The following is a 137,765-nucleotide window of genomic DNA, read 5'->3' as shown; positions in this document are numbered from 1 at the left end:
AGAGTTGCTCCACTTCCCTGGCTGTATATCTTGCTCTCGAGGTTGTATATCTCCCTATCCGCTGATTTAACAGACTAACAGTTTTTCCTCCGAGGGCCTGTCGGGCGTGGAGGATCGACCGAGACCGATCGACAAAGGGTTGTGGCCAAGATGTTGCCGGAAATGCTCTCGGAGGGTGTAGCGAATCCGAGGGCGGCCAGGAGGGCGCAAAAAGTTTTAACAGCTCGAGATCTGGGTGAAGGCCAAATCTCGTGAACGTCGTGAACGCACTTTTGCGACCAGGAAGGGTGGAAAAAAAAAGAAAAGGATCCCAGCCCTGGCTTCCGCGTTTTTGGGAAACCTCGAGAGAACGAGCGATCTCGGAATTGCGGTCGAAAAGTGAAACCTTCGCTCTGAAAACGGTAGCCTCGAAAATTCCTCCCTGAGAGCGAATCGAGCCCTTCGGGGGATATTTATTTAGGGTTTTTACGACTCGAAAATTCGTCTTCCGGGAAAAAATCCTCCGACCAAGAATCTGGGTCCGACAGGGTGGAATTCCATCTTGACTGCCACGAGAAACTCGTATGTGTCCATGAAAATGGCGAGAACGATTATCGAGAGTCTTTCCATCCGTATGGGCTGTCTAGGGGAAACGCGGCACTTTCGGCTCTGCAAATCATCATTTTACGCCCCGCTCTTACGGCTCTCTTTAGACCTCTTTGGCAAACGGAACGACGTCCGACGTGGTCCATCGCGATAACGAGTATCGGCGAGGGCCGATAAGAATTTCGAGGAATTTTTTTACATTGTACTTTTGTAGAAATTTCAGAGTACCCCAGGGGGAGGGCAAAATGGCCGCGTTTAGGGCCACCGTTTCCAACAAATCCGTCCCCATTGGGGAAATCCCAAGTTTCTCGCTGTAATCAAATAAGAATTCGTTCATCCCCGGGGCTCGCGGAAAGTGTCCCTTGGCAAAATCGTAAAAGTAAATCCTGCGAGCGTTCCGGTGACCCCGTTAATGGCGCTAGTCACGCCCGAACGATAAACGCTCGCGTATCGCGTCGACTTCGCGCCAATCATACATGCCCGTAAGTCCCGGGGACTTTACGGTTTCGATAACGAAATCGATCTCTCGTTACTGCCAGGTTTTCACGGTAGGAGATCGCTTTTCGTAGGAATTACAGTCCCTCGCCCGGCCCCCGATTTTCCGCCAAAAGCGATCTGCCCCTCTCTCCATACTGGAAATTTTCACCCCCTCCAAAATTTCATTTTATTCGGTTCAATTTTATTAATCGAATCATTTTTCTCATTATCAATCCTAATGAGTATTTTTGAGACGATCCCCAGGCAGTTTGGTGCTCCGATGCCGATGCATCCGTCTACGCGTCGCCTTTCCGTCGGCTGGGCGTCGAGACGCACGTCGCCGTTTATTTCCTCGCCCATTTCACGACCAGAGGCGCAAGAAGCGGGATTTTTTTTCTCTAACAATTCCTCAACGACTCGGCGGAAAATATTCGAAGACACGTCGCGGCCAGTGGGTCCGCTCGCGCGGCGATTCCGCGGCGGCCTTGCATCGAAGCGCACGGCAGATTAGAGCGCGGATTTATCGCGCCGCGCCGCGTTACGCCACATTGCGCGGTATTTCGCGTTATCCGCGACACCGTTACCGCAATACCTAATCGGCGATACGAAACGACTTCGCAACTGCGAGGTGGAATTGATCGGCCAAACGAACCGGAGGATTCTTGCGGGCGTGTAGGGCGAGGCTGAGCCGCAAAATGGCGCCGAGAACAATTCGACAGAAAATGCGGAAGGAGTAAAATAATTCTTTACGCATAAATTACAGAGAAGACGAATTTCCACCGAATATACGTTAAAGTAAAAGATTCCGGCCAGGGGGTTGATTGTTTAAATCGAGAAATGGTGGTTCTTCGACCACCTGCATAGAAGCGAACATAAATCTAGAGACAAGTTGAATTCCATCGTTGAAGACGATCCAAATACAAGCGAGGGATAAAGAGGCCCCTAGGCGTAAAACTCAGCCCCGAGTGTGTGCATTAAATACAGTGATATCATTATAGTAGCTATTATTTTTACAGCACAAGTCAACAGCCTCTAAACGTGAGTTATACGCTGTAAATGTGCAATCCATTTTCCTTGCGTAGTGCGCAGTTAATAGAAGACCGAATGTCACTCGGACTAAACGGCGAGATCCGGCAGGTACGAGAAGAGCACCTAACATCACCGGAAATCGAGTAATAACGATATTTACAGCCGTTGCGATAGGTGCGTTCGCCGACCCGCGAGGCGACCTACCTCAACCTTCTCCTGGTCGCGGCCTCCGTTGAATCTCGCTCTTCGACTTCTCGTTGCGACCGACGCCGAAAAAAACCCTTATAAAATTACTACCCGGGTTCACTTCGAGGGCCATAATTAGTCTTCTACACGAACGATCGATTAGCTTCGGTGCGCTATCAAGGTCCCACCCTCTCGATATAAAAAATGTACACCCGAGATCGATATTTCCCATTCTTTCGCGAATGATTCTACGACAAGTGGTTCTTCGGCGACCTGGCCCGCTGCACCTTCCGCCGGCAGCAGCGCGCCGAGCCCCACGGCGACGGCTCTCACCGTCCGAGGGAAGAATTAAGAATTTCCAACGAATTCCATATTTCATACCTCGCTCCCTAGTGAACTTTATCCTCGAAAAAATGTCCACTCCACCGAAAATCAAGAGTCTCGTCGAGGGTCGGTCGGAAAACCGGAAAACTGGTCGAACGGTCCACCGTGCAGACTTACCTTCCAGCTTCCGCCCGGTGTTCCTTGGGGTATGAGCGACGGTCTTTGGCGGTCTTTGCTCTCCGGTCGACGTAGACGGCACGAGAGTTCTTCTGGCCGCGGCTCTCGAGGGACGGGCTGCCGGTCGGGCGGACGGCGGACGCGGCGTCAGGACGCTCGGAGGCGCAGGGCGAGACGCTCCTAAGTAAGTAAGAGCGTCTTCGCTCCTCGAATCGAATCGGAACGCGGGGCGGTGCGGGCTGGCGGGGGGCCGAGGGCCGAAGAGCGGCGCGACGCGGTCCCCTCGGCTGGGCCGCGTCGGCGCCCGCGTCGCGGCGCCCTGCCCGCCCCTCGCCGCCCGGTCGAGGCTGCGCACCCTGCGCGACCTGCGCGTTGCGGCGGCGCGACCCCCCGCGAGGCGCGCCGACCACTCCCTCGCGGGACCACCCTGTTCTCCCGGCGTCCCGACGCCCCTGGGAGGACTCGCGACTTCGGAACAGCGCCTCCGACGCCGGATTGGCGACCGACCGGCTGCTTCCCTTGGACCGTCGAGATACGCGGGGTTATCCTCGAAGATCCCGGATTCTTCCCCCCAATATTCCGGAGATCCAAATGACATTTCGGGGTTTTGGACCCGAGACTTCGATTTCAGAATTTCGACCCGTCATTTTGGATATATGAGTTTCACGGGGTAGTGCTTTTCTAAGGGCATGGAGATGGGTTTTCGATACCTGGAGGCGGTCTCCTCCCCGGTCGGGCGAACGGCGACTTTCCTCGCAGGGCTGAGGTTCAACCGAACGATCGGCCATTTTCGGCCGGTCCTCTTTCTACGAAGGCGTGTCCTCTTTCCGAGAGCCAGCCACCCTCCTTCTTTCTGGGCTTTCGAGGGACTTTTCGGAAGCATCCCCTAAGTCGGCTCGATTGATTCTTCTGGACCGCTCGGCCGGACGCTCGGACGTGTGCGCGAGCGCGCTGCCATTTACATGACAGATATTCGGTAACGTTCGTTCGCGTTTTACGGCCCGTGTTTACGATTTTATGTTTCCTCGTAAAGCGGAATTGTTCGGCGGTACAACCGTGGCTTTCCGTAGCTGTAATATCCGGACCCTCCGTATACCCCTCTGATAACGCTCGCCTGGACAGGACGCGCGATCGGACGTTTTATCCGCGAATTCGACTCCGACCGCGGAAAAATTCCGAACGCGTGCGGTTCCGCTTGCTCGGCGCGAAATCCCGGGTTACCGCGTTACGTCGCGGACTCCTCTGCACCGCCGCCATCTTGGTAGCGATATTCCTCCTGAAATTTTTCAAGGCAAAGACGTACCGCGGTTTAATTTCTATTGAATAATAGAAAAGAGGTATTTTGAACGAGCATGAAGAAAATCGATAAAAAATGGCAGTATTCCTTGTAGGGAAAGACCTATATGCGCGATATTCGAATTCCCGTATGGCGGCTTCTACCGCCGTCATCTTGTTGGCGATGTATCCCCGCGAGTATTTCAACTCATCGTTTCGAAGATCGGCCAAAAATGGCGGCGTTTCTCGGCGAAGACCTATACTCGGAGGAGTTCGAACGGGCCTTACGGGCCCTCGGATTTGGCCTTGCCCCCTCGGTGCGTATGCCGCGTGTGCGCATGCCGAAGACTATGTAGGGAGGTACCTCGTCCTTACGGGGCGCGCGCTACGTAATTTCCCTGTAACTAAATGAAAATAAATTCACGACCGGCTAATGGTATTCGCTCCGGAGGAGCTCCGGATCTCTCGCTCTCAGCTCGGTCCCTCTCGCTCCCTCGCGAGCGTTCTCGGGGTTTTACGGACGCAAATTACAGAGCTCTATGGCCGCCTCTTGCTAACGCTGACGTTCTAGGTGTTTGCGGCCTTGGTTACTTTTTCAATTTCACGGCCGGCTTTAGCGCCTTCGACGCTCTCCGTGACTACCGAGGCGAAGTCGATTCCCGCCGATCGACCGAACTGGTCGATCCATGCCAAAATAAGACCGAATAGACCTCCACTTGCCGAAGTATCGAGCTAAAAGTCCCCTCGTCCGAAGTGCCAGAAAAAATACCACGACCCAGAACTGAGTGATCTAAGAAACTCGAAGGTACCGAGGTAACCTCAAATATTCCTTAAAAAAAAAAAAGAAAGGTCTACCGATATCGGTGACCAAATTTAGTCCCTTCTTTATCAGCCACCCATCCAGACACGGGTCCAGCTGATTGCCCCTTCGTCCATCCATTCATTCCGAATGCAAAGGTGCCCGAACCCGATTCCATTTTTTGCCGGGAATTTATTTTTAGCAAAACGAGCGAGATTTATGTCCCGCCCGATTCCCGGCGAAGCTATAGGCGGAATTGCAGGCCCCGGACGGGTCGATGTTGCCCCGCGCCGCGTTCACGGCGCGGCCGGGAACCGCGGACACCGGCGTGGCAGCAGGGAATAGGGATATACGATACCTGCGGGTATATGGTACCTACGGGTACATAGGTACTCCCTGCATGTACGATCGAATCGGAAGGAGAGGGCCCCTCGGAAAGGAGAAGGACGCGCAGAGATCCGCCTCTCGGGATATGACGAGGAGTCACGTCGCATAAATAACGCCACGTCAAACTCTTTCTGGAGCGGAGAACGCGTTGCACCTCCTGCGTGGTCGCTGGATAAAGCGACGCACCGGGACTCCAGCCAGGACCCCTTTCACAAAGGGAAGGAACCTCCGGGAGTCCAGTCCCGGATTCGAAAAGTCCACGCCTACGTGCGAGCCCTTCTCGTTAGCGAAACTAGCGACACCACGGGACGCGTTGGAATCGCAATAAGTGACAAATAAATATTGCCGATTGACGAGGACGACATAAATCCCTCGCGACTATGGCGAGTCCCGGTACCCATAGGTCCGCGTTCGAGTAATCGAAGCAAGCATCTCGACACGAGACATGGCGAGGTCGTTAACGCAACCCTCTGGTTCACCCTCGAATCGAACGTCATCGAACCCCGCTGACAACCCCACCCAGGTTTCCGCCATTTCCCTCCTCGACATCGTAGAGGGGTTCGCGATGCGACCCCCGGAACGGGCGAAACGGGCGGAACAGGCGGAACGGAATCGCGGGGTGCATCTAAATTCATGGCCGCGTCCTGACGACTCCTCCAGCGGTCCTCGACGCCCCCTCCAAGAGCGATATATCGAGGCGGGAACAAAATGGACCGAAATAACGCGAGCCACAACAAATTCTAAATCTCGGAACGAAGTCTAAACTCCCAGGAAATTCTTCAAACGTTCTTATGGGGTCTTCGTTAATAAATCGCAAGTTAATGCACCGTTTACGACATCATGTTGCCGAGGTCAAGTCTCCAAGATGGCGGCCGCCCGGATTTCGAAATATCAGAAACCAGAATGAATTCGAGGTCTCGGGGCAAGATCTGAGCTTCCAGAAAATCCTTGAGACGTTCTTATCGCGCCTTGAGTAATAGATCGCAAGTTAATGGCCCGTTCGCGGCATCAACTTGTCAGGTTGGCGCGTTCTCCAAGATGGCGGCCGCCCGGATTCCGGCGGCTCTCCCGAAACCAGCTCCCCGGGAGGGCCGGGCGCTCGGAAAAGGGGAGCGGGAGGGAATCCTCGCGGCTTCTCTGGCGGGCCGTCCCATAAAGTAGCATTAATTGAAAATCGCGGCTCCGGCCCGACGGCTCCTCGGTCCGAGGGGGCTCCGACCGAATCGAGAGGGGGAGAGAATAAGAATCTCCGTCATGAATAAGGGATGAGGCAGAAATCCTCTGGCAGCCCTGTCAGTCCCGCGAGCCTTACGAGGGGCCGAGTCTTGGTAGCGCGAAGCTGCGCCGCACGGCGCCCGAGCTTACTGCGCCATTAAAGTAAAATAAACCTAGGTTTGCTCTCTCTCTCCCTCCCGGCCGCGAGTTAACCTCTCCGCCTCTCTCTCCCCGGGCGGGCCCGTCCTTGCCACTACCATTTTCTGACTGTTGCCCGTGCAGACAGGAGGGACGTAAAAGCGAAATCATTGCCCTGCGTACGAACACCGACACCCCCTATGAGGAGAGGAGAAGAACCGGGGAAGAAAAGAAAAGAGGATCGGGCCGGAAGAGGGACCGGGGGGGGCGGGGGAGTCGCCCCGGCCGTTCGGCGCACGCGCTCGTAATAACGCCTTAACCACCGACGCGGACCGAACGGCTCCAAGTTGCAACTTCGCTCTTCTTTGTAAGACCGATTACCGGAGCCGCGACGCCGCCATCTTGCGCGGCCCGGGAAAGCGACCCGGGGACTCCGAGGGGAGCGGCGGCGGCGACAGGGCTCTCCGGCTCGCCGTGTTAACGTTAACGAAATGCCGGTAAATGGAGGAGGTCGTAGAAAGGGTTATGGGAGTTTCGAAACTCGGAAGGAGTTCGCGGTTGCGCCGGGTTTGGGGCTCCGGTACGGATTAGGGTGCTCCGGGGTCACGGTGCCCTGGGAGTCGCGCACTTATTTCCCCGGGTCACGTGGTATCCATCGATCACGCGCGAAGAGAGGACCGAAGTCGTAAACCCTCTTACATTTCCTGTAAATAACCTCTAATATGTCGCGACAAAAAGTCGGTGCCATCCCGGGCATTCGATACAAGTTAACGTCCTTTCAGGGTGATTTCAGCACGCGATGGTCCCTTCGTGGGCGCCATCAATGGGCGCGACATTTTCACCGAACATCGCGCGGCCATTTCGTGGCACCTCGGTTTCATTGGGCCGGCTGAGAGTTCGTAGACATTTTTTTTCCTCCTTTTTTTCGACGACGCCAGGGCGAGAGGAGGAGCGCATCCTTAGGAAAAAAGGGAGACAGCTCCAGTTCGGCGGGACGCGCGGAATATCGCTCGGTTCCCGGGCACCTTTGCGGGAGCGAATAACGACTCCCGCGGTAATTTACGAGCCGGAGCTCCGGCGTAAATTGTAAATAACCCCGTGGAGGTGTCCGACGGAGGTCCGGAACGATCGCGATCGTTCCCGCTCGAGTGCGTCCGGCGATCCGGTGCGTGCGATTGCCCCCGAATGGCAGCCTGCCCTTCCAGGGAAAAAAGAAGGACGTTTTAATCTAGGGTCGAACGCCTATCAAGGTGGATCCTCCTCGGGGACTTCGACATTCTTCCCACGAATCGGCGAGCCTTTCTCGCCTTCCCTCGGGGCCCTCGCCAAATATAGGAACCGGGTCTTATCGAGCGAATCGATGCCCAGTCCACTTCGCTTAAATGCGCGCCGCGACGCACGTTTTATTAGACGCCTATCCCTATCAATCCAGCTCCGTCGCGCATGGGCTGGCGGACGTTCGGTTATTTGGATATCTACTCCGGCACGGGAGAGTCATTCGCTTCCCGGCACTCCAACCGGTCCCCTCTGTCATCGCGCGACCTCGTAAAGTATAAATCTCGAAACGTCATTAACTGCTCTGGGCCATTATCGCAGCCTCCTAATCAGACTCCGGAGTCGCGTGGAAAAGATTCCGAGCAGAAAATCCGGAAATGGGGTACTTGCTCGGTTTGGAACTCCCCGATATGCACATGGACCCCTGGAGACATGAACGACCGACGGAACAAAAAAGGAGTTCCACTCTCGTCCGGCCTTAATCAGATTCAGAAGTTGCTCTTCACGAACTTCCCTCTGCAAGAAATATAGCGACCGGATTGCTCGTTATCGGAGAAATATATCGATCTCGGGGCAGATGTGCATGCCAGGGATATATTGCAGTCTCTGGTCGTACTGGCGGCCATTTTGCGGGACAGTTTTTCCTCCTTCCGGCACGGTCGTCGCGTAATTCCCGGATTCCCGGATCGCGAGAGAGTCGCTCTATCCGGTGCTCCGGGACGCAATGATTCTATTAGCGATACCATTAACGGCTCGAGTTTATTATGCTCAACGGCCGCTTTTACAGTTATAACTCGGCGTATAACTAACCCACCCCATGGCGCTCTAAGGGCGTCGAGAGGAGGGCAGCCCGACACCAATTAGGTTCGATGCGGACGAGTCCGATGACGAGTCTTCTGATTCACTCGAGAGGGGGCGAACGTCGCCCGTGCGCATGCGTGCACCCCGGCTCGATCAAATGCGACCTACACCGGACACACCCGGTACCCTTCCTCCCTTCTCAAGACAATTTTATGGCGAAAATCAATCCGCGATATCGAGGTTACGCCTAACGAGTCGAGTACGTCCCCCGAACCGTAACGTTTCCCGTGCAATAAGTGCATAGAACACCCCCGACACCTTTCCTCCCTTCCAGGAACACTTTTATAGCGAAAATCAATCCGCGATATTAAGGTTACGCCTAACGAATCGAGTATATATGCTACGGTGAATGACCGAAATTGGAGAATGTCGACTTTCACCGGTGGATGTCAACAGATACCAAATACGTCGGTGAAAGATCGAATATTTCATTACATTGTTGTACATTCGGGCCCTCTCCAGTGTGTGTCGAGAATCACACACCGGTGAATGTCAACATTTACCGGTGAAAGTCGACATTCTCCAGATTTCGGTGTTTCACCGTAACATATACCCCGCAACCGTCACGTTTCCAGGGCAATAAGTACATCGAGAGGGACACGGAGGAAGCCACGTTCATTTACCGCGTCGTTCCCCTCGTTTTGGAGGGATTTTCATTTTCCGTATATTGGAAACCGGAGAAATGTTAAAGTGGAACCTCGGAGCGAACGGGGACCGACGGCGCGCCGCCTCGCCGGCTCTCCCCGTGTTTGCTTTACGGCGTTATACGACTGGGATTTAAACCGATGCCGCCTCGGCCACCCCCTAGGACGACGAAAATACCGACAGCCCTCGCCCTCTGGACCCGGCGGAAATACGTCATCGCCCCCGAAGAACCGAAGCCGCCGCCATGCGGCCCAAGGAGGGAAGAGCCGTCTCGCTCGTAAAACGCCGGAAGTCGCCTCGCGCGAGAAGATCGACTTCGCGCCCAATGGGAGCACCGTCGCGACAACCGGAGGGAGAAGGACTTTTTTGCCCTCGAAACGAAAATATACAAATTGAAGGATTTCCTACGTCGGTCCGACTGTCGGAGTTGGATTTCACGGATAGTCTAGGAATGATTTATTTCGACCCGCTCTAGACGCTTATCGTGATAATGTAGATGTGTCTATTTTAACTGAAAAGGGAAGTGAAAGGGGAGGAGGTAATTATTATACCATGGAAGGCCATCCTCTGGGGGAATTTTTCTAGCTGTGAACCGTCGTTAACGATACCCTGACTGCAGATAACGGCGAACGGTCCGTCGTCGGGGGTAACAGCTTCTAGGATTCCGGAATTCGTCGCAAAGCGCGAGGGATGAACTCGGTGCGCGCCCGGCGACCGTACCGTTCCTTTATCTGCTCGCGGAAGCTCCGCTACGTAGGGGCCGTTAAACCGAAACTGTGCAGATAGCGCAGGAGCAATTTTAGAGAGGAGGTGCCCCCTGTAATTCCGCTCCGCGAATAAGCCATCCCCGCAGCTCTGCCTGATTCCCTCTCGGCATGAACCCGAGGGCGACGCCGACTGGAATTGAAAGTTAAAGGCACTCGACTAAGTCGATCGAAATTATAAAAATGCATTCTCCTCCCTCGCCGATGAGCTCCGACAATACCCACAAAGAGCCGAATAAATTCCACCGACCTAGGTAATCTGGTTTATTTTTTCTTCTTTTTTTTTTCCGTGGATTTAACGTACCTACATCTCCCCTCGATTAGGATAAAATCTGCTAGCGGTTAAATAAATTCCTCCGATTTTGCGGATTTCTTTTTTGGCCCCCCTCGTTTAATGTACATCTCGAGAGGACATCCCTCGCCTCGGTCCGGATAAAATCTCCCCGCGGCTAAATAAATTCCTTTCGATTTCGCGGATTTCTTTTTCAATGCGCCACGTAACACGGATAGCCGCGTTCCAACAACTCCACCCTGTCTCGCTCGCGCTCGCGGACCTAACCTCTATCTCCATCTACGTCTCTCTTTCGCCCTATCCACGAGCCTCCCTCCCTCCCTCTTCTCGCTAAACGATCATTTTTGTTGGCGTCGTAAATTCTTTGAAACGCACCACTGTTTCAATCCACCCGTGTGTCGGTGCACGGTCCACACGGGCGCGAGTTTATCCCGAGTCGCCCCCGAAGAGTACGACCTGCCGGTGATATCTCACTCGCTCGTTTTACCGATAGCCGCCAAACGCGAGCGAAACGCGTGTCGAGCTTTCGAAAATCCGCGAGGAGGACGCAGGCGCACTTTCGACTTTCGGATCGATCGAGGGCCTCGTTTGTGCGAACAATGCCCTTTCGAATGGGACGTGACAAGTGGAAAACGTATCGCAGGCATTTAGTGGAGTATCTTCCCTATGAAGGTCTCCGTACTCAAAATTCATCCCCCCTAATATAATCCTAGTAAAAACATAACTGATACACGGTACACCGTAATATATTTAGCTGTAAGAAAATCCAATGCTCAACTTTGACATAGAATCTGAAAGCTGCGGGAAATGAGGAAGTAGCCGAAGACAAGGTACAAGGTATCCCCAGTCGAAACGTAGTCTTAAGTTCGCGGTGAAACTGCCATAAGCGAACCGTGGAGAGTTTTTCTAAAAGGACAGAGACACAAAGACGACCCGGAAGCTCTCGTAGGAAAGCGTCCAGAGGTTAGGTAGACGAAGGAACCGACGGCCTTAATTGGTTTATTGGTCAGGATTGCGTTATGGTCGGCCAGTACAAAGGGATTTTTTGTCGATCCCAAACCCGGAGTGGACGTCCTCCTTCCGCGTTTCCCTTTTGCTCGAGCGTCTCGGATTTTCTCGCCGGTCAAAACATCGCCGACTTTCGAAAACGGGCGTCGACGAGGTACGAGTCTCTCGAGATTCGAGAAAGGTTAGCAGCCCGGCGATTCGAGGGAACGATGATTTTTCAGGGCTGGCATAAAAGGCCTCTCCGGAGGTTCTCGCCGACGACGGGAGCTCGGAGTCTCTCCCTCCGACCTGGAAGGGTCTACTCGGCTCTTTCGGTCATTGCTCGTAAGCAACTTCCAGCAGGTCGCTTCGACGTTCGGGCACGACCATAAAGAGTAATCTGGAGGGTAATCGGCGAGGCCGAGGTGGATTTCATTGTTGCACGTTGTTTCTTTAATGCAAATTAGCGTTACCGTCGAGGCGAGCTCTTACGCGGCCGGATCTCGGAGAGAAGGAGCCAGCCCGGACTCGCTCGGCCGTGATTTAACGATTTAACCTTAGGGTGCGTACGTACGATTTTACAGCGCCTGGCATAACGGCTGCAATATATTTACACGTGTATTTACGACTGTCCACTTTGCCCCGTACGGGCCAGCATCGCGCACGAAAACCTCGGGCGTCGTGCCCCACGACTTAGTCAGGGTATTAATCGGCAGCTTTAAAACTCGTCGCATCTTACGGCGAACCCGGAGGGCCGAGCCCCTTCAACCACCTCTCAAACATGGCTAGAAGTTAACTTGAATTTATTTCAATATCGTGTAATTCGGAATAGGGTAAAAAAGAAACAAAAAAATACGCCGATGGTAAGATTACGCTCATAGGGTGGTGCATCCAAAATGGCCGCCGGCTGCGCGGAAGGAATGCCCTTCGCTTCTTCGCCGGACCATTCCATCGCGAGCCGATAGTCCTAACTGGACGCATTTCGGTCCTATCCCTTCCCAAAAATGTGTACCCTCGCCATTAACTCGATATTCCTTCCTCTTTCGACCTCGATTCAGGGCCATAAATTGAGAAAGAAAAGGAGGGAAATATTATCTAGCTCCGTATCTTCTGACAGAAAGGTTCCAGAATTGTTTACTCTCCCCATGCCTTCTAAGGCGAAGGACCAGGGATAAAGTTCGCCGACTCCATGTTTAAAAATGCGACCCTCTTCGTCGAGGGGGTCGCCACTCCCACGGATCGACTGGGCTCTCGGATTTCGAAAAAAAGAGAAGATCCCACCTACTCTCGCGTGGTGGCCGCCATTGCGATACCCCCGAAACCGGTTCCCGAGTGGAAACGATCCCGACGCCGCACCCATCTCGAATCTCGGCATCTCGCGATTCTGCGACCGCGTATAAATCCATACGACCTTTGAATTAACGCAGCGAGGGCAGGAGAAATTCCAGGCAAAATGGTGCATTCTGGGCATATTCGAAGTAACGCTTTACACATACATACATAAGACTTGATATACAGCCCTTACCCATAATGCCTCGGGCCAGTCTCCTAGCAACAGCCAAGCCGTCAAAGGCGTACAATTAATTGTGCCCATAATTATGAAAGTGGTCTAAGTCATATATTTTCTCTTTCGAAATTACATTGAATTAATTTCGTTTGAAATAATATGGCGTGAAATGACTGATAAACTCACTTTTTTTTCTTAATTTTTACTTAGACCACTTTCATAATTATGGGCACAATTAACAATTTTCTCGCGATAGACGCGTTCAAACTTTCAAAGCTGGTTATTTCTAAGAATCTCGGCTCTCTCTTGCCCTAATGCACCAATACGAGAGAGTTCTCGACACGTACAGACCTTCCCGCGGCGCGCCGTACGTGGAAGGCGGAAGCCGGTGGCGGTCCGCCATAACCTCACATTTCTCGACGAAATGCTCGGGTCTTGTCGAAGCACCCGAGGGGCGTATCGCCGCCAATGGCGGGCTTGCATTCCGGTGGAGCTGCGAAGCGCCCTCCGGATTAGGCGATGGAATTTAAAGCTGCCCTTAAGCGAAGGGCTACCACTCGCCGCGACCGGGAGAGAGGTAGAGAGAAAGAGAGCGAGAGAAGCCGGAGATGCAGGGAGAGACGGAGGCTGAGGCGCCGGGGGGCGAGACGAAAAAAAAAATGGACAAAGGGAAGAACCAGCCGGGAACGAAACGAGTCCAAAAAGGGAAGCGCGAGAAAGGGGGAGACGAGCCACACGGCAATAAAACGACGAACCGAGGCGCAGATCCCGCGAGGAGATAATCGCGTAAGTGGACGTAGTCGTTCCGACGTGTCGGCCGGAGAGGGAGGTTCCCGAGCGAGGCCACGCGAGCTGACGTGGACCTAGGTGAGCTCGCGTGAGCCGGCGTGAACCCAGCGAGAGGGAGCAGGTACCGCCCTCCGAAGAGGCCCTGAAACCCGAGATACGAAAATTCGAGACATTTCAGGGGGGGGAATGGATGAAACATCGCCTGGAATCCTTAGGCGGAATGATTTGTACCCGCGGAGGAATGGCGTGATAATTTACAGTTCTCCGATTTACAGCCCCGGATTTTTCGTGGCCGGAGTTAATCCTCGAGATACAGGTGCTACCCCTGGTTTCTTTCCAAGGACTCGCAAGGAAGATCGGCGATCGAGAAATTTTTTAATCCTGCTCGGGACATTTATGGGATCCACCGGGTCTTTGTTCCGGATTCGCCTCTATTTCTCCGAGGCATTTACCCTGGACTTAATATTCCAGTACAGTCGACAGGGAATGGAACCGAATTCAAAATGAGAAGCTCGGGGGAAAGGAAGACGAGCCAGTGGTAATAAACCGAGCCCAGCGATTGCCCGGCAGATCCCGCTGGCAGATATTCGCATAAATGGCCGCACTCGCGCTGATACTTTCAGCTGGCACACCATGGCAGGATACTCGTACTCCTGAGCGAAAGTCCGAAGAGGAAGGACTCTCGCTTTTGGGTTATCGTCCCCACTCGGAGGAGACCGTGGGGGTAGAATCGAAGACGAGGTACAAGGGATGATTTTATATCTTGCAACGGAGGGATTAAATTAATCTCGCGGTAGCTCGTGAGTCTCGCCGAGAGGGAAGCAAGCAGCATCGAGGCAGAGGCGAGCGAAATCCAAAAGAGGATCGCAAGAAGGCGGCTTTCTCTTTCCCGGTCCCGATCCTGGTCCCGGGGAGGACTGAGCGCTTACAGGGACGCGGTAGCATTTATGGCCGTGGTCAGCGTGAATATTTATGCGCCGACCATTATCGTCTACGTAATGGCGGGTTTGGCGAAGAAACGAGAATAAGCGAGGTCGAATAGGTGCCTCGGTGCCCCTTTCGGCAACGGGGATATCTCCCCGTGTACGAGAGCGAAAACACAAGAAATTCAAGAGCGATCCTCCTCTACGGATTAAGGCGGTATTTCCTGCTCTCTTACCCTAGCTTCTAATCCTGGGATCGAATTAAGCAGCGATGAGAAATCAGAAAATATCAAGCGACGCCCCTATACGTATATTTAAATTTTTACTTCATTTCGGTGGACCGATAAGACCAGTTCAGCATCGCTGGTGATCGCCCTTCCTCTGTACTCCACTGATCTAATTATTGCACCGTGTCTTAGATATTTAGATCCTTGAATTAGCCCCACGCTTGGGAAGAAGGGTAACTTTGAGAAAGAGACACGTACCGTGAATTGGAGAAAAGAATTACTTGAGAGAGGGATCCTGACAGGACGGGAAGACTGATGGATGGTAGGTAGATATCTCGCTGATGTATTCAATTATTGTTGCAGCCGTATAACCCGTATGACCCCGCGCAGAAGTGCAATCAACATCGCGAAAGCACCTCTTGAGTTATACGACGACCAACAACCTCCCAGCAAGTGGTCGCTGCAAACATTGTGGCAGCCTGTAAAGAGACTTTATTTAAGAGGCGGTTGCCGTGGGTATGCAGCCAAGCGAACGACGTCCCCGTCGCGTTTTACCTCGCTCCCGTCTTACGCCTTTGCCCTGCACCTCTCGTTACCTCCGGTCACCTTTCGTTACGTCTTGTTACGTCTCGTTACATGGTCACCCTCGGTTATCTCGGAAAAATTATTGCGATTCGTCTGCACAGCATCCGGTAACGTGAGTTCCCTCGCCAGGATTCGATCAATAGACACCTCCCTTGCCTGGACCCTGAACCACGCATCCACGTACCTATCTGACATTAAATGATATAAGACCGATGGAAAATAATTCCACGAATTGACCGTCCTACAGATTGCGTTTAAAAAAAAAGAAAACATACAAAATCATAATTTCACTCGCTTTTACACAAACTGGTTTAGTGGAACTCTCTATGAGACGCGTTACAGCGTAACTGCCGATAACGCGTCGCTTCTTTAGCAGTCAAACCGAGGGAATTGACCCTGCAAATATCGTTACGAATCCGGCGTAAGAACGGGAATGGCGCTCCATACCATCGGATTATAACAACATTAAACGCTAAGTTTACGAGGCAGAAACGATAATGCAGTTACAGCACAGCAAAGTGTTAACGCGAAGTCTCAACAATCTAACCGTTCGAGGTATACCTCGTTCCTTTCATTTCCACCGTGCCGTTTGCTCCGTCGAGTTACATTGTCGCGTCAACCTTTCTTGCAAATATTCCCATCCTATTACAAGCGTCCCAAGAGTAAACATTTCGAAAAAGTTTAAGCCGCCGTTTGAAGCCGTTATTTAATCATCGAGGGGTCGAAATAGAGAATCGCGATCCGAGAGAAAAATATTTAGAATCTCATCTCGAGGCAGGAAGAGTCGTCGACTCGTACCATTTCGAGGAAGAGAAGTCCCCGGAGAGCCGGGGCTCAAAAAAGATCCCCGTCTCGTTGTCGCGCAGCCAGCGCCGAGTTTCTCGGTCGCACCGGTGGAATTTATTGCGCCCTGGCCCGTCGCACGAGAGTCGCGCCTCGGGAAAATAAAGAACTCGGACCACGTCCGGTTCTCGGAGACTCGAATGGAGGACTCGAAATCCGCGGTGAGAGACGAGACAAAAGGTCGGTCCGTGCCGGGCGTCGAGGAGAGGGCGAGACGTCCTCGACGCGAGACGGAGACGTCGCGACGGAGACCGCAACGCTCTCGGATACTCTTCAAAGACCCCTGAGTAATCTTGCAAATTTATCTCCCCAGATGAAATCCGGCAGCGGTGGGTGAAAAAACGTCTCCTCCGAAAGAGCCCGAGGCTGGGATTAAAAGTAGAAGAAATGGAAATAAGAGGAATATCCGCCATTTTTAAGTATCGAATATTTTACGTGGAATAAACACATCGACTCTAGAAGGTCCATACCTTCAAGTGGTGGTTAAGCCGCTGCGAATCGTTCTGGCGGATTCGGAGGAAGTCAAGGCTCTCTTCCGAGCGATCGAACGGGTAATTTCTCGAGAAACACTTCTGCCAGTAGTTGGTGCCCTTTCAACACCTGAAATAGCCGTTCTTGAGCGCTCTTAGGTGCTCTCGCAGGGCCGAGCGACGCGCGCTCTCCAGCCCCGCCGTCTCGTCTCGTCTCGTTTCACGTGTTAATAAATAGCCGCGTTATTACCGGCAAGCTAATTCCTCAGCCTCTCTCTTCATTTAACGAAGCCAATTATGACAGGCATAAATGTGAGCACTTAATAGTTGTGTACACAGGCGCACGCGCCCGACTCCTTCGGGGGTGGAAGGCGTCGCCTCGACCTCGACGAGGACGCTCCGTAAGGTAGCTTGAACCTGATCCAAAAATCCTCCACTGATCCCAGATTACACCGTCAGGTGTTATCTTAAGGTGCACTCGCTGCAATGTTAGCACACGGCATTAGATCCCTCAACGACGACTCGAGTGTAAGTTTTACATAAGATGAATCAACGAATTACCGGGATTTTTCATACGCTGCAGTTGGATGACTGCTCCTTGAGGACTTTTTCGCGATCACGAGGACTCACCCTCTGAAGAGGATCCGACCTTCCCAACGGTCAATTCTTCATGAAATCCCAATTATATAAAACATTAAATCCCGTTGATTCGTCGCACTCTGAAAACCGCGTCTCTCGTTGCCTCGAATTTCACGATTTTTCGGCTGGACCGAAATCGACTCACGGTCAAGTCTCGAGATGGACTGGCTTCCGCCGGACGAAAGCGAGGATTCTCCTCGGACCTAGAGTTCTCTTTCCCTGTCCTCGACGAACCGACTCGCTGTTTGTTCAACTCGTTATAACGACTCTTGGGCAAACAGGGACTTCAGGTATTTCTTCTTTCGCCGGTAGTTCTCGGGGACCTCGGAAAGTCGTCCCAAAGACCAGAGAAAATGCCCTGCGGTTCCACGGAAGGAAAATGTAAAGGACTGATTATCTGGACCTCTAGTTGACGATAATTTGGCGCTAATATGACGGGGTTTCCTCTCCGAACTATTCCTTTTGTCCTCTTACATCGCGTTAACAAGCTATAATTCCGGATATAATCTCATAATATTCCTAGGCAATAAGTAGATGTGTTGAATTACATCGATAAAACCGTCCAGATAATGCAATAAATTTTCTCCCAATATAAAATTCGCATCATAATCGCAGTCAACTTAATGACCCATAAGAATATGAAATATATGGGACGTTTACCTCTGTAAATTGCGTGCCATGGCCTACTTGACATTGTTGTAACGTTCGTATTAATTTTATACGAGTATCGACGTTGGGACGCTTCCAAACATTGCCAAGTTGGGCGAACCGACCGTTAAGAGAAACTAATATTTCCGCCACCTGGCGGAGACTCCCCGAACAGGTTTAACTGCGCTTGCAATGCCGGTACAGCGGAAATCTACCTAGTATTTTCTTACTATCGACGGGTACTTACTGATCTGCAAAAAATTGACCAAAGGCTACCCAGGAGTTCTATTATAACCCCTTGGTGGCAATTACAGAAAACTGTCACATTGTAAATCGGAATATTACCATATAAGTGTCTACATCGGAAGAATTTACCAGTCGCGATTATCCTCAATCGAACATTTATTAGGCCACCTCTTCCACTTACAATTTTCGCTTTCAAACAAGTTTCGTGGAAATTAATTGAAATTTGATGGAAGAAAAAAAAATCGACGGTAGGTAGTTGGAAATACGATAAAATCTAGAGGTCGTAAAATATTTGCCATACATTGATCATGGATAACGGGTACGTAATATTCTACAGTTACCACTCGACGATGAAGAAGTGGCGCCATCTTGGAAGTGCAACAAGAAATACTTCAACCTCTCTAAACTTCCTTACCCAATATAATTTTAAGCTAGTGCTGCCTCCTAAAGAAAGCAGCGAGGACCAGGTAGTAAGAAAAATAATTTTTTAAATAAAGAAACGAGATATGTCCAATTAAAAATAATTGCTGCGATTTATGCTTTCCCGGCATAAAGTCGATTGTTTATTTCTGTCTATTCAGTAGCCGAAGAGGTTATAGAATTCCCAGCTACTGTATCAACACTATTTTATTTATGGCACGTTCCAAGATTTTTTTCACGTTGAGAAACAAATCTTTACAATTTGAAACCGAAGAAAATCGACCCTAGAAAACGCTATTCAAGTGGGGGCTAAGGTCGGCCGAGAAAAGAGAAGCTCGTATCGACCCGAGGAAAGGCGAACCAAGACTGCCAGGTTATTACCAACCATAAACCTTTACGAAGCGAAAATATCAAGCATTATCCCTTCAGAGGCAAGCCTCTGTACCATTTAGGTATTTCAGGAGGACAAAAGATCTTGGGACAAACAATTCGCCTCGCCAAAATTGTGTAAGACCGGGCCCAAAACAAAACATTACAAGCCAACGCCATTCACAACTGTGCCTTTCCTAATCCAAGACAAAAAAAAATGCTAGTGGATATTTGTTCTATTTTTATTCTACCTAGTTAAATAAATTCGTATCGAGGCGTCAAGGGAAACTTCGAAACAGGAATCATGGCTGGTTTTTTATGAGGGCTTTATCTTTACTTTTATCATGAGGACGGTAAAAATGGAACAACCGGAACATGCCTTGAATACCGAATTAATTTGATAAGGTCAGTACGTAGTATTTGCGGATTACTGCCCCTAAAGGTAACACATTGCGGGCTTCAAACTGTGGATTTAAAAATGATATAGTCTTTAGATGGAAACGAGAATAAGGGTTAACTTTTGCATGCGGGTGTTGATGAACTAAGTGACTTTTGAAACGGGCCTCATTTTAATTCCATTTGAGTAAACTAGATACTACACATGCTGCTGAACTTGGAGATAAACGTATGTATATAAATGGAGGTTACTATAGACTATGAAAATCAGTGGGACATGACTCCAAACGTGATTTTAACGGTCTTCTCGGCCATGCTCATTCTTGCTGCTATAACAAGTAAGTATCCATCGACATTTGTCATACTTTTGAACTAAGTGAGTGTAATAGATCCTCCTTGCGCATTTCTACAATATTTTGAATGAAAAACCATGAATGTAGGTATTGCCGCAAATGGCTGTTCATCGGACTGGAGAGGAAGCCATGATCACCGAAAAGAACCAGAAAAGATCTCGAGTGGTGTCGAAAAACACGGAAAATTCTGGTTTGACGTAATCGGAGGATTTCTCGGCCCGACGACTACGGAAGTTCCCTTCGATTCCATCGAAGATGACGAACTTCCACCCATCTTCGGGATTATACCAAACCCGCCCAAAATTAAGTCTAACATTCCTGAATAATCGAATTATTAAGAAAATCACATTCCCGGGTAAGAAGTCATACATGAGTACAATTTAACTTCATCGGCCTGCAACGTAGGTACATATATAGACAATAAAATTAAGAATTTAATAAATCCCACGTATCAACAGCTGTGACAACAGCAGTGTCTGGAAATGGCTCCCGATTTATCACCACCAGCGAGATAAGCTCCTGGATTTTATCACGAAAAGGGCGGTGCCCGATTTAGAGTCGTCCACGCAGCAGAAGTCGTTGACTTTTCAGCTGCTAAAATCGCACATAAACAAAGCCATTGCCACCGATACACCGAATAGTCACGTTTACGATGATCCATACAGCGAAACAAATCTTTGTCGTCCTGTCATGTAGGTGAGGAATTTTTTCAGGAATAACGTTAAAAGAGTACTAGCCTGGCTGCGATGGACGAAAATCAGTAGAAGATGAAAACCGGTGAACAGGGTACTGCATCCACTGGTCCTGGCGTTGACTTCTTTCTTCTTTTTTTTTTTTCGTAGATGTCGAATGATTTTAGAGAAAAGAAATACTAGTCGTGGTTACGCCTTCGGTGATTCAGATGACATTGAATATCATATGGCGTTCTTTTATTCCGACGAGACCGATCCGTCACTGATCGCGAGGAGGGACGACCGCCGAAAGAACGTCCGCGATAGAATAGACGGTATTCGTGGTTCCAAGGGTGGTGGTGGTAATGGCGGTAAAGATGGTTCAGTCGGAGGCTGCAGTAGTACGCAATAAAAGTCGTAAAAAGCGGCGTGAGCTTGACGGGAGAGAAAGACACGTCGCGCGGTATCTTTTTCGCCGAAGGGACCTCGGAGGGCGACTTAAAGAACTGAACCCGACTTCCCGATTTTATTGCACCGCCGACCTCCCCGTGGCGGCCAAAAATCCCAATCCTTTTTCTCCGATTTTCATTGTGACGACCATGTGGGCCTTCGGCGTGACCACGGTGAACACGCCGGTAAAGAGAAGCAGTCTTCGGCTAGCTGTCCTACCTCGCGTCACGGTTAGTTATACTCGGATCTGTTTACATTTTCGACCGAATTCGAGTCGATGCCGAATTCCGAGAACGATACCGGTGAATTAAGTCTAGAGCGAACGCAAACAAATTCGGAGTGGGGGGAAACGTCGCTTTGGTCCTCCGGTGTTAAAACTGTATTAATTGTGGAAAGTTCTAGTTGCCGTGCGGAAAATATTCGAAAAAGCCACGCGCTCTTATATCGTGAAATTACTTAGTCTAAACACGACTTAGTGTTACCTTTAACATAACATTCACCCTCTTAAAACGTAACAATTTGCCGAAGTGTTTTAATAATAATTATTTAGAGTGAATTTTAATGTGAGATTCTCCTCTTCTTCCTCCTCGCGAATATCAGCAGATAATATTCTAAGGTGATTGTTCATTTATTTGTTAACGACGGCGAAAGAGACTTCTACCCATTCCATTGTTTCTCAAAAGATCACGTTTCATAGCTAAAAAATTGTTAAATTATCATTAAGGGAATGTTATGTTTACATGTAGTGCTTGGGACATTGAAAACAAGTATTGCTTGCAGAAAAAATATTTAATTGCGTCGGGTTTTTTATTTTGAGTGACATTTTATCCATCACAATGAGTGCCGGTTCATCGATCCGAGGAGGCCGCCATCTTGGCGAGCGAGACGCGCCGTCATTGGATCCTTCCAGAAGGGAGCGGCTCCCCACGCCCCCGGGGCCATGCTGGTTGGGTGCGGCCCGTTGCCATGACAACCGCAGGCTTAGCGGATTGAGAGGTATGAACTCCCTGCCCTGTTGCTTCTTTATTCGCCCCCTGGCGCAGATGGCGCTCTCGATTGGCTCTTTCCGATGTACCGTGCGCGGTTATTGGCCAGCGCGCGCAGCAGCGGATAACGGTACCCGCGCAAGGCATCGGGATGGCGCGGCGAACTCGCAACGTCTCCTACGTGCTGTGAATTCGCACTTGCTCGATTTATTGGTTCGTAAAGACGCGGACCTTGCGTTTTCTGCAGAAATGGGAAGCCGGGCGTGAACGACCGCGCTGGTAGGGCATTTCGCGCACAATAAAATGCCGAGGAAGCCCGAGCCTAAATTGACAAAGGCCGAGAGAAAATATACGGAGAGAAAGAATTTGTTTCATTAAAAAATTATTCCCGTCTTCCATGCGACACAAATCATTGGCAATAAATGTGCCCATAATTATGAAAGTGGTCTAAGTCATATATTTTTTGTTTCGAAATTACATTGAATTAATTTCGTTTGAAATAATATGGCGTGAAATAATTGATGCTCATTTTTTTTTTTAATTTTGACTTCGACCACTTTCATAATTATGGGCACAAATCGAGATGGTATTAAAACAGGGTTTCTTCAACTGATTAGTGAAATATTTTTTCTGTGACTGTCGAGACCGATCAAGTCTATTTTTCATTCTTATCGTCTACATCGGATATTCTTTTTTACTCGCACTTCTTAATACATTATTACCTGCTGTTCCGTACTCGTCATTTCAAGGATTTAGCAATTCTACATCGCTCATACTCGTACGTGATTTCAAACTTAGAAAAGACGATAATAGGAGAAAAATGCGGATCTATTGCGATATTCCTGTAAGTAGAGAACTGAAGTAATCGTAACTTCGTCGCTTTTTGCTTAACTATTCCTTTTTTAACCGTCGACAGTCTTAGCCTCGAATGTAACCTTGCCACGTTTTTGTTTTCAGTTACTTCCTTTAGAAATTCAGAGTTATATAGTATTCAGAGCTGAATATGAAATTCATTTGAGAATATGAAGTTTTTGTAACGAGTAGAATTTTTGGTAAATTTGAATGGCAGCCGTCGTTTCTTTACTCCGCGAAAGAACGGGGCAGGAGGTCGATACTCCGAGTTGAACATGAATTCCATTTAATAATTTGAATTTTTGGTATATTTTAATGGCAGCCGTCGTTTCTTCACTCAGCGAAAGAACGGGCAGGAGGTCGATCTCGCCTCGTACCCCGCGTCGTTCGAGCGCCCCTTGGGAGTTTTCTTGGCAGGCTTAACGGGCCGCTGGCTCGCGAATGCCTCGTAAGAAGTCTTATTAGACGCACCGCGGGGAGAGGTTACGATTCGCGCGCCAATCTCTCACATGCGGTGCGGAGGGTCGCTGCCGGGACGCCGCGGAACCAGTTGCCCCACCATTGGACGCGAAGCTCGTAATTCCGTGGAATCAGCCAATCGGAACGCTCCTCGGCCGACACGTTGCTGCGCGAGGGGACGAGGCTGACAAGCGACCCGGCGATATATCGCGCGCGGTAATGGCGGACATTCTTGGGAGGATCGACTCACCGGGGCCTCCGTCAAATATTAACCACCCCTAAATTCATCTCGTAAAACGGCCCATCTCGTAGAGTCCGATGCGCCGTTATGAGATAACGCATCAGTCGGGAACCCTAACCTTCCGGTCTTGGCTATTAACCCTCTGGAAACGATTTTTCGGACGACATTTACTTCGGAGCATTTGGGAAGGGAAAATGGGAGTACATGGCGGCTGACATGGAAAGGCTGCTAGTGGTAAAGAATTTCCTTTGTCAGTCGCTAGAGAATATGAGTAATGAGGTTTTACTCGGGGTTTTGGGCTGTATTACGTAAATTAAATTATTTACCGTAGATGGCACACATGGGTATGTGTTTCGGTACTATTTATGAACGGTTTAATAAAATACCAGCCTATCACTCTCTTCCCCTCTCCTCTCCTTTCCTTTCCTTTTTCAATATATTTAACGTAATTTATTAAATTCGTAAAAGGTCTCGACGCGCAGCAACCTCCACGTGGTGGGCCTGGGGAATCTGTGACATTTCTTAAAGATAACATTGATCCGCGAATTAACTGCAAAATAAAATTTAATTAAAATTACGTTTCCCTCTCCAAGGAAATAAATCTGAAACGAGGTTCGCTGTGTATGTAATTCTTGGTAGGGGCGACAGATGGCTCCACTTTCGGAATCAACTGTATACGTGTACGGGGAACTCTCTTCAATACTGTGATAGAAATATGTGAAAGATAGGTTATGTTCGTTTCGTAGTGGAATCGGGAAGAATAAAGTTTTGCGGTGGGCAGAGTTTATCCACCTGGTAGGGGTGTTTAACTGAGAAATGTTATTATCTCGAGGTTTAAGCATCTTGAAGTCAACATCCCGTTTGACAAATGGCAATCGAAAAGTTTTACAGCAAATTAAACGAAACAGTCATGAGTAAGTTTTCAATGTTATGTAATAATTTTATTTGGTTTATGGATCGATATCAATGTAATTCATTACTTTTGTATTATTTTTGGCAAGTTTTATGATACATTATTTTTTATGCTGTTTTTATGGCTGTATAAGTACACCTTTAATATGTAGGTGTTTCTAGGTTTACGTATCGCTCTATTCCAAAATATTCCAAAGACCAAATAATTTGGGCAGAGGCACTTGGGGGTATGATGTACTGGTGGATATTCTATAATATGTGGCATGAGTTTGGGCACGTTGTTGTAAGTATACTGTAGTTATTCCACTTAGGTTGATTTTTTTAATTCTTATCATGGGTTACCGATAAAGTGACATTTTGGTAGTTGTTATTAAAATTTACTAATGCCCACTAGAAGAATCGTAAAATATGTGTTAAAGGAACTTGCTCTTAATTTATATTATTAATATTCATTATCGTGACATGATTTTATAATTATAGGGTGAGTTTCCTTATCCAGAACCAAGTAACTGGACGGATGAAGAGCTTGGCATTCCTCCTGACGATACTGAGTTTTGAGCATATTTCTAGTCCGTAGATGCAAGGTAAAATCTTATTATGAAACTTTTATGCCAAACCGTGGAGCCACACAGGGTCTGTGATATGACACCTTAATGAAGACCATTTGTGTAGTAAATTATTATGCAGTAAACACCATTAACGTGTTGCAACTGCAGATTTATATAATAATAAAATATTGATTGGATGTTAGTATCTTTTATTTTGTACGTAAAACATATAAACTTGTTCAATATATATAATGTACATAATAAGGGCATTCATGTTTAACAAAGAATGTAGAAGATAAGTGAATTTAAACATTGAGTTTAGGAATCTTACATCTGATCGTCTTAGTTTCAAGATATTCATTCAGTCCCTCTGATCCCCTGCAAATGAATTAAAAAAGTCATATGTATTCGCCTGTTAACACAATAGAGATTTAAAATAATTAAAGCAATGAGGCAATTTTTTAGCAATTGTGGTTTACTTACAGCTCGCGTCCAATTCCAGATTTCTTAAATCCACCAAATGGGGTTTGTGGAGTTATAGCATCGTAGCAGTTAATCCTGTAATGAAAATATTAATGTACTTAAAATATAATGAATACTCTTATAATATCTTGAAATTACGATTGTAGATAAAAGTTGAAAAAAAAAAAATGCAAAGACGTACCATACGCTTCCAGCCTGTACTGTTTGTGCAAATATAAGAGCCTTATCAATATCTTTAGTAATAATACCGGAAGCAAGTCCATACGATGTAGCATTTGCACGTTCAATAACTTCTTCCAGTGTATCAAATTTCAAAATGCACTGTACAGGACCAAATATCTCTTCTTTCGCAATTTTCATATCATCCGTAACATGGGAAAATATCGTAGGCTTGAACATTAAATTAACGTTTGAACAAATATAATACATAAAAAACAACGATACTTTTTACAATTAACATCAAAACGTCACATTAATTTATATGATATAAGAATAACAAATTTATTATTTACCTTAACAAAGTATCCAATGGTGCCTTCTCTTTCTCCACCTGCTTCCACTATGGCCCCTTCTTTCTTCCCAGATTCAATGTAATTTAATACCTTCTCAAGCATAGCCTGATCAACCTGCGGTCCTTGCGAGTTAGCTGGATTAAACGGATCCCCAACTGTGATTTGAGCCGCCTTTTTAGCGGCACATTTGACGAATTTGTCATAAATATTTGAATGAACAAAAGTGCGCGAGCCTGCGCAACAGTTTTGACCATGGTTTGCAAATATCGCTGAACTGGCGATCTCCGCTGCCTCCTCAACTGGAAAAAAAAAATTTTTTAAGAGCCGCTTATTAATGTTTGAGTACGTAAGAATCATTTCCTAAGATATACAAACCATCAGCGTCATCAAAAATGACAAGAGGACTTTTTCCTCCCAATTCCATGCTGACACGTTTTAAATTACTACTGGCTGCAGCTTGCATGACTTTATGCCCTACCTGTCAATTTACATGTTTTTATGTTTCTCAGTGTTTCTGAATATTTCCTATTTTTTGTCTGTACTGATAAATGTAAAAGTTATGTAAGTAACCTCAGTTGATCCTGTGAAAGCGATTTTGTCAATATCGGGATGTATTGCCAAAGCGGCACCTGCTGTTGGACCGTAACCCGGAACAACGTTGACAACACCAGGTGGAAAGCCGACTTCCTTTGCAAGAGCTGCCGCGTAAAGCGCACTTAATGGAGTTTGCTCTGCAGGCTTTAGAACTAGAGTGCATCCAGCTGCTAAAGCGGGGGCCCATTTCCATGCTAACATTGCCAGCGGATAATTCCATGGTATAATTTGGCCCACTACTCCAACAGGTTCTTTACGGGTCACCGTGAAATAAGGTCCATCTAAAACATGTATAAGTATAATTAATTATTCTCAAGATTTCGTTAAATTGAAATATAAAACAGAAAATATTGGCGAGAAAGTGGACTTAAGGAACAGTTCTTGTACCAGCAGGAATAGTTTCTCCGTGAATCTTATCGCACCATCCAGCATAATAGCGTAATACCGCAATACTACTGTGTACATCGTCGATAGCATTTGAAAACGTTTTCCCGTTATCAAGGGTTTCCACACTTGCAATGTAATCAATATCCCGTTCAATAGCGTCTGCAAGCTGAGGATGAAAAATTAAAAAATATAACAGTCCATCTGGCAGGTGTGGTCCCATGTGAATAATCAGTTGTACCTTCTGTAGAAGTCTTCCTCGTGCAGATGCATCTAAATTGCGCCAAGCTGAACCTCTGGCGAACGCTTTTTTTGCAGCTGCCACTGCCTTATCGATATCCGCCTAAATATAGTCATTAATTTTAGATACCGTGGCGCTTTATCTGTTATCTATTGATTATCATATACGTATTGGTTACATGTAAGATCAGTACAAAATATGGGATATTTTCTATGTTAGGAATTAGCGAAGTTGGATTCCCCGATTTTGAAGTGGATACGTCAATTAATGTTTTCACCATATCGATATCGATCGTGTTAACGATATTATCTGTTATCTACGCGTGGACTCACCTTATCTCCCTCAGAAATGTCCGCAATAACCGAACCATTTGCTGGATTTATAGTAGAAAAGGTCTTGCCGCTTTCTGCATCCAGGAATTCATTATTGATAAATATCTGTGAGAAAAATATATCCTTTTTGTAACATCGTTTATTTATAGCGTCTATTTACGTTCTCGGCTTCAAGATGTTTTGCCTTTAACTTATGCTGATATATGAGTTATTTTTGCACACCCGGAGGTATTACTTATCAGTGTTTATAATTCGATATAAAGTACGTACGTGCATACATAATAATGGTAATGTACGTGTACGTCATTAAGAAAGTTGTTTAACGCGATCCCACAAATCATACACTATCAGGGAGTGAATTCAAGCTGTGAATTATTACGTTTGAGAATTCTCAAGAAATAACGATATTCGCAACATAAATAACCCGTTATTTATGGAATTATCTTGCACGTTAACAATACCGCTTGAAGTAGTTTTTTTTTTTCCCCCATCAAATCATTCATCGGATATAAATTTGAAAATTACGCAAAAAATATACCCTGTATTCGTGGCCCATGATCCGACGAATATTTTGAGCGAGCCGTAATTAAAGTTAATCGAAATTGATAAAATAACGCCAATTCAACGCGTCTTTTCAATATGTAGAATTTAAACCATGAGTTAACTTAATTTCAAGAGCTATAATAATATTCTACGGCTCCTTGTTACGGATACGAAAATGAGTAGTAGCATTCTAACATAATACTCTAGATGACGTGGAAACGGTTACAATTACAATTTTCTGTCAACATTTAATTGCACTCCGTTTGATGTCTGATTATTCAGAATGTTGTGATCCATGCAATTAATGCTTTTTTTCTAGTGGAAAAGACTGGAGTATTTTTTGGTGATAAGGAAAAAAGTTTCCACATAGGAAAAAAAAATGTTTTAATAATTGGTTAATTCAGCAAGTATTTTCCTTGGAGTATATTTTCAAAACCGAAAAATATCGCGTTACTAAAATGACAGATCTCGGAAATGTAGTTACTAAGCGAATTGCACTTGGACAAGATCTGTTATATAAATTAATTCTACTCACCTGAGTATACTTAATCGTTGGTTTCGGATTCGCCATTATTTTATGCGGAAATGTTACTATTAATGCGAGGGAATATTGCAATATGCGAGAGCAAGCGAGAGAGTAAGATAATGTTTGTCACTGGGTCGTAAGACCGACCGAAACTGATTGGTCGGACTGTCTGAATCACTTGTTGACGCAAAAAAAAAAAGAACAAAAAAATACGAAAATGCGCTACCAGCAGCCTTGAAGTCAGCCTTAAAGTCAAATTACGGATGGTGACTCTTATTGATTTATGGTACAACCGTGGATAGTAGAGAGTAGAGACCAGACTATTTTGGCACGAATCTGTTCGTACTCCTGAAAGGCCGTCCTTTTATATTCGCGTTTTATCGAACTTCGTCTCACCGCCTTGCTGGGCTATGATATTTATAAATGAGACCGAGAGAAATTGCTATCGCGGAGAAGTGCTGCCATTAGTTGATTCTGACCCACCTCGTCAGAGATGTCCCGAGACTACGGCTTCTAATATTAGTGAAGCATACGTGCAAAGTGTCGATTTCTTCGCTGGAGTGTGCGAACAATTCCGAATGTAATCTCTTATAGCCGGTCACGACCTCTAAATCTCATCTTGGAAGGACGGAAATGGCTTATATTTGAAAGGAACTTGAAAATGTTTATTTATAGAAAGTAGTGGATACATCAGATATTTGCAATAAATTTGGGGATGTATTGATTTTACGTTATTTCAAATTTTACCGCTTATGTATTATCACCTGCAATGTTGGTAGGTGTTCGATATGTGGACAAGTTTGTAGCGCTGCATTTTCAGCGCGGACGAAAATCAAATTAGGTGCATATATATTAAAATTTGATTAGGTAAGACATGATATTGAAGTTCGGCAAATGGTGCCACACGAGATATGTATAAGCTTCCCGTATCCTCGACGGAGGGCAGCACTGTATGCGATCGGGCAAATCGACTCCATTGCGATCACTCAGTTCCTGCTGTAAATTATGTTCGCGACGAGTTGTGCGAGTGAGTAGAAGGTTTCGCGGTTATATTTCTTTAATTCCAAGTGACTAAAAATCGCGAAGAAAGTGCGAATCGATAAACATTATTAGGTATCTGAGGAAGCGACGTTACGGCAGAGCAGTGGAGGATAGTGGCAAGGTGTTGTCCTCGCTTGTGTATTCGTCGTAGGATGTTCACAGCAGAATGGTAGGATTGCGCCTGTTGGACGCTTCGTGATCTAGTATCGGAATAATGGAGAAAATGTTGAAGCTTTATCGATATTTAGTACTGTTCCTTTGATGGCTTTTCGGACTTACTCGTTTGGGGGGCAGTCACATTTCCGCCAACTTGGTTATGTCAAATGCATTACGTGATTCTTCGTGATCGTAATAACTGTCATTGATAGTAGATTCCTTGGTATATATGCTGCAAACAGAATGGCATGACGAAAGCCTTATACTATATCAACAGGAAAAAATTCAACGTTGATAATTTTAGTCAGAGCTCTCACCGTTTGCACACGTACATCTGTTTCTATCTATACAAGCCTGAATCTGTACTTAGTTTGCTCGGACTACCCAGAGTTTAGCAAGAGTCATTGTTGATTCGCACCAGGATTGGGACCAGAATTTGGACCTGTTGAACGACTCGGCACTCTGCATAATAATCCAGTTGACAGTGGTCGTATGACAGTTTTGGGACCTTCGCTAAGTTTAATCGGTTGCAGGTATTCATTGGCCTACGTATTTTGTCACATTTTTGTGAGATTTAACACTTTTATACAATTAAAGAATAATACTACTAATGATCCATTTTTCATTATGAACAAAAATTGATGCCATAATCAGAAGATAACTGATTATTAAGTGGAAAGTGATTCAGCAGCCCCGGTGGATGTTAATAACGGAATGTCTTTGAATTATCCCGGACAAAGCTCGGAATTACTAGAGCCGAATGTGGTCCCTTTTAATAATGCAAAGGATAGCTTTCCAGGTAAATCGGCACAAAAAATTTCACTCTTCTGTGAAATGTCATTAATGCGATCGTAAGGTTTCTTATGGTACAAGAGCAATTATAATTGATGCTAATACTTCTGGCCATTATTTACAGGCAAACCTCCACCTTTTCCACTTGGAAACTATTGGTATAACTGCCCATTACCTGGTACCATGAATACAGCACCACAAAATCAGTAAGAATAAATATTTTTATTGTGTTCGTACTTTTCAAGTAAATTCTTGCTTTCTGGATATTTTAAATAGAATATGTTTAGGTTTGGAAATATTCCACTCCACAATGCCTCTGTTGGTCCGATGCCTCAGTTCAGTGTGCCACCACCCCCATTACCTGATTCATCAAGCAATATGTATAAAAGGGATTTGCATGTACCGCAGTTTCATAATCTTCAAACAAATGAATTTTCAAATCATGTACCCGTTGCTGCGCAATGTCACAACATCAAAACAGAAAATCCCACTTTCTACAATAACTTAAATACAAATCCTTCAATGACAAGCAATATTGCAAAGAATACCGAATCAGAATCTGTTGAACATACTGAGAATAAACCACAACTAATTGAGACTGAACAAAAAAAGTTAGAAGAAAATGACCCGCTAACTCTACAAATGTCTAAGTGTCCTCCTGAAGAAACAATAACGAATGGAAATGAGACCAGAACAGAAAGTCCCAAAACTCTGAAACCAGTACTTGGAAAAATCCAAGCGAAAAAGCGTTTAATGGCATTTGCTAATAAGTTCGGTATTACTTCGAAGTTTCAAAAACCTAAAAAAATTGGAGATGTAAAACCAGTTTCTACTGAAGTAGTGAGGAATAAAACTAGATCGACCGATCCAGCTAAAGCATTACTTGATGAATTAAATGATGCTAAATTAAAAATTGAGTCAACTTTACAAGCTCAGGAGCAGCAAAGTAGCTCTGGTAGTGGCTATAGAAAGAAACGACCAGGTATGTAACGCATTCATTCATATTACATGACATTTCGTTTATGTCTAACATTTAAGTAAAGTATTAATTCTTTTTTTTTTTTTTTTAATTTCAGTTGATGAGAGAATCTTGGCTATAGAAGAAATTGTTCGAGAGGAATCCATGAATAAGTTGTTCCTAAGTCGTGGCTTTATGCAAGGTATATCAGTGATTAATGTACCAGTATTCATATTTTTCATTGTTTTTAATAATATAATTAATATAATTTTCAGATTCCAAAAATGCTCGTATGGATGGTAGAGATTCAGGTGGAAAATTTGTCAACTCTAGAAAATTTGCGGAACGGTATTTATACGGTGTTCAATTATCATAAAATAGTATTGTTAATTTTTTTATACTAATTAGTATGTATTTCACAGGAGGCGGCAAAATAGTAGAGAACGGAGGGCATATCGTGGAAGCAAAGGTGATCGAGAGGACAGAGAGAGAAATGGTAGTAGAGATTACCATAGATTATCTTCTGAAAAGGACTATAGAAGAAAGGACAGAGATAGAAAAGAAGAAAGATCCAAAAGAACGGATATGAAGGATTCCATGAAAGATAAAGAAAATGATAACTCAAAGGAAAAAGAGAAAGACAAACTAAAGGAAAGAGAACCTGACAACTTGAAAGAAAGAGACAGAGAACGTGAAAGATCAAAGGATCAAGAAAAGGAAAGACTAAAGGATAAAGACAAAGAGGAAGAAAAGGAAAAGGAGAAAGATTTAGTAAAATATGATTCCTGGATCGAATTGAAGAAAGCTACTGAATCTGTTGATATAATTCGGCGACAAGAAAATTTGGATCGCTCAGTAAAAAATAGGTACGACAAAAATTTTGCTTAAATATTTTTATTATTTAATACACGTGTTTAAAATCTTTTAGGACTGCAGAGGACTACGCTCGTCATTTAGCACAAATGTTAATGCTACGGGATTACCGAATGAAACGTCGTTCATTCATCGGCCTGAGTATCGAAGGTCCAAAAGAGTATCCCCCGGAATCAATAAAAGTAACAAAGAAGGGCAAAAGTCCTCCAGTACTTTACTGCGAGAATCCACGTATTTCTCTTTTTCTGAATTGTCAACAAATCCTTCAAGCGGTAACACCTGGACGCCGGGAACGAATAAAAGACATATGTGAGCCAACACAAACAAGGTTTGTCTTAAAATTTATACAAATATCTCGTTTGCTTACGCGCCTTTTTGAATACCGAGTGTCATTTGCGATTCATAATTTTATGACGTGTTGAACATTTAGTATAAAAAGGCACGGTATTTTATAATGTCAGCTTCATTTAATTACAGAAAACTCGACGAAGAAGATGATATAGAAGATACTCAAGTGCACTCTCGAGCGTGGTACAGCAGAATACGTGATTCGACAAGCTTAAGATCACCCAGTGAGCTACTTGTACCCCAGTCATCAAGAGACGCTGTATGGATTCCGAAGTCAAAATGGGACAGCGAAGATGATGCTTCTCCACAATGTGATAGCGACATGCAAAAGAAACTAGGGGAAAGAAATGAAATATATAAGGAAAAATTGGAAAAGTCAGAACCGCAAGCGCTTTTAATCCCTAACACTATCCCGGGAGTCGACAAGCCAGACCGTAAGTAATATATCTCCAATGGTAGTGGAATTGTGTCTTACTCGATAAATTCAAAGAGATCATTGTTTTTTTTTTTTTTTTTTTTTCAGCAGCTCGCGGCATTCTATTCAGAGGAGATGAGGCTGCGGAGAAGATATCGAGGACCTCTTCCGTCGTTGGCAGTGAAAAGGGTGACGAGAAACTTGCTTCGGAATACGAACAATTTATGCGTATGGTTAGCAGCGAAGTTCCCGAAACGGTTACTCCCGTAGGTGGCAAAGCCATGTCATCTTCCTCGTCTTCGCCCTCGTCCTATTCATCGTCGTCTTCAACGAGTTCTTCTTCCTCCTCTTCCAAGAACAGTTCAGATGAAGTTACGTCACCTTCCACCTACCACGAATTTAATCTCGAGAACTTTTTACATCCAAAACGTTTCGCGATCCCGGAAGCTCTGGCCACGATTGCCGATGAGTCGCTGAGTAAGGAAAAAGAATTAACAGCCAGAACGGTACAGCAACTTCAGGCCGGCCAGGAAAACGAAGAGTCCTTAAGCACTGTGCCGTCATCAAGGGCAAGCGATTCGCAGAAGCAATTGAGTAAGGAAGACGGAGAAAAGTTATTAGAAAATAGTAGGCGTAAGAAGGTCGAGGAGAAGATTCAGGTGCAAAAGCATAAACGAAGGAAATCCGACGATTCTTTTTCGATTCCGAGCGATTGGGAAAACGTTAGAATTAAAGTGGAGATGACTAGCGATGAAGCCAACGCGGATGCGAAACATACTCGTAAACGAAGGAATCGCAGGAAAGAAAAGAGGGTAAGATCGAGCACGGAATCCTCGACTACGTCCTCGAATTCGGACGACTCTGAAGAGAGAAGTAAAAAACGTGTGAAGAAACGAAAGGTGTCTAAAACTAAGGAGTCCAGCTCGGAGTCTAGCGATAGTAGTAGCAGTAGCTACTCTTCCAGTGCAGAACACGTTCGGAAGAGAAAACGCAGGAAAAAGAGCGATAACTCCCGGAAAAGCCGAGGAAGTAGTGGGAAGAGTCGTAAGAAACGTAAACGAGCCCGGGATTCTGATTCCAGTTCCACGGATTCTCATAAAAGTAAGAAGAGAGATAAAGCCGGAAGGGAAAATATCAAGATTAAGAAAGAGGTCGAGGTGGAAGAAAAAAGGTCTCAAAGAAGTAAAGCTGTGCCCGAACCGGCAAGAGTTGAAATTCATTCTATTAAAGACGTGCAATCCGACACGTTTGAAAGGGATAAATCCGAAGAAATGAGGATCGCGAGAACGGTGGAGGATGAAGTGAAAAGGTCGTCTCAGCAGTCTTTAAGGCGACAACGATTAAATTCAGGTGATCGCGAAAACTTCCCTCTGGAATGGAACAAGGAAATCGAAGTACCGGCTCCCTTCACCAAAAGCATCTCTGTAGCGAAAAGCCAAAGTTCGTCCACGCAAATTGTTGAAAGACTGGAGGACTCTAAGGCGAAGTCTAATCGCTCCGAGGCGGATTGTTTAGTGAACGAAGCTTGGGAAAGATCCAAGATAGAGAAACAGATCATCGAGCGGGGAGATCAAGACATGAAATCCGTGAAAAAATCGGACGAAACGTCGAGGCACTCCAATTCGGAATCCCTCGTCGAGGAAATTCGAGAAAAGCGAGCCGTTGATCAGGCGAACACCGAAGAATGGGAAAGGCACAAATTCGAGGGAGAACCTGAAAACAGCGAAAACGACTCCAGTAGTTCTAGAAATAGGAAGAAAGGAAAGCGGAAAGGTAACGAGAAGCCAGAAATGTTCCTTGACTGGGAGAAGGACGAAATGTGTCACAAGGATAAGCATGCTAAGCGCGAAAAGGATAAGAAGAAACGCAGGACAAGGGACAGCTGGACCGAGAATGAATTCGACACTTTAAATGTACCATCTTTAACGCAACTGGAAAGGGCTGATAGCAAGGTCGAAAGAGACCCGATATCTATGTTGGACGATTGGGAGGTGGACAGTCTGGAGGCCCTAAAGGATTCGCGTCTGACCAGCAGAAAAAAATTAGACGAACCTGAAAGTATTAAAAGGTTCGAGAAGAAGGTGAGATACGACAGCAAAACGGACACTTACATCGCAGTGGAGGAGAAGGCCAAGTCTGAGAGTGCCAGACGAAAGTACCCCGACGCGTTCCGCAAATGCGCTATCAGAATCTGGGAAGAGGAGCAGGAGGAGGGCGATCGCGAAGAGATGATGCTGATTCAGGAGAAGAAATTAAAATCCCGAAGGGAAGACGTCGACTCTGTAAGTTTAGATATCCCTAAGGAAATTATTAAGGATGAAAAGGAGTCCGATAATAAGAGCGAAAAGGTGCATCACCGTGACGAGATGGATCCCTTTGAGGCTGCGGAGTGGAGTTCCGTGGAAAAGGCTGAGGTCTTGATTCCCAGGTCGTCGAAAACGGGAACCGAGTCCAGAAAATCCGCTGCCGACAGGAAAAGCCGGTGGGACGTCGAGGATGTCAAAAGTCCTGCCGTTAGCGAGGAATGGGAGACCGTTAAGGAAAGGATGAAGGTTGCACCTATCTCCTCGGACCAACTCGAGGTTGCCAGCGGGTGGTCGGACATCTTGAATATCAATAAGTCAGCTGATGTTAAAAGAATTAAAGAGGACACCGAAATTGAACGTTCCGTGACCAGCGATGATAGCAGAAAGTCAGTCCTGTCGTCTAGTTTTTCATTTTTATCTAAAGAGGACATATCTGCAACAATTGCGTTCGCAAACACTGGAACAGAGTCTAACGAGATGAAATTCTGCGAGAAGCTCATCATCGAGGAACCTGAAGCTGTTGCGCGTTTGAGAAGACAACATGTCGAGCTGTACAGTCCTGGTTCTTCGGCTCATTCCCAGAGATCTGAAGAAGTAAGTTTTGTTACGTTTATTCTAGCAGCTGTATTAAACTAAAGCGGTCTAAAGCTACAGTTTAGGTATAAATCGACCTTTATGTCAGTTCTTGTTCATAGAAAACAATGCACCTGTACGCTCGCCAATCAGCATCGATTTTCATGAGCTCTGTTCACGTACCTTCGATGACATATAGGTTTGAGTGATATCAAAATGAGTCGATATAAGGTGTCTTTGATAGCGATAGTGATGAAGCGAATCATTTATTCTTGTTATTAATTATAGCTATAATTATGACTCCCGCTTCTTTTTTTTTGCAGGATGCTGACGCATGTGTACGAGTCAAGTCTAAAAAGGGCAAACGGTCTAGGTTAGTCGAGATAATGGACGAGACGTCGGTTTGCGATATACCCTTGCCGAAAGAACAGTTTCCTGGAGATATACTGGCGCCCCAAGATTCACGTAATGCAGAAACAGAATCTCATAGTAAAGAAAGTTTGACGGATAAGAGCTCCGAAAGAACGACCAACTCCGAGGACGCGGTTTCCGAGACCTGCCTTTCGAAGGAAAGACAAATGGACATATTCATAGATTACGAGCTGGAGGAATTGAAGCCTTCCCCTCGCGAGAAAGACGTTATTACGGACGAAGCCGACGATACCTCTAGTTCCTCGAAGAAGGAAGGAAACGACGGCGGAATGTCAGCTCTGAAACTAATTCCAAATCAACTTTTACTTCGACGTACCAACAGCTTACCAACTAAACGACCTGGAGAGCTGGTAGCTATAGAACCCGACACAAGTGCTTCACAACGGTCCACGATATCTTTCAAGATCAACAGGAAGACCATCCAAGGAACAGTTCACGAAGACAGCAAGTTGGACGAAAGCGTAGCAGAGGAGGAAGAGAAGGAACCCGAACAAGCTAAGAAGGCCGAATTATTCGTTGAGGAGGAAGAAGAGGACGACGACGAGTACGAGTCAGAAAATGACGATGAAGATGACGAAGACGACGATGAAGACGACGACGATGACAATGACGAAGAGGAAGAGGACGAGGAAGAGGAAGCTATCGAGGAGAAACAAAAGAAAGAAAAGATACCTCGTCCTGAAATCGACCTCGCAGATGTCCTAGAGACATATTCAACAACTGAGAGGTTCGGTGATTCCACGTTCCTCGACAATAGGAGGGAAGAAAGTCGCATCGATCAGGACATTGGCGAAGCGATGAATATAGAGCCGCCAGTGATTTTCGAAAAGCCAAAATCAAAGGAGGAGCAGCAGAGCAGTCCTGTTAGGAGATTGAAAGATGACGAGCCGGAAGATTGGGATGACGAGGATCAAGGTAGGTCTACGCCTAGGAATGCTACGTATGCAGAGTTGAAATCCTCGGCAGAGAGGGTAGAAAGGAAGTACGACCGTCGAAATTCGAAGATTTCTTGTGCCGAACCACGTAAGTACCCCAGCCCATCTACCGGGCGTGGCAGAAGAAAGCGAAGCGACAGTCCGAATATATTGCGAGAGAGGGAAACTAGCAGAAGTCGCAGCGACAGTCGCAGCTTCAGCAGAAGCCGAAGTAAGAGTCCCAGAAGACGGGAGGAAAATGCAGCTGCCGCTGGTCGAGATAGAGACAGAGAGAGGAAGAGATTGGATGAAGATCGATCCATCAGATCTAAGTATCCCGATCAGAAGAAAGAGAGAAGCTTGCGAAGTCCACCCCGACATTCCGGATATTCGTCCGCTAAAGGTAAATTTTCTTGTAAACTCGGCAATAGAATTTTACCCGTAAAATTTTTAATATTTTATAGATGAAGAGAGAAAACGCACAGACGCTGTGAGCAAGACTGGTCGTGATCGTACCAGAAGAAGATACGACGACAGGTCTAGAGAGAGAGATAGGGAAAGGAGGTCCTACAACCCCATTGAGATGCTGCGAGAGAGAAGCCTAGATTCCGAGAGATATCGAACACCAGGGTAAGGGTTATATTTTAGGTCGTCAACTGTTAACGGTACCGTTCGTATCCTAATGAACTGTATTTATTAAAAGACGCAGAGAAAGGGGAGAAGAAGACAGACTGCTTTGGCAATCCGAAGAGGAAGTGGGTCCTCGTGACAACAGCGAGATGGGTTACGGACCCTGTAAAGATTTAGATATAGACTACGATGATAGGTCATATTGTCGAGACGAGAGTCTCGAGAGGGACATTACCGAAGGCCCGCTACGAAACGAATTTTCTAGTAGACGCAGAAGGAGGTAGAAAATTCACATACGATATTTTATTTCTGTACCTATTTTGGAAACTATTTTTAATTTAATTAACAATTAATCATCGTTAAATAGTAGGGGAAGAATGGACGAGAGACCTTCGAGAGGCTGGGAAAAGGACAGGGAAAGGTCTCCTTGTCAAGACCGCGCGAGGCCAGGATCCTCGGCGTCGTCGACGTCCATAAGGAGGTCAAGGGAACAAATCTACAAACGGTCGAAGTCACCGCCACGACGGCGATCTCCAGGCCGTCAACCTGCGGATCGCTGTGGTAGATTCGAATCGAAATCCAGATCGAGATCCAGATCGCGGTCGTGGTCAAGGTCCAGATCAAGATCTAGGTCCAGGTCGAGATCCGGAGCCAGGAGTCCTGAGCGAACCTTAAGGTCTATGGAGCGTCGTCGACGCTCCAGGTAAGTAGCAGAGGAAGGCAGCCATATTCACGACGAGCGGTAAAATATTAATATATATGCATATCAATTCATAGGTCACTTTCCCCGTCGAAAATCAGAGGTGGCAGCGACAGTGATAGGTCCAGAACTGGCATCGAGGAAAGGGATACCAGGAGAATTGAAAATATAGTCGGTACCGCAGGTGCTGAGCGGGGCAGACGAATAGAGACAATTCAAACCGTGACTTCGTCACCTGCCATCTCGACAAATACGGCCATTCATGACTCGGAAATGCTTCCCAACGAAGACACCGTCGGCGGTGATAACGTTGCTGCGTTCAGATACTCGAATGAAAATGCCGGTGGAAATGAGTATTACTACTACTCAGGAAACAATCTCACGTATCCACCGCGCATCGATGAAACTGCATCTCCCAAACGCCTATCCTTGGACGACAGGTACGTGTCAATAATTACGGGACTGTCTTTTTATCCTTGAACATAAATTAAAGGCAGTCCGATATCAGGTTGGAACTGGAATTGGGGATCAAAAAGCAAGAAGGCGGCGCGAGCGAGTACAATCAAGAGGGATTCTCGGCAGATACCGTCTCGTACACGGCATCTCCCAGCTCGACGTCCTTACCACCCTTACAACATCAACAGCAACGACTCTATCACCGCCAACAACCTACCGTTCTTCAAGTACGTCAAATCACCTACCACCTACATGACTCGATGCAGAAATCCGGACTTAATTGGGAAACTGATGTTCTAGGTTGGAAACGTCTTGCAAGTCGTCCCTGCGGATTTTGTGGAAGCAGCTTCGGTAGTAAGCGCTCACGGTGAGAACGTACCACCACCCGCTCCTGTTAGTCATGCATCGACCCGGGTGGTTCGAGTAGGGAACGTTCTTCAAGTTGTGCCCACCGCGACGTTGGACTGGAGCGGGGTAACGAATGCACCTGCTGTCGAGCAACAAGTGGTCGCTGCACCGTTGCATCGTTACCCCAGTGGGAGCGTCCCCGCTTTGCCTCCACCTGCGGTGGGCATCAGCACCTCTGCGCCTGTAACCGTTTCCACTTCTGCTACCCCTTCAGGTTCCATCCCCGTTCCTGTGCCGATAGTATCCCCGGTGGAGATTGCACCCTCTGTGCCCGTTCCTCTTTCGGTCCCTGTTCCAATACCTGTGCCCGTTCCTCTGCCGGTACCGATGGCGGTTCCCGTACCCACACCGGTAGCAGCGCCGGTATATCCGAAAGTGGAAGTTGTGGTGCGAGGTAAGTTCATCTATAAATTTTTATCAAGTCCGAGCGATACACTCCAAATAATCCCTTCATCCTTTAGAGCCTACGATCCAACCGGTCTATGACTATGGAGCAATTCTAGAAGCGCGTCGAAAGGAGCGGGAAGAGCGGAAGAAGGAAAAGGAACGTCGACGAGCCGAGAAGGCGAAACGTCGAGAGGAACGCGTCCTTCGTAAGAGCGCCATTCGACAACCCGAGAGCACGAGGGTCCCATTGGGGCCACCTTCTCGACGACGAATTTCCTTGTACTCGGAGCAGGCTCGCGTTCCTCCTATTCCGGTTCCTACGAATGTCCTATCGGCGAGTCCTTCGGTGCTCAATGTCGAAGAACAACCGGTAGGTCGGCTCAAACAACGAAAGGACCTCGACAAGGTTGCGACTGTGCGCGAAGTAGAGGAGACTCCGGTTGTGAATACAGAGGTCGAGGAGGAGGAAGAGGAGGAAGGACCGGAAGCCGAAGTGGAAGCTGACGAGGAAGAAGAAGAGCCGGAGGAAGAGGAAGAAGATGGCGAAGAGGAGGAGGACGAGGACGAAGACGAGGAGGAGGAAGAATCTGCTGGGAGGGAACGAGTTGCGGCGCCTCCAGAAATTAGGGAAAACGTACCGGAAGAGACACTTAGCGTCTCGGTAGAAAAGGAGAAAGACCGAACACCGGCGTATCTAAGCTCCTGGCCGCTGTTACCTCCCGCGCCTATCAAAGGAATCCTCGTTTCTCCGGGATTCGGGTTAGTAATGCCGCATTTAAAATTCACATTGTATGATAACGTTGTTTCCAATTTCCGCGTTTGCGTAACTGAGCCACCATCATTCCAGGTTCGATAATTTAACTAACGGCAGTGCGGGCGAGTTGTCCGAGGAGGAGGATCTGCGAGCCGAAGAGAAGGTCGAGTCGTCTGTACAAAGCGAGCTGAAGGACGACATTACTCGAGACTGGGACAAGAAGCAAACATCTTCGCTCAAACCTAATCGAAGACGAGGTAAGAAATCCGTTCAGTTCGCCGATGGAGTCAGACCTGGAGAAGGTACAAGCCCGAGCGGTGGCGAGGGCGACATGCCTTCCCCTCCACCTCCAGTACCTGGACACTCGCACCTCAGAGACGGTATCCGCGACGTCACCAAGAAGATCAGGAAAAGTAGGAGAAAACAGAAGAGGATGAAGCAACCGAAGACTAAGAAGAAAGTCAAGGTACGATATTTCTTTTTTTTTTTCCTCTTGCTCTCAGCACACTACCGTGTCAGTAGCCACGTTGTTCCGAATATGCTCTCTCTGTTACAGGTGAAGATAATCAAACTGAAAAAACCTAGAATAACCCCGTTAACCGCAATGATGTTGGACGACTCCGACGACATGGATGACCGCTCGCCACCTCCACCCCCGCCGGGATCCCCACCTCCTCCTGATCAGTGGCCGAGCTACCTTGCAGCCTATAATGCAACCGTGCACACCATCGAACCCACGCACTCGCAGGTGCAACTCTCTCCCACCAGTGGCCCCGTCCAAGCGACGCCACCTCCGACGCCGTTGCCCCTACTGGTTCCCCCACCGCCTCTGAACTACACGATACAACCGTGCAACAAAGTCTAGCGATCGAGTCCTTGTACATGAGTGACAAGCCTTCCCTATCTCGTCGTCTCGGCGTATCTGAAAACGCTACACGATGGTGGATTATAGAACAGTTTGTGGATCGCTAAAACGGCATACATTAGATGCGTGAGATGTATGCGCGTGACGGCTGATCTGTCCGAGGAACGGTTCGGCATTGTTAAATCGTACACGTCAAGGGGCATAACTAAAGCGACATTGAGCAATCGCCGAGGCGTATAGATTTTTCTTTTTTCCGACTTTTGTACATACATAACATCGTTTTTAGTAAGTGTTTGTCGAAACGGCGTTGCGACTGACAAGAACTTTAGTGCAATCGAAGCACTGGGCGAATCCGCGGTTCAACAGCGGTATAATGCTTCTTCGTTCTTACGCAAACCGGAGAATATAGAAACCGTATCGAGCGTGTATGCACGTGTTATCTATTATTATTAGTAATTATTATTATTATTATTATTACGATCATTGTTGTTATTATCTTTGTTTATTTATATAGCCTTTGACTGCTCGTACCCTTCCCAGATTCCTGTCTTCGGAGTAACGGGTTGGACATTTATTCCAGTCATGATTATCCACTATCACGTAGTTATATACTTGATTTCTCGGAATATCTTGTCTTTCTAAGATACAAAGTGTACATTTTTCTATAATACGAAAGGTTTTATTTGTATCTATCTGTTTATGTATGTATCTAAAATTCAGTCGGTGCTTTTATATTTTAGTACGTTCAGTGCACTTATCCGTTCAGAGATAAGTGACGCATTTTGTAGTCTGACAGACGCGGTTCACGTAACGCTCCAATTAATGTCACCCCGAGCTTGGAAAGTTTTGTCATTCAAGTGAAATTCTCCGTCAGTTTCTGGGCACGGATGTACTGGCGAAAGTTTAATTTGACATTCTTCAAAAACGATTTTATTCCGGTATCCTTTAAGTAAATAAAAAAAAAAAACATGAAGATAGCCGTCGTGGGTGGCGGTGTTGTAGGGCTTACAAGTGCTCTTGAAGTACAAAGAGAATTACGAAATGCCGAGGTAACTGTATTTGCGGCCAACTTCGAAGATACGGTTAGTCATGTTGCTGCTGGGATATTCAGAATCGGATCGTCGTACTCCGGTCCTACGGAAGAGATTACCAGGTAAAATGTTCATTCCAGAACTCCTTTTTAACTGTGATTACACGTACACTTTTTAAAGCTAAGTTATTTCGTTTTTAGAAAATGGGTGAAAGACTCGTACGAATATTATGACGATATTCGTCGCTCGCCTGAAGCGTCACTTGCCGGAGTCACCAGCATTTCTGGATACATATTTGCCAATTCCAACCCGAACGTAGTTAAGGTGTGACTGGAGAAGTGACATTATATTCGATATAATAAGCGCAATGTCGATTAAATTTATGTTAACAGAGCAGATGGTTGGAAGAGGTGGTACCTGTATACAGAAGAACAACGCATGAAGAACACCAGCTGGTTGGAGGCAGTTGGAAATACGGATCATTTTTCACAACGTTACTTACACAGTGCGACTTGTATTTACCCTGGGCAAGGAATCGGCGAGTTCTTTTTACAACGTTTTAACAAATTATGATGTACAGACTTGATTCATTTAAAGATTATCTTTCAGGTTGCAGCAGAATGGAGCCAAGCTAGTGCAGAAAAAGATTTATTCCCTGAAGGAGTTGTGCCCCGAGTACCAGTTGATCATCAACTGTACTGGATTTGGTGCTAGAGAACTCTGTAATGACAGATCTGTTATACCAATACGCGGTCAAGTACTAAAAGTATGTGAATTTCCATATTATACAACAATTAAGAGAATTCCATTTGTTATTAATTGACATATCTATTTTTTAAGGTTAAGGCGCCATGGATGAAGACTTGTTTCTATGGGGAGCTGGATACTTATGTGATACCTGGTTACGGTGGCTTATGTACTTTGGGAGGTTCACGACATTTCGATTCAGAAACTACACAAATTTGTCCTTACGAGATTACAGCAATACGTGAAAGATGTGAACGGTTGGTTCCTTCGCTTAAAAGCGCAATACCTGTAACGCAATTGACAGGAATAAGACCCCATCGAGAAGGTAGCGTCAGGGTTGAACCAGATCGAATCGAAGGTTCTCTAACCAAGGTTTGTATCTTCCAAGCAAATTAATTTGTTCTTGATTATTTGTTGGTAAAATCTCATTTTCATACCAGGTTGTACATAATTATGGTCACGGGGGATATGGAGTGTGCACGTCACCAGGTACTGCCAAGTATACTGTTTATTGGGCAAAAGAAATACTTAAATCATCCAATAAATTGTAATCAAGGAATGGTCGTCTCAAGACAGTAACAGCAAATTACAACTGTAATGAGTCAATATATTTACAATTTAATGAGATTGTTGTGAGAAAAAGAATTTATTAGATCAATTCTGTTACTTCTCTTTGTATGACAGCTTGTGGTTGCTTCAGTTGAAGCTATAGGGCATAAAATCGATCAGCTTGTATAATTGCTAAGCGATACTGTTATTAATGTCACTGTTACTCCTGATACAAATATCCTTATTTGATCCACAAGGATCAAGGATTCTCAGGTGGTACTGTAATGTAACAGCAAATACGTAACAAACCTCGGAGATCATGTCTTAAATACAACCATACCAACTACATGTGCATTTACACAATAGCAGTTGCAAAATCTCTGTCAGCAATTCAGGGCGCTGCGCGTTACAGATGGTTGAGAATTCTGGATATCATCGCAAAGAATTCTGTTCACGACTCTCGATGCAGCCAATCGATTCTGGATGACTGGTCCATCTTTTCTGGAGGGAACTGTAGGTACTCCTACAATGTAGCTTGTCTCATTTCTTTCCTGGTTTTACATTTTTCCGGGGAGGTGCTCCCCACCTGAGAGCACTACTGTCAACCGTAAGTCGTGGTCTTTTGAACTGACTGCTTTTTATGTGTTCTTCGACTAGCTTTGGAGTAACACAGATAACGTGCTGACCTTTCCAATACTTCACCATATTCATACTTTGTAGTGTCGATATGATGTCTGTCTGAGAAATACTGGTCATTTGACTGAAACAAAAGAAATCTTTATTTCACATATTCTAAAAAAAGTTAATACGTATATACTACAATTTTGATGATTAATTGAAATCAAGGTAGCCCACAGATTTAAGTATAATCCTTTTACCGTATGCCTACCTAAGATCTTTGATGCTGAGTGTCCCTCGGAAATCTCTTAATATTTCAAGGAGTATCCAACTCCAATAGCTCCGGTAGGATAATTTACCCAAATCACTCAATGGTTTTTCTGGGCTTCCTACAGTTTGTTCGATTCTACTTAACTCGTAACTAAAGGCAATAAGTAATTTTCCATAACCCTGTCTTTGGAAAGGTGGCAACGTTAAAATGCAAGCAACATTATTGCCATCGGGCGATTCCTTTTCCTAAAAGCAAATAATAATAAATGTATCAAATTCAAACTACTTAAAGTAATTCAATGAAAGCCGATAGTCTCACCTTTGAAAAATATCCCACAAGATGGGCACCGTGTTTATCCACTTCACATAAGATATAAAACAGAAACGGTTCGACATCAAAATAGAGTGTTTTATGATCCAGAAATAATTTAGCCAACAGACATAAATTTTGACAATATATCTTATGTTCTCGCCCATCCACTTCCCAGATACTCAAAGTTCCTTTACGATATATCTCTTTGCCAACTGGTTGCCTATGAGTACATTCACTCTAAAAATAATACTTTTATAATTTAAAGTCTTATGCTCAGAATTAAACAGTACAGAGAAAAATAATTACCATGTGGTATCGGTATGTTTTCTCAAGGCGCATGTACTTTAGGCAGTATTCGCAAATCCAAAGTTTAGGTTGCTTGCCATATTCTTCTGGGTATGGACTGAAATACCAAGTGTCTATTTCATACCGCCCTAAAAGCAATTATATGAGCACGTTCTTGATCATCAAATTGTTAAACGTAGATCTATTGCCTAATGCAATAATCAAATTATTTACCTATCTGTATTCTATCGATATATTTGACTTTTGTAATAGCTTCGTGTTCTTTCTCCAATGCAGCAGTGGTTGGATCCATTTCGGCATATGTCTAAACAGATCAAACCCATTAAAGTACTTGATCAATTGCCTTACAGCATTGAAAGCAGGGACTATCCATTAAGCATTACTTTTTGTATGTGATTAATTTCATCATGCCGTCTTTTCTGATTCCTTGTTATCTTTCTATCAGAAGAATCGGCGAGCAAGTCACCCGATGGGTTTCTGTCACTGTTTTTCCAATTTCGATCAGACATGTCAAACCTGCTAGACATAATTCGGTCCCTCGGCACCCACTCATCCAATCTCCTATTGTGACCCTCGTAATGTACATAATACTCATAATGACTATCAGCCTCGTTGTAACGAGTCTGTATTATCTCAGCTGGGTCTGGAAGTACATAAAGAAGTATTTACTATAAAAGGTAGGGCAGCATCAAGAGATGAAAATAAACAGTGTTCAAAATACGTTCTATTTTTTCTTCGGTGGATATGACTTACGCCAAGAATCATCGGATCTGCGCACCAAATAATGTTCCCCGATATCGAGAGGTAATTCTTCCAAACTATCGGCGTCGTCTCCGGAACCTTTGCCGCCGTTCGTCAACGTGTTTTCGCGTTTCTCTTGTTTAGATGCAGTTCCCTTCGACCCACCGGCGCAATTTTCTCTGAGCCTTTGCTCACTGCTTGCCATCTTATCAAATCGAATAATATATTAATAATGATGTAGATCTTGAATTAAAGACGTAGAATCAATCGTAACGTTACTACAATATTTTATTGTGCAGAAAAAACCGGGAAATTTTAACGTACGTTCTCAAAGCGCAGATGTGAGAACGACAACGTTCGACCGCCATATTGAAAAATAGATGCCTATCAACCGATGAATATGAATGATCTCTAGAGAGGCAGTGGATATCTTAAAAGTGAAAACTGTAGCTAGAATGCGAATAAAATATGACCAGGGTGTTTAATACCAGAGATGAGTTGGGAGATTGCTCACGGGCAGGATCGTGCGATCGCCTCCTGTGCTGCCCTCTGGTTTCGTACGTTAGCTTTCACCGTTTTTTGCCCCCAAGGGCGACGCAACGAATTTCTGATAGGAGCTCGCGCACTCGCGATTGCGGTACCATGTACATACCAGTCGCCGTTGGCGGCTCACGAACTCGTGATGGTAATACCATGCGGCAGTTGACGGTGGTGGCTTACCTACGCTTACCGATTCTGCTCGTTTTTGATGGTAAGGGAAGAACATTCGTGACGCTCCATTTGACTTTATCTACTTATCTACTACTATTACACACTCAACGACACTGTACGGCCTGCGATACGGCTCGGAAACATTTGAAAAACGCGCGAAAACGCTAGTAGGGAAATGTAAAAATCATACGCGAAATGACTCGGCTTATATCCGCAGTTAGATAAGCCTCGGGAGGATTTTTCGCAGTATTCGACTATTCGAGGTAAGAACTTTATTCTTAGGATTGATGTGGAGACAAGTGCAAAAAAAATTCGGCGGAGGTTGGGCATTCCGAAAACCCGCTGAAAAGCAAAAACAGCTATGCTCCTACCGTGGAGTCGGCCTAAAATATTTTTTAAATGTCGCAATACAAAGGCAAAAGGGACAAGGTTTGCCCTGATCAGGGTGTTTCTAAAATTTTCCCACATTTGCGAAGGTTTATCGGCTGTATTTCCGGAATCATATCTTACGTACATTAACGATGCGGATAATTATTACACGGCATCTTTCGCGGAAGGATCGCCGGTTGGAACGGACTATAAAAAGTTATGTGTAACGGAATGAGGGAGAAACCAGCACGAGGTAAACGAGGCGAATGTCACGTAGACACATGGATATGCCATCACCATGTAACGACCGGTCAGGATGAACAGACCTCAATTATTTATTGTAAAGGTGTTAAACGCTTTAATAGTAATAGCGTAACGTCATCCAACCATTACTATTCATTGAATTATAAATTCTTTTGTATATTATTCGTGATACACGAACCGTTGCTGACCTCGAGAATCCTGGGCCCACAAAGTACTTGCTACGGTGTTAACGATCGAACGATAAAATTTCGACGCGCCGGGCTCAGGGAACACAAGGATTCAGACAGCATCACGGAAGCATCGAATACTCGGGCTCGTGTTGGTGAATGTTGGCACGGCGAGTGCTTAAAGTCACGTGTCATCTCGGCGCGTAGTTAGATATTAAACGAGCGAGGGTGGGCATATTGGTTAGTGTCCGAAGAGACGTAAGAAAGGAAGTAAGAAAATTTGATTCCTGCCTGATACCTATAAAATTGCTCCGAACAAGTAAGTATAGATAAAAATGTTTGAGGATTAACCTGAAACATATGAATGTCGGAAACGGAGTACGGCAAACTGCATGAGTGGTCGGATTTTTCACCGTGTCGTTTCCACGATGTTACTTGTACGACAGTGACATTGCGTTGAGTTACTTAGCATAGCGCAATGATGCTTCGGTAGTTTCTAGAAATAAAAATAAAAAATGGGTTATTTATAAATAATTTCAACATAACCTAGGTTGAATGAGTCAAAATGAAGGATGGACGGAATGGATCGAAATATTTGGGCTTTTAATTAGAATTAAATATAAATTTAAAAAAGTATTAACAAAATGGAAAAGTGAAATGTGACTTAAAATTGCGCGCATTTCTGGAGTCGTAGCAAAACCCATTGGCAACTCAAGATGCTTTTGCCTATGCTTACATTTCTGATGAAATTTGTATCTTTCACAAGCCAACGACTGATCTCGAAAGTTTTGTAATTTTGCAATTTTTAATTTGTACCGTTCAAAAGAATGTTGCAGTGCTTAATGCGCTATACTGGTAGATCGGGGATTCGCCCACTAAGTAACAGTGCCATTGTCTTCGATTCAAAGCAACCGGTCACAGAGTCTTCTGGGCAGGCTACAGCAGGTTCTACAAGCTCAGGCTCATATGGTAAATATACTAATTGTTTTGTTTTCATTAGAGATTAGTTCGAGTTGTCTGACAAATTGATAGCTTATCGATGTATGTATACGTGTGCACATTTTAGGAACACTCATGCATAAGTGTACAAACTTTGACAAAAGAGTTTTATCGTGGATGAATCGTTATCCCAGTTTTGCAGAGGTCCCAGATAAAGTGACGTAAGTGTTAAAAATATTCAATTATTTTTAACATTATTATTTTGTCATAACTAAGTACAGCAATAGCTTCTTACTATAACTTTTATGCATTTTTTAGTAGAAGAGTAACTCTTTGCAGTCAAAGTGCAATGAGTATAAAAGATTAAGTCATATATGCAAAATAGCTAGATAAAGCTTATAAGTACTTATATTTTCATTTTGCTCCTAATACAGGATAGAATGTATAACACAGGCACGATCCAAGTTCCGCATCCGATTATGTAACTATATGATTGTGGCCAGTGTTATTGGTTGCATAGCAGCTATATATACTGGAAAATTTAAAGGAGCACGAGGAGAAAATTTAACACAGTATAATTTAGATTGGCACGAAAAAATTAATCGAGAATATCAGAGTAGTGTACTAAAGGATGCAGCATCCAAGGAAGCATCGGCAGAGAAAGGAAAGTCCTAAATCATTTAGTTTCGCTAAGAATTCCATAATATATATCATGGAATGTATATGTATGTAGAGACTTAATAACTTAAGGTTTTGAAATTAATATAGAACGATGTTCCCTAAGCATGTCTAAAATGTGAGCAATATGGTTGTAATTATTGGTGGCTCGAGTCCCCAATTACATTTGATACTCTTAAACAGACAATAATTTTAACTTATAAGCACTATATATTAAACAATGTTTTATTATTAAACTGTGCGTATAATAACAGTATCTTATTCCTCCTTGGTAATACAAAACGCAAAGAACAATCTCTACAATTTGTAATGAATTATTACTAGCATGTACAATATACAATTTGATTCCTGGTTGCTTAGTGCAACTGTATTGTTGTTAGCACTAGTGGTATGTATAAGAATATATTAAAAAACCACGTGATATCGATGACTAGATTTAATTTGAAAATATTGTTAAACGACCATGTTGCCTATAAAAATAAAAGGTGTTTTAAAATAGGTGAAAAACTTTATTTATGTTAATTCACATTCTGTATCCCAGTGCTGTTGTGCATCATCAATTCAATTGTACACACTTATGAAAATTTACAGCCTAATTAAAAGACTGTTAGTAGTTATCAGAATAATAATCAAAATGTTTTCTATAAAGTAATTCGAAAATATCTATCCATCTGGAACGTTTGTTATATATTTACACGTCCATGTTTGGCTTATAAAATCTACGACATCTTTCATAATACACCTGCGTTGTTCGATTTTTCACTATTTCTTCGACGCTTAATTCCGATTGAAGTAAGCGTAATCTATTCTGCTCTTTCCTTAAATTTTTTATTAATAGAGGATCCTCTTGTCCCATGTCTTTCTGAGTTTTTAACTTGTGCAATCTCTCTCTGGCAGCATTTAGGCATTTTTTTATCGCTATTTCCCTTTGGGAATGACCGGACTGTATTTGTTGAAACAGATCTTTACATTTGACTGTAGGGTCAGCTTGACCCTTAAATGACTCCGTAGGTATAGTGGTATTCAGTAAATAGATTATCTTGTCGTCCAAAAGTCTCATTTTTTGCAGCGCATCCTAGAACAGAAAAATCTCATAATTAAAGTTTACAATAAGATAAATAAAAAAGTATTAAAGAAACTGGAAAGAGTCCTTTTGTATCCGGTAGAATAAAATTTCAACCGTTTAACCAGTCTATAGGTTTGTGTATGTCTAAAGATCACAAACGGGTGTTACGAGTCGGTTATAGAATGAAAGTATATTTATTTAACTCTGAAGATCATTATTACAGACGATCGATTAAACTCTGAGATGAAATTACCATCGTTCACAACTATTATGAATTACGTGGCATATAACTACTTTTTCATTTAGATTTAAAGAACAGGTCATCCATAACCTTACCGGCGGATGAATCTTTTCAATGAACATATTTTCCGTAATTATAAATTGATCGTCGTCGATGCGTATCAATATGAAATATATTTATTTTGTACTCTTGAGTCAGTTTATTCAATGTTATCTTAACTTAACATGAGAAATACCTGGAACTCTAAAAAATCACTGCAGTCCATATTCGAAGTCGCTGCCATCAGAGAGAAGCAGAGTGGCCATGCGCCATGTTTCGGAAGTGTCGGAGAACCACGCTTGCCTAGTGGCTCTTCATCGAAACTCTTCCACACTTAGCACGGACACGCTCCTTAGTTGCGTAACGTGACGTAACGTATCGTGCCGTACCGTGCCGTACCGTACCGTGCCGTACCGTGCCGTACTGTATCGTAACGTATCATGTCGTGCCTGCCGTGTCATCGGAAAACGAGAATTGGGAATACTTAGTAATAATTATCTATGTCAATGTATCATTCACCTTCGTCATTCATGTAAATTAAACGGTCGTGTTTAATACGCTATTCGTTTACCAGGACACAAAAGTAAAAACTAATAACTTGTAATTTTAATATATTTTTTTATTGAATATTTCTAATTATCGGAGAACGTTGTGTCTGCCATAAATATTATAAACTGGTCTTTGTGTATTAAAATTTTTCACGTGATCGTAACCAATAACATTATTGTTGCATTATGCATATTACCTCGGTAGAGGAACTATAACGATTCCGATATAGTTGGATGAATTATCGTCGACATATTAATATAGACTTACTGGCCTTACACATTATCGTTTCTATCATTTTGAATCGTCAAACTTTCATTGGTGCACAATCAATTCAAATGATAGGCCACTTAACGATAGACAGGTAGGTAAGTAAGTAAGTCTAGCATCGTCGAGGTCTATAGAAATCTGGAGTGGCTTTAATTAATTGCGCTTAATTGATCCTTCTACGTGATTTCTCTCCCTGTTCAGAACATAAAACCCGAGCCTTAACATTTACTAGCCAAAAGAAAGTATTCATAAATATGTAAACAAAAAGGAACCATCTATCAAGTATCGACTCGAAGTTATTTTAAGTAACTTCAAATAAACGTCATATAGTCAATACAAATTGAAATCAAATCGATTTGATACATATCAACTCGAACGTTTTACAGGCTTAAAAAAATCAATTCAATGGAAAAAAAAAAGAAATGTGTCTACAATTAAGGTACAACCGGGCGCAATTGTATGGCGTTCCAATAAATCATGACCGTTGGATGATTCAATGGTACACCGTTCCCTCCAGATGACTATAAAGCACGGTATCTCGTATAAATCAGGACCTCGTAACGTGTACTTTAGAATAGTATTATTTAGGTATAGGTAGTTATTGCCTACGTATGTACACCCGCAACAAAAGTTGCGCATACTACTCGGCAATCCTAAGTAATGCTTACAGTTCGAATAAACTTTTTTAGGTAATTAGGATTTTAATAGGTAGGTGGTAGTACTAGTAGAAATAAAAGTACAACGTTCGCGTTGCACTGCATCCGTTACAATTCTACAGTCACGTACAGGTTTCGATTTCTAGGACATGGTATCTTCGTAGAACTCCCATATGTATTGGTTCTGAGAAATAATTAAGATAATCGTTTCACTGTTATAGCCGGCCAATAAGTATCTGCCACTTTTCTTATATTATTAATCTATTTGTCATATATACAAATAATATACAATAGTCGCACTTAATATAAGTAATATTAAAATCTAACTTCAGTGATGTTATACTGTAATTATGTGAATAGAAACTTGACCGCATCTAATTCATCATTGTACGCCGGTTTATGGGCGTATCAGAATATAAATACATTTTTATATAAAATTTGTATAATCTACATGAATCACTTTAAGTATATCTCCTCTTTTAATCACAAAGGATATAAATGTAGTAACCACTACGCAAGCAGGGGAGTTATGGGCGGTGCCACTCTGGCAGTATTTCTCGCATTACGTAGGCACGTCCGATCTGGTACGGATCCGCGTCGAATCGGTTTGCCGAGTTTCCCTCGATAGCTTAGAATTTTCGACCGCTCACTCGGCGCGGTTCCTCGAGGGTGCCGATAAAATCCCTTTGTCCGATTTCACTCCGATACCGATAATACAATTTGCGAAAATTGCTCGAACCGTTCTCGAGTGCGAGAAAAAAAAAAAAGAAAAACGAGCTTTCCTATGCAACGTTAATTCACGTGAGCGATGCACGATAACGGGCTAAATTGTGCTCCGACCGAAAGACGTTTATCTTCTCCGGGTGTCGCGAAATCGCGCGGACATAATACTGATGAAATTGGTGTTTCAAGTTTTCAGCAGAAATTCTCTTCCCCCCCTGTTAGTTGCGCTCGTAATCAAAGAGGAGAGTTGCGTGCACGTTAAACCGAGAGAAAGGAAAAAAAAAAAAAGAAGAAGAAATAACTTCGCGATTGGCCTCAGTCCTTCAGAATTCACTTGATAACGTGAAAACAAAACCGTCGTCCGATGTATGATTCAAATAAACAGCCACGTTTAGGAGACTACTATTTAACCGCTACTGTTCCGTTAAATTAACGTAGATTAATACCGTAAATTGATAGAATATAGCACATCGTTACTACGGGATGCCCGTAACGTCTTACTTCCACGGCTTACCTCGTAGGAATATATATCTCCGGTTGGTCGATCGTCACAAATGAATCGGTACCACGAAGTCGCGTCACAGTATCAGCGGAGATACATCGTGCTCGTTTGATCGTATCCAGGGTGAAGCCCGGTGGCCCCTAGGCTCAACTCGCCCCCACAAGCCGTCACTAAAGTTCTAAACGAAAGGAACACTATATGCGCTATATCCATCAATAAGCATGTTGGTTTACAACGGATGAATATCTTTTACCGTATTTAATTAGAATTAAAGTTATTTACAAAAAGATACTGTACAGCAGTAGTTTCTCGTGATGTAGGTCCGTCATAGCCTTCAATGCGAGTAGACCGTATTTCCAGGTAAAGGCAATACTGCAAGGAGCATTTCACCGAGTGCACGAGACGTTTGATACGGCCGAGCGTACAACGCGACGCGCATCGTTTACACGGTTTCGCGTCGAGAACGAAATCTATCCGGCTGCGAAGCCCAGTCCGTGCAATATGGTCTTTACGAGCGAGCGTCGACGGGACGTCCGTCGTCTCGCCGATAGAGGTCATCGTTCTATACCTATAATATATGCCCTAACTTCGTCAATAGGAATATTACAATTAGAGCTAAGATCGTTTGTACCATTGTTTAGGTGAGAGCACCCACAGTGACCACCCCCTCCCGTCTTCTCTTCGCACTCCCTGCAAATGCCCAAGTCGGGCTTGGGAGCGGTTTGCAGTGACGCGCCGACTCCGGTGGTCACTTTCCCCAGTTTCGAGGCAGTAATTTGATTATTCCTTTTACAGGGTCGTTAAACCTTGTCCGTTCTTATTCGAAGAGCGCTAGAATGTCGTCGCTCGATGACGGATTACCGCTGCTGGCTCCGCTACTGGGTGGTGTGTTCAGATCCGGTGGATCCAGATAAGACAGCAATTCCATGGGATCGACCACGTTGTCCGGCAACAGCTGTGACGTACCGATAGAAAGGTCAGTATTTTAAGGAAAAACCGCGTCCCGTCGTTAAGACGTTGGGGGATACTTTTCAATCGGACTTACGTTCAGAGCTTCTTGACCCGTGCCTTCGCCGTCGATGACCGCGGCGGGGTCAAAATTCAAGTCCGAAGGTATGTCCGTGGTGTCGTTACCGAGGTTCGTATTCGTACCGCCGGACGAGTTGTGATTCCCGGTGGATTCCTGCGAAGCCGGGGGAACGCTGGGTGGTCCGCTGTTACCTCCGCCAGGTGTGTGCGGCGTGTGAGGGGTGTGCGGCGTGTGCGGCGTATGGGGCATCTGGAAAGAAGATCCCGGTTAAAGCAAACACGAGTGGTTTTTATAATTTATCTCAAAGCAAAGGAGACGAGATCTCGGCCGAACCTGGTCGTTAAGTGACTTCTCCATCGCGTTGAGAGGGTCCAGGGAATTCACGGAATCGTTTAAGTGCGAGAGGGGTCCTGCCCCGTTGGAATAATCGTTGCTCCCGGATGTGTTCGATCCGGAGTTGATATCGTACGACCCTCCGGAGGAATTCCGATGATTTATGCCGTTGGTTCCGTAATTGGGTGGCGTGTTGTTCATCATGGAACCGCTAACGATACTGTTCATGTCCGGTGGTATGTAAGGGCTCATCGCCTGGTTCATGTCCCAGTTGTTCATCGTCGGCATGTTCATACTACCCGGCGACATCGCTTTCGTCAATCTTTTGCAGTCGTTCTCTTCTTCGGATTTGATTCCAGTCAAGCTTTTCGCCGGTTTCCAGTTGGCCGCCGAGTCTATCGTTACCTCTTCGACTTCCACCGTGTTCAGCGTCGTGTTCAGAATACCCCACATGTACTGGTCGACTTCCAGGCCTTCCAATTGCGCGGGCTTACTGAAAGATGATATTTAAACGTGTACATACAAAGTTTTTCGCGAGCGAAATATTAAGATAACCGTAGCGTGATATCTTCGAAGACCCTTAGCAGAAGAGAAAAATAAACAAGGAATTATACTCACGTGCAAACAGGACATCTCCAGGACCCCCTTTCGCAGTTCAATTGCAGGTACGATTCCAGGTCGAAGCACTGTATGTGCTTGCAATCGTGCCCTCTCGCTGGCAGTGTTATACGTTTGAAGGTGATAGGACATTTTAACGATACCTGTAAAGAAATCGGCTCGATTGAGGACGACCTCGGATTTTGACTCGGTGCGGAAAATATCTTGCGCGGCTCGGAGGACCACGGTGCCTACCTTTAGTGCTGTTTGTTCGACGACGTCTTTCTCGGGCTGCATACCATTGCTCGACATGGTATTGTTAAAGTTCCTCTTAATCTTCGTGATGCAGTGCTCCGCGGTGAGCAGCCTTTTTCGTAACAGTCCTTGCAAGACGCTTCGTACGCTCGGGCGATGGACCAATTGAAGAACGAACAGGTGGGACTGCAAACGAAAAGGGCGAACTGAAACGTGGGAACCACTCGACCGCCATAAGGACCCGAATATCTACGGTTCGCGAAATGTCGGTACTTACGCAGCAACACGCCGATACCGTAATCTGGATAGTGTTACGACCCGGTTGGCATACATCCTTCAGGTATAGAGGCTTGTGAGAGGTTTTGTTCTCGCCTCTGTCGATGACGAGAGGAGTCGCGTTGACCGACACCTGAACCGAGGCTGGCCAGTTGGTGTTCATCTGCCGGTCCTCGTGATGGAAACACTTGAGTTGGAGTTCCAAGTCCGACCGCCACATCAGCGTTTGATGGACCGTAGACTTTAGCTGGAACACGTGGTTGCTTACTGCCAGATTGTGCTCCAGGCGAAAAGGTGGGAGGATTATGCCGTCCCGCACGGGGAATGTTAGTCTCAGCTCGTCGTCCTCTGAAATCGAAGAGACCACGCGTGAACCTCGCGTTCCCCAGTCGACTCGCCCTCCTCAGCAAGGACACATCGTTAAGATTAACCCGTTCGGCTCTGACGTCCATCGCAAATCACGTGCTCGCGCTAGCTCGAGATCGGTAAAAGTTCGGCTGTTTGGGTTTCGGTTCGAACCGTAAAAAGCAGATAGAATAAAGGAAGAATTCCAATCGAAAGCAGCGATACCAAAGATATGAAAGAGTCCGCGGATGGAGTCGTACCCGGAATGGAAAGGCAAATCAAAGCCGGCGGGCTCGGGTTAACGCGCTCGGGCTTACTCTGAATATTGACCGGAGACTTGATCTCGTTGAAATTAGGTTTGATGTCCGGGTTGGGGCTGATGTAAGGAGGCATACTGTTGGCTGGCGTCAACGGCGGCGTCGGGTTACCGGGAATGGGGCTGTGCTGGTAGGTCATGTTCCCTGCGCCCGGCGTCCTCATCGTGGAGACGTCCTGCTGGTACTGGCTGGTCGCGGCGTAGGTAGCGGTCCCGTAGCTCGGGGTGGGCTGCTGATGCCCGACGAATTGGTTGCCGACGTTGGTCGGCCCCATGCTAACCGGCACCCCGTTGGCGCCATAATACTGACCGGCTTGCGTGGGGCCGTTGTAGGACGGAGTGGCCTGCCTCATGCTGGCCCCGCGGATCATGGCACCGGGGGCGAACCCGGCAGCCCCGGCGGGGCTCATGCTCTGCATAGGCTGGTACTGGGGCTGGAAGTTCGGCCTGGTGGCCGGATAGCCGCCGGTCGGGTACTGGGCCGTGGGCATGCCCGGCCCACTGAAACCGGGCTGCATGCCCGCGGGATTCGGGGCGGCGTAGGAACCTTGCTGCCTCTTCTGCGCCATGTGCATGGCCGGGTTGGGATACGGAGCCAGTCTCCTCGGGTAACCTTGTTGGGGCTGAGTCTGCAAGAAAGGAATCGGTTAGTTCTCCGGTCGCTCGCGGTCCTCGAGCGCGAGGGTGGCCCAAAGTCCTCACCTGCATGCTCATCTTGTTCATCTGCACGTTGTTGGGTCCCATCATGGTGCTCATCCCCATGGCGCCTATGTTGCTCATGGTACCCATGGCGCTCATCCCGGTCATCCCGGTCATCCCGTTCATCCCGTTCATCCCTCCCATGGTCATCGGATTCATCGAGTTCATCCCGCTCATCCCGTTCATCGAATTCATGGAATTCATGGAGTGCATGGGACCCATCGAGCCCATGCCGTTAAAATTGTTTATCCCGACTGGCCCCATCCCAGCCATTGGTCCTCGTTGGGCATACCCCGTGTTGTACGCCTGGTGGGGTATCCCATGTTGGCTTTGCATCTGCGAAAGGAACCAGGCGTCAGCATTTCTCGCCTTCCCGAGAGTCGAGGTGGAGAAGCGGGCGGGCGCTTCCGAACCCGGGCGACCAACCTGATTGAACTGCGTGGGTATGTCCTGGCGGTCCTGCATGGCCACCACGCTGGCTGTGGCGGTGGCCGTAGCGGTGGCGGCTGCCACCATCGCCGCGGCGCCAAATGTCGAATCACCGTCCCCGCTTCGGGGCGGCACGGCGTCGCGGTAGCCGGACGGCAGCGGGGGCTGCACTCCCGCGCCGATGGCCGCCGTCCTTAGGGCCGGACCGAGGACCGAGCGCCGTTGCTCCTTTGCGGCCTCCTGAAAAGCGTCGTTTCCTCGTTAGTCGTCCATCTCTCCACGCGGATTCGAATACTCTCGGAGGAGATCGAGTCGCTCTCCGATCCGTCCCAAAATTTCTGCCAAACGGCCCCTTTCCTTCGGCTCGTCGAGGCGGAAGATCGGAAACCTGGCTCCCCGGAAAGGAACCGTCCCATTCGGAGGTGTGCTCCCCGTGCCCTCCTTTATTCCGCCCTTCGAATCTCACGGATTCTTCTACGGCCGGCCGGAATCGTCCCCCCCTCCGATTCGATTCCCACCGGCGCGCGATACGGGGTCCACCAACGTTCGAGAGCTACCCCCCGGGGTTCGCTTCGAATTTAACGAAAAGCGTCGCGATAAGTCCCAGCTTCGAGTTCTTTTTTATCGGAAGCGCGACGTCTCCCCCAAACGAGTTTACGAAGGCTAACGCGCGAGCGAGTGGGCCGATCGCGGTAGGTGCCCGCCGCGTTTAGTTCCCGTTCCCGTCGTAGGCCGGGACCGGCGGCGCCACCGTCGCCGGCGTCGCCCGACCTACCGTTCGTTCCCAGCTGGCCGCGCTCGGCGCTGCCCGCTCGGCTCGGCTCGGCTCCCGTTGCTTTTCTGTGGGAAATGCACGTGCTCGCTATTCACACACCGCTCCTACATAATACGAGCCTACGGACCTACCGGTCTCTATACATCGACGGAGGGTGGCCAACCTCCGTCTCCGCGTCGAATACGCGTCTCGAGGCCATGGCGAGCCTCGGTTAAGGGCTGCCCGACGTTTCGAGCCTCCGAACGGGAGGCGCCTCGCGCATCTCCCCCGGGAGGTGGTCGACCCTCCCGCCGTGTGTCGCTTCCCAGAAATCTTTGCGGATCGACTCCCCCGCGGAACGATTCGAGCTTTGTTCCCGAAAAATACTCGGCAGAGCCACGAGACTCAGCGTCGAGGCGTCCCCCAAATTTCTCCCCCAGGGATGACGTCACGCGCCACGTGGCGCGTCCGTCGAGTGGGAAGACCGTTTCGGGGTCGCGGAGACGAGAGGCGCGTCCACCGGTAACCCCCCTTCCAGGGGTGCGGGGTCGCTGGAAAAAGGCGACCGCGTCGTAGGGTCGTCGGGACGCAGGGGTGGCCAACGCGGACGGGAAGGCATCGTTTTTCGCGTTTCAGTCCGTTCGCGAAAAAATCCCACGAGGGAGGTCTCGCCACGAGGGCGGGAATTTCCTCCCTCCGGTCTCTCTCCTCGATCGCGGCGCGCGAGGGACGAAAACGAACCTCGAGCGACGCACCCTCTCTCTCCCTCCGTCCCTTTCTCTGGGCCGGCAGGATTCGGAGCCTGTATCGCGATAGGACGTCCGCTCGGGGAGCGCTCCGGCGTTGACGTCATCCCCGGAGCCGCCCTCCTTTAAATTCGTGCCGAATGCACCGCGCCAACCTAACCTCGCTTTCTCTCCCTCGTTCGCGCCCCGCCGTCGGCCGCCCCCCCTCGCCCCGCCGCCCGGCCGCTACGGGTGTCTATTCTTGGATGTCAATATTTCGTCAACTAGAGCCCACTCGGCGTGCGACAAAGAGCATGCAGCTTGCATTTACCGCGAGAGAGGGAAGTCGACGCCGGGAGGAGAGAATCGATCGCCGGCCGAGTGACAAAGACCCGGCCCTGGTTAACGCGCCGATAACGCTCGAATTCTCTCCCGCTCGCCCGTCTCTCTCTCTCTCTCTCTCTCTCCCGCTCGCTCGAGCGATTCGGCCATTTTCCCCGGAGTTCTTAGGAAGGTCGCGGATAAAGATAGCTCGCCGGGCGCAACGGTGGCTCCGTTCGCGATGGATAGACCGCGAGATCGGTGCCTCGATCCCGAGTCGAGGGTCGATCGCTCGAGGCCTCTTTCCGATTCCGGAGAGACCCCCGAGAGGAAACTCGCCCTCGAAAACTCGACGATCGTTGTCCAGAGTCCCGGGTCGGCTGGAATTTCGGCCGTTTTCGATTAAACCAGGAGGAGACCTTGCGTTTCGCCGACCGCTCTCGACGTTCTCTCCCACGGTTCCGGGGCAAGGATGCGGCGGCACCTAGAACGAGCGGCTCCTTTCCGTCACGTGCCGAGGTTTTCCGGGAATACCCCGAAGGGCCGAGGGATCGGGGAGGAGTGAAAAGCGGCCCGTCCCGACGCACACGTGCGCCGCTCGACGCCCCGAACGGAAGCGACATCTGCCGGGCCGGCGCGATTCAGAAAAAAAACTCGGCGTCTTCCGACCGAGGGTGCCTCCTTTCGGGGGCGCGCCCGTCTTGGATTTCCGCGGCGGTTCGGATCGGACCGAGTCCTCCGGAGCGACGCGGGACGAGGAAAGGGGAGGGGAGAGGGTTCCCACGGGTGGCGGTGACCGTCTCCTCGGAAAAGCGAGCGCGGCTCGATTCGATACCCGGACGGGGACGAGAGATCGTCTCCTCGGAGATTGACGCCCTCCTCGCGCTCCTCCTCCAGGCAGTCGACGGGCAACGAAATTCCCGTCATTTCGATCGACTCGAATTTTCCCTTTATCATATTTTTTTTCCTTCTTTCTTTATCAATTCGGACCGATTTCAATTCCGGAGCGAGTTTTTCCCTCGACGATCTCGCGCCTCGAGCAGGGGCTCATCGAAGCGACGAGGAGGAGGCGACGGGGCAGGCCGTGGTTAATTTTAGAAACGGGGCTATTTTCCGCCCTAATACCCGGTCATGACCGCGAGGATTTTGCGGGCGGCACGCGAGGTCGTTGACAGTCGCGGCGAAGGGGTCTCGGACCGCGTCGCTACCGGAAACGCACCGAACGCCGCCTCCGACCTTTTAGGTCCTCGACGAGATCCACGTCGAGCGGGGCCGGGAAAACTCGTCGATGGTCGTCGGGCGGCGAAACGATTGGAGGGGGAGGCACGGGAAAGGAGAGAGCGGCCGAGCGTCGCGGTCGGAGCGGGAGAAGCGGAGCGGCGCCTCCGCGGGAGGAAGACGGAGACGGCGGAACGGAACGTCTCTCCCCTCGACGTACGACGACGCGCTCCGTCAGGACTCGGAGAAAGTCGTCGTCGGGGGGATGTCGGTGCCGCTCGGTCGGCGAGATCGCGGAAGCCGCTCCGGGAACTTTCCCGGGACCTCGCAACCCCGTCGGCCGTTACGTAAACCTCGGACCTCCGGGGCCCTCCGGGGGCCGTCCGGTCGGGCCCTCTCGCGACGAGATCCCGCCCCCGCGCGCGTCGTCTCTTTGGTGCGCGCCGAAGGTTACGCAACGCGGCCGATTATGAAAATTTAATTACGCCTCACCTTGGGCCGCGACACCGCGGGAGAATAATGCACGAAGGTTCTCCATTGTCAGCGTTTACTCCGCGCCGACGTCTCCCTCTCGCGGCAGAAACCTCGGTTTCGTAACGCTCCAAACGTAATTCGTCGCGTGCATCCGAGTTTACGCAACCGCGTCGCTCGCCCCCCGCCGGGGAAAAATCGCTCGCGTCCCTCCCCCCTCTCCGGGCGGCGACACGTGCCGCCCCCTCTCTCCCCCGCCCCGTCGATCTCGCTCGATCGGGAGAGAAATCGCCGGCCCGAGGAGAGATCGCTCCGCGCGGCGGCTGCGGGGCGAATTCCGCGGCGCGCGGAATTTCGAGACCGACGCGGACGACGAGGTCGCGCGGAACGATCGTCGGTCCGGAAACCTCCGAGGTTTCTCCTCGGACTTCGGCTCCTCGTCGCGGGTCGCGGCGCGCGAGAGAAACCGGCCGGCGCGCGCCAACGGCGACGCGTCGGTAACGAGGATGGCCCTCGTTACCGGCGCGGACTGGACGCGACCCAATCGATGAACTCGTTTCGCCGCGCCGAGAGGACGGTCTCCGCCGAGCGTATCCTTCGAGCTCGGCGCCCCTCCCCGGGACCGCGGGGAGGGGAGGGGAGAATTCGTCAAGGACGCTCGGTAGACGCTTCGGAGCGGACAGGAATTATGTCAGCGCGGAGGTAGCGACTTGTAAATTCGCTTTGCCGCGCTCGAGGAGGGGGCCCTCTGCCCCCCTTTCGCGCCCCACGGGAAAGGCGAGGATGTCTTTCTTCCGAATCGGGCGAGAGGACGAAGACGTCGAAGAAATCATTCATCGTGAAGGAATAATTGGATTTTTTCCCGAGGAATAACATGTTTGCTCGCGATACCGCGAGCTTCCGGGTTCGCGTTTCGTCCGCGCCGCGTGGAGGCGCGCGGAGGAGGAGGGCGATCGGCCCGCTTACGTCTTCGCGAACTCGCGTCCGCCAGGAGAGGGGAGACACCTCGGGAACCGTCCCTCTTTTCCACGGAACGATCGGACAAGGTCGCCGTTGACCCGCGACGTTGCCGTCCCGAGTCGAAGAAGAAAGCGCCGATCCGATTTCCCAATCGGTCCCGTTCTCTCGATCGAGCAGACGCTCGGACGTTCCTTTCGACGAGCCGGGGCGAGGTGCGTGCCGAAACCAGGGAGAAGCGTCCCGGGTGGCGCGAAACGCTTATTTTAACAAACCTATTTCCGATATTGCGCCACCGGTGTCCCCGCGTCGATATCGCGCGGCTTTGGCGGCACCGCAGCGCGCTCGAGGAGTTCCCCCACCTTCGAGACTAAACGAACGGACGTTACACGTTTTTTTATTCTCATGTTCATTAATTTTCGCGGTCTCGCTATAAGGCGAGCGCTCGGCCAAGGTGCTCTCCTCGAGGAGGACCTCGAGGTGCCACGTGGGACCGAGTCGAGACTCGAGGGCGCGCATTTCCCGGAGAAACATTTCGGCAACGATTTCATGCGAAGCCGACCGAGCCATCGCGTTCCAGGATCGACCGGGCACCTTGGGGCGAGTCGACGGAACGAATGCCGCCTCTCGGGTCCGGATCGCCTGGCCGGGACGAAACGAGTGGCCGGTCGGTCGAGCCCCGTGTAAACGAACTTAACGACGCTCGATAACGCTTCGGAGAAAATCCCACATACGTCGATCGAGCTTATCGCGCTCCGACGAGGCAGCTTCTCGGTTTACGTCGTGCCCGGGAGATCGCCAACGCATACCCGGTGGATCCGACCTTCTAGGCGAAGAGGACGCCTCATAGGTCGATTCGTTTCCGCTGGCCCGATCCATAGTAAAATACTAATCGCATTCCCTCCCGAAGGAGTCTCCTCGTCCCGAGACGGGATTCCTGTGAAAGGATCTCTTCTCGGAAACGTCGCGCGGGGATTTACGAACCACGGGGACATAAATTCGTCGGCGATCCCCGGAGATATCTCCGGCCGGCCGCGAGGAAAGTGACCCGACTCGGCGGGTCCGGGGATAAATCTTCGGCGAGGCGTCCCTACCTACGCGAACCGATGCGCTCTCGGGAAGGACGAGACCGAAAGAACGGTTCCATCCATCCGATCCGAGGGGAAAAAAAAAAATCAAAAAAAAAAATATGTCGAGCGGACGCGTTCCTCGCGCGCCGACGCGTCCCTTCCTCGAAGGCAAACGGGCCCGAGATAAACGTTCCTACCGAGTGACGAAGCGTCGACGAGCATTTCGTTCGACACGTTACGGACAGGGGGTTCCGATAGAATCGTCAAAAACCCGCGACTCTCGACCAGACGGGTCAAATATCAGAGATTTTCCCGAGCGAGGTACGACGAGGGATTCGGCGGAAAATCCATACGAATTTTCCAAGCAAAACCAAAACCGTATCGAACTGGAATCGAAATCCTCTGTCGCGCCTCTCGGAACCTACGAGGCTAAGGGAAATTAGCTCTTTCGAGGATCTCTCTCTCTCTCTCTCCGCACGTAACCGCACGCGATGCAGATATGCGGCTCGTAACGTCATCGCGCGAGTCGGGGAACGATGCACGTCGTGACCTACCGGAGATCGGGGACCGGTGGACGTGACTTTCTTGTACTTCTGGTATACACCATGGCCGAGAGGCGACTCGCTCTCGCTCTCCCTCTCTCCGAGCGAGAGAGACGGGTGGGGAGAGCGGGGCAGGGGAGGGGGGCAGGGAAAGAGAGAGAGACGCGCCTCGGGAGTGACACATCTTTGGAACAATCACCCGTTGTGAAAGCGCCTTACCGGCGCGATCCGAGGCCCCTTAATGCCGAGCGGAGCCAACGGACTCTCGAAATAAATACTCCTAGGCCGAGCTACCGACTAGGTGGAAAAGGGACCTCTCCTTCGAGTCCTTCGGGCCCCCTCGAGAACCCGATCGAACGGCCGACACGGAAAGAGGCGAACGACTCGTTCGGAGGAGTTCTCGAGGGGTATGGGAACGCCGGCGTCGCGCGATTCGCCTATTCGCCTATATCTCGTCCTATGGTGGGAGGGTGGACCCGACGACTCCGGGCGGAATCGATGTTTGGAAACTAAGGTGGAAAGTAATAATATATANGTCTAAGTCATATATTTTTTGTTTCGAAATCACATTGAATTAATTTCCTTTGAAATAGTATGGCGTGAAATAACTGATACTCACTTCTTTTTTAATTTTGACTTATATCACTTTCATAATTATGGGCACATTTAGCCGAGTGGTCGCGTCGCGGGGACGCGACACGAGCTCCCCTTAAAGCCCGATCCCACGCGCGAGGGCGGCGGGTCGATCCGGAGGATTTTCGAGAGGCGCCGATTTTTTTTTCCACGGTGGGCCGATCTCGACCTGGAGATGCGTCGACGCCCTCGACCCTCGACTCGCCTTTCTTCCCGAAATCGGAATCCGCCTCTGGAGCGCCGTCCAGGACGCTATATACCAGATGTTTACCGGCGAAGAAACCGCGATGCACCTGTCACCGAGTTCGACGCGACAGCTAGAGTGGCAGGGAACGTTTAGCGCCTTCGATTCGCTGTCCAGGATCGCGATGTCGCCTATCGGCTTTAATGGAAAGGCGCCGTAGAGGGTTTCGAGGGTACCTCGTGTTTTCGTTCGAACGTTCGCGGGGGCCCGCGTCTCCGGAGGGTTTTACAAAATTGGGGGATCGCTTCCTGTCGGGGGGCACCGAGTCGACCCTTCGAAAGGGCGGACGGTGCTCTCCCTGTTCGAGGTCGGACGCGAGGTCGGTCCGGGACTCACCTAGTCGGCAGCAGAGCGGGGGCTCCTCCGCGAGGGCGGCTCCCGATTCGAGGTTATAATCCAATAAGAGGTCCGAGGTAGCACTTGTCACTGAGCACAGAACTCCGTCGCGACGCGTCGTCGGTAAGAGTCATGGCTGCGCGGGCGGTATCGAGCCGCCAGGGTCATCGGCTCGTCATGGCAGCTCGGAGTCGGGCGTGAAACTGAGCCGAGGTTCGCGGAGGGGTCGGGTCGGCTTGGGTCGGCCGGTTGGCACCCCTGGCGGCGGCGGCGGAGGTAGCGGCGGAGGTAGCGGCGGCGGTGGGGCGACGGTGGCGGCGACGGCGGCGGCCGGCTAACCCCTCAGAACGCCGGCTGGCGCTGCCGGCGCTGCCGGCTGCTGGCGGCGCTGGCGAGAACGCGCGCCGTTGCAGGCGGCGCTCTCATCGAGCCTCCGAGCGCGGGAGCGTCTCGACGCGCTACGAGCGGCGGCGAGGGGGCCGTTTCGGCGACATGTGAGTATCGTAGGAGACCGTCGTCGAGCGGCGAGCGGTCGAAAGGAACACTGGCTGGGGAGAGGCCGGGTGCGAGGCCGTGCGCGCCCGGTGCCGGCGGCGGGCGTGCGTCCGTCCGCTCGCTGTCGGCCGTGGAGGTAGTATGGCGGACGACGACGTCGGTGGTGGTGGCGGCGGAGCGACGCCGAGCCGCGTGGTGGGAGTTGCGACACACGGCCCAGGGGGGACACGCGACCGACGCGTCGCACTCTCCGCGCGGCCGGAGGGGCGGGCGAGGGAAGGGGCGCGCGCGTCGGTGTCGGCGTCGGCGCCGGCCCCGGCGGGGAAGCGGCCGCCGCCGTGGGGGAAGCTCGGCGGAGGGGCGCGGGGGCCGCGAGGTCGCCCCAGGGAGTGGGGAGGTTTGACCCGAGCCAGTTCCCCTCCGTTCAATCCACGGCCACGATATCGGTTATAGCGAGCCACCGTTGCCGGATCGCGCGAGCTCTCGACGCCGCCGTGTGGGTGGAGCCTCGGCCGGAGGGAAAGGTCCCTCCGCGGGCGCGTCGCGCCGCCACCGACGCGTTCGAGCGCTCCGTCCGAGGAACCGGCGTCCGTCTCTCTTCCGCTCTCCGGGTCCGCCGGTGACGAGAGCGCGGCCCCCTCCCCCGCACGCCTCGCCGACCGATCGCGCTCGGCGCGGTCCAGGTGCGGATCGAACGTGCCAAAATAGGGTTCTCCGTGCCGGTGCGCCGGGAATTTCCGCTCCCGAGAGGACGCGACCCGCGGCGGGCCGAGGAAGGGCCTCCGCGCCGGCGAGAGGCGCGAAAGGACCGCTGCCGGCCAACGGCACGTGCTTTCGGACCGCGTCCGACCCTCCGCGTCGACGATCGCGGCGGTTAAATTCGAGGCTTCGTAAATCCGGAAAATGCGCGGGAGGAACGGGGAGGGCGGAGGCGCGACGCGGCGGAAACGAGATTCCCCGCGTCGAGCCGACGAGGGTTGCTTCGGGCCGGAAATTAACGATCACCCCTTGGATCGCGTTGCTCTCCTGCCGCCGACCCCCGTCCTCCTCTCGCGCGACGACGACGCTCCGCACCTCGGGACGCGATTACGCTATTCGGTCGCCGAAACGTTTTCGGAAGCGGCGCCGCGAAGACCGGGCGATCCGAACGTCCACTAGGGGGTCAGGCCCGCGCGAAACGGTGTATCGGAGAGCGGCGAATAATAAGGTCGATCTCGTAACAAGGAACGGTAATAATAACGTGCCGGCAGCTACGGGCCGTATCACTGGAGAGCGAGAAAGGTGAAAGAGGCGGTCGAGTGGCCGGATTTGAATAAGGATTTCTAGGTGTTTCTCTTCGCGTTCCGAGCGAGAGAAACGTTTCCGGTGGCCGGGCCCGCCGAGTTTCCCCGGGTCCGGTCGGTCTTCCGACCGGGACCTCGCCTACCCCTGGCACGCGCTCTCCGGCTCTTCCACCTTCTTCCCAAGAGCCGGAAAACGCGAGCGGCGCTCGTCTTCTGGAGTATTCTCGCAACGATCGCGTCGGTCCCCGTCGCGGTCCGAACTTTACGACCCTCCCTTGCGGCTACCTTCGAACTTTCCCCCCGAAAACGGCCGGGAGGTTTCCTCGGACGGTTTCGAAGGGAGTTCTCAGGGAGGCCAGGGGACGAGGTACGTAACGGTACGCACCTTTTTCCTCTACCTGTCGAGTCCCTCAAAAGCGAGCCATTCGCTCCCCGGCAAATGGCTCTATCCCTCCTTTCAAAAATCCTACTTTCCGGGTAATCCGTCCTCGGGGCGTCAACGTTGCCGTCTCGGGCCGCATAATGGGCCGCATTGTGGCGGGCCTAAACGAGGACGATTTTACGGGTCCTCGTATTTGGCAACATCGGACAAATTCGCTCGCTTCCGTCTACCTCGAAGGAGGCGTTCCCGAGTCTTGCGCGTCCGGAGACGCGGAGGTATCCAAGGACGCTTCGACGCGCACCGACCGGCTATTTTGCCCGGACTCGGATGCTCTGGGAAGTGTTCGGTCGTTTCGGACGCCTTGGCGCCGCGACGAGACCGCTAGTTTTTATCAAGGAAAATATTTTTCCCTCGGCCAGTGGCCGGGCGACGAGAATTATGACGGGGACGAAGGGACCCTAAATTCTTGTCTCATAGCGTCGTCCGCGTCACCGACCGGCCAGGGACCCCCGGGGGAGAGGAAGCCTCTTTCCGTCAGCGGGGCAGCGGGGAGGAGTTTTCCGAAAATACAAACCCGCGTCTCGGGCAATCGGTGGGCTCGGCAATTATTGGAAAAACTGTGAAACGACTGGATGTGGGTTACGGTCTCCCCGGGGCTTCGCGTGCCCGACGTCCGCAACTTCCCCCGAGTACGAGTAACCGGCGCTCCTCCGCTTCCCCGTTTCCAGGACGCGTTTCCCCCTTCGACTCGACGCTGGAAGCGGAAACGACTCCTGGAACGGAAACGGGGCATCGAAACGTCGAAAACCCCGGGCAGGATGGAAAGCGTCGCGGTGCGTTTTACGCAGGGGCGACCGCACCGCGGCGCTTCTGGTGCCGGCGCGTTCCTACCTCGCTCCGCGATAAGCCGGCATAAACGTTCGCGCAAACTCAATTTGCAAGAAATGTTATCGCGAACCTATAACGCTAATCGGTGCTCGATCACGTGGCTCCGATTTGCGCAGCTAACGTGCCGGGCCGACCGGGCAATTCCATTGTGCCTCGCCGTCGTAAAGATAACATTAGCCAGGAGGTCGAGACGCGGAGTCGGCGAGCAAGGGAGAAAGATTCCCGCGGACCCCCGAGGAGCGGCGTCGCGACGCCCGGAGAAAGGGAGAGTCGCGCCCGGACGCGCGCATTTCCCCTCGCGTCGAGAAAATGGTAAATCCTCGAGTCGGACGATTTGCCGGACGCTGAGCGTCGATATCGCCGGACCGATCCCGGCAAGGGAGGCGACGTCGATTTCGCGAGGGAATAGAAATTAATAGAAATTAAAAGAAATTATCCGAAATAACCTCCTCGCGGGGGATCGGCTCAAGACTGCCTTTCTAGTCGGCAATAGACCTATAAGCGGCATTCCGATAACCGAGTAACCTATTCCGAGTCCAGAAGTATTACGGAGTAGGAAGTTATCTTTAGGAGCGTTAAGGAAGGTCATCGACCGTTTGCGGTAGCTTAGCGCCATCGGAGGATTCTTTCGATCGAGGCGAGGTCTACGTCTCGCTTCCTCGAGGTAGGAACGTAACCCATTCTCTTCCAGGTAAATACCATCGATTAATCGGGGGACTCTACGCCGACTATCACCGGCGGGTCGTGCGAAAGAGCTCTACTTCCTTCCGCCGGGTCTACGTGCCGTTGGTATCGCGTACCTTTCATCGATCCCTCCCTCCTCACGCGGGAATTAGCCCTGGGAAGATCTCGCCGAGGGCCAAAGAAACGACTTTGCCTCCTGGCCCTCGAGGCGAGACTCGACGGTCAGGGCAAGCCCCGAGACGATCGGCAAAAATATTTCTCATCGGCAGTTCCGCCCCCCGATGAGAGGCAAGGTGCGGGGCGGTAATCCGGTGCGTGGCGTGCAGGTGTCCGAGGTGCTTACCTCGAGGAACACCCAGTACATAAAAAGGAGCTAATCCTCCCTGACGTCTTGCTCGAGAAAGGGCGCCGCCGCGGCGCGAGCGCACCCGGGGGTCCTCCTAAATACTCGGCCCGTTCGCGGAAGGTCGGTTTACCGATCGGCCGTGTCCTCGTGGTCGCGCCCGCCGAGGACCCCCTCGAGGATCCTACCCCGTATCGGCCGGTGCTCCAAAGAGCTCAGGCCAAATTAGGTCTACCGAGAGGGACGCCCGGGATCCCGAGGAAGTCCTTTCTCTCGCTTCCGCGTCCCCGGCGAGCGATAACGCGCGCCTCCACTTTCTGCCGAGGCGAAGGGAAATAACCTCGAAACGTGGGTAACGAACGATCGGCCGAAATCCGGCGCGAGTCGTCGACGGGAAGGCCGGGGGCTCGGGGTGGGCGAGCGAGTCGGATCCGTGGCGAAAAGTAAAGAGTGGCGAGCGGAAGAGGGTCGAGGGAGGCAGGAAGGAGCGGGAGGGGAGGGGAGAGAGAAGAAAGCTCGGCGCGAAGGGATGGAAGGAGAAAAGGCCACGCGGGGGGCGGGCGGCCGAGGGAAGAGCATCGCTTCCTCTTGGGTATTCCCCGCAACACGGGAGTGCGGGTTTAGGTTTGGGGTTAGGATCGGGAGCGAGAGAGGAACGGAAGCGCCGCCGACGGGGGAGCGACGGAGAGAGAGAGCGCCGTATTCCGGGAAGGGTGAGAGAGCGCTCCGGGGCCGGGGGCCGGGCTGCGGAGCGCGGCCACGCAACGTTGCCAATAATCCGCCGTTTTAAGCCCCGTTTCCATCGCCCGACGGCCGACGCGCGACCCCGCCGAGCTTTTCCGGGGGTATGCTAACGATTATCGGCAATCTTTGTCCCGCCGGCTAATTGGTCGGAACTCGGTGGTCGCACGTGCGCCGACCGGCCTGCCGCCGCCGCGGCGATTCCGGGGAGGATCGACGGCGCGGCGGAATCCTCGCCGAGGGCGCGCGACCCTCCTCTCGCCCTTACTTCCGAGGAGTATCCGCAACCGACGGGTCTCTCCCTCGGTTTTGGGTGGCGGAGGAACGGAAACGACGAGTCTATTTCGCGCGGGTACCGTCGTCGGGCGATCGGTTCCGGGCCGACGCCGACGCCGCCGCCGTCGCCGCGTCCTCCCTCGGATCGTAAAGAGAACCAAAGCGTACGTGACCGGAATCGAAACTTCGGAAGGAAGCCTCGCGGCCTTGCCTATTTGCGAATTTGATTTCCTCGAGGAGAAGGAGCCGTGACGCTGGTCGTTCTCTTAAAATTGGACCGGTCCGTCCTAGCTCGTCCCCTGCGCCCCTGTGCTCTTGGCAAGGAACAACGAGACGACGCCTCGCCTCGAGGCGGTTCACGTTAGAGCGTTTAGCTTTTCGGAAACCCCGAGGACCGGACCGCCCTTACTCGAAAACCAGCCTCCCCGCGTTTCCGTTTTCGAGCCATTCTCCGAATATCTGCGCGAGTAGGTCGGTCGCCGAGGCGTCGCGACGTCTTCCTTCCGACGGCCTCCCCTCTCCGGCCTCCCCTCTCGCTGTACGTAATTTTAACACCTCGAGGCGGGCATAAAGTGCGACGCGGCCGCCTTAAGGTTCGCTCACTTTGTAGCCAGTCTTGGCGAGAGGTAATCCTTCGACGATTTAGGGTTGGACTTCGTTTTTAAGGCCAAGGTAGCGGTTCGTCGCCGACTCGCGCGGCCCACGCGACGCCGAGCGCCGCGTCTCGTCCCGTCCGGTAATCGGCGCACTTTGCGCGTTGCGTCTTCGAGCCGCGGGGGGAGGAAAAAAAGTAAACTCGTTCCGCGTCGCTCGTCGCGCGTCTCCGTCCGTTCGGATAGATCTCGATCGGAAAGTGGCGCCTCTCTTCGGACGTCGCGCCCGGCGTCGAGGCCGTGCCATTTTTACGGAGTGAAAACGATTTCACTCGCCTGCGTCGGCCGAGCGACGCGGGCGAACGGTCGAGTAGAAACCGCGGGAGGAATCGCATACCGAGGATCGGCCACCGGGGCGTCGTCGGAGGTTCGCCGGAGCCAAGAGCACCGGACCGGACTCGGTGGATTATTCTTGGCGTGGACGCGTATAGGCGGAGATCGGCGCGCCGTATAGAAATACTCATTCTAATCATAGGAAATTCCTTTAACAGAGAGGAGTCGAGAACAGGAGGGTGCACCCCTCCCAGAATTTCACCGAGAGTCAAGACTCGGGGCCGTCGACGGCGACGGGGCTGGCTATAAATACCGACCCTGCCGCTCCTCTCCCTCTATCGGACTCCGAGCCCCTCCCTCCCCCTCGGAGCTTATCCGAGCCTACCCTACGATATATATTTAAAATAGCATCGCGCTGCAAAATAACTGAAATAGCCGTAAGGGCCGATGATCCCGAGTCACCTACTTCCTGGAACCGCGTCCCGCGGGATGTCGCCCGGAACCGTCCTCGGTCGCGGCGTCCTCCGGGTGCCCGGCACTTCCGGCCGTGGGCGCCCTCCGCGCCGAGTCGGGATTTCTATTGCCAGCCTCGGCGGATGGGCCGATTATGTAGGTCGGGAGGTTCCCGACGGAAGCGCCTCCGCTCCCGATCGGGGAAAGATGCCGCGAACCCGGCGATCGGTCGGCGTGGGCGGGTCGGCGATCGCGCGAGAGTCGCTCCCCGTTCGAGTTACGTGCGCGTCGCGCATCGGCGCTTTCTTCCGTGGACACGGGAAGTCCTTTGAATCGGCGACCCGACTTTCCCACGACTTTTAACCGTCCTTTGTTCGACGCGTCGGAACCGACCAGGAGATATCCTCCGTTACCGTAAATGCCCCGCCATCGGATAAGCCAGAGCGGCGCTCGGCGCATCCTTGACGTCGCGATGCCGCTCCACTTCTGGGAGCGGATCCTCTCCGCCGCGTGCCAATTGCCCCGGACGAATAACCGGAAGAAAACTTGCTCGATCCTCCGGCGCGAGCCGACCGGGCCGCTCGTGGGGTGGAGTCCGTTTAAATCCCGACCGCGTAATCGACCCCCGCGGATTTCGGAGTCGCCGCAAGGTCGCCCCGGGACGCTTCGCGGTCAGGGATCTTCCCGTCGGCGGACTTTTTGCATAGCGGGAGTCGAGTCCGTCTGGCGCGGAGGAGCGTCTCCGGGATGTACGGCGGGTTTCACCGGAACTCGTCCCGTCGAATCCGCCGCAGTTAGAGCGGAACGAGGTCCGAGTCCGACACCCGCGAGGGAGCGCGACGCTCGGCGTCCTCCACTCCGGGGTGGAGTTTCGACCGATCGGAGGGAACGGGCGACGAATTCCTACGCGTTACCCCGACCGATCACGGATTCGAGATAGCGCCGGAGATTTTGAGGAACGACGCGAGGAGAAGCGGCGCGAGGGAGAGGCGCAGCCGGTCGGAGATCGGGGCGAACAAAGTCGTGCATTGTGCCCGCTCGGGAATGGTTAAGTGATAATAATAACAGCATGGATTTTTGGAATAGTTTATAATGCCGAGGGCGCTGCAGCCGTCGCCGAGCGGGAGAGAACGGCAGGGCGAGAGAGGGCGAGAGAGCCGCGGCCCGTGGGCGGAAGCGGGAAGGAGAGCGCGCCGGGTCGGCGCGGAGGGAGAGGTTAGGTCGGCGCGCGGAGGGGCGGCGGGCGATGCGTCCGAGAGGGAGCGGAGGGAGCGCCGCGCCAAGGAGGTAGAGGGGAGGCCAAGTGAAGCCAAGTGAAGCGAAGTGGGGCCGCGGGACGGACGCGGTGGCATTGACCCCGTATAGTAAGTAAGGTAATGCGAACGGCTCTAGCGCTAAAGGGTTCCCATCGGATATCGCTCGTAGGTGGCGGGACGCCTCCGTCCGACCGCGGCGACCTCTCGGTCGTCGATAGCCCCGCCAGCGAGACGTTTCCCTCGTTTCCGACCGGTCCGAGGGTGCGTCGATCCGGGGCGGTGGCGGCGGAAAATCGAAGAAATTGGAAATCGTCCCGGAGATGCCTCGAGCACATCGCTCGGACGCGCGTCCGCGTTCGCCTTCTCGCGTATCGGCGCGTCGAAGGCCTTGAGGATCGAGAGGGTACCCTCGCTCGATGAGGATCATTTTTATTCCCCGCCTCGTTAATAGTCCCCGCGTCCTTAAGGTTTCTTTTTCCTTTCCTCGCCTCTTCAAATAGAAACTCGAGACTCGAGGTCCGGCTAGGAGGCCGACTCACCGGCGCGAGACCTTCGCGAGAAGCGTCCTCCGGCCGGCTCGTTCGTCAAAATCGATCCACCGGATTATCGAGGAATCCCGGCTCGATCTCGCGACGTTTCGGGTGGCCGGCGACGCTCGCGTCGAGCCTCGTCCTCTCGCGGGGGAATAACGGCGACGCCGCCGGCCGGGACGCGGAAGTGGATCTCTCTCTCTCCGGAGATCGATGCCGAGATCGACGGTTATTATCGAGAGCTCGAGCCGGCCAAACTAAAGACTTTTCCTCGCCTTCTCTTTGTCGAGAGGCGAGCGTTCTCTCGGCCGAAGAATTTAATGCGAGGCTCCGCGTCTTTCTCTCTCCGCGTCTCCGTCTTCGTATCTCCCTCTCGCTCTCCCGAGAAAGAGAGAGAGAGGGAGAGAGTCGCTCACCGGTCACCGGAGGTTGCGCTCATTCATAGGAATTTTACAGGTTGTCAGGCAGGTTTGGCCGGCCTTTGTCACGGTGGAAACGGAGAGACACGTCGGCGCGGTCCGAGCCCGACAAACCGAGGAAAAGAGCGAGCGGAGGGACCCACGGCCTGGATATCGTTCGCGGACGACGCGACCCTGGAACGCCGAATCCCGGTTCCGGCGGATGGGCTCGACGCCGAGCAAATTTGGTCGATACCTCCGTCGAGGGCGAGAACGAATTCTAACGCGAGAGGTCCGCGCCTTTGGCCCGGACCATCGGCACCCTCGACCAGGTCGGCTCGCCTCCACGACGTATCGAAACCTTCCGTCGAGTTCGCTCGATTCGCCTCGAAGGAGCGGATAGTCGCGGCCGGCGAGAAAGAGACGGACGAGTCGAGCCTCCGTTGATCGTCATCCTCCCCGATAGCCGCGCCGCGGGCTCGCATTCCAGCCTCCGCTCGTCGAGACGATCTGCATCCGCGGAAGACGATGTAGAGACGACTCCGAGGAGTAACAGGAACAACAGGAACTCGGGTCCGGAGAGAAAGAGGCGGAGAGGAGCGCTCGGCGCGCAACAGGGAGAAGCGACCCAACACCCGAGAAGGGGAGCCCCTCGCGGAAACGGGGGAGAGGGAGAAAGAAGGAGAGAGAGAGAGACGGAGAGGACGGCAAAATGAGATTGTTACGCCGCAAGGGGGACGATCGTTTCCAACTCGGAGACGGGGATACGCGCGTGAAATATATTTCCCCGCCTCGTGGCGTAACGTTTCGACGGATGTTTCCGGTATCCGGGAAGGTGCGCAAACCCGGGGGATGGTAAATTATTTCCTCGGCGAGGAATATCGGTGGGGTCGGCGAGAAGGTCGCGAGGCGTCGAGAGCGCCGGCGGAGGGTATGCGCGCGCCGCTCTCGCGCGCCGCTCTCGCCGCGAGGGTGGCGGGCGACTCGCGAACCGGCGAGTCGCGCGGCGTTGCTGTCCCGATATCTCCGGGGTGCCCGTTTCCCGCGAAACGGAGGAAAATACCGGGGTAAGAAACGTACGCGTTTCCGAAGAACGACGGACCGCGAGGGGCGCGCATGGCTCGGCAAGGACGCGTCCGCGTCCTCGTCCGGCCAAGAGGAACGGCCGATCGCCGAGAGGAGCGAGTCGGGAGTATCGACCGCGAGACACCCCGGCGACGTCGCGTCGAGCGTCTCCCGACGCCGCGGACTTCGAGCCAACTCCTCGCGTCGCCGGCGGGACCCGTTCACCCTCGAGGAGCGGAGCACCGGGACGTCCGTCCCGGATGCCGCGGCTCCTCGAAAGGAGAGAGCGCGGGGTCGTTCCGGGCGACTCGCGCGCTCCTCCGTAGGTGCGCGAGGCATTTAAGGTCTACGCTGAAACTCGTGGGAGGACGGAGGGCCGGGGCCTCGAAGGAACGCGAGGGGGTCGGCGGACTTCCAGGCGGCGCGAGAAGGACGCCGAGAGCGGCCGCCGGCATTTAAAACTCCGGGAGATACCGAGAGGAACGCGCGGCCGCGACTCGCCCGCCGTAGGAAGGAAGAAAACGAGAAAGGGCCGCCACCGAAAGAATGCGTTTCGATGGCTCGGTAGTAGGCGGGCGCGTTGCGGTGGGATCCGCGTCGGTCCGCTCGTCCCGCTCCCGAATCGCCGCCGAGCTCCGCGCCGATCGTCGACACCGTCGACATAAGCGACGGGGCGAGGATCGCGCTCCGGGCGCACGTGCCACGCAAATAAATGCCGCGCGCGGCCGAGCGAGCCTCCTTTCCCACGGGCGACCGCCTCGAGTCCGCTCCCTCCGTCGACGGCGTCTTCGCGTTTCGTCCCAACGGCCGGAAGCGTTCCTCGGAACCGGCGTCGCCATGGCAACGGGCGACTCTTTAACCCGCGCGCGGCATCGGTCTTCCGCGTCGTTCGAAAGCGGCCCATTATTCGGGGTCGCTGCATCGGCTCGCGCGCGCCGCGCCGCCGGAGACGGCCGAGGTCGGCCGAGAACGGCCGAGCGCGGGCGAGCGCCGGTGGCCGCGCTCGTTGCGCGCAAGAGTGGCGGGTGGATCCCCTCGCGGCGCGCCGTCTCGTAGGAATGCCGTCGGCAGCCGGCAGCAGGGTCGCCCACTGTTCCTCGCCCGACCGATTCTCCGCCGCGCACGCGCGCCAACGACCCGTCGGCTGCGCCTACGTAACGCGCCTCTCCGGTCGCCCTCTTCCGCCGACCGATCTTTCGTCAAAGGGGACCGATCCGGTCGAGTTCCTCCCTCCTGGAAGCCCGGAGCCGATTTCCCTTCCTTCGCGAGGGAATCATCCTCCGGGGTACGAGACCGGAATCGAGCCTCTTCCCCGGCTGGACGCTCGGCCGGAAATCGCGTTTTCCGCGATTCCGTCCACCCGAGACCGCGTCGCCTCGACGTTCGGTCTCGTCTCCACTTTCGTCCGGTCTTCTCGCCCCGGCCCCGAGAAAAACAATGAGCGTCCCTAGCTCGAACGACTTTTGCGCAACGAGCTCCGAAGCTCTCTCGTTTCTCGACTTCCGGGAGCCGGTACTTTCCACGGCCGGGGAATTCTTACGAATTCGTTAGCGCGTATGACCGGGTTCTTGCCCGCGGACGGGTCGAAAAAGGGTAGCTAAGTACATCCCTAGAAAGGAGGAAAAACCGCGGCGAACCCCGGCGGAGAAATTCGACGGGACGGCGAGCGTCGCGGCAATAAGGAAGTAGCCGCGACGGACGGCTCGAAAGAAATCGGAAAGAAAAGTGTCCCGGGGTATCGCGCGGTGAGCGTTGCCGGATCCGATCGAGGGAGTCCGCCTCGGGATTTTACGTCCCGCTTTACGAGCGCCGTCGCCGCGGACTCTCTCGAAGCGCGGCGTCGAACGATTTCCAGGTTCCCCGGGAGTCGCGGCATCTTTCGACGGATCGTCCACCGAGGATCGATGCACCTCGAGTCGTCCCGGCCTCCGTCTCCGGGTCCCCGGAGACTTTCCCCGGCCGGAGAGCCGTCGACGGCGCCGAGCCGGCGGCGTAAACGCGCTACGAAAAGAGCGTCGAGTAACTGGAGGGAACGGTACGATCGCTTTCTACGCCGTCGGTCTCGATACCCAATCTTGGACACGTAAGTACTCCCTTGTAGCGCGCCGTTCCAACATACCTTCGCGATAGAAAGGTCCGATGGAATCCAGTTACGGCCGGCCAGGGATCGGAAGGGGGGTCGGGTCACGCGCCGATTTGGATACAAGGATACTGTCCGGCGTCGATCGCCTCCGCGAAAAGTCCCGTCGAAAGGACGACCGAGATCGGTATTTAGACGTAACCGGTATCGAAAGTGTCGCGAGAGGCCCGCCGGCGGTGGGGGATTCCTCGTACCTCGTACCGATTCCGCGGGGATTCCTCGCGATCGGCCGCCAGGCTCGAGGACGCGCTGATTCCCCGAGAGAAATTCGGATGGCTCGTGATCGATAAACTCGGCCGCGAACCCTTAAGGCCCGACCGGGAGGAAAGCGACTTTACCGGCCGGCCGCCGTCGCACCCTGGATTTTCGCCTTCCAGGAGCGGCTCTCGTCATCCGGCACGGTCGGAAGGCTCCCCTTCGTGGACGATGTCGAACGAGTCCTGGAGGAATCCTGGGAAGGACTTTTTCCGCTCCCTCGATCCTCTTCCGATCCTTCCGAGCGGTTCCCGCTTCTCTCTCGCGGTCTCGCGCCTTTCCGCCGTTTTAAAAAACGCCCTCCCTCTTCTGCCGGTCCCGGTCGTCCGGTCGGCCGGAGGAGTTATCGCCGGTCGTCGGAGCGCGTTCCGACCCGGCCTCGCAGAGGGCGCGCATGCTCGCTCGCGGTCTCGCGCCGGCGAAAGAATGCAGCGCCTCTCGAAGACCGATAAAACGGCGCGTCTCGTAACTCAACCTTGCGATGCGCGCGTAGGTGTGCGCCCGGCGCGTCCCGGCGACCGCGCGGCGCCCCGTATAAATATTAAGGTTAACCTCGAGCGAGTTCCCACCTTTCGGCCGACTGGGTTGCCTCGCGTCGCCGCGCGGCGGCGCTGGCGGCGCCGCCGCGCTGCGTGCGGCCGCACTTAAAGTATAACGGAGCCGCCGGATCGATAATGCACGATACGCGTCCAAGTAATTTCATTGTCCGGCGAGGCTCACGTGTCGCTCGGGGAACCCGGAGACCCCCTTGCGCGCGAGAAGGACACCCTTCCCTCTCTCTCCCTCTCTCTCCCCGTTCGCCTCGTCCTCCGCCGTTGGGTAGGTATTGATCACCCTCCGCAATCAGTGTTAATGCCGCTTGTTTGCAGATGGCGAGATCAATTATCTAGATGATGCCGGAAGATAACGCCTCGCCCTGGCTCGGATCGAGCGGAGATTCTCTCCTCGCAAACGCGTCCATGCCCCGTTCGCCGTTTGGATCGCCGCGAGTGGCTCGTGCTCTCCGGGGATTTCGAGAGGCCGCGAAGGATAATTTAAGACGGCGTTAAAGTCGCGGGACCGGGGTCGTTAAATACTTTGTCGAACGAACCGACCGGTTGACCGAGCTCCCACTGGGTCTCCCCGACCGGCGCCGATTTCGGACCGCGGAGGCGCGAGCCCTTCCGAGGTCGCACGCGGTCGGAGGGAAAGCCCTCGCCCCCGGAAAAACCGCGACGCCTCCCTCGGGGAATTTTCGCCGGCCGAGGCGCGCTTTGTCTCGATTTCCCGGCGTCTTCGAAGGCCAATTAAAGTAACAGGAAGAGACGGAAAGAGAACGAAAGAGAAGGAGAGGGAGCCGGGAACCTCGGAGGAAGGAAGGAGCAAGGTGGAGGCACGCGGAGAGTCGCAAAGTAAATCGGAGGGAGGGAGAGGGAGAGGAACGGCGCGCGGCGGTGGGAGGCAAATCGCGGAAGAAAAGAGAAGAAAGGAAGCGGAGCAAGTGGGAGCGCGACGGAGGAGGCCGAAGAGAGGTGGGAGCGTACAAAGTACGGGGAGAGGAGGTGGCAACGGGGAGGAGGAGGAAGGAAGGAAAAAGGAAGAGCGCGAAAAGAAAGGACGAAGGTTGGGATTGATGTCGGCGAGCGGGGCGAGGAGGAGCGGGGCGAGGAGGGGGTGCCGCGAAGGGAGCGAAATTCGGAATCGGTACGTCACGCCACCCGGGTCGATAGCCATCTCGCGCCGCGATAGCCCCGGATCGAGGGACCCGAGCGATCGGCCGCCGGGTGCCGATGAACGACCCGGGACCGATTTCGAAGGCCGGAATTCCTCCGTGCGCTTTTAACGCCGATTTCCCCGTCGGCGAATCCGTTCCGACGACCCGGAAGGTCGCGACATGCGCCCGGATGGAAGCGGGCGTCGTTCGCTTTGACGCGGAGCGCCCTCGTCGGTTTGGTCCTTATTCGGAGCGTCGCCGCCTAATATTAGCTATTTGCATTCCCGAGGAATGACAGCGCGGCCAAAATCCATCTCTACCTATCGCTTTTCCTCCCCGGCGGAGGGGATCGCTCTTCCTTTTTCGCCCCGCTCTCTCCGCCGTGCCGAGCGTCGGTCTCTCTCTCTCGGGCCGGCGCGCCACCTACTCCGTCACCTCCACCCCCTCTGGACCGTGCGAGAGAGCGCGAGAGGCGAGAGCAGCCGAGGGCCGCGCTCGGCCGAGATCGGGAGATCTCTCGACTCCTTCGGAGTCTCGGGACGGTACGCGCCCAGATAGAAATAATACATTATTTAAATAGTGTAGCGACTACGGTGCGTGACCTTCCCATCGACGTCGCGCCCGATGCCCCTCTCCGGCTGCGCTGCTCTTCGGCCGTCCTCGGCCGTCCTCGGCGCCACTCGGCGCCGCTCGGCTTCCCCCTCCGCTCGCCAAAGGGCGCGCGTCCTTCCCCCGCGCGCCCGCCGCTCCTCCGGATTCTCCAAGCTTCTCTGCCCTACAGGGTGACTCTTAAGGACGAGGGGCGTCGGTGCCTTCCTCCGGAGACCTCCGAATGCCCGAACCGATCGACCTCGACACCTTCGAACGAAACTTTGACCGAGTTACCTTTAGGACGATACGGACGCGACGCGATTTCGTAACCTCCGTTCCCGGTACTCCTTGCACTCGGCGCCGTTCCTCGATTTTCGCGTTCGAATTGCCTGATCGTCCCACGTTGGGTTTTTCGGCTTCCGGAACCCTGAGAACCTCGGGGGCGGAGGAACGGGTTAAGGAAAGTCGAGCCGATATTACGTGGAATATTCCGACAAGGTTTAGGGACGCACCCGAGGCGGTCGCACGGTGCGAGTCGGAAGCAGAGGGTCGCATGTCGGCGGGCCCTGCGGCCCCGACCCCACCGGCCCCCGTTGGGCCCCCGCTGGGCCCCGCCGGTAAGGACGGGATCTTTGTCCCGGGGAAACCGTTGTCATTAGCAGTTAGCCGAGAGGGAATACCGGAGGGCGTCGAGGAGAACTCGAAGGGTTAGGACCGAAGGGACGGATCGCGCGCACGCGCGGCCCGTCTCGCGTGCTAACGGATTTTACGATAGATTTCAAGGGGATTATGCTCGGCTCGACGAGTCGATTCGCGGGAGGCTCGATCCCTTCGCGCGATACGGCTTTATGCGAGCCTTCGACTTGGCTCTTTCCTCTAGACGATGCCGATCTCGCCAGGGCGTCTTCGAAGATCCTGCGCGTTTTCCTCGAGAAGGAAATGAAGAAAAGAACTTTCCACCGATTTTCTGGGCCTGGTGGCTTCTTCAACGACGAATCGTTTCGAAATAACGACGGCTCGGAGACGGAAGGGTGATACCCACCCTTATGGAAATGCGCTAATGGGACGTCCGTTGGTAGCACCGGAGAAGCGTCGGTTTACCGCAGAGAACCGGCGGCTTTGCTAGAATTTCTGCTCAAGAAGTTATTACCGCGAGCGCGGCGGTGGAACCTACGTCCGGACGGTGGCCTTTTTTTCCAGCGGAGGCCCCGACTACTGTTGGCCATCGGGTGATACCCCGCGACGTACCGCTATTATATTACGGAGATTACGGGTTAAAGGAACAGGAGGTACGCACGGAGAACGAGCGCGAGCCGCTTCTCCGGACGCGTTGGTAACTAAGTGAACTATTGACCGTGGATTATCGACTGGCAAACGCGGTGAACTCGACCAGGCAATTACGACTGGGAGAACATAGCCCGTGGTGGCGTTCCTCCCTACCCCAGGACGAGTAAATTTCATGAATTTTCATCGCGAGAACTTTCGAGCCGTCTTGGGGGCGATCGTAATTTTGCAACGAAGATGCGAAAACGGTCTCGACGATTTGCAAAAAAAAAAAAAATTGTTGCTCGATCGCGAACGCGGATGCGTCGAGGAAACGGTCGATCGGGCAGCGGCGTCGCCGGTGACGCTCCGTTTTTTCCTTTCGGAGAGGACCGCTCCTCTCGCCGGGCGGATTCCTAGCAAATCGGCCGACCGGTCGACATCTTGCCCTTTTGAAATTCCTCCGGATCCGACAGGTCATCCGTTATGGATTCTCGTTCCCAGGTAGCGCGTCTCCGACCACCCAGGTCGCGGCGATCGCGACGCGCTCTCATCCGAGCGGTGGTCTCGAGAATTCGGGCTAACCCGAATTCGAGAACCCGCCGGGAAAACGACTCGAAAATGTCACTTACGTTGGCGAGCGTTACATAAAACGATCCTCCGGTCTGAAAATACGGGCGCTCTCTCCATTGACTTTCCCGGCCGAGAAATAGTTTCCCCTCGTTACGCGGACGTTGAGAATTTCCCCGAAAAGGCCCAACGAGGGGACCGGTCGAAACAAGTCGCGTTTCGAGCGATCTCCCTCGAGGGCGAAGAATTCGCGTTATTACCGAGGAGTCGAGTCGCATGCTCGGAGTCGTGACAAGGAGGATTCACGGCACCCGTTAGATGGACACGTCGGTTCGCACGGCTGTGGCAGTTCGTAGTACTCGGCCGTGTACTCGTGCTCCCCCCACTCCGCCGCTTCCCCTCCGGTCCCCACCCCTCGGCCCCTCCCCTCCCGCAGCCAAGCGCCACTGCGAGCGAGGCTGCCTGCCGCGGCGTTGCCAAGTGTCCCGGCCATCTGTAACTGGTCCTCCCGTATATTGGTTTAATATTCAATACGGTTCACGGTGCTACCACGTAATGACAGCTGCATAGAAAACTTAAGGGCCGTCCTCTCTCGCTCGCCGAGCGTCCGGCGCTCGCGCCTCCGCGATTCGACTCCGACCTCGAAACGTCCTCTCTTCCTCCCAATCCGGGGCGAGCGTTTCCCTCTACCGCGGGAAATCAGAGCTCGCGGCGTCGCGTGGGCAAAATTCTAATTTCCCGCCCGAGATTCGACCCGGATCGATCTACGCGAGCGCGGAGGCGTTCGCCGACGGAGAAGGCGCGCGGGGGGGAAATCCTGGAAATTCGATACGATACCGGGAAATCGCAACCTGTGCGCCCTTCCGCTCGCAGCGCCGCGACCGGACCCGCGCGGAACCCCGTGAGAAATAAAATCCCGTTTAGCGACGCAATAAGTTCGAGCGTTGATTTATGCCGGTGCGTCGGGGTCGATGATGCTTTGTGTGCGAAGTACTATTGATTCGCTCGCGGGCATAATGGGCATCCATATTTGATTTTCAAGCACGAACCGTAGTGGCGCCTCCACCGGCGAGAGATTCGAACGAGCGCCCCCACGAAATACCGACGTCGAGCCGTGGATCGCCGTATATTCCGCGTTTCCCGTATCCACTCCCCCGGGGGAGACCTCGGCGTCGGGGGCCGCGCGTCCTCGACCGAGGGGCGTCCTTGGCCTTCGGAAAAGGAGGAACGAAAGTTCCCCCCGAAGAAGGTCAAAGTGGCCGCGTCGGGAGTCCCTTGTTCTCGGTTTAGGGCGGCTAGGTGGTAGCGATCGCGGCGAGCCGACTACGAATAGCCGAGGCGGGACTGGGAGCGATGACCAGATGCGCCGATGGTTCGTACGGCTGGACGACCCAACGGACGAAGCGCCGGTGGTATTCGCTCGTCCGAGCCGCCGAGCTTTTCCGTTCTTTTCTCGCGCGGGCCGCCAGCTGTCGCCCCGAACTTTCGAACGAGCCGGCTCGGACTTCTCTGACCCGCTTCGCGAATCCAAGGTCGGAGGTCGAGCGCGTAGGAGAAGCGACGAGAAACGGGCCGATCGAAAAAAAAAAAGAAAAAAGAAAAAAGAGAAAAAAAATTGGATTTTCGCCCCCGAAAGGCGGAGCCCCTTCGGGACGAGCGCGAAAGGCTATTTTCGGGCCGCCTCGGGGAAGGATCCCGAGTTCCACGCCGCGCACCCGTCCGGAGATATTTTCGGCCCTCCTCGAGGAAGTGCAGGAAACGGGCGGAGAGCTCGGAAAAAGTTGGACAAAAGCCTGGGACGCAGTGTTCCTCGATGACGTCTCCTCGCGCCGGATCCCGTCAGGAGCGACCGCGACCGCGAAAAACCGACGCTCTCCATAAGGGGCGAGGGATCGTCGATTCCCGTACCTATCGCTCGCCACTCGCAGAGTAGAAAATATACTTTCGAGCCTAACGGGATAACGGCGCCATATTGACCCGGCCGGTCTATTATTTTTCCCCCGGAACCGTCCGTCGCCGCCGCGCGGCGTTTCCTGTCGGCGTCGCCTAGATAACCGAACGAGAGCGAGCGCCCCGTCCCGTTACGGGATTCTCCCGGTCGAGCGATTTCCCGAAAACGCCGCTCGCCAGTCAATTCTCTGGCTGATCTCCGGAATGCATTCGGTAGAGAATTTTTCGACGCGGCCCGTCCCATAAATGGCACAACCCTCTCCAGAAATAACCCGTCCAGATTTGACCGAGGATACCGCTCTCGAAGCTTTCAGGAATGTCGTAAACACCGAGTCAAGCGGCCCTGTCACCTGCGCACGATGCCGTAAAATAGTCCCCATAATGGGAAACTGTTATCGAGAGGACTTTCCGGCAGTTGATATTCGCCTCGCGGTCGCGCGGGAATAATTAGGGAATAAATCACGTTTGAAAGTCGGCGTCCCGCGTCCCGCGGACGAAGAGGTCACGTCCCCGAAACCGAATTCCCGGTGGCGCTCCGCGCGTACCTCGCCACCGAGACCGACGCTCGACGTCGCGTCCGAGCCGATGGCCCACCAGGGTCGCGCATCGAACTTCCCGTCGAGGGAACGCAAAGGAGAACCGCTTCGTTCCCCCTAACGCGAACTCTTCAATGGCGGCCGTTCCAAGCTGGAAGCATCCCACGAGACGGGAAGTCGAAGGAGCGCGAGGAGAGCTTTCCGTCTCGCCTGGAAGAGGGAAGAAGCGGTAGAAAGAGGTTTTCTCGGAACACGGCCCCTTTCGCGGTGGCTCGAGCACCGACACTATTTCCGATCCCTCCGCCATTGTCGCCATTGACACGGTGCTCGCACGGAAGATAAGCAGCGTCGGCGGAGCGGCCATTTATATATAGTATATAATATACACGTCCCCTTTGTCCCGAGTCGACAGAGGAAACGTTCCAAAATTAAAGCCGCAACGGACGACGCTCGACGTCGTCGACTTAACCGAGTGGCGCCCTTTTTATCCCCTAAAGGACGGGCCTCTAACGAGGAGACCTCGAGGTCCGGACGGCGTCGGAGGGATCGGCGCTTCCGGTCGGATCCGCCCCGGAGACGCTTAATTCATTTTTTAAACGTATTTAAAAACGAAGGGAAATTCCCGCGCTGCGGGAAATACCGATCGGACGAGTCGCGACCCCGAAAGTGTCATATTTAGGGCCGTTCGCGCGGAATGGACTCAATGGGCGGATAAGAGGGGACCCTCCGATGCCCCTCGACCTTTAGGGCGCGAGCTCGTCGAAACGACCGGAGCTTGGTTAAGCTCGTCGAGCGGGATCGCTTCGCCTCAAATTGATTGCGGTTCCTTTCGGGTCGTCCGATGAGGGACTCGTCCTTCCCCCGAAGTGTCTCGAGCTCGATAAGAAGGCGCGATGGGAGTCCTTCGGTGGAAAGTTACGTCGATTCGGTGACACCGTTCCGCATAATGCACCGATGACGCGTCAAGTCAGCGCATGACAAGGCGGGTTCCGTCTGGTTCGGCGGTGGGCCGAGGGCGTCGCGTGGCGCGGGGGGTCGGAGGGGGTCTCGGGGTCGGCGGGGTCGGCGGGGCGGGGGCGGAGAAGCTCTCGGAGTCCGCGTCTCGGTCGGGTCTCTCTCGCTCTCCGCTCCTGGCTCGGCTCCGAGGAGATCAATAGGGATCCTACACCCCGTCGGGTTCTCCTTCGTCGTCGTGGTAGGAGGACACAAAGGTACTCTCGGTCCGATCTTCCGCGCGCGTTCCGCTCGTTTTGGTCGCCACGTATACCGAGAGACGGGCCAGAAGGGAAGCGGAGCGTCTCTCGGCCCTTCCGGGAGGGCCCTCTCCCCCGCCCTCCGTCCCTCTTTCGCCGCCGGTTCGACGACGACTTCCTCGCGACCGCGGTCGACCGGGACTCCGGGGGCTCGACCGGATCCGGCGAGCTCGATAATATATATATATATTCCCGATATCCTTTTGATTAGTTCCATCTCGTTACTCTAAAACGTTAAATATTATTCTACTATTTCTAATTAAAGNATATATATATAATAACTCTGCCTCCGGCTTATCGTCGGATATTTGCGACGTTGCGTCACGGCATCCGTCGGATGAGCGCGCTCTTATCGTTTCACGTTTCTCGGGAAGTCTGCGTCAGCCAAGGACGTCGCGGCGAGCGTCGCGGCGAGCGTCGACGCGAGGACGTATACTTGCGCTGTCGGAAGTGGAGAGCCGCGATCGGTCGAGAAATTCACCTGCACTTTCGCGTCCTCTTCGTTACCGCTTAGGGTCGCGGCGCGACGCGACATCCCGGCCCGTGGTCCGATACGCCGATGTCGCCGACCGCGGGGAGAGGCGTTAAACGGCCGCGTAACGAGACGCGTCGGCGTAACGGCAAGGAACTAGACCGAGACGCCCGCGGTCGCGTACGTTACGCGTTCGTAGAATCCGAGCGGGACGCGAAGCGTCGTCCGGTCCGCTGCTTGTTTACATCCAGAGAGGCCACCTCCCTGCCGCTTCGATGACGACGCAGCTAGTCGCTCTCCGGTACTCGAATTCCCCACGAGTCGGTCTTCCCGAATCGTTGGAGTCGTGAGACGCGCCTCGGTGAGGTATCCGCGTTGCGTAATTTCTCATTTACGTTTGCGTCGTCTTCTCGACGGCCATACCGATCGAAACGGTCGAATTTTCCCGGAAAATCGGGCCATTCGCGACGTTTCGTATGTCTGGATTCTTGCGTCGGTTAAGGGGCGATCGAGACCGGGTCGGTCCGCGATGGGAAAGAAAGGAAAGCGTCGAGGTCGACCGCGAGAAGGGTCACCGGCGGAGGGGGCGAGTGGCGCCATCTCCGGGCGAGGGTCGGAGGCGGCGCGCGTATCTCTCGGACTGGAAAGAAGTCGCCGCGAAGGCAATACGCCTTTATTCACCTGCCGTGACGTTCGCGCCCCTCGCCCCCGGCCGCGCGCACGCGGCGCCGTTCACCGCGGAACGCCGACGCCTGCGCAGTGCGCCGGCTCCGCGGAAATCGTTCGCGTGGTCTCGCGAGGTATTCGCGGCAGCGGAACGCCCGTTAACGCGTATCCCCCATGCGACTCCGCGAGAGAGGACCGCGCGCCGCAGCGGAGCGCTTTCTTCGGCCGCTCTCGAACGCCCGTCTCCGTCCGAGGACGCGGAGCGGTTTACGGCGCGCGTTCCGCTCTCGGGAAATTTCACCGCGCGGCGCGACCGACGCCGGGACGTCGAACGGGGGCCAAGGGGAGGGCCCGTTGCGTCGCGATATTTGGGTCAAAGCTGGGGTCGGAACCTCCCGACTCGGACTTCCGCCCCCGCGATTGGATTTTTAGAGAGGACCGATTCGGGGGAACCGGGCACCGCGCTCGATCGAGAGTTTCCTCCGCCCTGCGAGGTGCCGATCGACGCCGATCCAGGGAGGGGGAGCGACTCGCGCCCCGTCCCGCTTCCACGTGGCTCGATTTTTCGGGACCACCTGTTCTCGGCGAGCACCGTGGAGGAATAATCGAAAAAAAGGAGCGCGCCGTCGGCCATGGCGGCCGGTGGCTGGACGCGAGACGGTTATAACAGGCGGCGGCACCTGTCCGCGCGCTCGCGCCTCGATCGGGCGGCGGGGGGCGGCGGGAGGCGGCGGGAGGCGAGAGAGGAGGAGAGCGCGCGTGCCACCGTTACGCGGCACCTGCCACAAAAGTTGGCTCTACCTTCGGCATACGCGCGGACCACTTACTCCGCGACGCTCTCTCCCGCCTCTCTCCGGGCCTCGCGCTCTCGCGACTCCCCTGCCCCCTCCGACCGCGTCCCGTCGCGGTCGCGAGTCGCGGCTCCCGGAGTCGAGCACCGTCGACCGGGCCGGGCTCCGCGAATCCGGAACGCCGGGACCGCGCCGACCTGGAATCGGCCGTCGCGCGGCAAAGTCGCTCGAACATTTATGCCTCGCGAGCGGCGACGTATCGACGTCGCTCGGACGGGGGTCCCTCCGCGCCCGCTCGACCGGGGCACGCGAGGCCTTTCACCGCCGATCCGCGCCATCTCGTCTCGAAATCACCGCTCGATCGCCGAGAGCCCCGACCGCCCCTTGCTTCCTTCCTTCGGGCCGGCTCTTCCGATCGAGACCGCGCGGTCGAGGGCATCCGGGAGCGGGGTAGGTCCGGCGATGGGCGATACGGTTGCGACGGCCATGGGAATGGAGTGCGGAGGTGGCGGAGGTGGCGGAGGTTGCAGGGAGGAAGGGTCGGTGGTGGATGGGTATTGATCAGCGCAGCCAACAAGACGCCTCGCGGGATACCTACCGTACCTACCCTCCGCCTCTCCGCGGCGGAAGCCGTCGCCGCCTCCGTCGTCTCCACCGCCTCCACCGCCTCCGCCGCCGCCGGCGGCGCTGCCTCCACCGCCGCGACATAGTGCCCCCGATAGCGATATATTCAGCCGCTAACCAACCCTATGCTCCTACCACCCACGCTTTTCATCCCTCCCTCCCTTTCTCGCCGAGGGTACACCTTCGCCTCCCCCGTTCTCCTCCGTGCCGTCGTCCTCTCCCTCTCGGTCCGGGCGTCCGTATGCGCGCGTAGCCGGCGTCGCGTCCGGCCTGTCGGCGCTGCGCTTTTGCCCCCGCGCCGTCGCGATCCCCCGAAACGGGCCCGATCGGTTTTTGTTCCCGATCGGGAGGCGGCGCCGCTAATGACGGGCTTCGCCGAACCTTCTCACCTGCTCGTCGACACCTGTACGGCGCGTCCCGCTCCTGCCTCCGAGTGCCCCAAACGACCGCGTTTCTATCCAAGTTTGAGCGTCGAATTGCCAGGCCCGAAGTCTCTCTTACTCCTGCACGGGGAAGACGTCGGCTCGGACGGGAGGATTCTCCAGTCCGGGTGGAAATTTAAATAAAACTTTAACGGGGCGCCCCCATGGCCGAGCCACGTTAGGTCGCGCTCCGCGAAAAGGTAATAAGGCCTGCTCCGGTATGCAATTCGCGTCACGTTGAGCTCTCGACGGCGAAATGGAGGTTTCCATTAGGAAGGTAATTTCGCAACTTCAATGGATATTCCTGGGCAGTCGCAGCGCCGGATGAATACTCGTAACGAGGACGAAGGTCCCGAGTCGACGGAAAAATGGAGGATTCCCTCCGGGACGAGGTTCGGACGACTCGGGGGAAGTATTTCCGAACGGCCGGGCCGCTCCTCCGGAGATTGGTTTCCGCGGGCGACCTGGGGAGTCCTCCCCGGCGGAAGCTGCGCGGATTCTCCTGCGGGGCGGCGGGGGGCGGATTATCAAAACGTTTCCCGGGCAAATGGCGAGCCGAAGAGAATCGCGCGAGGCGAGGACGGGAGACGGACGGAGGGCGAGGAAGAAAGAGACGAGGCGGGACTCGGGCGGCCGAGGGAGACGCACCGAGGGAAGACTCGAGGTGAGGTCCGCCGCAAAATACAAGTTGGTAGGATATCGACCAGCCGGAAGTCTGAGTAGTCGTTGCCATGGAGACGCTCGAGTCAATTTGACCTGGGCCAACAGTCACCGGCATACCGATGCACGATGCCATCCCATTATTCCTGCCGTTTTTCACCGCGATACGCCCGCGGATTCGCAAGCAACGCAAACGAATCTCCGGAGCGAGCCGAGCTCGGCGCGCGGCCCGACGGAGACGAATCGGACCCCCCGCGACTTCCGCGACCCCTCGCCGAGGGTACCGAGACATTTCGCCCCTCCCCTACCCTCCTCTTCGCGGCGCGAGCGCTCCCTCTAATCGGCGGATTTTCCCCAATCCCGACCACCCCCGCCCGAAGGCGGCCGAGAGGGAGGTGCCGACGTTCCGTTCCGAGATGACGGGGAGGATCGAGGAAGGATCTTTGTAATTCCTTGATCCCTCGACTCGGTCTTCCTGGACGTCTAGGAAGCGACGCCGCTACCTTGGATCGCTCCTAGGATTTCCGGGGAAACTCCTGCGCGATCCTAATGAGAGTAATGTACGGTATTTCGGTAAACAAGGGGCTGCGTCCAAATCGCTCGAACTTCGTCGGTCCCCACTCGGTGAAATTAACTTCCCGGTGTGATACCGCGCCGAGTACTTCTCCTCCCCCTCGGTTTCGACAAGTTCCCCCGGGAATATGGGAGTATTTCCGCGGCAAAGTGCGCGCCCGCGCCTGCGCCGATCCCCTTTCGAGGTCGAAGGTACCCTCGACCTCCACCTTCCCCTCGAGGACGTCCAATTTGTCCGGAATCACGCTTGGAGTCAATATTATTAACAAATGCCGTGACTAGTGGATATTCCTTCGCACTCCGAGGCGCGGAATTTTTTTTCCCCCTTTCGGGGGTTATGGTCGTCGATTTTGGAAGTTAATTTAATTAGGGGCGAGATGCATGTGCGCGCTTCGATTTATCGTCGAACGAGTACGCTCGCTAGATCTCGGGACGATTACATCGCCGCGCGGGGTATACGCGTCGCTAGATATTTATACGCAACTAGAATGCATGACACATAAGTTCGAAATAGCTCGCGAGCGTTTCATTAAGGGGCCTTGATACCGACCCCATCGGCAACGCCGATTCCTACCCGGTTGGTTTCCTCTCCGCGCGCTTCCGTCTCGCCGCGTCCTCAGATATAAATCGAAAATAATTTTTTATCGCGGTGCGTCACGAGACACGTGACGACTCCGCGATCCGATTCGCGGCGATACTGTCGGCAAACGTATCGCCGGTCGACAAGGATCGAATAATTTCCCATTGAGCGACCGCGTTTGATCCGGTCCGTACGTATTCCATTAAAAAAAAAAGCCGAAAATTGCAAGATACCGGAATAATTAACGCTACTCGAGTACGAGCACTTAACCTCTCGCCCGAAAATATCCATTGTGTCGCTCGATCGTTTTCACGATCGATATTCGGTTATGTGCTCACCGAGACTTTTTTCTTTAAACTTGACGTGCTTCCCAGTGACGAATAATCGAACGAGCCGCCATGCCGATCGTAGGTAATAACGATTTTATCGACCGAGTTTAACCGGGCGTTCCTTGCATCGAATTATAACGATTATTTTAAACGATACGATGAAGCTGCGGTGGAATCGGGTCCTTTCGTAAAGACGTCACGTTTCCATTTCCGTCTTTTGTTTATTAAGTCCAGCTTGGTGCGGTGGTCGGGCGTGGATTAAAGTTTTAGAGAGACAAAGCATTTTTTTTTTTCGCTTCCCGTCGACGTATCGACGAGGTCCCGAAGCGACCCAATGAATAACCGATTCGAGCACCCTTCGAGAAACGATTACGTCATCCGTGCGGAGGACACGCAGCCGGAGAGAATGCGTGCACGGCGGGCACGTGCGCGTACGCGTATACCTACACGCGTGCGCGTGCGCAGATGCGCGCGAGGAAACCCGTTTATCCGACGAGCGGGGGATGCGTGACACATATTGACTCGCCGAATGAACCCTCTCTCGCCTCGAAACGATAATCACCTCTCTCTCTCTCTCTTTCGTTTCTCCAAAAGCGCCGCATCGCGTCCTTCGCGGCCGCCTAACGAAATAATTGGCACAATTTTATCCGACGCTCCGACTCGGCCGTTCCTCGATAATTAATGACGGAGATCGGGTGACCGTTAATTGAAAGAAAAAAAAGAAAAAAAAAGGACCGTGCACTCTAGGCGCGTTCTATACGTATGCGGTAAAGTAGGGGATATGCGGAGTCCATTACTGCGGTCGGATTCGAGTCGCGCTCGAAAGTCGTATCGGCTTCGCGCCCCCGCCGACAGATGGCGGTAGCGGTCGCGGCAGTCCCGCACTAACTTGCGCGCTACTTCAAAACCAAGTTTTGAGTTGTAGTCGATTCCTTCAATGGCGAGATATCGAGATGACCCATAAGTGCAACTACGTCCCGAAGCGTGCATTCGAAATTCCATCGTCCTCGATTTGAAAACCAACGAGAGTCTCCGTCGTATCGAAACGATATAGAAATTAAATTCCGAAATATCCAAGAGGTAGAGCGAAACACCGTAAAAAATGCCCACGGAGCCGACCGTTCTCCGTTTGAATCTCGTGGCGACGGCTTCCACGAGGAGCGATTAGAACGTAGAATTTCCTATTAAAAATAATGGTCGAAGCGGCGCAGCGCCTCGGCGAGCGAAAGGATGCCCGAGGTCGCGAAGAGGGGGTTGACGTTCTTTGCTCGAGAAACTATTAGGTGGCCGAATAATTCATGCCGGGTCGCAGTCGGGCAAAGCGGGTAAACCGTGGTGCGCAGGTTTGCGCCGTAGAGCGCACGTCGAGCCCCCGAGGCCGGGAAACGGGGTTGAAGGCTCCCCGAGAGGGGGCGCCGTCGAGAGCATCGACGGAGGGCGGAGCACGGACTTCGGCACCCGATCTCGCCCCGACACCCCATCCCGTTCCACGGCCACCCCACGGCCACCCCATGGCCACCCCGTTCGCCCGTAATCATTTCTCTCGCTCGAGAATCGCCGCGACGTCGGAGACGTCCTCCGAGCGGTCGTCGCTCGAGTGTTTCGAGGAAATTAATATCCAACGCGTGCCCGTCGACGGCTCGGAACTCCCGAATCTCAAATTGGCCTTTGCGCCCCGTAGTTTCATGCTCGTATTTATGACGATCGTTAGCGGCGCTCCACTAAACGCCCCGTTTTCCCCGGACTCGGCGCGAGAGATCGTCGAGAGTGAAATTTCTCGACCCGAGTAGCCCGCGAAGAGGCAATCCGCGGAAAGGTCGAAGGTTCGCGCGAGTCGGTCGGTTTCATCCCTGGCGCGATGCCTATAGCTGCCGGCGCCCGACCCGACCTCCCGCCCCCGCCCCACCCCGGGCCCCCTCGACCTCCCCGGCAACCCCAGCGCCCCGGCGCGCCCATCGCGCGCGGCACAACCGCCCACCTATCCTAGCCCACCAACCTCTGCCATACCGCGCGGTAACACCCGACCGACAGATCAATACCTAACCAACTCCCAAGCTGCTCCCAGATTATCATTCCATCCGTCCACTCGGACCGACTCGAAGCCAACCGGGCAGCGCACCCTCCCGCAGGGAAAGTTCCTCGACCGCTCGAGTCGGAGGTCGCAGCTGGACCCGGGAATTCCCGCTTTTCGAAGCCGAACTTCACCGACCTGGGCCTTATTTTGCCCGCGAGCATCTACCTCCTGGCTCCGTCCTCGCTTCCGTGACCAAGGTGGAGGACAACTGGTCCCCTCCGTGGCTCATGGATATGTAACGTGGATACGCGAGGTGAAGGTCGGAAGGTCGGACGGCAACGCACGTCGTTGTCACGGACGTCGTCCGTGGGTCGCGGCACTCCGGGATCGATGGCCCGCGAGTGCTCCTCCAAATGCTACACCCCTTCTCGTCTGGGTTAAAATTACTTAACGGGATAATTCGCCGAGGGATATCTTGCCTCGAAGCACTTATCTTCATTTTTCGTAATGCACCGTGGGCGTTAACGCGATGCGTCCCCTCATTGGGCGCTGAACCCTGTGGGAACCTGACCGAGCCGGACGTCGGATTCATCCCGAAGAGACGTCTTCGGATAATTCCAGTTCATTCCCGATCCGAGACTCGCGGACGCGTGACCAGAAATTAAAGAGCAACAGGTGTCTCCACCGATCATTGGATACACTTTGCGGCGGAGCGACGGGGCAGGGTGGGGAATTTTTTCATTTCTGCGAACGAACGAGTTTAGAGTTGGAGGAGGATTGAAGGAAATGTCGAAGACAACGTAAATCGCGATGGTAGACGGACGAACGGGAGAAGCGTCGTTCGCGAGATGACGGGACTCTAGACTGTCCGACCTTAAGTAACGGCCGAACCATTTGCCGAAGGTCTCTGCCATTTTCCCCAAAAGTGTCGGGAATCTCTTCTAGCGAGGCGTCTTAATCGAGGCGACGCGTAAACGTTCTAAATTCTGCCCGACCGAGGCGGGAGGGAACTCCGACCGGAGGGGGAACCGCGCGCGGCGTAAATCGTCACGAATCGCTGGCGAGGTGCGTGGGAATTCGTTGGTCACGAGGACCTTAACCATTTTAGCCAAGGACGTCTTTCGCCCCGTCGAAGGTACGTCACGGCGGCGCCATTGGCGTCACGAGGTCCTTCGTGACGTCAGCGACGAGGATTAGATTTGCGGGGAATTATTTGCGCCTGCGCGGTCGGGAGAACCGAGGTTGAGAGACGAAGTGCATGCGCTACCGATCGAGGAAGAGCCCTCCGTCACCTCCAACCATTACAGGTCCGAAGAAAAAATATTATTAATAATCAATTATCGGCTCGCGAGTCCATGCCAGCCGAGCGGTCGGAGTCCAAAATGTCGAAAGGGTGGATTCGGCGAAGACCAAGAAAGTCCGGAGATCGGTACTCCCGGGGAGTGGACGGTCGACTCGCGTCGTCGGGATCGACGCGGTCGTTGTATCGACGCGATCCCGGAGGTGCGCCCGTGGTCCCTCTTCCCGCGAGGCATCGTCGAGCCCAGGGCATAAATCGGTCGGAGGAAACTTTTTGGGAGCAGTTAGTAGTCGGTACACATATACGCGTATGTACGCGGTTTTATCCGGTGGTACTCGGGGATGTTGCGGGTTGATTTATCGCCTGTCGTTGCCATGGAAACCTCGGCGTGACCGGCTTGCGCGACACCCTCATATCCGAGTCGACTCGCTGGTTCGCTCTATCCCTTTCCCTCCCCTCCACCACCCCCCTGCTGCGTCCTTCCCCTCCGCTCCTTCTCGCCCGATCCCACTCCACCGCCCTCGGCCTTCTCCTCTTCTCCGTCTCTCCGCCACCCCCTGATCGACCACCCTCGCCCTTTTTCATCGTCCCCCTCCCAGCCCCGCTCGCTGTCTCTCTCCTCCTCGTTTCGTTTCGCTGGCCTTCTCTCCGCCGGGACTTCGTTCTCCCGGTTCCCATCTTTACATGTGACCGGAACGAGATATAGGCTTAAGGTACAATTTCGTACGAGCGACGCATGGGTAATTGGCCAAGCACCGCCGTTCTCTGGGTTTACTCTGGAAACCCTTTCAAAGCGGTCGCACCTCCCGAACTATATTTCTCTACCACTCGCGATCGCGCCATTGTGTGCGCCCGGGATTTTTGCGATGAACCGAGGAGACGCGAATCGGTTTCGCGTCCCGGGTGCAGGTCCTCGAGGTCGCAACGTTTCGGCGAATCCGTTTGCGGGGACTTTATGGGACTGGAGGGCGTTCCGAACGGCGCGATGCGCTAATTGTAGGCGGGACGGGGCTCGGAGGTAACGACGCCAAAAGTCGTTTCTAAAAGGCACTCGGCTGCCCGCGAGATCCTTCGCGGGGGGGGACGAGAGGACGAGAGGCGAGCGGCACGGCTCCCCTCTCTTTCCTCGTAGGGACGTCGATCGGCGAAATATATAAATTCGTCCCTGCACGGAACGCGCATCGGGCCATTCGTTGCCCCACTCGCGGCTTCGTACTCGCGGACCCACACCCACGCACCGACCCTCGTAGGTGCCCGGGCCTCGCGGGAACGACCTTACCGACCGAGCTATCAAGGCTCAAGGATCTTGTTCCCGCGAGGCTTCCACCTCTGGAGAGGGACTGCTATCCTCCGCATGTGCAAAAGAACCATCGAGAACGTACGAGATGCATACCGATGCGTGTCTCCTCGCGCCCTCGAGAGTCCACGAGGTGGCCACCGTTAACGTTGCGGGGAATCGTTCGCCTTAAGCCTTTGTACCGCGATGCTCGAGCGCGTCTTCGCCTCCTGAGAACAGGTGGCGGGAGCTGTCGCCTTTCTGCCAGTCGTAAGGAACTACTCCAATTGCGGATCGATCGACGCCTCGCGATCGAAAGGTCTCGTCACTGGACTTATTTACCTTAGCGCGGTCGTCATTATACGAGCATCGTTGGGTTATTCCATACTCACGTTTTTGCGGCCCGGCCCGTCGTTTGAAGTTCATCCCCCTCGAATCGAGCCATCGGAGAGGAACGAATACCTATCTCGAGCATCGACGGCTCTCTTCCGTCACGAACTAAACGTTGACAAGGTGCGAAATTGCGAACGGCTCGGAGCGCCACGCAACGGGCCATTCGACTTGGAGGAGCCGAAGCGTCTCGACTCGGTTGCGTCAGGCCTACGTGACCACTGCGCGACTTTACCGACCGTCGATAATCGGCATGGCTGACGACCGAAATCTTTTCCTGGTTTTCTTTCGTCGTCCGGGCTCCTCGTCGCCGGGAGAGGCGAGGCGAATTCCCGCGATGGATTTCGCAAGGAGTTTCGCTTGCTCGCTGCAACTGCGCCGCGATTACGTTTTTTTTTCCTTTTTTTTTCCTTTACGTAACCGCGCCGCGTCGCGGCGGATCTAGCTTCCAGACTCGACGTGGCGACCGACGAACGCGTGGCAAAAGCTCATGTACAATCTGTAGGAAATAAATTTCTATTTTTTTTTTTTTTAAGGAGTTTGGATATTGGTTCGAGCCTTGAGCCAAATTTACATCGATTGTTAGTACCACACGCACGTGGTCGGACCGAGAGGTAGGACGCTCAATTTTTTGTGAGTTATTCTTCCGCGTGAATCGGTACGAGGCATCGCAGTCGACGTTAAGAAATCGATGTTTGCGATCCCGGTCGGTTGCGTCGGCAGAATATCCGTCACGTCCATTATTCCAATTTGTTCCCGCATTGGCATTACGCGGCACCGCCTTTCTCCTACCGCATGCGCCGTATGTTCTACTCGCTCTAAGGAGATCGTAACGAAGGTAACGATAACCTCGTTTTCTCCGCTTTAAAAGTTCACCCATGGTTATCACCGCGGACATTTGCGCAACGTACTTTACTTTCGTAGTCGCGGTACTCTCGAGTATCGATCGCGAGGAAAAAAGATTCGGGAAGGAACTTGTCGCGCCGCGGCCAGTCCGCTTTACCATCCGTGGGCGAGTCGCCTTTGCCGTTCTCGAGGAGCGGCCGATGGTAAACCAGTCCGATGATAAACTACGATTTGCTCCCCAGAGTTCGCCAAGCTCGACCGAGAAAGTGCGCATCGCGACTGGGAAACGAGAATTACGCATTTTGGAACTCGGAAGACCGATTCCCGACCCTTGCTTCGAATGCAGGTTCGACGGACACGGAACGAAGTTGAAGCTCTACACTGCGGTGACCCTTTTACTATTATTTTCGATTAAAGATTCGTTTGAACCGTACAATCACCGATTATAAAAATCCATAAAATGAGTTCTCGGTACTTTCATTTCCTCTTTTTGGGCATGGTGCAGGGACTGCGGCAACGATTCGGCGTCCGGAAGAGAGAAGGGCGGGCAGGAGCCGTCGAGGTATCGCTTCCCCCGTTATCGACCCGGTCACGTGGCAGTGACGTAATTGGTAGCGGGGTCATGTGATCCATCGGAGCCACCCACGCACCAGGTATACCGGGTCGACGATATGCCATCGAGGTAATCTCTGAGCGTTCCAGGTGAAAGGTTATGGCAGAGAGAAACGGAGAGTGGCCATGCTCCAGGTCTCGCGTCGCCGAGTCGCTGTCGCCCGATGGCCCTCCATGGAAATTCTTCCACACATGGCGCGTATCTTTTCGCTTTTTACACGAATTCGTTACTCGATGTCTCGATGTTCTCGCGAATCGTGCGGATTGAATGTACTCTGGTTATAGACGCAAGCAGGGACGTCACCCTGAGGCAGGGGTTGCGGTTTAAATTTGGGAAGATAGAGAGGCGTAGGTGTGCTCTTGTCAAAATACCTCCCGCGCCATCGACCGAAAATGCCTCGATGCACGACCTCGATTTTTTTTCGAGAAGTACCCTGGAATTCGATCTTTGTCGACGCGCACCTTTTCAAACTGGATTTACGTTAACGCATCGCGTCGATCCTGCATCTGTACTGCCGACGTACCTACCTGGATTTTTTTGCATGCACGTGTCCGAGTACTTCTCTTTGCGCGAAGGCACGGAGGTCGTACCGGCTCGCAGGTCCGGCAAAGAGTCGCACCGATAACGCAATTGCGAAAAGGGGACAGAAGTGCAGCGGCATAAATGGGCGAGCACTATGAACGAAGCGAGACAATGCAATCTAGGCTAAAGATACCGACAAAACTCTTATATGCCTCCAATATCTTTAGAAAGTGTGACGCCCATCCAACGACCGTACGTTTACACAATCGTAGAGAATTTGCGTCGATCTCGTGGATGAATTGAAAAAAAAAGGAATCTCGCTATCTCGAAGAGGATCGACGTGCCGGTCGAAACCGAAAGGGTGGCATCAATGATCGCTTCGAGGAAAGTTTGCGAAATCTCAGAAATTTCTGAGACCTTATCGAGAGAACGAAGAATGCATCGTCTCGTGCACGTACGGGTATTATCCCTGTTACAAAGGGACTTTTTTCCAACAAGACGTACATATATACGTGGACAAGGGATTCTTACAAGAGCAGTTCTCACTCTACACGTTGAAGTTACGTTGCATTACGTGGAACCATGCTTTGTCAGGGCACTGGGATTTTTTTGATACTTCTGCTCGTGATTCTTGCATCGAGACCCGTTCGACCGATTTTTGTAAGATCTTAGTTTTAGCCTTCGCTACATTTGTATCGAAGTATACGTGTTAAATACAGCAGTACCTAATTCATCTTCGGATGTAAATCTATTTTTGCCTTTGCCTCGTTTACTACTCTGAAAACGATGCAACGTCTTGGAATAAGTAGTATTTACATTGATTTTTCCTCTCTAGGATTTGGACGATTCGAGTTCTTCGGACTCCTGGGAAGTAGACTACGAGGATACCGTCCGGAAGTTAGACATATTTAGAGGCCCTCTTCATACTCTGTTTTGTGACACATTCTGCACCCAGAGAGCCTTCAATTTGGTGTGCCGATGGAAATGTCCTACGACCACTACTACTATCGCTGCTACCACTACTACTGTTGCTGCTACCACTACGACTAGCACTACTACCAGTACGTCTACTGCGAAACCTGACCAAAGACCCGAAAGCTCCACCGAGAGCGGTACCAACGGCTAATAGTGAAATTCTAGAAAATTAATTAGGTAAGCTTAAACACGAGCCTTTTGTGCACCCAAATCAACTTTCTTTCATCAAGCTACCGTGGACGTAATTCGCATCGCGAAAAAAATTCACAAACATCCTTTAACATATTTTAACATCTACCAACAAGTGCAGCAAGCTCGATTTCGATTAACTGCTCATGATGATTTTGACGACGTCACCGGCCCAATCACGGTCTATTATCGGGCCGGTGATGGTTTCGTTTGTGCCTTTGTGTTCCCTTTCAGCTTTAGGTGGGCCACTTCGGAGAATCTGGCGACTTCCTGGTGTTTCTTCAATGTTCCGTTTTACCTGTACTTTTGTGCCCCTTTGCTGGTTTAGGTGGATCACCTGGAAGCAGCCATTTTTGGTAAAATCATCATGAGCAGTTAATCGAAATCGAGCTTGCTGCACTTGTTGGTAGAAGATGTTAAAATATGTTAAAGGATGTTTGTGAATTTTTTTCGCGATGCGAATTGCGTCCACGGTAGCTTGATGGGGAAGATTGTTCGGTTTAAATTGATCTCTCGAGCTAGTGGCTGCGATTTTTTTCGGAGGAGATACAGAGTTTTGGAGTTTTTGTGAGGAGTTCTTCACTTTTTCAGCCGGTTTCCCGGCTGCCCAGAGTTATAACAGGTGGCAAATGCATTAGCCGTCTGCATCCTCCACCGGAGGTCGCACAGGACGCGGTCGCTCGATCCTTCCTGTGAATCTCTCAACTCATCTCTGTTTTCTCCTGTCGGTAGTCTTTCCATCAGATGGAAAATGCTCGGAGCTTCGAAGACCCGTTTACCGTTCGAATCCGCGATGTCGTTATAAGTCTCTTTCTGCTTTGCCTACTAAGACGATTTTCTTGAACCGAGTCAATATAAAATACTCTCGTAACGTTCAAGCGTTCATAGATTAAATTAACATGGTAAAAGTTAATAATAACACATTCTGTTTTATCGACAGCTGGATATAGAGAGGTACTAACATACCCGGAACGCTCTGTGCGGTGGAGACATCTGGCTACCTACGTAATTCTAAGATATAAAATGGACAAAATAGTACAAATTAGATAATGTGGAAGTTTCGTTTAGAGAATGTATTGGAATAACTAAAATTTACGTGCTAAGCTCATGTAAACTTTGTAAAATCACAATTACTAGGAAATAGAAAGTCTGACTTTATGGCACAACCGAAGTATTAATGTCTTATAAATCGTAATGTGGAAAGTCAATAATTCGGAACGACTAGGACGGATTGCGGTATCGATTAAAATGAAAATATTTCCGAAAATCGAGATGCAAATAACGAGGATGGCGTGAGATTACTTTTAAGAGACGGGTCATTCATTTTCGGATGCTCGTAAGCTCGAGAACCTTGCGACTAAAGTGCAAATCGGCATCGCCAATTGGCCCAAATTGTAATTGGGCAACGTTTTTCCCTCGTCGTTAAAGTAAGCGTAAAGATTTTTAACCAAATACGCATGAATCACGGCGACCACGTGCCGGACCCTGGGGTGACGTTTCAGGCCGTCTTTTCACTTTTATTCAACCCCGGACACCTTCGGTATCAAACTCCTTAGTAGGTTACGAGCACTTAAGAACGTAACTATTCGGTCTTGAAACTAGGTCGGAGCACGCAACGGCACGTACACTAATCTCGTCTCGGACTCTTTCTCCTATCCCTGTATTTCCCCGTGTAGTCCATGCTCCAGATATATCCGTGGACACTGTCCGAGTTCGCTTTCGAGACAAACGGGTTTCGCGCAATTAGATCCTATCGGCAAGTAGTCTGGAGATAGGTACTACAGTCCTGTCCACCTACGTTGAGCCTGGCAGACCTCATCGACGAAAAGAATGAAAGATTGACGGACTCCGCACCGCCGAATCGAGTTTGCCCCCTTTCCTCTATTCTTTTTCCTCATTTCCGTCACGCGAGGTGAGCGACCTTCCCGCGATTTCAATTGAGTGGTACTTACCGAAAATAAGGGGGCATAATTTTTAATAAATTTTCTAGGAGGGGGATGTCATCCATTAACGTTTCACTCACCCATCGGAGTCGACGAGTCCGTAGGCTGGACAGATGTAATTATTAATCGAAGGCGAAAGGACCGTGCCTCACAGAATACCCCGTAAGGAAGGAATCGTTGATTGATGGAAATTCATTTTTATATTGGACCCTGATAACACCTGGAGCATATCGAAGGAAACATGACTCCCTTCTAGGAGACGCGGATCGTACAGAGGAGCAGGATTGCGCAGAGAGCATGTGACCAAGCGAAAGTTGATCCCCACGAGTCAGAATGCAGTCTTCGACGTGTAGGATCAGGGTCGCGACGGTAAACGCTGAACTCTCGGAGTACCGATATATTTGGTTAGATAATGTAAAAACGAGAAGGCCTAAGTAATTACAATCCCGGTCGAGTAGATATTTCCAGCCTTTATATAACGAACGTGATAAACCAATTTTTAGATTAACGAACCTGATTTAATCGAACGCCGTTCGGCACTGACTTAAATTTTGCACCGTTGCTCCGGCAAAGTAAACGTCAAAGTTTTGCTGAATCCGACGTTAAAGCAGAAGAGAATAATCATCGAAAAATCGAATCACGAGATCGGATGTCTAACCTATATTGAGAAGATATACGTGTCTCCCCTCTCTCTTTCTTTTTCTCCGTAAATCCGTTCTCTTGCCTTATCCGACACTCCGAGCCTTTCGCTTCTTCTTCTCTCGTGATCCAGATGTCGACAGGCTGGTTTTAAAGTCTTTTTAACGTCGTACCGTTATATGTAGATCTTTGCAATCGCAAAAAATGAACGTCGGTAATTTTACGATTCCACGGGCGTGATACATCGGGTATGGAAAGAACGTTGCCAAGGATCACGGACAGGACTCACGGTTGCGTATTTTCTTCATTTTTTTTTCCTGCACGAAAAGCGTACCCTTAAGAAAGACGTTTTAATTCAATTCTTGCCACTGGAAGCACCGTTCACTGCACTCTCTATCGAAGCGGTAACATCGAGGTCACTGCCAGACTTCGAACCCAAGAAATAACCGCTTTCAAGAATAAGGACGGGCGTGCGCTTCGAAAGGTCGGCCATTTCTACGGCAATTACTTCAATTACTTCGGTCGAGGTTGTTCCAGTGACCGTTTGTCCGTTTCCTAAGTGCGCTCGTTTGCGCAGACCTCTTGAGGATGACGGGGCCCAAGACTCAAGAATACCAAAAATAAAAAAAAGAAATGTCAATTTACAAGAGACCGCACGTTGACGAAATTCAACCTCACCTTTTCAATCGTCCTTCGATAAAATCCCTCTTTCGAGGTTCTCTGATAAGATTTAAGGGAAGAGAGGGAAAAATAAGCAAAGGCATTAAACTTCAAGGGGGCTTGCGCATCCACGTTAATCCTCTTAGCAGATTTGGCATGATGCATTTCGTTTTCGTTGGGTGCACCCACGGTCATGCATCGAGGCAGGTGGAGGTGTACATTTTACTTGGAGTCACGTGTGGTCCCAGGATTAAGATAGCCCGTTTGTGGAGAAACCACTTTCGAAAGAAAGGTTGCCACGGAATATAATATAATGTAATGGAGCCCGAGTCACGGATATCCGAGTTCGTTGCACGTCGAGCCGGTGCTCGAGTAACTCGTTTCTCTTTGGACGACAACCAGTGAATTACCTATCTGGCTTACCTTACGAGACTCTCGAGTCGCGCACCTTGAGAAGACGATCGCTTTCGGTAACTTCGGCCAAGCATGCCGAATTGATTTCGGGATAAAGTGATATTTCTTCTAAGCCCGACATAAGTACAATGACTGCGACGGAGATGCCGATTTTCGCGGCGTAACTTTAATTAGTCTTGCTGAAAAATTAAATAATGATCGTTTCGGGTTTGGCGACGATACATACATCTTGGGCCCCATGCACCGTGAACCCGAGGAGATATTTCTTGTAAGGCCACGTTTATTTCTTATAGCACTCGATAGCGTCTGACGTGTCTCGATAAGAACGCCGAAAGCGGACGAAAAAAATCGGTAGTTCGAGGCGGGGGACCCTGGGGGGGAATCGAAACGGATTCGGGTCAGAATCGCGAAGAATGCCAAGGTTCCCCGTTGCTTTCACGTAAGGTGCATTCCTTTTTCTGGAAATCCTACGATCCAACCAATCGACCTGGTCTACGCCCATCGTTAACGTATCATTCGAGCGACCAATCACTCGCGAAAGAACAAAAAGGTTCTTCGCGCAAGTGGTTTCTTTTTAATTATCATCGTATCTGTAAATTGGCCACATTGTCCGTGATCTTTCAGATGACTGTCGTGCTTCATCGACATACCGGTATCTCGGCGGAGCCCTGCCAAGACGAGAATGTCGCTGGACGATGTATCCCGACTTTTGCGAACAGTTGATCGAGTTTCGGTGCTGTAAGAGAGAAGTATTTCGTAACGAGTAGGCGTACCGAGGGCCGAGGGTATAAGACCACGGTGCGCACGCGTTTATGTAACGAAGTCGCGATTTGGTTGGTTTCGATCGGTATCCTTAGTCGGATTTTTGGAGTCCGTTGAAAAATTCCACGATCCGCAAATTTTTGCGCTCGATGGCGGTACCGGATTTCTAAAATTTTTACCGAATAAGCCGAGAATTGAGAGAGCTTCACGGACATCGAATTCGAATCCGGGCGCTGCCCAAACCAGTCTCGAAAATTCCTCAAGGATTTCCGGCACTGCCCCGTAGCGATCCAAAAAGACGAACGGACACTTTTACTTTTACTTCTCGTCGACATTGCCAACGTGCGGTCGACCACGCGGGCATCTCTTCGATTCGTGAATACGGATTCGACCAGGATAGATTCCTACATTCAAGAAATTTCACGACAAATTTCGCCACAAATTTCGATGCCGACCTCTGTCCACGGAACCGAATGCACTCGCAGTTTCCGGGGGAGGAAGCGGGATTATCTAAAAGGTCCGCCGTGAACAACCAAGGGCCTCGGGATTAAATTGCCGGCTGCGTAACTCCCAATTATTTCACGTACGCGAGAGAGTCGAGCGCTCTTTCGAAAGAGCCTGCGAAATGGAGCCCGCGGCTGGGTTGCCTAATGGTGATCCGTTTCTTGAAATTTTAACGGCCGTTCGATCTAATTCGTCAGGCCGGCTGCACCTGTGCGAATGCATCCTTGTAGAAGCAACGGCAGGTGCATTGGGGGATGCGCTCGAGGGGGTCGCTCTTCCTAAGATCCCTCGAGGGTGTCGCCGGCTCCGCGAGTCGGGACGCCGATTTCACGGTGATCTCTTTTGCGGGTACCGATCCGGATGGCGCAGATTTTCCTCGAAACGAGAGGGAGTACGAGGTGCAACGAGCGCCTTCGGTCATCTCGGCTTCGCCATCTGTTCGAAGCCTCGTGACGCCGAGTTGCGTAAATCCGCAACGTTCCCCGCTGCGCTCGGCATCTACTTTGAGACCCACCGAGAAAACGCGAGATCGTGAGAGATGCCACTTCGCGTTTACTTTAACGGCTAGGCCTCGTGACCGGGGCATGGATCGGCTTCTCTTTCCCAAGCCCCCGTGCACATCCTGCTCGCGAGACTTAGACCTTCCCCCTTTCAGATCCGAGCAACTTTGGGATTCGCGTTTCCGCTAAACCGCCAAACGATATGTCCAGCGGTTTCGAGAACCACCCTTCGGTCCGAAGTCATCTAAGACGGGATTTCAAAGCACTCGACATGTCGTGTCGAAACTGGCGTGGTGTTTTTGCGAAGCAAGTACTCGAACGCGTAAGTAGCCGAGTATTAAGTAGGCGTTTCCACTTCAAACTTCGTTATTGCACCTCGGTGCACATTGTCCTACACTATATCGGTGGAACGCTTTAACTTCGTAGTTGGTATTAACGATACAGGATAATTGCCTAATGGGAAGTGTTTTTCAAGGCACGTGTCATCTGTCGGTTCTCTTAGAGCAGCGGCAGCGATTGCTCGGACTTGGGAGTCGTCGAACGATCGAATCATCGGATTCGATTACCTTAGGATGACTCGAGATCGATGACCGAAGCGGTCTTCCGGAAAGTGAAGACTGGGAAAAGGAAAAAAAAAAATGGCAAACCGAGTGAGGCAGTTTTCTACGGATCCCACGGTCGGTGGAAAGTATGCATTAATCTTTATACATTCCCGTACGGATTTTCCGCAACGCGCTTACGCAACGGATCGACGAACCCGGAAGGAAACCGTGACCGTGGATCCTTCGATCGGAAAAGATTGTCTCGGGAAACGAAACGCCGGCGGGATTTTTCTGCACGCCTACAAATTTGCGGAATTCGGTCGCTCTGATTTACGCGTACCCGCGGATTAAATAAATTCAGTCGCGGCCGCTGTGTATTTTGTGTTTACCGTCTACGTAATTTAATTTAACCCGATTTAACGAAACTTAAGAACCGACGCGACGTAAATGCATATTTATGCGGCCGTTAAGAAGCGAATACGCGTATCGCGAGCGGCGGTTAAGAGCGTGCTACCTTAACGGGTATAGACAGGGGGTGTTTCACGAGCGAGGCAGCTCGATTTTCAATTTCGATTTGCTCCCCGCCAAGGTTTCGGCGAGGCCGTTTTCGACTCCGTCGCGTTTCCACGCGTTTAGATCTGGATCCGCCTCTCTCTGGAGAGCGTGGAATTCTCCCGTGACCGTGGCAGCCTCCGAATCGACTCGACGTCCGGGTGCGATCGTTCGAACCGATTAGGTCGATAGCTTCGACTTTCCTCGGACGGATTTGGCGCGAGAGTGGAACCGATCAACAGCCCTAGGGCCGTGGACGATCGTACCGAGCACTTAGTACACACGTTGGCGCACCTACGCCACCTGATGGGCGGATCTTTTTGGTGGTTGCGTGCACCACCTGCGGGGCTAAAGAGGTACGCGTTATTATCGAGCGCGTGCTCGCGGTTACATCACGAGTACGTTACTCAACGATCTATCCGGGGGAAGGAATCGCCAACGGCGCGAACCGGCCTCGCGGAGATCTATCCTATGTAAAGATCGATCGGCGGATCGATCGTCGATCCCGGGCGCCGGCGGAGCATCGACACTCGCGGCTTCTTTCGCAACCTTTCCGAGACCAAGAGCGAGGGACGGGACGCATCCGGAGGAGACACTCGGAAGATTCCCTGCGATCGATCGATCAGGAAATTCGGTGTCCGAGAAGAGGGCGTCGCGAGTCGTTTTCGGGGGTCGCTTCGTCCGAAGGCGCGGACTCGGGGAAAGACCTTCTCTTCCTCTCTTCCTCGCCCTTTCTTCCCCGGCGCGCGGCGGCGGGACGGCCGCTTTCGTTTTCGGAGATAATCGAAGCCTCGGATCGAGGGCAGACGCTCGTTTAGAGAAAGGAAAGTCGCCTCGTGACTCTTGGCGCCGCCTCCTCGCGGTGACTCGCGTCTCCGCAAGGCGAGTCGTACGGTCCGAGGCGGCTCCCCACCTGGAGCAGCCTCCTTCCTCGGGGAGCTTTCGCGCTCTCCTACCCGGCCGACGAGGTACCGCGTCGGCGGTCGGTCCAGGACGCACGGGGGTCGCCGGTTGCCGTCGAGCCGGCGAGTCGCCAACCTGACGTCGAGCCGTACTCTCGTGGGTCGCAGCTCGCCTCTCCGCTCGTCTCTCCGATCGCCTCTGCCCTCCGACCGCCGCGCGGCCGCGCGGACGTCGCGACGCCCCAGCGATGGAGCACCCTCGCCACCGGTGAGAGACCGACTCCCTTTTGCAGTCTCCGGTACTCCGGGATTTCGGCGATTTTCCACCCCCGACTCGACCTCGCCAGGATCGAGGAAGGAACCACCGGTTACGGTCGCTCGGTTCGAACGACTTCGTCGAACGATTCGACACCGGAGCAGACCAGCCGTGACTGCAAGAGAATCCGACTTTATCTCGCAAAGTATCGCGCTACCGTTATTTCGTAATCGTCAAGGTGACTTCCATGACCGGTACGAAGAAATCGGAGATCGCGATTTGCCCTGATTTCCCGCCACCACGCTCGTTCCTTGAGCCTGGATTCTTTTTTATCACGGCGCGTAGGGGAGAATTACGCAAAGTCCGAGATCCGTCGCGACCGAGGCCGCGGTTCCCCAGATCGAGGAACCTTTCCTGGCAACTCTTAGGGATGATCCCTGGGATGGGCGATTGTTTTTATTAAGGAATAAATAGGTATTCCCTCGAGTTCCTATGTTCACGAGAGTGCGCGGTTATTTCTGTAGAGCAGAGGATTATGCCGCGCCGAGAGAGAAAAGCGTTATCGGTAACGGGAAAGTCGCGTATCGTTACGGATGCCGATTCTCGGCATCTCTCGGCTTTTTTCTTTCCTCGAAGAGCGTAAACGTCGCTCGGGGCTGTGAATAACTTATGAGCGAGTCGAGCGCGAGAACACGAGCACACCCGTTCCTAATGGCGGGAGCGGAGGTAACGAGGAGCCGATATTGAAAGTCGAGAAAGAAATGGTGACTCCCTAAAAGGCGAAAATTTACTCGATACTTATATTCTATTTATTCCGTCTATACTTCTATTTAATTGATTTCATATTTTTTAGCTTCTCTCTTCCGTGACTTCGGTCGCCATGGCGGTGAGATTCGCTCCGTCACGATTTAGGTTCTTTCCAGGTTCTCGCCCGATCGATTCCTTCGAGGTTTTGTGCCACCTAGCCACGAGGAAACCGGAATCGTACCGTCGAAGTGGGGAATAAAAGTGCGGAGCATTATTTCCGCTCGAGCGTAGGCACGTACCGGATCGGCCGAACAGTGACGTAACGTAGAGAGTAGCCTCGGGTACGCGTTTTCAATTTCCACCTATCCATCGAATCGAGACGGGCGCTCGAAATCGTTGATACGGATTTGCGCAATCCCATGACGTCTCCGTAATCGGCGAGAAAGAATCCACCCATCGCGATAACCGATTCGTGCGGCCGGGGGATCGATCGGTATCTCGGCGAGGAGCCACTCGATCGCGACGAATCGTAACGTTAACGTAATCGGGGAAACTTAATTAACGGCTTTTTCCTCGATTTCCCCAGGAGCCGAGTTACGGGTGTCGGCTTGAACGCGGATCGGCTGTTTTTGACGAATCGTGACTCGTCGGACGAGGCGGCGAGTCGACGAATCCCGCGAATTTGCCGGACGGACCAGAGAAACTTTATCGTGAAAGTGAAAGGTGGTCGACGAGACCGGAGAAAAAAGGAAGGAAACCAAGACGAGGACAATGCCGGGAGAAAGAGACGGATGGGTCCGTCCAACGATTTGGGCAGTCGACCCGAGGCGAACCTCTGGGCAAGGTTCTCGAGGTCCGCCTAGTGAAAGGACGCAACTGCCGAGAAAGTCTCAGAATGATCTAAATCGTCTGGTCGATCCTAATCGCGATCACGCGTCGATCAAGAAATTCCTCTCGGCACGAGCGGTAGACTCGCGAGACTGCCAACCGCGGTCGATTTAAAGGGGATTTCTCGTTGCGGTAATTTCGACTCCCGCCCACGCGCGAGTCGCTTAACAGGATTTATTCCTGGCCCCTGAATGGGCCTTGTCGGGCTCGATGAGCGCCGCGGTTGTCGGGAATAACGAATATCCGGAACGGCGAATAATTGCCCACAGCTCGCCCAGAAAAATGATTTATGAATTTCTTCAAAGATGCTTTTTTCGCCCGTTCCTCCCCTTCGGGAGATTCACTCCGTCGAGTCGCCGCGGAATCCTGCGAAGCTCCGTCTCTTTCGCTGATTTCTCAACGTCGAACCGTCTCGATCCTTTCACGTAATTCACCTCGATGACTTAAGACTGCCCGCGCGTAAGAAGAAATCTCGAGCACGAGCGATTAGGTTAAAGAGCGTGTCGGATGAGCGCGAGTTGCTTACGGTAAACGATATCGCGGTGACCCCACGTGCTCTCTCTTTCTCTGACCCTTCCTCCGGGAGTTCCTCTCTTCGTCTTCTCGACTCTCCACGTAACTCGCCGGAGGAGTTTCGCACCTGATGTGCCCATTTTCCTTTTTGATTAACCCCGTCGAACTTTCTCCTCGGTTCAAATTGCGAATCGGTCGAGTCATTTGCGCACAACTCCCGAGACTTTCCAGATACGTTGCTTACCGATTTAAGGTGCCGCCTTGTTAACAAATTTATACATTGGGGAATTTAGCTTTTGGGAAGGTTTTTGAGAAACGACTTCCCCCCGAGCCCGGAACCCACCCGGTAAACTTGGGCATAAGTAGCGTCCTAATTGTCATAATTTTACCGTCAAATTGCCGGGGTCGGGAACGATTTCCCAGCCACTCGGGTGTCGATTGCATTCATGGAAACGAATTTTCCGTGCGAGTTACGCACCGGGGACTGGTCAAAATTGAAAGTCGAGCATTCGTGGCTGCCGGGGCAATTACACGAGTGATTTCAGGAATTCCGGATGTGACGTCTGGACGTAAATTACAACTTGCGACGGCACGCGCGATTTTGCGACGCGGCGTCGATTGCAATTTTTTCTATCGTAGTTTTTGCCTTCTGGGGGTGTCGCCGTTACGGGTGGCACGATGATCGATGATCGAGAGATCATCTCTCTCACCTTTGTGTCGGCCTTCGCGATTTGGTCGTCGCATGCCTAGGCCTAGCCATCGAAGAACGATAGCCGGGGGTCCTCGAGAAGCGTTCCGCGACGTAATTGCAATTCAATTACGAGCCGAACACTAGCGGCCAAGGCATAAATTCGATAAATGGACGAGCCGACAGGAGTTGCGTAAAAGTATCCGTGTTTCTCTTTGGAGAGCCGCGACGGGCCATTCGGCGAGATCGAGAGACCCGATCTCGGTCCGGACCGTAAAATCGCGTGCTCGAGCTCCATCTCCGGTATCGCTCTCGGCCATCCTTAATCGCGAGAATACCGATTATCGTTCACGGATCGAAGACCCACGGTGCATTCCTGTCATTAATTCAAGGCACTCGATCGTCTTTACCCGGAAAATCTACGTTTATGTTTCTAACCCGCAATATAAATTCATTATCGTTTAATTCGCATGTTTGCAGATCCTCCGCGATACGACTAGGCAGCCTGTTGGCCTTTTTGGCGCTAAACGGCCCTTTCGTCAGCGGAGCTCTTCGATATCAACCCTTGGAAGTCTATCCCAATGGAGATGAATGCGCCCTACTGTTGGACGGTTCTGGGAGGACCAGCGTCCTCGATTACACTTACAACTTACTCCGGGGTACCTTGTGAGTCTGCGATCGTTACCTACGGAAGTAGAGAATTTTTCCTTCGAGCGGGTCTTTCGACGTTCCCGGAACGGAAGTAAATTGGAAAAAAGTTTGGCTAATCGCGTTTGTTTGCGATCGGTAATCGGGAGAAAGGCGTTGCACTAGACAAGAGGTCGAATTAACCAGCTGCCATTAAAGAAAGTCATCCGGCGCAGCCGATCGATTACGGGAGGACTGGTTCCACCCGATCGGTGTCATTGGTTCTTCGCGTACGGATTACTCGAAACGCGTCGTACGTGATTTTTTAAGAGTCGTTTAAGAAGAAAACCAGCAAAATGATCGAGATTAGCCTTCCTCGTGGTCACGCGCGATCGTTAAGTAGACTCGTTGGAGAAGAAAAAGGGAAATCCGCCGTGACAAAAATTGCGGATGAAATTCATGATGGTTTCTTAACGGAGGGAGCTGGAGAAAATGTAGGAAATGGCGAGGGTTTGGTTTTTATCGATCAATACGTAACGGATGATCGTTCGAGCAGCCTGGTCGCTGATCCGCTGCGATCTATCCTCGATCGATCGCTCCGATTCCGTCACGGTTTGCCCCAGAAATCGGAGGTCGATCGCCGCCGGGGAGAATCGACGACAAATGCGTGCGATCGTTTCGGGTTACCTTGGTCCGGTGTGCCATGGTCCGGTGTAACGCATGGGTATAAATTTACGAGGCAGTAATGCGCGAGCGTCTCGCGTTGCGTACCTCCGCGAAAGTAGGCTGCCGCGTTAAGTAATTAACGCGAAAGAGAAGGGCCACCGTAAATAATACTCGCGTCGCGACATCCTCTTAATTATCGGTTTAATTTGTCATAAATGCAGCACCCCGACCTCTGGTACGCACACGTGCATCACCTACGACGCCGTCAACCACGCGTACTTGGAGGCGAGGAAACGCATCGGTACGTTCCCCGATCAAAGAAATCGAGTCTACCGAGAACCGGGTGAATCGTTTTTAATTTCCTTTTCCCCCGATTTCCAGAGGTCGCCAGACCGAAGTCGGAGATTTGGAAGCCGGAGGAACTCGCGACGGTGGGAGAGCTGCTCCTCGACATTTCCGTCAACCTGGCCCATACGTAAGTTGTCGATGCCGATTCGAATCCGTTCAGGGGATTACCCTGGTTTTGCTTGATTGTTACCGGTTTCGCAGGTACGGGCTAACTTACGAGGAGATCGAAAAGAGCTTACCGCTGATCGACACGTCGAAGACTCTCATTCGCGAAGTGTGTCCCGCTTTTCTCAGTAACGTGGAGTGCCGACCAGGGAAATATCGTCGCTACGACGGTCTCTGCACGAATTTGGAAAATCCTACTTGGGGCTCGACTTTGTCGCCGTTCACGAGGTAACGATTGTTCCCGAAGTTTCAACAGAGTCTCTCCGCGTTCCTATGGCTCGATTATGCGAAAGTTCGCCTCCGTTATCTCCTACTTTAGATAACAAAGCGATTAGTAAAATGGACCCATTGTATCTCTTCCGTGAGACGACGCGGAAGAAGCACCGTCTCTCTCCACCGAAGTCTCATACGGCAGCCTACTTTCTTTTTTTCCGTTAACGTGGATCTTTTAATAGCCTCGAAGGATTCCTCTTGCAGATTGTTGCCGCCACGATTTGCGGACGGAATGAACGCACCCAGGATTTCCGTGACGGGCCATGACTTACCTCTGTCGCGCATCGTTTCTCGGACTATGCATCCGGACGAGGGCTATCATGACCACGCGGGCACGGTCATGGTGATCGCTTGGGGACAGTTCATGGATCATGATTACACCTTGACCGGTACACCATTGGGTACGTCGCGTTACTCTCATCGTTACGTATCCTCGCGGACTTTTAATTCACATCCCTTCCGTCTAAATTCGAACCGTGGCTCTTTATTGCAGACCCCCTGAATCGCAACGATCCGGAGGAATGTTGCGGCCGTCCACCCCATTTGAAGAACCCTTATTGCAACGAGATTTTAATACCCGAGGACGATTACTTCTATCGGCTGTTCAGCCTGAAATGTATGGACTTCGTCAGGGCATTCCCGGCTGTACGACCAGGGTGTCGATTGGGGTCCAGAGTGCCTTTCAATCTGCTAACCGGAGTGCTGGACGGCAACACCGTTTACGGAATTACCGAACACTTCGCCAGGTGAGCAAGACTCGATTCTACCTAGGTATTTCATCATCGGGTATTATATCACCGAGATCCCGGGGCTTTTCCAGGAAACTGCGAACCGGGTACGGAGGACTCCTTCGTATGAATCCAGTTTTCGCGGAATATGGCCTAAAGGATCTGCTTCCTCTGAAATTGGACATCCCCGACGAAGGTTGCACCCGACCGAATCGCTCCATGTACTGTTTCGAAGCCGGTGAGTTTTTTCTCACGGTTCAACCGATGTGACGTTAACGGCGGCCGTTCGCTCCACCGTTCGCCCGTAAATCATCGATTTTAACATAACCTCACGACGAATGAACCGCTCTTATTACGCGTATCGACTTTCTAATCACGCCGATTCTCGAAGAAAATCGATCGTTAGTACGTAGCTCGAGGTTGTCCGATCGGCATTCTCTCCCCTCGAAACCGAGAGTCAAACAAGCTACTGATAAAACGATATTTAACGTTCTCTCGTTGGTTCGGCTCGCTCTTGATTATCTCGGGAAAATTATCCGTATTCCTGGACATCGCCATCGCGCACTCGAGGACCTTCCAATCTGTCTTATCCATCGATCGCTATTCACCGTTTCGCTTTGCAGGAATTAACTATTGTTTAGTATCTTGCACCTTCGAGCTCGCTTTATCGATTGTCATAAGCCCGAAGGACGAAACAAAGATCTTTTGTCTCCTAACTGGAACGCTCAACGAGTCCAACTTTTTGTTACCTCGACTAATGTTACTTTATTTCTTATTTTTTTTTTTTTTCTTTCAGGGGAAATAAGAGTGAACGAGCAATTGGTGCTGACGTGCATGCACACGCTGTTGGCTCGGGAACATAATCGAGCCGCCAAGGCGTTGGCCCTTGTCAATCCACATTGGGATGACGAGACTTTATTCCAGGAGGCAAGGCGCATAGTCATCGCACAAATTCAGCACGTCACCTACAACGAGTTTCTTCCTATTTTGTTGGGAAAAGACGTTATGGAGAAATTTGGATTGCTCTTGGAAAAGAACGTAAGTGGATGTTTCATAGGGTACTTAAAGTAGAAGAAAATTATGGTAATCGATTGTGATAGATGTTCATGTTTTAAGGTTTTAGGTAATTTCCCGTGTCCCCCGTTTATGGTTGGGGAAAGGTCTTTTGTTTTAAATTTTACTACCTTGTCGAAGAGGCTGTACTTGGGATTTCATGTCGCGTAAATGCATATTTTCTATGCGAGCTCTTAATACTATGAGCTTTTCTTCTCTTCTTGGAGATTTTCTTGCGTTTGTGGATTCAGAGAATCGCACGGTTGCGACACGTAAGAGGCCCTGTTACTTTCTACCATTTTACGATGTACATCTTGGAACGACTTTCCTTACAGGGTTACTGGGACGGGTACGATGCCAGTGTTAATCCAGGTGTCATCGATGCCTTCGCTTCGGCAGCTTTCAGATTCGGCCATTCTTTATTGCCCACCGCCGTCGAAAGGTGGAGCAAAGCGCACAAATTTATCGGTACGTCCCGGCGGTCTTAACAGAATATTAAACGAAATATCCTGCTATGGCATAACGATGCTTTCTTTCACAGCATCCAAAAGGCTGTCGGATCTGATCAGAAGGCCCTACGATCTTTACCGAGCAGGAGTTTTCGATGAATATTTCATGGGTCTCATGAACCAAGTCGCGCAGGCCATGGACGACTCCATCACTCAGGAAGTATGTCAAAATGCAAAAAAGGGCACTAGAAAAAAAAAATGTGTCGCATCTCAAGAGAAGGAATTTAATTTTTTAATCGATTCCCTCGTCGACAGGTAACCAACCATTTGTTCAAAAAAGTAGGTGCCAAATTCGGCATGGATCTTGTGTCTTTCAACATGCAGAGAGGCCGAGAGTTCGGCATCCCCAGTTATATGGAATTCAGGTTGGTTGCTCCTTCGTGAGAAGAAATGAACGCGCATTTCACTGAAGGATCAAGGGTAATCGTTGTGACTGATGGCGGTCTCTGAAATTACAGGAAGTACTGTGGCCTTCCGGGAGCGGATAGCTTCGAGGAACTCTTCGGTTCCATGCCTAATGAAACCATCAGGCGTTACAGCTCCATTTTTGAGTAAACGATACAAGTTCATTTATACGATATATTCCTAATGCTCCTACTGCTCTTGAAAAATATGTGTTTCTCAAGGATAAATAGTAAAAGTCCGTTTTGAAATTTTTTTTAGACATCCTGCTGACGTCGATTTGTGGTCCGGCGGTGTGTCCGAGAGACCGCTACCCGGAAGCATGCTGGGACCAACCTTTGCTTGCGTTATCGCCACCCAATTTAGCTACTCGCGTCGTGGTGATCGATTCTGGTATGAACTTCCAAACCAGCCGTCGTCCTTTACCCCCGGTAAGTTAATCAGTTCCTTTTAATTTACCGGAAAGATCTTCGCAAAAAGTTATCTCAAAAATTGGTGACGTCCATTGGTTTTCAGAGCAACTGACCGAAATTCGCAAAACGCGACTCGCAAGGCTAATCTGCGACAACACCGATCTGATCGATACGATACAACTTTATCCAATGGTCTTGCCGGACCATGAGATGTACGTACCATCCGATTAATTAATTTAATAATGCTTTTCTCGCATCTATATTAACGTTTGTCGAACAGAAATCCCCGTGTGCCATGTCGCAGCGGAGTCATCCCTGGCATCGACTTTAGCAAATGGGCCGAATTTCCAGCAACCGGTCAAGCCGCGCAATACGTGAGTAACCTTGCCGGCCAGTACGGGCATTTGGTCAAGTAATGCAATTGCTGGCACCGAGACAGAAGCAACCGGATCGATGGAACTTCTCGATCGAACATTCCTAAACGAACCGTGCGCGATGCTTACGATGCGAGCACGATAATTCCAATAAATCGAGGCAACGACCACCAACGAATAGTGGTCGCGTGCATCGGATCATTGTCGAGAATTAAAATAAATTAACCCGGAAACATCCTTTGACTGGTAAATCGCTTGGACACCGCGACCGGGCAGTCATTGAGCGATGATAAAAAATGATCCATTAATAGGAAGGGATTTTTTCATACCCATATACCCGATCACCTCTGACGACGCTTAAGTGCAATTAAACCCGATTCGTAGTCCTTCAAGGTTACTAGTTCCAAGACTTCCCGAAATTGCACTGGAGCTTTCGTCAAGAAGGCGATTGCGGATATTAACGATTCACCAAATTAACCGACGATGCACCAGCACATTAATTGCCTAGCACTTTGTCGTAATCGAGTAGCCCGTAGATGTACTCCGTTGAAGTAATTTAATGATTAGCTATTATTGCACGTGCACGAGAATGCTGAATTTAGTATATCGCGTGAACGTATTAAGGCGTGGGAGATACCTGCTAAATACTCGACCATTAGAGCCATCGACGAGCAACTGTCAAGATCCACGGGCAATCTAGACGATTTTTTATATAGAACGACAAAAGATCACGATGGCGTAATATAAGAATCCGTTCCAGTGCCCATGTATTGCGTGACTCGCGTGTAGATTTTCCACAGCAGAGTATTTACCGATGAACGCGTCTAGTCTTATCCTCGTGTAAAAGAAATCATTATTTTTCAACCAGGTGATTGCTTTGTCGCGTAATATCCATAATTAGACCAGGCGTTTTGAATTGTTGCGATACCGGATAGGCTAATTATACCGATTAGCCCGTGCATTTGCCAATCGCATGCCTATCTGTACGCTACTTTTCATACCCTGAATCGTAGAATAGCTCGTCGGAGATTACTTTTAGTTGTCATGTCAAACGTCATGCACCGTGTTGCATTTAATCAAATCACGGCAACGAAGGACATACCACGTCACCGCACGTTACCGTTATTAATATTCAGGCACTAACTTGCGCCGTGTGCGCACCAGACGCGTTTTTATCAAAAAGTTGATAATGCGATAACGTAAACTCACCTAAGTACGGAATAGATATACTACACATAATATATATATTATACCTGTAAGCACTCGTTAATCGTCTTGCATTCTTAAACGCATATTAATCGCCTAGCAATTCAATCGATAAGTACTTATAGGAGCTACCTAATGTTTGCAGAATAAAACGTTAAATTCTGCATTCGTTTGGAGCAACGGCATTCAAGTGAAACTGGCATTTATGCAGGAAAAATTATCGCGGTGGGGCGACTGAACTACTTTGAATGTGTTAATTTCATTGAGATTTTTTTTTTTAACCTGGAACGGATGTGTGGAAATCAATGTTAATTAAGCTGGACACTAGGCACGGATCGAGGTTTTAATTTAGTAGAAGTGATGCAATCGCTCCACAGTAGTATGTAAATATAGATCAGTAACTACTCCTCGTATTCGATCTTGTATATACCTCTTGCGCCAATAAACTAGTATCGCTCAGAAGAGTGCCATTGTACGGAGTTTGACGGTTATTCACTTTCTATGGTTTTTCACGAATGCCTCCAACGACACGGACGTCATTTGCTTTCGGTATGCTTGAAATTTTTTACCGTCACCTTGTAAAGATCACGTTGTTTTTTTAATTGATCACGGTATTCCCGTTAAGCAACGATTGTTATTTAAGCGTAATGCTTTTCGCTGTTGTACATGCCGACGATCGAGGGCCTTTGAAACAATGCAGAGAAGTATCATTTGTACAGGAGCACTACGATTCATTTGGTATCGGGGTATCGAACTGGGTAAGTCGTTTCCGCTTAAAAAAGAGAGAAGACTGAAATTAAGAAATTAAGATCAACTGGAATTTTTTTACAGAGCTCCGCGAAAACGGTGTCACACCCTGAAGCCTCGATGACTTTGATCGAGACGGTTCCTCGACAAATCGAACCACAAGAGGCAAAGGTGATGACCACGATTTCGATCGAAAAACCCACGTCGACGGCTTCCCCAGACGGAGACGTTCTCGCCGAGGACGGTACGTTGAGGAAAAAACAACGGGAGAAGTTGAAAAAATTCAACGTCCCGAAGTACGGAACCCTGGCCAATTTCTGGAAGAACAAGCTATCCCGGAACGGAGTCGAGCCGAAATTTAACCAGAAGAAGAAAATCGACGTCGAGATTTCTTCGGCACCTTCCGAAACTCCTGTAATCGCTTCGACGAAGGACGACGCGGCAAGAGGTAAACGTTACACCGTAAATATCCTGCTGGATAACCTGATGAACATTACGACGGTCGTGGAGAACGTTCGAGCTAGGAGGAAGAGAAGCGTCGAAAGAGAAGAACCGCGCGGGAAGGACGGACGGAACGGTCGGGAATATCGCTCGAGGGGAAGAAGAACGAAGAGAGCTCCGATCACCGTCAGTCCAGACGGCATCGATCCTTTAAGCACCCTTGCTCCCTCGTTCCAAAAGCGATACGGTGGAAGCAGATTGCCCAAACGTTCCTCTCCCACCGTGGAAGAGCGCAGAAGCTCCGAATTGGCCAACGAGTCGGTCGAGGAAGAGGAGAGCGAGGAAGGACGCGACGAGTACGACTTCTCCGAACCGCGAAAAGAGAAACGGAAACTCGAGAAAATAGTAGTGACCCAAAGAACGCCTTCCGATGGAAGCAGCGAGTACAAGGACAACGAGTCCTCGAAGGAAGAGGTTTCTCATCCGAGATCCGCCCCGAGCAAGTCGAAATATTTCGGCTCGACAAAGCCGGGGAAGAATTTCTCTCCCATTTACACGTACCTTCCAACGCGTACCACGCAAGTGGACGAATCGGATTCCAGCAAGCCGGAAGTCGAGAAGGAGGAAAAGCCGACCCCTTATGTCGACCCCGAAGATGATAAACGGATCGCGAAAGGGACCGAGGCACCTCGGCCAGTCGACGGATATCCCCCGGATATTCCCGCCTACGATCCCGATATCATACCTTACGTGGAAGTGCCGGATTATTCGGACGAGAGGGAGGAGAGCCTGGACAAGAACGATCGGGTGGATCCCGCGGAACTTCGGGATTACCGAGACGAGGCGGCGACCGAACCCAAAGTCGAGGGCAAGTATCGTGGAAGCGACACTAGGGTTTACCAAGATGGTCGGAACGTCGACGACGACGATCGAAAGGAGGCAACGAGCGAAGAGAACGGGGCCAGGCGTCCCGAGGGAACCAAGGAAGATCCTGAAAGTGGCGAGCGGAAGCAGGGAGAACGGTCGGAACGGCAGGACGTCCACGCCACCCAGGAGCCCGTCGTCGAATTCGAGCCTATACATTTCGACATCAACGAGTACAAGAAGCCGTTCGATTTCGAGGAGTTCTTCAAGGAGAGTAGGTTGTTCAAGAGCAAGGTCGGGAAAGACGCGAAGGCTCACGAGAGCGAGAAAAAAATCCAGGCCCGAGAAGAGTCCGAATCGTCCCGGAAGACGAAGCCGAAGTACCTCGGCTCTTCGACCCTGGAGACGCACCACAGTACCTCCGTACCCGAATACTTCGAGAAAGAGTACGCGCACGTTTCCGACAACGCGAGCAGCCTCGAAGAGGCCTCTTCCGAGGACCGTTCCGAAAAGGATAAGGACGGAAAGGAGCTGACCGTCATTTCCGAGAGGGAGTTCCGATACGGAGATCGAGACTTCTTCAAGCCCTTTTTCGAAGACGACGGAAAGGTCGAGCAACGGAGGGAATCCAAGATAATTGAACAGGAGGAGGACACTTTTGCTCGATTAGGCGACGAAATTACCCGGAAATTGAAGGAGACCTCGGGAACGGGGAAAAACGATTCGGAAGGGAAAATGGACGACACCGTCAGCGTGGAAACTTTGTCGACGATGCTAGGAAAAAGGAACTACACGGGGAAAAGGAACGTCGATCCAAAAATCGGATCTCGGAAGGTCGAGGAGACGGTCCCGCTAAAATACAATAATTTTTGGGCCTTTGAGTACAGCTACCCGGGAAAGAAGAAGCAGGACACCTAAACGGAAACGTTGAACAATTTACGCTGCAGTCGTTTACGACGACGTGCTGCGTTGTTCGCTACCTAGATTTAAAAACGAAACTAAATTTGAAAGAGACTGGATTATTGTTAAAATTATTTATTTAACGAAGAAAGAGATGGCATTGGAATTACGACTAGTATCCGAGGGCATAAGAACCAGTCTCTATAGAATTTTTCCTCATTCGACTTGCTTCCCCCACTCGAACGGTTTCATTCCCAAAAAAATTCTTCGGTAAGTAGTCGGGTATCCGCTTCCGCTACTTCCACTTCCCCTCCCTTCGTTAAACGATATTAAAGGATGTTTGTTATCCCGGAGGTGAGTTCGGAAATCATGACTCATCTCTGCATATACTACTCTCGAAAGATATACTAATATTAAAAAAATAGAAATAAAACAACGTACACGTCATAGAAAACCTCGTATCAGTTCTTTTAATTATATTTATTATTATACACGGTGGCAGCATCATTGATTAAATCTTACAAAGTGTCTGATTCCAAAGGAGGAGGTGTCACGAAACATTCGGGTATCGTGTTCAGCGTCTGCTTCATTTCCAACTGTTGTACCTGAAACCGTTTAGCGAATATATTAGACACAATATTCGTTTTCTTCTAATCATCGTACTTACTTTTTGACGTAGCGCTTTTTCATTGACGGCTGCTCTCGTCAACAACTGCTTCACTTTATCCAGCAACTCGGATTTGTGAGCCAATTGCTGCTTCAGTAAATTAACTTCTCCGGTACTGTCGTCTTCTTTACGAGCATTTTCTAACATTGCTATTCTTTGTTCAGCGAGCTGTAAATCAGTTTCTAAAGCCACTACACGCTGTTTTGCCTTTTTGTAAAGTTCCTGAGATACCTCCAATCCATCGGAACGTGGCCTTGCCTAAAATGAAAGAAACGTCGATACGAAATTCACGAAAAATGTACAAATCTATAAGTAGACTCACAGAAGTCGCAGAACAATGGCAGTGCTTTGAGTTGACGCGCAATCTTTTGTTTTCTGCCTGAAGTCTTTCCACTACTCGTTTCAAGATGAAGACGGTCTTCTCCAATTCTAAAAGAGATTTTTTGGAGCCCTGTTCGTGCGACTCTCTGTCGAGAGATCGAGGCGACGAGTCCGAGGATTTCTCTACTTTCAGCAGCTCCACGTATCTTGGAAGAGCAACGGGAAAAACGTTATCAAGTCGAAAAATCACGATAGAGCATAACAAAACATAATTAATGATGGATTTTTTTAACCGAAGTAACGGGAAACGTACTTTTCCAGGTGCTCGATCTTTTCCCGGAGCCTCGGAGTGTCGAGGTTCAGTTTTTCGATTTCGAGTTTCAACTCAAAGTTTTCACTCTCCAGTTTAATGTTCGTCCTTTGCAGATGTTCTTTCGCGGCCTCCAATTTTTCCAATCGGTCGACCACGTAGGAATTTCCCTAAAATACGGACGATTCGTAGATGAAAAATTTTTCTTTAAATCGTAAAAAAATCTCACACCTCGACCAGGGTTTCTAGCGCCGCGATGCGTCTTCTTTGTTCTTCTATTTTCCGAATAAGTTGGGAATTTTCTTCATTTTCCAGCCTGTCCGTGAGTTGCTTCACTCGCTCCCTCAGAGTCTCGCATTCGACTTGCAAGTTTTCTATTACGTTAAACTGAAAATCGGAGACGGGTCTTGACGACAAGCCTCCGGATACGGTTCCATTTTCGACCCTCAATTTACTTTTCAAGTACCATTTTTCTCGATCCATGCACGAGATCACGGATCGTAGCTTATCGCAAGTCGTTTGTAACCTTTTGCCCTCCTCCGTCTTTTCCTTCAATTTTTCCTTCAATTTTTCCGCCGTTTGCTGCCACTTTTTCTGCTTGTCCCACAGCGCCAGTTCTTCCGCAGTCTGTGTAGATAATTCGACTATTCAATATAACTTAGTGAGGGTGGAAGCTTCAGGGATTATATATGGTGGATAGTATAGGTTTCTATTGTTCTTTCTCTTGTTAATGATATTTAGACGTTTTTAAATTCTTGTACTCTAGTGCCAATGAATGACTGTATACTTTAGCTTTCTTCGCTTCGTGAACATGATACTCCCTCTCCAATTGTGCCCGAGCTTTGTGTAATTCTTCTTCCAGAGTCTTCACCTTACGGTCAAGTTGCGTTTCCCGTTGGGATGCTTTCTTCTCCTGTGTCTTTACTGCCATGTATCTAAAATGATTGAACGATGTACCGAATCTCCCCGGAAACTGTATTTAAATGCTGATGGAAAGGAGAGAAAAAAAACAAAACGATACCTTCGACTAAGCTGCTGCTTCATATCGACTATCTGGCTTTTATAAATTTTTTCTTTCTCCATCATGGCTTGGAGTTGTCGGCGTAAAATATCTAATTGCGATTGCATGTGATTAGTTTGATCTCTGCTGATATTGTGAGCCATCTCCTGCACGCGATATTCTCGCGATTCATGGGCATCAGCTTTTTGCGAGAGACTAATCTCCTTCGTTATCTTCAGTTCATTCTACATATATCAGGAACATAAATTCCATAGCAGTTATTAAAATTTACTTTGAAACCGACAGATTGGTTCTTTCGCTTTAAAAATTAAGGTATCCTAAATTTACCTGTAACTGTTGATGTGTCATACTAAGCTCGTGAATTTTATTGTCCCTCTCCTGTAATTCTTTAGCCAATGAAATGTTTCCTTTCGTCAATTGCATTCGATTCTCGGAAAGTTGTTGTCTCAAGCTATCAGCCTCTGCTTGCCATTTATCGAGTTCGGCTCTATAGCTCTCTATTTCTTTTTTGTGATACTCCTCGAGTCTGCAAGAACGCAACGATTGAAATGGAATTACGTTAAACGTAGGCACGAAATAATTTCTGAAGATTATTTACCGATCCCTCATGTGGTCCATGTGCTTCAGTCTTTCCTCGGCTAAACGATGCCACCTTTCGCTCAATTCCTCGGTAATATTTAAATCCGCCTCTAGGGTCAAAACCTTTTCCCGAAGTTTCGCTGCCTCTTCCTCCAGGTCTAAATGTCTGTTAAGATCTCTCCTCGACATCTCGAATTTCCTCTCTTCGTCAACGGACTCCGTTCGATCGCGCTCATTTTTAGACCTAGAACAAAGTGTTTTCTAACGACCGATAACATCGTTAAATTACGGTAATAATTTTACTAACTTGACTTCGGCGTCGTTTTCCATTCTCAAGATTCTCTCGTGCAAAGATTTTATTTCTTCCTGGAAACGAGCAGCAGCTTTGCTATGCTCGTCTCTATCTTCTTTCAATAAATTCTGGTACCTTGTAATGGTTTCCTCTTTTTGAGTAAGAATCTGCTGCAAGCTGTTGACAGTGGACTTAAGGGCTATTTTGTCTGTACTATCCATTGGAATATTGCTGGAATCTCTGTTTACTCGCTCGATGATCTTGTCTCGTTGAGCAACCTGTAAGTCTTTCTCCTCGATTGTTTTATTGAGAACAGATATCCTTGCTTGATATTCAACGATTTGTGATTCATATTTTATGATCGTCGCCGATCGCTCCGACGCAAGGTTCAAAGCCTGCCTAAATTGCTCATGCAGGTTACTTAAAGGGGCTTCATTTAAATTAACTTCATTGTCAGCATTGAGAATAACGTTGGCTTTTTTACTACGAGTAGAAATCGTCACGTCTTGTGGGCCTTCCCTGAGAGCCTTTTCTTCCTTCCTGTCATCGATAATTTTACTTTCATTTGGAAGACACGCATCGGATTTTTTTATCGCGGCGTCCTTTACCTCCGTCGAAAGGGACAAAGTCTCGGTTTGTACCGCAATTGAAAAGTTTTTTATTTCAATTTGCGTAGATACAGTCTTTTGTTCGGCGGTAGCAGCATCCTGTGACTGCACTTCTTTCGATTCTTGAGATATAATTCGTTCCGAAGAAGGCTCGGACTTTCTACCCCAAATTTTTTGCATTTCCATCATTTCGAGCTCCATAATGGATATGGTTGATTCACAGGCTTCCAATTTACCGTTGTTGATTTCGAGTTCGTATTCCAGCTGTGCTATTCGTCTCTTGTATCTGAAATCCTAATTAAAAAATATTTCAGTGAAATTATCCGTGCATACTTCGATAGGAAGGTTGACGTAGAAACTTACACTGATGGTTTGTTGGGAATTCTCAGAAAAACGATTCAATATGTCTTGAACGTTTGAACCACCTATTTGTTCCTCCAGAATGGCCTTAAGTTGCTCAACTATTTGGAGCCGATTGGTCAACTCGTCTTGTTGGAGTTTTGCACGGTCGCTGGTTTCTTTCGCTTTCTTTAATTGCTCCTCCAATTCCATTCGATTCCTCGCTAATTGTTTCTGCGCGGAATCGAATCTTTCTAATGCGGAGGTCGACGTAGAGCCGGCATATTGCCGCTGCAAGAAGTCTATTACATCTAAATAGGTTCTGTAAAAAAAAAAATAAATAATAACTTATTACAGTATTTACTTTTGTAACGTGTATAAATAATACCGCCGACTCATGAAATCATGCAATCGTATTCCCTCAGTGATATTGAAACGTAAATCTAATGAGATAAGAGTCACCTGCAGCGAATATCGCACTGCTTCTTGCACTCGATCACTCGATTTCGAAGCTCGTCGAGATCCTTTTTCAAAACGTGCAATTCCTCTTGTTGTTGAATAGTTTCGTTCTCGAGCTGGGCTTTGCGTTTGTTCAATTCGATCTCCGACGCTTTGCAGTTGGTCAACTCGAACCCCAACTTGGCAATAGTCTCCTTGTCTTCGCTGATTGCCTGTAGATCTAATATCTGATGTCTGAGATTGTCCACTTCCAGAGTTTTCAATGAATTCAGCGTGTAATGCATCTGAGCTTCGTCCCGAGAGATATCGACAGTCTTTTGCAAATGTTCGTTCTCCGTTTGTAGGACGTTTACGCGCTCCTCCAATTCGAGAAATCTGTCATCTGGGGGAGGAGATTGCCGAGAGGTGTTTACATACTTTGATAATTTATTGTGCAGTTGGATCAACTGTTCTCGCAATTCGGAATTGATTCTCGCAGTCTCTTCCAAGTTGGCCTCGCATTTAGCTAGCTGGCTCTGCGAAATCTCATGAAGTTTCGTCATATGGTTTGCTCGTTGTCTCTCTATGAGCTCCTTCGACTTCAACTGATTCAACTTCTGCTTCGGATCGTCCTCGTCCGATTCGGAGATACGTTTCTGCAGGCTCTCCACCAACTGTTCATTCTCTCCTTTCACCAATTCCAACTCGGTTCTTAAAAATCGAACCTCTTCGGAGTCTTTTATAGCCAATTGGTTCTCAATGTTCATGCGCAATCTCAGGGAAGTCTCCTCGTACTTTTCCTTCAACTCGTTATACTGCAAAGTACTGACGGAATTGTTTAGATTGCTCCTGAGAGTCGCAATTTCGGTTTCCAAAATTTTACCTCGTTTATTGGTGTCTGCCAAAATTTTTCGCAGGTTCGACTCCCTTGCCACCGCTTCCTTTTGCACGCGATAGAGCTTTACCGATTCCTTGCCAAGGAGCTCCTCTAACATCTTGTGTTTTCTAGTTACAGCGACTTTCTCCGCAACAGCTTCGGCGAGCGCTTTGCTGCTTTCAACGAAAGCCTTTTTACCGCCGTCTTCGCTCAACTCGAATAGCTGCCAACTTTTGTCGTATTCCTCTAGTCTAGCGCTTAATTGAGCGATTCTATCTTCCAATTGGGTCCTCTCCTGGAGCAGCGTACTCTTTTCTTTCTGGAACTCCTCAGTCTCCTGGCGACGCGTTTCTTCGGACTTCCTCAACTCCGAAATAAAAATGCTCGTGTCTTCGATTTCAGATTTTTCCGAATCGGATTTCTCCTTGTCGACGTTATCCACTACCAGGCGTCGAAGAGTGTCATCCTTCCTCTTCAACTCCTTTCTGTACAAACGATTTAGGTACGTGTTATTCTAGACAGTATACGTACTAATTATCGATACAATCGACAGACTGGAAATAAAAATGATACAAATATTGGTCTCCTAATTTACGATCGGACGAAATCTAAATTTAATAATAATTTATACCTTATTTGTTTGAGCTGAACCCTGAGTTCGGCGTTACTGCCTTGTATGACGTTCAGCCGACTTTGAAGTCTCATCGCTGGATGATACCATCCAGCTACGTGCCTCACATCCAATGCTTCCAACAACCTCTCCAATGTATCGGATTGAATTTCTACGGTGCCCTTCCCTGAAAAATGATGTGGCAGTTAAAAAAAGCATCCCCTTCTTGATGGTTTCCATATTTTTTCAACGAATAAAATGCACCATCTTGATCGTGTATGCTGTCCAAAATCTCCTGCATTCCTCTCCTTAGAGCTTCGTTCTCTTCTATAACGATTCTAACGTTTCCTTTGATTTCGTCAATTTCAGACATGTGACGTAGAGACATCTTGTCCTGTTCGGCGACCCAACTGTAGTCAGATTCAGACATTTCAGACATTTTGGTCATACGGCTTTGGCTCTTGTCGTTAATCATGCCTTCCGCTGGCTCCTTCGACTTCTCTGTCAATTTGTTAAATTTGAATCTTACTGTCCGTAACTAAAAATAAAAATGAAGTAACCTCTGAGATAAATTACAAAGTAATATTAAGTAGATTCTCATTCTGCCGTTTGAAAATGCAATTTATGTATGAGTAGATAAAACCAAAGTACCTCGGCTTTCGTTTCAAGATTTTCTTTCATTAATAACCTATTCAATCGTTTCAATTCCTCGGTTTCCCTCGCTTGCTCCTTGCGTTTTGCAAGAACAACGTCGGTACTAATCTCTTCGTTTTCCGAAATTCCTAGTTTTTCTCTGTAATTTCAATTTTTTTTATATATTACACCGATAATTAAAAAAAATTATAAATCAATAATTTCTTGGCACGCTTACCTAAGAGCCGTTATTTCCGTCTCTTGATATGAATTTAACGCCTCTAATTTATTAATGACTTGTACAAGATCTTCTATGTGATTACGTTTTCGATCAAGCTCTTCCCTTAAGTCTTTGACCTCGTCCATCGCTTCTTTCAAGCTGTGGTGCTTATTTTCATATTTTTTTAAAATGGCTAGAGATTCGCAAAGCTGTAGAACATTAATTATATAAGATTTTCTAAAGACGTTATTCGAAAATGATTAAGGTGTTCGAATACCATACTTCTTTACTCTTAAGCTTAGCATCATCGTCCGCATGCTTCCATAACTGTTTCAAATTCGATATTTCTTCATACGCATCCTGCAGTTTTTTTAGCAATTCCCGGTGTTCTTTTTGCTTTCCGTTTTTGGCACTAGTTTTAAACTTTTCAATGACTGCCGCACTTTCGTTCAATTCATCAACAGCTTCTGAAAGTTTCCCACGCAATTCTTCAATTGTAGCATCTTTGAGCTGTATCTCTTCGTTCAATTGTACAATCTCAGAAGAATTTTGCTCGTTAATGAACGTATGGGAATGAACAGAAGATTGGGCCAAATCTTCCTTTAGACGCGATATTTCCGCATCTTTCTCATCTAACAGACTCTGAAACATAAAGTACACCTAACGTCTTTCCCATATTTAAGGAATAACAATTAACAAGAATACCTTCCATTCAGCAATTCTGGCATCAATCGCGGTTCCAAAATCATCAATGACTTTGTCCCTATACGATTGTTGATTCGCCAAGTCTTCGACCTGGGAAACGAGTGCTGCATTCTGGCGTTCAAGATGAGTTATATTTTCTAAAATTGAAGATCGAATGTACCAAATTTTAAATTTGTGATTTACTGCTTACAAAAAAAAATGTTTGTCATGAATTACACCTTTATACTCCACGTTTTCATTCTGTAGAGTGCTTAACTTCTCGGCCACCTCGTTCATGTTTTTTGTAGCGTCTTCCATTTCATTTTTGAATACTCTTAACTTCTCTTTCAAAGCGACATTTTCATCTTCCAATTCCTAAGCAATAAACGGGTACTACAAATCGTTACTTGCAGCGCCAAAATATGTTTGTTGGAAATGTAAGATGTACTTACCTCGAGTTCAGATATAAGCGTTTTAATTTTATCATTTCTTTCCAACAACAGATCTTCATAATTGGGGTTCACTGGTTGAGGAACTCGCTAAAAATATTAGTACATTAATAAAATACTCATTCAGATAGAGGAAGAATATCTGTATGAAAATACTGTTTTACCTCGTTGTACATGCTATCTTCGTTTACGAAATCCGAGGCCAATTGCTCTAAATCATAAGAATTAAGTTATTTCAACTGATATTGTACTTTTTTCAATTGTTCTATAATGGAGTAGGATTACTTACCTTTCATCGAATTCTTCGGCAATTGGGGAGACACGCTGGACAGTTTCTCTTTCAATTCGTCGCATTCTAACAGCAACGATTCAACCTGTCACAAAACGGCGGCGGATGTAACTTGAGTAGAAAATATATAAAAAAAAAAGAAAAGTCTCTGCAATCTTTACAAGGGTGGATTACCTGATTATCCTTGTGCTGTAACATTTCTTGAGATAGTTTCATAAGAACTTTCAAGTTGTATGCATCGTCTACATCGTCCACGTTGCAGCGAACCACCATGGGAAATAAATCCTCTATTTCTTCATCGGACAATTGCGCCGGCCTTATAGCCAGTATCCTTTCCCAATTGATTTGCACCATTTTCAGAAATATGATCCTTAGAACGGCTTAATTTGAACTTCTGGTCGTGTCGCCGACGCCGTCGCCAGTTTAACACTGACAGGTCGCTTGCCAGGGACGCCACACACAGGTATCCATGGCAACGGCGAACTACACCTGACACTCGATATAGCCGACGCGAGCAGGGCAAGGGTAACAGCAAAGGTAGACCCTCGTTCTCGAATTATCAATTATTCATCCCATTCAGTATAATGTGCCATTATTTTCAACGTGTCTACATAAATGCACCGTTCTATCAGTTAAACGAAAAAAACTGCCGTATCCAAAAACGCCCAACAACGATCACTGAAGATCGTTAATCATTAGCGATTCAGAATATACACGTTACACTATAATATCCCAGAAATTATTCAATGACGACATCAACTCGGCTGCTGTGAGAAATGTTCCTAAACATGATATCGCGTATTACTTAGTTCCCCTCCACTCCTTGGAATTGATATCTACCATTGTAAATACGTGTGACGAAATTCACCGACGGTATCAGATCGAACCAACACTCTCGACAGCTGGTATCACGGGGTTATAAAATTGTACATATATTAAGGAAGTGATATTGTATGTTAATCGAGGAAGGGGAATACTGTCGAACGAATGCCGGTCAGTCGTCGCCGTTTCTTCGCGATCAGAACTCATTCGACATGGTACTCAGCCGGTTGTATTCCAGAATACGAAGTGGTCGCGTTGAGCTACTTTGTCCGTTAATTTCATCCCAGACGAAAAATGATATCAGAGAGCTACACTTTACGTATCGCCCCGACCCCAAAACGGAAAACGCTGGTAATTGTCAAGATTACATATCGATCTTGCGAAAGTTCATCGCGTCGTGTGCCAGTCGCGGGTATCGAGTTAAAATTTTTTAATTGACGATATTCGCAATCACGGGTAGAGCTCTCTTAACCACGAACAAGACATAGTATCAATGTTCTAGGAACTCCTTAGAAAGCGTACCGTGTCGCGCGTTTGTTATTAATACGCCTTACGAGATGTAATAATCGAGGTTCGTTTTTAATTTCCCATTTTTAGGGAAGACCGAAAAATTGAACATGTTTCAAGCAATAAACAGTGGTCTTGGAATTGCCTTGGAGAGAGATCCATCCGCAGGTAAATAAGTACTGATCGACCTAACGCGATTCAAATTCAAAAATACTCAACGTTTAATTTATTGCATAAAAAAAATCCTTCGACGATTTTATAGTGATTTTCGGAGAGGATGTCGCCTTTGGGGGAGTTTTTCGATGTTCGATGGGCTTGCGAGAACGATTCGGAGCCGATCGCGTATTCAACACGCCAATTTCCGAGCAAGGCATCGCCGGTTTTGGAATCGGCTTGGCTAATGCCGGGGCAACCGCTATCGCGGAAATACAGTTCGCGGACTACATATTTCCTGCATTCGATCAGGTACTCCGACTCATAATTTATTACCTTTATTGATATTACGCGGATATCGCAAGTGAGCGGGTTGCTTAGAAATTTTCAAAATTTACCGTCGGTGCGACTACTTTGCCGACAGTTGGTGAACGAGGCTGCCAAGGTGAGGTACCGAAGTGGGGGAATGTTTGATTGCGGAAAGCTGACGATTCGTGCCCCATGTGCAGCAGTCGGTCATGGCGGGCTCTATCACTCGCAGAGCCCGGAAGCCTACTTTGCCCACACGCCGGGACTCAAGGTCGGTATCGTCTTGATCCGAATACCTACGCGTCGACCAACCTCGACGTAGTGCCCGCGGTGTCCGCCAGATGTCGACGGCGGCATGGCGTGACTATCGCCACAGGAGGGAAAATTTCGAATCCTCTCCCAATGCCGACAACTTTTTTCGCTTTCCTTCGTCTCGTCTCTGCGTGAATGCGGTTCGGTATTCCGTCATTTCGATTCGAAGAACTTTGAGAGGCGTTCGTACGGTACTCGACGAGAAGTATACTTGAAAAAGAAAGGAAGAGAGAGACGCGGCAAGGTTTGGCGCTCGCTCGGACGAGTCCTTGATACATCCTTCTTATATTTAGGTCGTGGTGCCACGTGGACCGATTCAGGCGAAGGGTCTTCTGCTCGGTTGCTTGGAGGAACCGGATCCTTGCATAATCTTCGAGCCGAAAGCTCTGTACCGTTTGGCCGTGGACGAGGTACCGATCGGTCATTACAAAACTGCCATCGGTCGAGCCGACGTGCTGAGAAAAGGTCAGTGACTAAACTCGGTGATCCGAAGATTCCTCGGATCGAGTCCGATGGATCGGTCGGTTGGTCGGTCGATCGATCGATCGGTCGATCCCTCGGTTACCCGATCTCCGAGTCCTCGAGAGGCGACGTGCCGGTCCTGGAACAGGATACGCGCGCGTAGACGCGAGCGCGATCACGACCACCTACGCGTAGGGACGTGTGCACGTACGACGACTACGAAGCGAGAGGTGGGTAACGGCCGTTATGCAAGGTGAAACGATTGTATCGATTTCGCGTAGGAGATGCCGTGACTCTCGTAGGCTGGGGCACTCAGGTGCACGTACTGCAAGAGGCGGCCGATCTTGCCCAAGAGGAGCTCGGCGCGTCCTGCGAGGTCGTGGACCTTGTCTCCGTGCTGCCCTGGGACCTGGAGACCGTCTGCGAGGTAACGTCTCCCGAGGCCTTTCCTTTGACTCCGGGCGTCCCCAGATCTCTAACCGAAACGCGTCCCGCGTTCCCACTTTGCCCGATCGCGTCCCGATCGCGGCCAGGCGGGATTTCGCAATTCCGATCCACGGGGCAACGTCGTCTCGCGCCGACGCGGCACTTAACGGATCCGGAGCGCATAAATAGTTATTACCAGCCAGGATCTGGGGCAACATAAATCACGTTCAATTTGATAGTTCACTTGGCTAAACTATGCCGTCAATCCTGTTGCAGTCCGTGAAGAAGACCGGTCGATTGGTCGTCACCCACGAGGCTCCTCTCACCGGGGGATTCGGAGGCGAGATCGCGGCGACGGTGCAGGTGAACGTACCTCGAGAGTCACCTCTTGAGTCTCTTGCGTCTCCCGAGGCACGCGTGCGTAATGCGTCCTTCGGGGCATCCTATCGATCACTCGCCTCCTTGCCGGTGAAGATCGATGGATCGAATATTTCACTCCTAACCGAGCCTGCACTTTGCGGACCCGGATTCCGACCGACTCCGAGTATCGCTCGCCGCGATCGGCGGCAACGGTATCCCGAGCGATTCTCCTTTCGGCAGGGGTTAGGTTACCTCAACCGAGGAAAAGTCCCTCGATCTAGATCGATTTTGGATCGAGCGACCGCGGACCGAACGCGCGTGCCCAGGAAAGGCGGAGAGATTTCCCGGCGCCTGGATCCCTTTGCCTTAAGGTGAAGTGAAACACGTCGAGGAACTTGATCAACGTCGATAAAAACGATTTTTCTAAATGCCTACGTTGCCGACGTTCGTTTTTATATTGACAGCTGTGTCGAATTATATTGTGTATTGTACCAAATGGCATATTCCACCTGTCGTTTTGGTACAATAATTATGAAGAAATCGAAGTAAAACTCCAGAAATCCTCTGGATTCGTGCCTTCTGGGCCCTAATTGACTGCAGAGGGACCCCCTGCGCCATGTGTGACTTCCAAGACAATTAAATTTTCACCCCGAGACCTCGTATTCCCATCGTTTTAGCATAGAAGCGCATACAACGCTTTTTTTGCCTTTATCTCGTTCAAATGCGAGTTTATCGATTACCAGAGTGTTCTAAATTCTCGTAAAATTGTCCTGACCCTTTCGATTCTCATATCAGAGCCTTCGATAATTGTATATTGATCGAAATATCAGAGCTCGACGCCATTTTGGTTCTGGTCTGGACGGAGTTAAAAAAATTTTTTGAAAAATCCAAATTTTTAACGTGTCAGGACAATTCTTAGCTGATCAGGAGTGATGTGTCAAAGTTTTGGAGTTTGGCCAAATACCCTTAAAAAAAAGTGTTGTATTCGAATCGACTGATTTAAAGGATGTTTCACTTCACCTTAACGAGACCGTTCTTCTGTCGCGCAGGAGGAGTGCTTCCTGTACCTCGAGGCTCCCGTTCAACGAGTCACCGGATGGGATACCCCGTTCCCCTGCGTCTTCGAACCCTTTTACGTGCCGGACAAGTGGCGGTGTCTCGCAGCTATTAAAAAGGTCCTGAAATACTGACGCCTCCTGAGGACGTCGGCTCGCAGGAATCGGCCAAACCCGTTCCAGCCATCCCGAGCACCGCTCGATTGACGCTCTCGTGGTTCGCCTTAATCGGCCCGAAGAAACCACCTTATCTCCGGCAATCTCCCATGGAACATGGCGAAGGATACCACTCGAGGTGGAATCCGGTACCCAGGATTTCGTTTCGACTAGCCAAGGATCCGTCGCGACATTTACTCTCTCGCCGATGCCGCAAATCTTCCAGCGACTCGGCGAAGGACGTTCGCAAAAGGATTCCAACACGTGGAAGAATTCGAGTAGGGTGGCACCCGAACCGGATCTCGAAATTCGTCGATATGTCAAGATCCCGTTGAGACATTGCATATCCATTTTTGTTACGCGGAAAGTCATGGAATAAAGTGTACGTTAAAATCCCCCCGGCGAAGGGGTACAGCTACAAATTGACCCGGACGGTTCCTTCCTGGACTTTCTCGACTCGATCGCGGCCAATCGGCGACGTTTCGCTCCTTCGTCGGAATTGACCGATCAAATTCCGCTCGCTCCTCGAGTTCTTCCGAGGCGTTTGCATTTTCCGACGCAAATCCTCCGCGAGTTCTTGCTTTGCCAGACGCGATCGCGCGGCTAACGAGCTCTCGTATCGACGCGTCGCGACGTCGACGAGGAACCGAGTCGGTTGTCGGAGGGGAATGCGAATAACGAGCGGCTCCTCCGAGGAGTCGCTCTTTTTCTTCCTCCTGTAGACGTCCAGCGGTCGCATGCGAACTCCTCGAGTAACTGGGTCGTGGTGTTCTCGCTGGTCCGCGAAGTTCTCCACTTTTTCGGCGACCCTTGGTCGAAGTACCGACTTCGCGTAACCGGCGTCGGTAAACCCGTATGCGCGTCGCGTCGAAACGCGATAGCCACCCCTGTCCTCGTCGCGGGTTCGCCGAGATACGCTTTCCCTTATCGAGGGCAGCGGCACGATAAGCGACATTGACACGGATGCGGCTCGCACGGCAATACGGTAAACAAGAACGCGAACGAGGCTCGCGCGTCGGATCTCGCATGTACTCGGTGTACCGATATCTCGCGACGACTCGAACTCCACCGCGTAAACGCCTAATCGGTCCTTGAGGAAGACCCGATCCGCCATACGCGCCGATTTAAGGTGAAGTGAAACACGTCGAGGAACTCGATCGACGTCGATAAAGAAGATTTTCCTAAATACCAACGTTGCCGACGTTCGTTTTTATATTGACGGCTGGGTCAAATTATATTGGGTAATGCGCTAAATAGCATACTTCACTTGTCGTTTTTGTACCATAATGATAAAAAAATCTAAGTAAAACTTCAGAAATCCTCTGGATTCATGCTTTCTGGGGCCCTAATTGGCGGAAGAGGGACCCTCTGCGCCATCTGTGATTTCCAGGTCAATTAAATTTTCACTCCGAGACCTCGTATTCCCATCATTTTGGCATAGAAGCGCATACAACACTTTTTTTGCCTTTATCCCGTTCAAATACGAGTTTATCGATTACCACAGTGTTCTAAATTCTCGTAAAGTTGTCCTGACCCTTTCGATTCTCATATCGGAGCCTTCAATAATTGTATATTGATCGAAATATCAGAGCTGGACGCCATTTTGATTCTGGTCGGGGCTAAGTTAGAAAATTGTTTGAAAAAATCGAAATTTTTAATGTGTCAGGACAATTCTTGGATAATCACGAGTCACCTGTCAAAGTTTCGGATAGTTTGATCCAATACCCTTAAAAAAAAGTGTTGTATTCGAATCAACTGATTTGAAGGGGGTTTCACATCACCTTAAGGAACGCGCGAAGGAAACGCGAGGAGATGCCGAGCGGACGAGCGCCGTCCGAATTCGAGGGAACCTATCGGGAAAAAAAAACGAACCCCCCGCGGCGACGGCGGATATATTATTATTCATGCGGACTCGATCGCGCTCAACGGCGGTTAACGGTTGGAAGGACTCGGGAAAGACGAGGGCCGCGCATAAAGGAAATCGTCGAGCCGCGGGTAACCACCGGTTCGAGTACGGAGGCGAGTCGCTCGAGTGGCGCCCAAAGTCGAAAAAACCCTCCACCGGCTGGAGGAAGTGTTGCGGAGCGGAGTGCGCGTGCGCACTGTGTATTTTGTAATTTGAAAGGGAAACCGCATTCTTTCTCTGTGTATTATGATACGTGAAAGTTGGCAACGGTGCACCCAGCCGGTCTCTGGCACGGACTATACCGAAGGTCGACCGGTTGCCTTTTATCGGTCGATTTTTTACCTACGTGGAGAGTAGCTCCGGCCGACCGGCCCCGCAGCGGATTCGGCCGATCGCGGAAGTGTTCGATCGCTAACCGGACCCGTCCGAGGGAGAACCGGAACGAGACTCGAGGCACTTCTCTGGCCACTCGTCCATCGATCGGCGAGGTTAATTCCTTCCCCTTCCTTTCTTTTTCAACCGGCTGCGTAACACCCGCATTAAAGTTTACACGAGGTGAACGATGTATCGACGCGTCCGCGAACGGGTGTAAACGGTATCGAGGATCAGCTAAACCACGTGACCAATGTCGTCGCGATAGCGCGCATCGATTCGAAATCCCGAAGCAAACGTCTTTGGCGGAAAGGTTCCTATTCCGAGCCTCAAAGTCGCTCTCGTAGAAGGTCTCGTAGTTGTCGAAACGGTGAAATTCTCACGCTGGGCCGACGGCTCCGAAAATTAAAGCGTACTCGCTGGCGTAACCTGCATTGAGCAAGAACGCGGCAACCGATCGACCACGTGCGCGGCGATTACTCCTTGCGAGCCCATGGAGCTAAAGAAAATTCGGCCATCCGTGGTCACGTCCAGGTGTAACGATTCCAAGGACCGGGAAGGACTCCCGAGGATAGTCCTTACGACCGTGCCCATCCATTCGCAAAAATAAAACCGGCGAATCGCTTCTTTACCGCGAGTCTCCGCCCGTTGTGGCGGGTATTTTCAAGTGTCGATTCGAAAGGTGTATCGAAGTCGAGCGATACTTCTTCTGGCGGTAAACCAAGCTTAACCAGTAAATTAGCATCGATCGTCGACTTCGCCCGAACAGGAATCCCGTTCCATTACGTTGCGTTACGTTACGCGCGGTAACGAGTGCGCAACGTAAGAAAGCAGCCCGATTATTTCTTACGTTACGCCCTACTCTTGGACGTAATATTACGGGCAACGTTACGATATCGGAAAAATTACGTCAAAGCAACGGCCAATGTTAGTAGCGGGTAACCGCGATGAGCGAGATTCTCTATAGGTACTTGGATATATGCTTTGACGAGGTATCGCCGACACGTAAGATCGATGTCTGGAAAGAAAAATTAGGTATACGGCAACTAGCTTCTTTATTGTCTAGGCGTTCTTTATAAAAGAAAAAAAATTTGAAATTCACAGGGAGTTGGTAACTCGAAGTCGCAGATCGTAGTCGGGTTAAGGTGAAGTGAAGCCCCCTTCAAATCAGTTGATTCGAATATAAAACTTTTTTTTAAGGGTATTGGATCAAACTATCCGGAACTTTGACACGTGACTCGTGATTATCTAAGAATTGTCCTGACACATTAAAAATTTGGATTTTTTCAAACAATTTTCTAACTTAGCCCAGGCCAGAATCAAAATGGCGTCCGGCTCTCATATTTCGATTAATATACAATTATTGAAGGCTCCGATATGAGAATCGAAAGGGTCAGGACAATTTTACGAGAATTTAGAACACTGTGGTAATCGATAAACTCGTATTTGAACGAGATAAAGGCAAAAAAAGTGTTGTATGCGCTTCTATGCCAAAACGATGGCAATATGAGGTCTCGGAGTGAAAATTTAATTGACCTGGAAATCACAGATGGCGCAGGGGGTCCCTCTTCAGCCAATTAGGGCCCCAGAAAGCATGAATCCAGAGGATTTCTGAAGTTTTACTTAGATTTTTTTATCATTATGGTACGAAAACGACAAGTGAAGTATGCTACTTAGCGCATTACCCAATATAATTCGACCCAGCCGTCAATATAAAAACCAACGTCGACAACGTTGGTATTTAGAAAAATCTTCTTTATCGACGTCGATCTAGTTCCTCGACGTGTTTCACTTCACCTTAAGATGGACCGCATCGAACAGAAGGACCGCGAATGTCAGGATTTCAGTCAGCGAAAGTACTCCGTCTTAATGTACTCGTTAACGAGCGATAGACGGAGAAAAAACATCGCACCGATCTTAAATATATAATTACAAGCTTATAAGTATGATCCGCATTAACCCTTCGAGTTACGAGTTCAACGCGAGTACGGTAAATTTAACGATAAACCATAACCGTAAATAATCGTTACATCGACGGCTGTCCGCAGGTAAAACACGACGTAAACGGCTGGGCTTTGAAAGAGGACGTTAAGAAGGACTCGACCGCGCATTCTTTCTCGAGAAAGCGGGGAATTAATTCCCCTGCGTACATCTTGCGATTACTTGGCAGGTAGTTGCCGGCACATCCGGCCCGGTTTTTACTTTTTACCGGTCGGACTTTCGGTTTCTATCGCGCGATGCACGACGTAAGCCCTCCCTCGGTCGATTTTATCGAATTTCCGTCGATCCCGAGGGCACGCTTCCGCTACTTTCTTGGAGTACCCTCGAGAGAAAACGAGAGCCAGGCTGGAAGATCGACGAGAACGATCGAAACCACGCCCTGACCCTCGAGGACCCAAAAATTGCCGATACTCTTGCGAAAGTCTCCGGCAAGCCTTCGCTCTTGAGAGATACGACGACGCGGTATCTTTATCGAGCATCTTAATGGTTACGTCGGTAACGCGGTAATCGTCCGAAAAAATTATGAGACGACCTCGCGCATGTATGCACGTGGTCGTATATCAAGCGAAGCAGCGTTTACCTAGTTGTCGAAAAATTCAATTCGATCGTTCCACCTGACGGATCGGTTTTAAAAACAGCGGCAGGAAGTGCCTCGAGGAGGGCGAATTTGACATTGAACGTCGATCGAACGGGAATTCGATCGGAAGCGCGAGACCGCGGAATCGGTTTCGAGGTCTGCGAATATTATTCTAAATACAGGTGTCCCCTCGAAATCCGCCAAGGTGGCTCATGTCGATTCGTCAAATTTTTCTGCAAACCCGGTAGCTTGTTCAGCTGAAGAGCGTTTTCTCGCGGCATCGGTACCGAGAGTTCATCGCTCACCTGCCGCACGTGTAGGCCTCGACTCGACGTCGACGACGGATTTTTTTTTCCTTTTTTTTTCTCTTTCTTGTCACCGACAAAAACGATACCTTGCACCGGCATATCGAAGGTGAATCGCTTTCGCCGACTCGCGTAGCCGAGTCTCGGGACCGGGAAATTATTCGAAACGCCCCGTCGATTTAACTCGACGCCCGTCGCGTAAAATCGCGCGAAAGTCAAGCATTTCGAGCATTTTATCACGTATCGGCGGCGTAACGCCTTCGCATATTACGGCAAGTATCTAATTAAATGCACGCGAGTGCGCGAGTCGCTTTGCGCAACTAATCCGCGCGAGTGATCTAGTTACTTTCGGAATCGCCGGCCACGAGGCTCCGAGTCTCGGGACATTTTTCTTCCTTCTGCAGCCGCGAGCCGTTTTTCTGCAGGCCGAGAAATACCGGACGCCAAATCCGCGGAATCGGAGCGCGCGGGGCAAAATCGCCGCGGACGAAGGAACGACGTTTTCGCGCTCGGTGAGCGATCGAACCGAAGAGATCTCCTCCAAAAAAGGAATCCTCGATTTTCGCTCCAGAGAAGTCGCGGAGTCGCTTCGACGCTCGGATCGCTTCCTCGCGACGACTCGTCCGGGGACGCCGCGGAGGACGCCTCGCGTGACGGACCACATCCGACGCGTCGCTTACGCAACTGCGTCGGATCTCCGTTTGATCGACGTCGCCGGAAGTCGATCGTTAAACTCGTCTCCGCGCGAGTCGTAGGCGACATCGAGCAGTAGCACCTGGCTCGGTCGATAGCGGAAACGACGTCGAACGAAGCGACCGGGCGAGGTTCCCCTGGACATTTCCGTCGAAACGGAGTCAGGTCTCGGGCGCATCGCGCATCGGCCATCCAGCGCCCTTCACTAACACGTTCCCTGCCGCAGGGGGCGTATGCGCCCCACGCTGAACTTTCCGTTCAATCCATTTGGTATTATCATTGTAAAATGAAGAATTTTTTAAAAATTCATTATGCAGTCAATTATGGGCATCTTAATACTATTGCTGATGCGCTCATTTGATCGTGGGGCGTATACGCTCCACGTGGCCTGAACGGAAAGTCTTCAAAAAACGGTCTGGCAGGGAACGTGTTAACTATCTAAACCTGCGCGGCGAGATCTAAATCACGGTCCGTAGGTCCGCGGTGGAGTCGTCCTTCGGCAAAAACCCCCCCGAATCGTCGAGACGCGCTCCGTCGTCCTTGGCTCTCGTCGATAACCCGAAAAGCGTCGCGGAGGACGGGGGTTACCCCTCGAGTCGTCGGTCGGTTCGCCTCCGCCAGATGGCGTTGGCTCCCTCGAGACGTCGACCGGCGTCTCCGCGGCCTCCTGGCGGCCTCCCGGGGGCGGCGCCTTCTCTGGCGC

At 50.6% G+C, this 137,765-nt stretch overlaps 11 protein-coding genes and 1 long non-coding RNA gene across 21 annotated transcripts; 7 read left to right on the top strand and 5 right to left on the bottom strand.

Annotated features, from left to right (window-relative positions):
• The first annotated feature begins 24,204 nt into the window (after positions 1-24,204).
• Positions 24,205-25,601, top strand: LOC105697745 (NADH dehydrogenase [ubiquinone] 1 beta subcomplex subunit 2, mitochondrial-like). 2 transcript variants are annotated; one of them, XM_012421363.2, is made up of 4 exons: positions 24,205-24,404; positions 24,565-24,685; positions 24,883-24,986; positions 25,436-25,601. In XM_012421363.2, the coding sequence occupies exons 1-3, from the start codon at positions 24,307-24,309 to the stop codon at positions 24,958-24,960; spliced, it is 297 nt and encodes a 98-aa protein (XP_012276786.1). In that variant the 5' UTR covers positions 24,205-24,306; the 3' UTR covers positions 24,961-24,986; positions 25,436-25,601. The 2 variants fall into 2 exon arrangements, with proteins under 2 accessions (XP_012276786.1, XP_012276785.1); XM_012421362.1 differs by lacking the exon at positions 25,436-25,601 and having other exon boundaries at positions 24,883-25,147.
• Positions 25,143-29,062, bottom strand: LOC105697744 (retinal dehydrogenase 1). The gene is made up of 10 exons (XM_012421361.2): positions 28,575-29,062; positions 27,497-27,601; positions 27,165-27,266; positions 26,927-27,092; positions 26,516-26,820; positions 26,321-26,423; positions 25,946-26,244; positions 25,615-25,823; positions 25,434-25,508; positions 25,143-25,328 (listed from the first exon to the last, which is right to left on the bottom strand). Exons 1-10 carry the CDS (start codon positions 28,608-28,610, stop codon positions 25,256-25,258), a joined length of 1,473 nt encoding a protein of 490 aa, XP_012276784.1. The 5' UTR covers positions 28,611-29,062; the 3' UTR covers positions 25,143-25,255.
• Positions 29,063-29,571: 509 nt separating this feature from the next.
• On the top strand, positions 29,572-42,050 carry LOC105697613. 4 transcript variants are annotated; one of them, XM_023432568.1, is made up of 21 exons: positions 29,572-29,775; positions 30,184-30,295; positions 30,417-30,561; positions 30,679-30,760; positions 30,842-31,536; positions 31,631-31,714; positions 31,788-31,860; positions 31,935-32,378; positions 32,441-32,713; positions 32,863-33,167; positions 33,257-36,048; positions 36,351-37,776; positions 37,838-38,003; positions 38,077-38,283; positions 38,371-38,706; positions 38,781-39,143; positions 39,212-39,386; positions 39,460-39,961; positions 40,029-40,713; positions 40,802-41,174; positions 41,265-42,050. In XM_023432568.1, exons 3-21 carry the CDS (start codon positions 30,477-30,479, stop codon positions 41,571-41,573), a joined length of 9,375 nt encoding a protein of 3,124 aa, XP_023288336.1. In that variant the 5' UTR covers positions 29,572-29,775; positions 30,184-30,295; positions 30,417-30,476; the 3' UTR covers positions 41,574-42,050. The 4 variants fall into 4 exon arrangements, with proteins under 4 accessions (XP_023288336.1, XP_012276503.1, XP_012276502.1 ...); XM_012421080.2 differs by having other exon boundaries at positions 30,133-30,295; positions 33,260-36,048; XM_012421079.2 differs by having other exon boundaries at positions 30,133-30,295.
• A 56-nt stretch (positions 42,051-42,106) lies between these two features.
• LOC105697616 (D-aspartate oxidase) lies at positions 42,107-44,246 on the top strand. Its single transcript, XM_012421082.2, has 6 exons — positions 42,107-42,726; positions 42,805-42,928; positions 42,997-43,142; positions 43,214-43,370; positions 43,445-43,723; positions 43,792-44,246. The coding sequence occupies exons 1-6, from the start codon at positions 42,542-42,544 to the stop codon at positions 43,900-43,902; spliced, it is 1,002 nt and encodes a 333-aa protein (XP_012276505.1). The 5' UTR covers positions 42,107-42,541; the 3' UTR covers positions 43,903-44,246.
• LOC105697614 (histone acetyltransferase KAT8) lies at positions 43,842-46,596 on the bottom strand. Its single transcript, XM_012421081.1, has 8 exons — positions 46,473-46,596; positions 46,161-46,353; positions 45,791-46,050; positions 45,621-45,711; positions 45,408-45,535; positions 45,108-45,338; positions 44,790-45,034; positions 43,842-44,660 (listed from the first exon to the last, which is right to left on the bottom strand). Exons 2-8 carry the CDS (start codon positions 46,351-46,353, stop codon positions 44,441-44,443), a joined length of 1,368 nt encoding a protein of 455 aa, XP_012276504.1. The 5' UTR covers positions 46,473-46,596; the 3' UTR covers positions 43,842-44,440.
• Positions 46,597-47,762: 1,166 nt separating this feature from the next.
• Positions 47,763-49,774, top strand: LOC105697758 (UPF0389 protein CG9231). The gene is made up of 4 exons (XM_012421382.1): positions 47,763-47,978; positions 48,486-48,628; positions 48,726-48,819; positions 49,033-49,774. The coding sequence occupies exons 2-4, from the start codon at positions 48,487-48,489 to the stop codon at positions 49,271-49,273; spliced, it is 477 nt and encodes a 158-aa protein (XP_012276805.1). The 5' UTR covers positions 47,763-47,978; position 48,486; the 3' UTR covers positions 49,274-49,774.
• On the bottom strand, positions 49,639-50,901 carry LOC105697759 (coiled-coil domain-containing protein 58). 2 transcript variants are annotated; one of them, XM_012421383.1, is made up of 2 exons: positions 50,819-50,901; positions 49,639-50,351 (listed from the first exon to the last, which is right to left on the bottom strand). In XM_012421383.1, the coding sequence occupies exons 1-2, from the start codon at positions 50,864-50,866 to the stop codon at positions 49,968-49,970; spliced, it is 432 nt and encodes a 143-aa protein (XP_012276806.1). In that variant the 5' UTR covers positions 50,867-50,901; the 3' UTR covers positions 49,639-49,967. The 2 variants fall into 2 exon arrangements, with proteins under 2 accessions (XP_012276806.1, XP_012276807.1); XM_012421384.1 differs by having other exon boundaries at positions 50,679-50,819.
• Positions 50,902-52,337: 1,436 nt separating this feature from the next.
• On the bottom strand, positions 52,338-86,064 carry LOC105697714 (zinc finger MIZ domain-containing protein 1). 3 transcript variants are annotated; one of them, XR_001103872.2, is made up of 11 exons: positions 85,323-86,064; positions 57,597-57,839; positions 57,174-57,506; positions 56,473-57,100; positions 55,812-56,158; positions 55,535-55,720; positions 55,301-55,443; positions 54,683-55,175; positions 54,365-54,598; positions 53,617-54,274; positions 52,338-53,497 (listed from the first exon to the last, which is right to left on the bottom strand). XR_001103872.2 is itself a non-coding variant. In XM_012421307.2 (10 exons), exons 1-10 carry the CDS (start codon positions 85,374-85,376, stop codon positions 54,137-54,139), a joined length of 2,799 nt encoding a protein of 932 aa, XP_012276730.1. In that variant the 5' UTR covers positions 85,377-86,064; the 3' UTR covers positions 52,338-54,136. The 3 variants fall into 3 exon arrangements, 2 of the variants coding, with proteins under 2 accessions (XP_012276730.1, XP_012276731.1); XM_012421307.2 differs by having other exon boundaries at positions 52,338-54,274; XM_012421308.2 differs by lacking the exon at positions 85,323-86,064 and adding an exon at positions 64,871-65,109 and having other exon boundaries at positions 52,338-54,274.
• A 9,974-nt stretch (positions 86,065-96,038) lies between these two features.
• On the top strand, positions 96,039-99,254 carry LOC105697529. The gene is made up of 4 exons (XR_001103838.2): positions 96,039-96,980; positions 97,011-97,579; positions 97,755-98,071; positions 99,024-99,254. It is a non-coding gene; the product is annotated as an uncharacterized LOC105697529 (long non-coding RNA).
• Positions 99,255-105,749: 6,495 nt separating this feature from the next.
• On the top strand, positions 105,750-118,327 carry LOC105697506. The gene is made up of 18 exons (XM_012420865.2): positions 105,750-105,769; positions 109,074-109,259; positions 110,108-110,187; positions 110,268-110,361; positions 110,436-110,627; positions 110,877-111,073; positions 111,166-111,418; positions 111,493-111,638; positions 112,197-112,438; positions 112,789-112,921; positions 112,995-113,122; positions 113,218-113,327; positions 113,421-113,513; positions 113,626-113,795; positions 113,881-113,989; positions 114,058-114,189; positions 116,001-116,115; positions 116,189-118,327. Exons 1-18 carry the CDS (start codon positions 105,750-105,752, stop codon positions 118,325-118,327), a joined length of 4,539 nt encoding a protein of 1,512 aa, XP_012276288.2.
• A 443-nt stretch (positions 118,328-118,770) lies between these two features.
• LOC105697719 (centrosomal protein of 290 kDa) lies at positions 118,771-127,000 on the bottom strand. The gene is made up of 23 exons (XM_012421317.2): positions 126,821-127,000; positions 126,647-126,731; positions 126,522-126,568; positions 126,361-126,447; positions 126,148-126,283; positions 125,930-126,066; positions 125,507-125,866; positions 125,243-125,433; positions 125,023-125,164; positions 124,636-124,909; positions 124,393-124,558; positions 122,909-124,246; positions 122,471-122,768; positions 121,515-122,401; positions 121,227-121,451; positions 120,956-121,154; positions 120,629-120,852; positions 120,395-120,542; positions 119,839-120,234; positions 119,611-119,777; positions 119,299-119,503; positions 118,977-119,234; positions 118,771-118,914 (listed from the first exon to the last, which is right to left on the bottom strand). The coding sequence occupies exons 1-23, from the start codon at positions 126,998-127,000 to the stop codon at positions 118,828-118,830; spliced, it is 6,237 nt and encodes a 2,078-aa protein (XP_012276740.1). The 3' UTR covers positions 118,771-118,827.
• A 633-nt stretch (positions 127,001-127,633) lies between these two features.
• Positions 127,634-132,535, top strand: LOC105697720 (2-oxoisovalerate dehydrogenase subunit beta, mitochondrial). Of its 3 annotated transcripts, XM_012421318.2 has the most exons (8): positions 127,634-127,819; positions 128,066-128,143; positions 128,238-128,440; positions 128,553-128,708; positions 129,043-129,214; positions 129,493-129,638; positions 129,914-130,000; positions 131,047-132,535. In XM_012421318.2, the coding sequence occupies exons 1-8, from the start codon at positions 127,681-127,683 to the stop codon at positions 131,185-131,187; spliced, it is 1,122 nt and encodes a 373-aa protein (XP_012276741.1). In that variant the 5' UTR covers positions 127,634-127,680; the 3' UTR covers positions 131,188-132,535. The 3 variants fall into 3 exon arrangements, with proteins under 3 accessions (XP_012276741.1, XP_012276743.1, XP_012276742.1); XM_012421320.2 differs by lacking the exon at positions 129,493-129,638; XM_012421319.2 differs by lacking the exon at positions 129,914-130,000.
• The last annotated feature ends 5,230 nt before the right edge of the window (positions 132,536-137,765 follow it).

Source organism: Orussus abietinus, unplaced genomic scaffold (genome assembly GCF_000612105.2).
Source record: "Orussus abietinus isolate OABI.00-Male unplaced genomic scaffold, Oabi_2.0 scaffold25, whole genome shotgun sequence".
Taxonomy (NCBI): Eukaryota; Metazoa; Arthropoda; class Insecta; order Hymenoptera; family Orussidae; genus Orussus; species Orussus abietinus.
This window is presented reverse-complemented; position numbering and strand designations above follow the sequence as displayed.

Coding starts and splice junctions, on each gene's coding strand:
- LOC105697613 (XM_023432568.1), top strand. CDS start 30,477: ATGTCTTTGAATTATCCCGGACAAAGCTCGGAATTACTAGAGCCGAAT. Junction 31,861..31,934: donor TCTAGAAAATTTGCGGAACG/GTATTTATACGG, acceptor TGTATTTCACAG/GAGGCGGCAAAATAGTAGAG. Junction 32,379..32,440: donor GATCGCTCAGTAAAAAATAG/GTACGACAAAAA, acceptor AAAATCTTTTAG/GACTGCAGAGGACTACGCTC.
- LOC105697744 (XM_012421361.2), bottom strand. CDS start 28,610: ATGGCGAATCCGAAACCAACGATTAAGTATACTCAG. Junction 27,093..27,164: donor GAGGAAGACTTCTACAGAAG/GTACAACTGATT, acceptor TTTCATCCTCAG/CTTGCAGACGCTATTGAACG. Junction 25,509..25,614: donor GTACAGGCTGGAAGCGTATG/GTACGTCTTTGC, acceptor TTTTCATTACAG/GATTAACTGCTACGATGCTA.
- LOC105697506 (XM_012420865.2), top strand. CDS start 105,750: ATGGAGCACCCTCGCCACCG. Junction 110,188..110,267: donor GGAGGCGAGGAAACGCATCG/GTACGTTCCCCG, acceptor CCCGATTTCCAG/AGGTCGCCAGACCGAAGTCG. Junction 110,362..110,435: donor TCCGTCAACCTGGCCCATAC/GTAAGTTGTCGA, acceptor CCGGTTTCGCAG/GTACGGGCTAACTTACGAGG.
- LOC105697714 (XM_012421307.2), bottom strand. CDS start 85,376: ATGTCGCGTCGCGCCGCGACCCTAAGCGGTAACGAAGAGGACGCGAAA. Junction 57,101..57,173: donor TGAACAAGATGAGCATGCAG/GTGAGGACTTTG, acceptor CCTTTCTTGCAG/ACTCAGCCCCAACAAGGTTA. Junction 55,176..55,300: donor TGGAGATGTCCTGTTTGCAC/GTGAGTATAATT, acceptor ATCATCTTTCAG/TAAGCCCGCGCAATTGGAAG.
- LOC105697759 (XM_012421383.1), bottom strand. CDS start 50,866: ATGGCAGCGACTTCGAATATGGACTGCAGTGATTTTTTAGAGTTCCAG. Junction 50,352..50,818: donor GTGATTTTTTAGAGTTCCAG/GTATTTCTCATG, acceptor TTTCTGTTCTAG/GATGCGCTGCAAAAAATGAG.
- LOC105697745 (XM_012421363.2), top strand. CDS start 24,307: ATGTTATTATCTCGAGGTTTAAGCATCTTGAAGTCAACATCCCGTTTG. Junction 24,405..24,564: donor ATTAAACGAAACAGTCATGA/GTAAGTTTTCAA, acceptor AGGTGTTTCTAG/GTTTACGTATCGCTCTATTC. Junction 24,686..24,882: donor ATGAGTTTGGGCACGTTGTT/GTAAGTATACTG, acceptor TTATAATTATAG/GGTGAGTTTCCTTATCCAGA.
- LOC105697720 (XM_012421318.2), top strand. CDS start 127,681: ATGGTACTCAGCCGGTTGTATTCCAGAATACGAAGTGGTCGCGTTGAG. Junction 129,215..129,492: donor AGCCGACGTGCTGAGAAAAG/GTCAGTGACTAA, acceptor GATTTCGCGTAG/GAGATGCCGTGACTCTCGTA. Junction 130,001..131,046: donor AGATCGCGGCGACGGTGCAG/GTGAACGTACCT, acceptor TCTGTCGCGCAG/GAGGAGTGCTTCCTGTACCT.
- LOC105697614 (XM_012421081.1), bottom strand. CDS start 46,353: ATGGCAAGCAGTGAGCAAAGGCTCAGAGAAAATTGCGCCGGTGGGTCG. Junction 45,536..45,620: donor TATCGATAGAATACAGATAG/GTAAATAATTTG, acceptor AATTGCTTTTAG/GGCGGTATGAAATAGACACT. Junction 45,339..45,407: donor AAACATACCGATACCACATG/GTAATTATTTTT, acceptor TATTATTTTTAG/AGTGAATGTACTCATAGGCA.
- LOC105697758 (XM_012421382.1), top strand. CDS start 48,487: ATGTTGCAGTGCTTAATGCGCTATACTGGTAGATCGGGGATTCGCCCA. Junction 48,629..48,725: donor TACAAGCTCAGGCTCATATG/GTAAATATACTA, acceptor TGCACATTTTAG/GAACACTCATGCATAAGTGT. Junction 48,820..49,032: donor GAGGTCCCAGATAAAGTGAC/GTAAGTGTTAAA, acceptor CTCCTAATACAG/GATAGAATGTATAACACAGG.
- LOC105697616 (XM_012421082.2), top strand. CDS start 42,542: ATGAAGATAGCCGTCGTGGGTGGCGGTGTTGTAGGGCTTACAAGTGCT. Junction 42,727..42,804: donor CCTACGGAAGAGATTACCAG/GTAAAATGTTCA, acceptor TTTCGTTTTTAG/AAAATGGGTGAAAGACTCGT. Junction 43,143..43,213: donor TTACCCTGGGCAAGGAATCG/GCGAGTTCTTTT, acceptor ATTATCTTTCAG/GTTGCAGCAGAATGGAGCCA.
- LOC105697719 (XM_012421317.2), bottom strand. CDS start 127,000: ATGGTGCAAATCAATTGGGAAAGGATACTGGCTATAAGGCCGGCGCAA. Junction 126,732..126,820: donor TACAGCACAAGGATAATCAG/GTAATCCACCCT, acceptor GTTTTGTGACAG/GTTGAATCGTTGCTGTTAGA. Junction 119,778..119,838: donor CGCTAGAAACCCTGGTCGAG/GTGTGAGATTTT, acceptor TCCGTATTTTAG/GGAAATTCCTACGTGGTCGA.